We start from the raw sequence: 113,578 nt of genomic DNA, 5'->3' as shown, positions 1-113,578 counted from the left end.
AAGACCTTTCTCTCTGTCTCTCTCACTGTCCACTCTGCATGTCAAAAAAAAATTTTTTTTTAATGAAATAAAAATTGTTTTCCTGGTGTTGGCATTGTGCTGGCAGCCATTGTCTGCAATACTGGCATCTCAGGTAAACACCAGTTCAAGTTCTGGCTGCTCCACTTCTGGTGCAGCTCCCTACTAATGTGGCTGGGAAAATTGCAGAAGATGGCGAAGTGCTTCCAGCCACATGGGAGACCTGGATGGAGTTCAGGGTTCCTGGCTTTGGCCCAGCCCCAACCATGTGGCCATTTAAGGAGTAAGACAGCAGATGGACAATCTCTCACTGTCTGTTCTCTGTAACTCTGCCTTTCAAATGAATAAATAAATCTGTAAAAAATCATTTAACTGCATATGCCAGAGTTATTTCTTGACTGTTTTCTTGGTCTACATGTCTATGTATAAATAATATACATAAATAAATACTCTTAACTCAGTTTTATGTCCTAGGCTAGAGGCAAGTCAGTTCCTTTTTCGGAGCAGCTGATCATGTCCACACTTCCAACCACTTCTGTTATCGTGCTGTCACATTCTGAGCCATATACCAGCTCAAACTATTTACTAATCCATAGCAACCTGGGAAACTTAGATAACCCAGTTGGCTCCCCTTCCATAAGCTGACCCCCATGGGTCAGGTTGCATCAGGCAGTCACAGATTCAACTCCCCATGAGGCCCTGCCCAAGTTCTCTCATTCCTACCTGTAAGTAACAGTTCTGCCTTTGGTGTATCCAAGAAATGGTCTGTTTCTTGTCAGCAAAGGAACTTTTAAATCTTGCAAAACCACTCCACACCCTGGAGAGTACAAGTGCAGTGAATATTGGCGATGTCTAATTGACCTAACCTCCATGAGGACCGGCAGGTTCAGACTGAAGAAACACTTAGGAATGAAGACAATGTGGTAGTCTTCCCTGTTCAACATAATAACAGAAGAAAGCTCTGGAGATTAGCTTTGTAAAGGAGACAGCCAGAAGTTGAATTTATTTTTTTTTTTTTTTTTTTTTTTTTTTTTTTTTTTTTTTTTACAGGCAGAGTAGACAGAGAGAGACAGAGAGAAAGGTCTTCTTTTGCCGTTGGTTCACCCTCCAATGGCCGCCGCGGCCGGCGCACCATGCTGATCTGAGAGCAGGAGCCAGGTGCTTCTCCTGGTCTCCCCTGGGGTGCAGGGCCCAAGGACTTGGGCCATCCTCCACTGCACTCCGGGCCACAGCAGAGAGCTGGCCTGGAAGAGGGGCAACTGGGACAGAATCCGGCACCCGGACCGGGACTAGAACCTGGTGTGCCGGCACCGCTAGGCGGAGGATTAGCCTATTGAGCCGCGGTGCCGGCCCAGGAGTTGAACTTTGTACATGAAAAATTGATATTAGGGCTATTCTCTGCATTGTCAGATACATGACAAATTTTTGTGAATTATGCTGCCCTTTGGAACTTGCCTGGGACCTTTGCCAGAGTTGCATCGTTGCCAGTGCTGTTACAAAAGTCATCTCTCTATCAACTGGCCGAGATCCACAGCGCGTAATACCTTAGTCACTGAAATGCTCAGGCACAGCAGCATGCTGAGTTGTCCTTTTGTCTGCAAGATTTACCAGTCATTTGAACCCTTTGGGGTCGCAGTCCCTCCCTCAAGTTGGTTTGGGTGTGGATATCAGCTTTGGACAGAGGACTTAGGTTGGCTTTGGGTGACAGCTTGAAGAGATTTTCCTCCTCCCGGGGCATTACTGGTTATCCTTTGACTCTTGGGATGAATTTTTCCAACCTGCTAAACTCCCCTGCTGGTTTTTGTAATACTACAGGCCACATTTAAGCTACCTTTAATTTGGGGGTATTTATTCACTATCTGTTGTAGGTTTGGAACAATGTTGGTCTCTGCTAGAATGAAATAATAAGCAGTTTGCATGGGACCTCTATTTTGTTTAATGTTGAGGAAAGAACAGGAAGACAAAGATAACTCACCCGAATTCAGAGCAATTTGCATTACTGCATGAGACCTTCTAGAAAAATCTGAACTTCTACTTCTGTCCTTAATAAAAGATTATTCATATTTTGCAAAATCACTTTGTGAATGGAGCAATTGCCTTAACATCTTGAAGGCATTTGACAGTAACATGAGTTGAGTGTACACAGATTTCTCATATTCCTTGCCTGTTGAGGGATAGGTATCTCTTGAGACCTGCCTAGAAGCTGTGTATCCAGAACTCAAAAGCTGTGTAAGTAGGTGTTCCTGCTGTAGATATTCAGAGTCAGGAAACAATATTCTGTGAAGAAATGGTGGTTGGATTGATAGGAAGTAGAAGAGAGCGCAGTAGAGTATAAGCCCCCTCTGAAAGGGCATCTGCAGATGTCCCTGTAACTGTGACTTTGTGGAATGACGTAGTGTGGAAATTCCACAGTGTACCTCCTGCAGCCAAAGGGACCATCAGACAAGTCATCCAAAAATATTAATGGATTCCTCATAGCCCTCCTGGGCTATCAATTTCATACCATAGTTGCACGAATAGTAACCTCATGACAGAGAAAGAAATGTTACAGTCTAAGAATGGATCTTCTGTGACCTTCTGTAGCCATCGTCTGTCTCAGGTGGATATAAATGGCCTTCATTGCTCCCCAGTTTTTGTTTCCCAAGACATTGGGGACCTACTGAAGATGTGGGGACTGTGTGCATGGGGAGTCAATGCACTTTTTGCCATCTCTTATTTTTCTAGGGGAAGGGGACATCCGCATGTTTTGTGGAATCCTTAACAAATTTATTGAGGGATACTTGACATATATTGAACTACATCCATTAAAAGTGTAATATATGTTTTCATGTATGTATGTCCCATGAGAACTTTCCTAAAACGTCCTAATAATAAACTTAGCTGTTGCTCCAGATAGTTTTATTTGACTATTTTGTATTTTCTGTCTCTCAGCCTTGCTCACTTTCCCAACCTTAGGTAGCCATTGATTAGTAACTCTACAGGTTAGTTCCCATTTTCCAGAATAGAATAAAAGGAACCCTACTGTTATGCTTCTGTGGATTATTTTGTTAAGTATATTTTAAAAAAGATTTGTTTATTTATTCAAAAGAGTTACACAGAGAGAGGAGAGGCAGAGAGAGAGAAAGAGAGGTCTTCCATCTGATGGTTCACTCCCCAATTGGCCACAACAGCCGGAGCTGCGCCGATCCAAAGCCAAGAGCCAGGAGATTCTTCCTGGTCTCTCACCTGTGTGCAGGGGCTCAAGGATTTGGGCCATCTTCCACTATTTCCCTGGCCATAGCAGAGAGCTGGATGGGAAGTGGAGCAGCCAGATCTCGAACCGGCATCCACGTGGGACAGTATCTAGTTTCTTTTTTTTTTTTTTTTAATTGTGGGGAGCAATCCGGACTAGACTAAGTTACTGGAATTAAGACTTATTCTATGCACCTGCTCTCCCACAATATGGCGCTGGGAGAGGAGAAAACAGCTTCTACGCAGCTGCCTCCAGTTCAACCAATAAACTGTAGGACTTGCTCCTGATTGGTGGAGAGCAGCGTACTCGGCGTGTGGGCAGCCGAGTTAGGATTGGCGGAGCAGGACTATAAAGGAGGAGAGAGACGGCATGCACGAGGAACATCTAAGGGGAACACCTGTGCAGCCCCCGAGAAAGCCGGCCGGCGGTGTGCCGCTCCCCTGCGGAAGTGGGGAATGTGGCCAGGGGGAACCGCCCTTCCACGGAGGTGGAAGGGATAGTAGCCAACCCGGGAAGAACCAGCAGCAAACCCGGGGAGGGCTGAGCAGACGAAAGAACAGCGCAGGGTCCTGTGTCGTTCCTCCACGAAGAGGGGGAGCGACATAATGGTGCCGTGACTCGGATAGGAAACCCAGGACGGATAGGAAACCCAGGACGGATAGGAAACTTAGGAGGGAAGAAGTGGAAAATGCCGGAGAGAGAGACTAGCAAACAGCCTAGGGAAAAGCCGGACGAAAAAGGTGCCGGAAGAAGCTATTGAAAGCCTAGGCATAGACTCAGATACGGACTACGGGGGGAAGCTGGGAGAAATCTCTAAGGTCGAAAGCGAAAGTGAAAGCTAGAACAAACAGACTCGGATGCGGACTGTGGGGAGAGGCCAGGAGAAATGAGGGAGGAGTATTGTTGGAAGAAAACTTAGGGAAACATACCGGGTAGAGAAAAATGTTAGGGAAATTGAAGCCGCGGGGGGCAGGCCAAGGCGGAGACGAAAGCCACTTTGGGATTCTCAAGTTAGCCCGGGAATAGGGGGCGAAAAGTTAAAACCAGAAGCGGAAACGTAAGCCTGGTTGGGATCCGTCTGATTAGCCCGGGGAGCAAAGGACGGGAAGCCAAACCGTGGGGCGGAGACGTAAGCTGGGTTGAATTCGCCAGGCTAGCCCGGGGAACTTTGATTGAATGCTAGTGTCGGAGACGCAAGCTACGCTGTGTGACTCGCGGAAGCCGCCGCGTGCAGAGAGAGCATGGGGCGTGAATAGATAGGGAACGCGGGGCTGGCGCGAGGCCGTGGTTCAGACGTGAAAGGGCTAGTGAGAGACCGCGGAGTGTGCGCGCAAAGCCGAGCCGCGCAGAGCCGGGAGCCCGCCGGCGGGGCGAGGCGCCGGGAAGCCGCGCGGAGCCGTGAAGCTGCCACCGGGCGGGCGCCGGGAAGCCGCGGGGATAAGAGAAACAGAAGTTTAGAAGTAAAATGAGAGAAATAGGAATGCTGGAAGATAGAAGTAAAATGGGAGAAATAGGAATGCCCAGAGATAGAGAAATAGAGAAATAGAAAGGCCTCCCCTCAACATGGCAATGAGAAAGCTTGGATTTGGTCTGCCTGATTAGGGAGGCGGTGAGCACCTGCGGGCGGCTAGCAGCTTATGCGCCGCAGGTCACCGAAGACAGGCACGAATTAACATCAATAAGGCCTCCCCACAATACAACAATTAGAAGGCTTGGATTCGGTCTGCCCGATTAGTGAGGCGATGAGCACCTGCGGCGGCTAGCAGCTTATGCGCCGCAGGTCACCGAAGATAGGCACGAACCAACACTAATAAGTCTCCCCCACAATACGGCAATGAGAAGGCTTGGATTCGGTTTGCCTGATTGTTAGGGCTTGTAAGCCCCTGCAGGCAGAGCAGAGCATGCGCTGCGGGGCACCGAACACAGGCACGCATCAGCGCCTAAAAACCTCCTCACAACATGGCGAAGAGAGGACCCGGATTCGGTTTTCCTGATTGATAGGACTTGTAAGAACCTGTGGCAACTCTAGCAAGTAGAGCAGAGTGTGTGCCGCGGGACACCGAAGACAGGCGCATATCAACGCCAAAAAATAAAAAGAAAGGGGGATCTGTGGGGAGCAGCCCGGACTGGACTGAGTTACTGGAATTAAGACTTATTCTGTGCATCTGCTCTCCCACAATATGGCGCTGGGAGAGGAGAAAACAGCTTCTACGCAGCTGCCTCCAGTTCAACCAATAAACTGTAGGACTTGCTCCTGATTGGAGGAGAGCAGCGTACTCGGCGTGTGGGCAGCCGAGTTGGGATTGGCAGAGGAGGACTATAAAGGAGGAGAGAGACGGCATGCACGAGGAACATCTAAGAGGAACATCTAAGGGGAACACCTGTGCAGCCCCCGAGAGAGCCGGCCGGCGGTGTGCCGCTCCCCTGCGGAAGTGGGGAATGTGGCTAGGGGGAACTGCCCTTCCACGGAGGTGGAAGGGACGGTAGCCAACCCGGGAAGAACCAGCAGCAAACCCGGGGAGAGCCGAGCAGACGAAAGAACAGCGCAGGGTCTTGTGTCGTTCCTCCACGAAGAGGGGGAGCGACATAATGGTGCCGTGACTCGGATAGGAAGCCTAGGCAGCGTTCAGTGTTGCTCCTCCACGAAGAGGGGGAACGACATTTAATAAAGATTTATTTTATTTATTTGAAAGAGTTACAGAGAGAGGTAGAGACTGAGAGGTCTTCCATCTGCTGGTTCACTCCCAGATGGCTGCAACGGCTGGAGCTGCGCGGATCTGAAGCCAGGAGCCAGGAGCTTCTTCCAGGTCTCCCACGTGGGTGCAGGGGCCCAAGGACTTGGGGCATCTTCTGCTTTCCCAGGCCATAGCAGAGAGCTGGAGTGGAAGAGGAGCAACCGGGACAGAATCCGGTGCCCCAACTGGGACTAGAACCTGGAGTGCTGGCACCGCAGGTGGAGGATTAGCCTAGTGAGCCACGGCGTCAGCCCCAGCACATAGGTTGTATCTTTTTAAAAATCCATGACAAATATTTCGGATATAAAGTCATATGTTTACAAAAATGTTTTCACCAGGTTGGAGCACAATGACTGATCATTTGCGCAAGAAAAATCACTACCCCTGCCCCCGTAATGCTCTGTGTGGGGTCTTTTTCTTCTTGTCTCTGGTGCGATATACTGAAGCAGTCTCTAAAAGCTTCAATCTAGGCGAACTTGACAAGCAACAGAACAGCTGGCAGCTGGAAGTGAGCGCCCACCTGTCCCTTGGGATGTGTATCACTTGGAGACTTGCAGTAGTTCCCAGGAAGGCTTTCACAGAGTTGTTCTAGACTGCACTCAGGGAAAAACCTGATTATTTTCCTTTTAAGAGCCAGTAAACCCTCTCCCAATCACTGGGATCCCAGAATTCCATTTCCCAAAGCCACTCCCAGGCTTCGGTGCCGTGGGAACCACGCTACCCAGAAGCCTCTGCCGAGGCGAGCGGATTCCCCGAAGGCCTAGCGGGTCTTTACCCACACGTGCCCGCACGGCGCGTGTGGGCGGGACCTCCGGCGACGCCCCCGTGGCGGCGCTCTGATTTTCGGTGCACTGACCGAGGGGTCGCGGAGCGGTAAGGCGGGAGGCCAGGCCTGGACTCCGCTGCGCGGGGACCCGCGTGAGGTTCCGCCGAGCAGGGTTGGGGCCGGTGCCCTCAGCTCTGTCCCGGTCACCCGTCGCCCCCGCACCGCCCTCCCTGGCGCGGTTGGCGGAGGCCGCCCCCATGAAGTCCACTCAGGTGGGTGCTGTGTCCGCGGGCCCTCCGCGTCTCAGCACCAAGCCTGGACGGAGCGGAGCCTGCCGGGTTCGTTGCTGGCCGGGGAGAGCAGCGTCGGGACCTGGGGCGGTCCCCTTCCAGCCTTCGCGACGAGAGGCGGGGGGCTCCCGCCCTGGGCCGGCGGCCTTGGGGAAGCACGGGTGTCCATGCTGCGGGAGGGTGAGGTGGGGTCTGGCCTGGGGCGCTGGGGAGGGAGCTGCTAGCCCGCAGCTGTTGGAAGTGGAGAGGAGCGGCGCGTTAGCTGAAGGCAGGGAGACCCAGAAGGGGCCACTGCAGAGACCCACGGGAACCGAGGACGGCGGAGGCGGAGCGTGGTGATGTGTTGGGTAGATCTGCCGCGAGTGGGCAGGGACGGTCTGGCCTGAAAACCTGGAGGAGTGGGGGTGAGGAGTCCGCGTGGGAGCCCGCTCACGGGAGCTCGTGGGTTGGATTTTCGATGTGGTGGTGAGCATGCCACGAGATGGAGACGTGACGCGTGGTGGATGTGGATTCCAGAGGTCAGGGAAGGTCACTGGTCTGAAGCCCTCAGGATTAGACGCATGGGCTGGGCCGGGCCTGGGCCTGGGCCTGGGCCTGGGCCTGGGCCTGGTGGTCGGGGTGAAGGGGGAGAGCGTGTGGCGGGCTGCTGGTGGGGACCCTTGATGCTCCCTCCTGAAGGGACAGGGGACGAGAGTTCTGGTCTATGTGTCTGCAGAGGGCGTCCGGGCTGCCGGGAGGAGGTGGCCTGGGGTGCAGACAGTTGTGAGGTGGTGCAGGCTCCATCCTGGGTACTCAGCAGACCCCAGGGCCTCTTTCTGAGGGATAAGGGGACGGTCAGCTGGACTGGTGGATGAACCATTCCACACCCAGGCTTTCTGATGTCCTCCCTTCCAGTCATGGGGTCCCAGCAGCCACTCTAAAGACCGTTACCGAGCTGGCAGGCCGTGCTGGAAACCAGTAGCTGCCCTGCCTGCTCGGCACCCCCCCCCCCAACTCATATATAAAACACATCGATTTAAATACGTATTAACTTAAATCTTTCCAAATATGAACATGTAGCTAGGCAGTTGGAAGTGAATGTAATTGGGGCCAGCACTGTGGCATAGTGGATTAAGCCGTGCCTGCAGTGCCGCCATCCCATATGGGCGCTGGTTCGAGTCCCTTGCAGCGAGTGGAAACTGCACAGGGACACGCAGGGCAGGGAGGTCTTTCAAAGTGGAAAAACTCATCACAACTGCAGAGAATGCAGGGAAGAATTTTGCAATCAACATCTGTTTATTGAGCACCAAAAAACCCACGTTGGGGAAAGGTCATATGAGTGCAGTCAGTGTGGGAAATTGTTTAGGTACAACTCCAACCTCATTAAACATCAGCGAAATCATACTGGTCAAAAGCCTTACAAGTGTACCGAGTGTGGGAAAGCCTTCAGCCTCAAATACAGTGTGCTGGAACACCAGAAAATTCACACTGGAGAACGGCCCTACGAGTGCACTGAATGCAGGAAGGTGTTCGTTAGAAAGTCCCACCTGGTTCAGCACCAGAAAATCCACACTGAGGGGTTCTTTGCACAAACGTCTGATGCTGTTGAACACCAACTACTGCACACTAGGCCAAGGCCTTACAGATGCAGCCAGTGTGGGAAGGCTTTCCTTACACAGTCACATCTTGTTGGTCATTGGAAAATCCATACTGGAGAACGGCCGTATGGATGCACTGAGTGTGGGAAGTCCTTTATGTTCTACGCTCATCAGACATCAAAAGGTTCATAATGGCGATAAACCTTATTGTTGCAGTGAATGTGGGAAATTCTTCACAGACAGCTCCGCACTTCTTATTCATCAGAGAGTTCACACTGGAGAAAGACTTTATGAATGCAGTGAGTGTGGGAAATTCTTGAAATACCGCTCCACACTCATTAGGCATCAGAATGTTCACACTGGAGAAAGGCCTTATGAGTGCAGTGAATGTGGGAAATTTTTTATGGACAGCTCTATACTCATTCATCAGAGAGTTCACACTGGAGAAAAGCCTTATGAATGCAGCAAGTGTGGGAAATTCTTCAGGTATTGTTTCACACTGAACAGATATCAGAGGCTTCACTCTGGAGAAAGGCCTTATGAGTGCAGCGAATGTGGGAAACTGTTTATGGACAGCTGTACACTCAGTAGTCATCAGAGAGTTCACACTGGATAAAGGCCTTATGAATGCAGCAAGTGTGCGAAATTCTTCAGGTATCGCTCCACATTTGATACACATCAGAGAGTTCACACTGGAGAAAGGCCTTATGAGTATAGTGAATGTGGAAAATTCTTTAGACACAACTTGAATCAAATTAGGCATCGGAGAAATCACATTGGAGAAAGGCCTTATGAATGCAGCAAGTGTGAGAGAGTTTTTAGCCAAAATTCCCACCTCATTTGACATCAAAAAGTTCACACCAGAGAATGAACTTTTGAGTGCAGGAAATGTGGGAAACTCTTTATGGACAGCTCCATACTCAGTAGTCATTAGAGTTCACACTGGAGAAAAACCTTATGAGTGCCATGAATGTGGAAAAGTACAACTCTAGCCTCATTAAACATTGGAGAATTCACACTGGAGAAAGGCCTTATGAGTGTAGTGGATGTGGGAGAGTTTTTTTTTTTTTTTTTTTTTTTTTTTTACAGGCAGAGTGGACAGTGAGAGAGAGAGACAAAGAGAAAGGTCTTCTTTTGCCGTTGGTTCACCCTCCAATGGCCACTGTGGCCGGCGCACCACGCTGATCCTATGGCAGGAGCCAGGTACTTATCCTGGTCTCCCATGGGGTGCAGGGCCCAAGCACTTGGGCCATCCTCCACTGCACTCCCGGGCCACAGCAGAGAGCTGGCCTGAAAGAGGGGCAACCGGGACAGAATCCAGCACCCTGACTGGGACTAGAACCCAGTGTGCCGGTGCCGCAAGGCGGAGGATTAGCCTAGTGAGCCACAGCGCCAGCCTGTGGGAGAGTTTTTAACCAAAACTCCCACCTTACTCAACACCAAAAAGTTCACACCAGAGAAAGAACTTCTGGGTAAAGTGAATGTAGGAAGACATAGGTAGAAATCTCTGATTTAGCTCTGGTATCTATTTTGAAATTTAATTGTATGATATAGGCGACAAAATCACCATCTTAACCATATTGTACAGTTCAGTAGTGTTGTTGTCATTAATAATGCATAATGAAAATATAGACATCTTCATCCCTGAAAACATTCCTTTTTCCTTACTGCACTGAGCTCCTATCTCCTGTTTGCGTATTTTACTACACCAGGTGCCTTATGTAAGAAAAATTAAGTGTTAGTCTTTTTGTGACTTACTTTGTATCATATTTTCCTTCACATAATGTCTTCAAAGTTCATTTCAGTAGTAGAATGGGTCAGAAGTTCCAGTCCTTTTGAGACTGAGTGGTTCCATTCTACGTATGTACTATTTTTAAGTACCCACTCATCCATCAAAGGGCATTTGGGTTGTTTCCATTTTCTTCCTTTGTAAATAATGCCACTATTAGCACTAATATACAAATATCTCATGGAGACCCTGGTTGAAGTACTTTTAGGTATGTACCCTGAAGTGGAATTGCTACATTATATGTTAATTACATTTTAAATTCTTTGAAGTGCTATTCCCCAAGCAGCTGCACTATTTTACATTTCTACCAACAGTGCAATGGTTCCAACTTTGCATATCATCCTCTTCACCTTTTATTTTCTCATTCTCTTAAGTAAATTATTATGTATGGTAGCTATTTGAATGTGAGGTGTTACCTCATTGTGATTTTGATTTGCTTTTCCCTAACAGTGGTGGTGAACATCTTTTCATCTTTTTTTTTTTTTTTTTGGCTAATTATGTATGTGCTTTGTAGAAAAGTATTTATTTTTAACTGGGTAATTTGTAAAGGATTTTTGTTGTTGAGATGGAGGAGTTCTTTAAGCCTTAAAGACTATGAATCCTTTATTGGATATGTGGTTTTCAGATATTTTCTTTTTTCTGTGATCATTATGCCCTTTTAGGAACAAGATTTTTAAAATGCATACCCCGCATACTTATTTTATGTTTCTTATGTTTTGGATTCATGTCCAAAAAATTACTGGTAAATCCAATGATAAGAAGCCTTTTTCTATTTTCTTCTAAGAGGTTTATTGCTTTAGGTCATATAATTTTATCTAGTTGGGTTCATTTTTTTACATGGTATAAGGTAAGATTCAGCTTCATTCAATATCCAGTTTTTTGAACACCATCTGTTCAAGACACTTTTAGAAAATGAATGGTTTTGCCACTCTTGTCAGCATAAATATGATTCTTTCTGAGCTGTTTTTTCTACTCCATTAATCTGGTTTGGTTGTGGACATCAACCAGATATGGTTAGAAGCTGCAAGCTTACTTTTGCAGGTGGCTTATAGAGACTTTCATTTTTCAAGGGTATTATGGGTTGGTTTTTGATGGTTGCGATGAATTCTTCATTCTCCATGTCACCTAGCCAACCCAGTAACCACCTGTGTTAAGTTTTTGTGATGATAAGGGGCATATTGTTTAAGCTGTATATTTACTCTTGGGAATCCTCAAGATGGTTTTCTGAGTCCCTCACCTATGTGTGATCCAGAGGAAATACCAGGAGGACAAAGAACAGCTCTCAATTCACATTAGGCACAATTTATTGCTTCAGAATTATCCTGTGAAAATGAAGAACTTCTGCCCCAAACTTTTTGCCTTGTATTCTAAGGAGGTTTGTAGTTCCACGTCAGCTTGAGGCTGGGACAGTTTGATGGTCCCAGGCCATATGGCAATAGCATGAGTTGGGTTCTTTGTAAATATGGATGTCCCATATTCTTTGGCATTGCATAGGGATGGCTGTCTCATGATCTGCTAGGCCCTGAAGTGAAAAATCAGGTAGGTGTGTGTCCCTGGCTGCAAGATGTACAGCAGCAGTTTGAGAACCATGTTACATACAGGAACAGTGGTTGGGTTGATGGAACCAGTCCAAACTAGAGTGGAATGAGTAAACACTTTTGTAAAAGGGTATCCAAAAATGTCATCGTACTTAGGGCTGTGTTTTACAAGTGTGTATAGAGGTACTCAAGTCCTCCAGGTCTGTGTGTCTCCTGTGGCCAAGGTTGATACCAGAGCCACTAAAAACTAGGTTTGGTGTATTTTTATATTTTTCAAGGCTGTTGAAACTACTGTGGCACTGGCAGGGACTTCATGACTGAAGGAGGGTCCTATAGGAGTGAGTCTTTTCTGGCCTGTCCATAATTCCTCATGAATCGTGACATGATCATCTTCATCGGCTCCAGTTTTTGTTACTACAGGTTCAGAGCTGACCTAAGACATTGGGAGAGGATGGTCATCTTTTATTTGAGAGGTAGAGTTACACAGAGAGGGAGAGACAGAGAGGTCTTCTTCCATTTGCTAGTTCACTCTCCAAATGGCTGCAATGGCCATTAGGAGGTGGGCAGATAGGAAGCCAGGAGCCAGGAGCTTCTTCTGGATCTCCCACATGGGTGCAGGAGCCCAAGCACTTGGGCCACCTTATACTGCTTTCCCAGGCCATAAGCAGACAGCTGAATCAACCAGGACACAAACTGGCAACCATGTGGGATGCCAGTGCCACAGGAGGAGGCTTAACCTACACACACAGTTTTGTTATATGTCACAATGTAAAAGAATAGGACATCCACATTTTATGCAGAATCTTTTTACCTAATATATCTGATATACAATCAACACTGTACTCATATGAAATACGTATATTTTGATGTTTATATACATGGAAAACATCACCCTGGTTTCAAAATTAAGGCATCAGTTGTGAAAGTTGTGATGATGAGCATATCCACTGTCTCAGTATTTTTCTGTGGCCAGCACTTCACAGCAGGTTTGACTGCTGCTTGTGACACCCGTGTCACATATTGGAGTGCCAGTTGTGTCCCAACTGCTCTGCTTATGATCCAGCTTCCTGCTGATGCACCTGGGAAGGCAAGGAAAGGTGGCCCAAGTTCTTGGTCCTTTGCCACCCATGTGTGATACCAGGATAGAGTTCTGGCTCCTGGCTTCTGCTTGGCCCAGACCTGGCTGTTGGCAGCCATATGGGAAATGAGTCAAAGGATGAAAGATCTCTGTGTCTCTTGTTCTTTACACACACACACACACACACGTAAAGATTTTATTTATTTTTTTGGAAGACAGAGCTACAGACAGAGAAAGGGAAAGACAGGTCTTCCATCTGCTGGTTCACTCCCCAGATGGCTGCAATGGCTGGAGCTGAGCCAATCTGAAGCCACGAACCAGGAGCTTCTTCTGGGTCTCCCAAGTGGGTGCAGGAGCCCAAGCACTTGGACCATCTTCCACTGCCTTCCCAGGCCTTAGCAGAGAGCTGGCTCAGAAGAGGAGCAGCTGGGACTAGAACTGGCACTCATTTGGGATGCTGGTGCTGCAGGCAGATTAACCTACTGTGCAGGGTACTGGCCCTCAAAAATTTTTAAAAGCTACTTTCTCTCCCCCCCCACCCCCGCCTCTCCTTCTCTCTGTGTGTAACTTTGACTTTCAAGTAAAGTGATTCTTTAAAAAAAAAAAAAAAACCTTAAAAAAAAGTTGGAATTTTATGTTTCCCAGGCCACATGTGCAACTGGCGCCCATACGAGATTCCAGCACTGCAGGCAGCGGCTTTACCTGTTGTGCCACAGCACTGGCTCTCCAACTTTTTTTTAATTCCTTAAGGTATCTCTTATTTGATTGTGCCTTTGGGTAGTTTGTATTGACTTAATAGGTACTTCCTGCATAGACACAAGAAGACTGACGAGATCCTCTTTGACTCTCCTGTTAGCCTCCCTTTATTATTTTTTAATTAATTTATTTTAAAATTCAGGATTAGAGGGAGGAGAGTAGGGAGAGAGAAAGATTGAGAGATCCTCCATCTGTTGGTTCACCCCGGAGATGGTTGCAACAGCCAGGGTTAGGACCCTATTGTCCTCACCATGGGGAGATCTTGATTCCACCACTAATTCCAGGAAGAGGGAAGGACCCATTTAGGGTAATCTACAATGCCTGGCCACCAGTTCTTCCAGGTCTCCCACGGGGACGCAGGGCTTGGGCCATCCTCCACTGCTTTCCCCGGGCCACAGCAGAGCGCTGGATCGGAAGTGGAGCAGCCAGGACTTGAACTGGAGCCCAGAAGGGATGTCGGTCCAGCATGCGGCGGCTTTAGCGCCGGCTCCTTCGTTGCCTTTTGTCATCCCTCTGTATCTTCCCTGCCAAGGACCTGTTGGAAACATCTTTGTTGTTCTTGACAAAACACAATGGAGGCCAGAGCTTCAGGCTACGCGCATTCGGAAAGCAGGAAAATCTGACAGCTGAGTGGACGCAGAGTGCCATCACCGTACGGTTTGCTCCTTCGGTTGTGCAGCCCCGGAGGACACGGCCTAAAACCCAGTCTAAAATAAGAGGTCCCTAGCGTGCACTCTGGGAAATCTGGATACGCCTCCTTTAGGACGAGAAGCCACGCCCCCCGCCCCGGGTATTTTGAATTCCATTTCCTGCAACCCTTCGGAGCCCTCATCCAACCAACGATCGCCCAACGCTCTGAGACGGGTCCGGCGGAAACTCGGCGGAAACGATGTTACCCAACATTCTGTGCGGCGTGCAGCGCCCAGGCTTGAGCCAATGAAAGCGTGGGAGGGCTGCTTACGTGCGCGGGCAGCGCGTGGGGGCGGGACTTCCGGCTCTCCCCGTGGTAGAGGTTTTCGGAATTCGGCGGTGTGTTTCATTTTCTCAGGGGATGTGGAACGCTGGTTCTGGACCGAGGTCATGCGCGGAAACGCGCGAGAAGAGGCGTTGTTCCCGCTGCTCAGAGGTGAGCCTGAGGCCTGACTGAGCTGCGCTAGGGTCGGCGCCCTGGTTTCCGTGTTAGGCACCTGCCGCTTCCTGCCGCGCTCTTCCTGGGGCCCCGCGCGTGATCTGGACTCGGGTGGGTGCTGTGAGCCCTGACCCTCGGGTCAGAGCCGTAGCGCGTGGTACCTGCCCGTGCTCTGCATTTCGGACCTCTGCGTCCAGAAGAGAGGGGCGTTCTAATGTGTGTGTGTGAGAGAGGGGTGTCCGTTCCAGTGTGTGTGTGTGTAAGAGGGGTTTCTGTTCCTGTGTGTTTGTGTGTGTGTAAGAGGGGTGTCCGTTCCAGTGTGTGTGTGTGAGACGGGTGTCCGTTCCAGTGTGTGTGTGTGTGTGTGTGTGAGAGGGGTGTCCGTTCCAGTGTGTGTGTGTGTAAGAGGGGTGTCCGTTCCAGTGTGTGTGTGTGTGTATGAGAGGGGTGTCCGTTCCGTGTGTGTGTGTGAGAGGGGTGTCCATTCCAGTGTGAGTGTGAGGGGTGTCTGTTCCAGTGTGTGTGTGTGTGTGTGTGTGTGTATGAGAGGGGTGTCCGTTCAGTGTGTGCGTGTGTGTGTGAGGGGTGTCCGTTCCAATGTGTGTGTGTATTAGAGGGGTGTCCGTTCTGGTGTGTGCATGTATGTGTGAGGGATGTCTGTTCCAGTGTGTGTGAGAGAGGAGTGTCCATTCCAATGTGTGTGTGTGTGTAAGGGGTGTCCGTTCCTGTGTGTGTGTGTGTGTGTGTGTGGTGTCCATTCCAGTCATTGCGGCCAAGTGTGAGGGAGAGTTTCCCTCCTGGACCGGTACGTGCATGCACCTGTAGGCGATGCTGAGTGTGCAGCCTTGGGGACACCTGAGGCAATGGTCAGCCTTGGGTGTCAGAGGGGAGCTGGAACCATTGAAGACAGGTTTCATGGGAGGGGCCTGTCCAAGGTAGAAGTTTAAAGCTGGGAAGAACAGGATGTTGGGATGAGGCAGAAACACCTGTGAGGGGCCACTGCTGTGGACCTTGGTGACTTATGGGGGCGTTTGTGGTGTGGGCCAGGATGCGTCTCGGAGAGAGACTCGAAGTGTGGGGCCTCTTCAGTTTGATGATGATGGTGTTAGGAGGCCAAGAAAGGTAAGGAGGTGGCTGAGGACGGGTTCTCACAGTAGGGCACCGGGGCAGTGGTGGTGGCCGTCGCAAAGACAAACGAAGAAGCAGCGTGTCCATGGGGGTCTGTGCTTGGGGGGGGGGGGGGCTGGCGAAGTGTAAGTGCTTTCAAGAGGAAAGTGGACGTGAGCAGGGTGCCAAGGCGTGGGCACCGCATGGTCAGATGGCAGTGAGCGCGGAGTGGGCTTTCTCCCTCTGCACGCCAGGTTTCCGTGGGCCTGGGCTCTTTGATTTGGGCTGTTAGACTACTTTGAGGGAAAGTAGGAGTATCTAGGAGTTTTGCTAGGCCTCGAATGGTAGTGAGGACATGGAACTGAGTGCAGCTGAACTTTGGATTAGGTTTAGGAGAAGATAGTAGGTTGTGGTTATGGGACATCATGTGCAATACAGAAGGCGGGAGCTTGTCAAGATGTGGAGTTCACTGGAGGTTAGGAAGTTACAGAAACCTGGGACGGGAGAACTCCCTCCATCAAACAGGCACCAGAGACAGTGGAGGATCCAAGCACTTTATTACCACCAGCGGGCTCAGCTGGAATCATCTCCTGAGAACTGAGCAACAATCCTGTGTCTTAACAGTATTTATAGGTTCATTAGCATTAGACCTTAGCTGTTACAGCATTGCTGGGTTTGAACTGCAGCCTACGTGACCTAGGACCACACTCCAATGGCCGGTGGGGCCTGATATGTTTGTAAAAGAGATACCGGGGCAGATTTATTAGGACAGATTTACGACTGGAGTTCACAGAAGCAGAACTTAGGACGTCTTCTTTCCCTAGACAAGATCACAGTGGCAGCTACTTCACTAGTTAATTGCGAGCAACCACTTTTCAAGGTCTGTGTTGGGAGGAGGGGTTGCTCTTCTTTGTCTCTGATTGTGGCCGTATTTCCTCTACGAGGAGAATTGTGAGGTTCCCACATACATTTGGGTGGCCGAGGTTAAAGCAAGAAACAGGGCTGGATAAGGACATCCTCAAAACAGGGCTTTGGGATTCCCCAGACGGTAGCATACTTTGACATCTTGGGAAAGACAGGGACAGATTAGGATTCTGCTTGAATCTGGCATAGACTGCCTGTATTCCTCTTCATAGAGGCATATTGGAGGCCACAAAGAAATGCCTGTGGGGTGGGCTAAGAGAGTGAGTGGAGTTGTGAGCATGAAGGGGTTAGAAGTGTGAAGGGGTTGCCATCAGAGTGGTGTGCAAGCAGGAGGAAGTGTGTGTGAATGACCCCAGGGACTTACGGGAAAAGGATGATCCCAAGTTTATTTGTTTTGGAGACAGTTCTTGTACAGGAGCCCACACACGTGGGTCATCCTCTGCTGCTTTCCCAGGCATGTTAGCAGGGAGCTGGCTCAGAAGCGGAGCAGCCAGGATTGAAGTGGCACTCCAGGATAGGATGCCAGCATTGCAAACAGCGGGTTAACCTGCTGTACCACAGCACCAGCCCTCTCTCCTCTTCCTCTTGATGATTCGTCCTAGTGGCTGCCTGTTCTAATAATTTGGGAGCTCTTCCTGGCTCACATCTTGTGGGACCACTGTAGGTTTTCTACAAGACCTTCACCTGAAGTTCCTTTAATTTTAGGATGTGGGATGGATTTCTCTGGGTACATGCTGTCTGTGCTCTTTCCAGTTGAGAAAGAGAGAGGCTTCTTCCTGGTCTCACACAGTAGCTCACTTTGAGTACTTGTAGGGCCCTGGATTCCTGACATGGTGGACATTTTTCCACAAATGGCAGGAAGAGTTCAGAGGGACATAGCTGTTGTGCCTGGGAGCTAAGAATGGATCTGATTCAGAGCTGGGTTCAAGTCACACTGAGAACCTCTACTGTGCACACCGTTGTTTGATGTAGGGCCAGTGGATCCTCTTCACTTCTTCCTTTCCTATTTTCATCTCTACTGACTTCCATTCCTGGCTCCCTTTTGACCCTAACTGTCTCGCCTTGATCTCTCACATACTCCCTTTCATTTTTACCTTTGTGGGGTCCTTCCCTCATAGAATCTTTACTTGAAATGTTCCAAGATCTACCAGTGTTCCTTAGTAGTCCTTGGATACCATCTGTTCTATCACAATCAGTTATCTCTGGGTGTGGATATAGCCTTCTACATACTCTTCACCAGTCCCCAGCAGCTATGTCCTGAAGCAGTAGAGTGTATTTTAAACCACGACCCACTCCTTGCAGCTTGCCAGGCCAAGCGCTGCCTTAGCAAATCCTCCTCTCACTGACTTAGTCCCCACTGCTTCTCTGACATCCTGTGCACTATGTCCATGTCTGATTTATGCTGGGGCTGCCTCCTCTTAGTAAGTCAACATGCACTTCACGGGCATCTCTGTGCTTATGGACTGTTGGTTTAGAAACAAAGATGAGAAGTATCTTCTGAGCAATGTTTCTCTATGCAAGGATCACAGGTCTCAACTCCAGAGCCATGTGTGATCACCCAGAACACCAAGCCCTCTGAGACATGTGCCTACTCTTTTTTTTTAATTTATTTTTAAAGATTTATTTATTTTTTTGAAAGGCAGACTTACAGAGAGGCAGAGGCAGAGAGACAGAAAGGTCTTCCAACTGCTGGTTCACTCCCCAAGTGGCTGCAACAGCCGGAGCTGTGCTGATCCAAAGCCCGGAGCTTCTTTGGGGTCTCCCACATGGGTGCAAGGGCCCAAGGACTTGGGCCATCCTCTACCGCTTTCCCAAGGCTACAGCAGAGAGCTTGTCAGAAGTGGAGCAGCTAGGACTCGAACTGGTACACATATAGGATGCCGACACTGCAGGTGGTGGCTTTTCCTGCTATGCCACAGTGCTGACCCCATGTGCCTACTCTTGAAAGACATTCTATGCGTAGTCTAGCCCCATGGAACACATTCTGATGAAGAGCTATACATGCATTGGACAAATCTTCACAAGTACCAGAAGTCCCAAAGGAGAGAGACAGTGTCCAGAAGGCAGTCTTTGGTGACAAACCACAGAGTTCACGGGGCTGAGAGGACCTCCAAGTCTGGTAAGATGAGAAGGACTTTAACTTTACTGCCAGCGCAGACCTGCCATCACCATCCCTTCACAGAGGTTGGAGCTGCACAGGGACACCAAGTGTGCAGAGGCCTTTCAAAGTGGGGCACATGATTAAAAGTGCAGTGAAGGTGGGAAAACCTTCAGCATTCGGTACAAACAGATTTGTTGAACACCAGAAAAATCAGCACTCTAGAAAGGTCTTTTATGTGTGCAAAGAATGTGAGAAACTTTGCTGGAAGATCACATCTTGTTCACCGGAAAATCCAAACTGGACAGAAGGATTATGAATGCACAATAAAGTGCAGAATTCTTTACACAGAGAGAGACCTAGCCTTATTGGTCACCTGAGAATTCATACTAGCCCAGGGCATTAGGTAAGCATTGAATATAAGAAGTGCTTTGTTAGAAAGTCCCGTCCAGGGGCAGGTGGGGCAAAGCTCTCGCTTAGGGCACCCACATCCCATACTGAGTCTTGGTTTCTGTTCTGGTCTCTCTGCTTCTGATCACCTCTCTGGTAATGTATCTTGAAAGCAGCAGATGATGGCTTTGAGTATTTGAGTCTCTGTCACCCACATGGGAACCTTGGTGGAATTCCTGGATCCTGTCTTGGCCAGGCTCAGCCCCAGCTGTTGCAGCCGTTTTGGAGAATGGACTAGAGGGTGGAAGATCAATCTCCCTCTCTACATTCCTCCTTCCCTTGTCACTTTACCTTTCAAATAAAATAAGCCTGCCTTCCTTCCTTCCTTCCTTCCTTCCTTTCGTTCTTTCGTTCTTTCGTTCTTAAGTTCTTTCGTTCTTAAAGTTCTGTGTGTTTCAGCACCAGAAAATCCATCTTGGAGACACACCTTATGAGTGCAGTAAATGTAGGGAGTCAGGCACAACACCACATTCATTAAACATCAGCGTTTACATTGGAGAAATACCTTATTATGAGTGTAGTCAATGTGAGAATTTCTCTTTTTTTTTAAAGAAGTTGGTTGTGCATGCATGGGTTCTTTTTTTTTTTTTTTTAAGATTTATTTATTTATTTGAGAGGCAGAGAGAAAGAGAGGTCTTCCATCTGCTGGTTCACTCCCCAAATGGCTGCCGTGGCCAGAGCTGGGCTGATCAGGAGCCAGGAGCTTCTTCCAGGTCTTCAACATGGGTGCAGGTGCCCACGCACTTGGGCCATCCTCCGCTGCTTTCCCAGGCCACTAGCGGGGAGCTGGATTGGAAATGGAGCATCTGGGACCCAAAGCTGCACCCATATGAGATGACAGTGCTGCAGGCAGTGGCTTTACCTACTATGCCACAGTGCCAGCCCCATTTAGAATTTCTAAGACAACTCCACATGCAGGAGTATGTTGTGACTTCAGTCGATGTTTGTAAAGTCTGCATCATTTTTGTAATCTAATTTAGCACTTAAGTTCACACTGGGGAAAGACCTTAGCAGTGCAGGCAATGTGCCCTTTGCTTGTTCAGCATATTAGTCCACAGAAAAAAGCTTTGGAGATGAGCCTTTGTGAGGGAGAGCTTGGCCAGAAATTAATTGAACTTCATACATGCAAAAATTCACATCAGGGAGATTTGTGGTAGGTATGAGGTATATGTGTATTAATTCCATATTTTATAAAAGACCCAATACTTGAAAACTGGCTGCCAAAAGCAGCAGGTGCTTTGAGACAAACAAAAGGGGGGGGTGGGGAGTTGACAAATCCATGATTGCATAGTGTGTAATTTACTGGGGTGGCTTATAGACAGAGGCATTGTCTTGGGTTACATGTATATCTCTACCATGAGGCAAGACAGAAGGGTTGTATACAAAGAAGTGGCTTGTAGCTAATCAAAATACACCTTGAGTTAAAAAAATAATAATAATGTTCGTAAGAGATGTTCCAGAAAGGTGTCAGATAGATATGTTGTTTTAATGACTTTGTTTACCCCAGATGCCTATAAGTTGCATCCAAGATGCAACTAAATGTCCCCATCCCATGTTTTAAAGAATTCACTATCGAAGCTGCCATATTTGGGGTCATGAAACTTTGAGGGACAAACTGTAGTATGTGAGAATCTGTGATGTATGTTGTACTTTTAGACTTGCCTGGAGTTTTTGCCAGTTACGTCATTACTAATGCCCATTGCAGAAGCATCTGTCTCTACCAGCCAGCAAGGTGCCACAGTGTGTATCACTGGATTCAGAGTCCGGAGTGCTCACCGTCATGTAAAGGGACCCATTAGACTGCTTTGTTATTGTTGGGGGGAAGGAAGTCCCCAGCAGTATTTATTCCAAAGTTCTCATCTCTGCATGAGAGAATTTGAAGTGCAAAGATGGGAGCAGGATTTATTTAAGGAGATTAAAGAGAGAGTGCACACTCAGAAGTGACTATGGGCAGCCCCACAGGGAGAGAAATGTGCTGCACCCCAATATAGTTGCCCTCTTTATTGGATAGAGGCTAGGGCCCTAACCGAATATACCCATTGGGTGCACGTGATCCTTAGGAAGGTCTTCCAGCATCTCTGTGTGGAGCTCAGTAAGTGCACATTCGTCATGGTGAGTTCACGGTGTAGGAGTCCTAGATGCCTCATGGGAAAGTGAGGGCGTTGACTGGGCGTGGGAGGCGCTAGAGTTCTCGCACTTCAGGACCAAGGTGCAGAGACTGCTGGAGACCTCCCAGCTCCCTTGTCCCTCAGTGACTCCCTGCCTATGCCGTATCACTTCCACCCTCAGATTTTCCTCCCTTACTCTTTAGAGGAGCTGGAGGGAGGAAGGTCTGTTTTTTATGTCCGCTTGATACTGGAGAAGGCATTGTCCCTGCCTCTCCAGGGAATGAAAATCCCTTGCTGTTCAATCTAGAGACTCTAACAAGCTGAAGGATTGCTATCAGCTGTCAGGTCAAATGTCCCCACAACCCCCTCAATCTGCCTTTTTTTTGTTTGTTTTTTAAATATTGTATTTATTTATTTCAGAGAGTAATGGGCAGACAGAGGGAGAGACAGATAGGTCTTCCATCTGCTAGTTCACTCCTGAAATGGCTACAACAGCCAGAGGTGGGCCAATCTGAAGCCAGGAGCCAAGAGCTTCTGAGTCTCCCACGCAGCTCTCAGCCTCAGATTGACTGGAGGGTCAGCTGCTGTGTTTGGCTGAGGTTCACTTGCTTGGATACAAGAGTATGTCCATAGGTTCAGTTACAGTTTCTTTGCTCATCAAGCTAGGTTACCATTAGCCATGTACATTGGCCGCTATCATTCAATTATGCAGCTGGTTTAGGTCAAATTTATTTTGGTTAAACATGCACAAAATGGAATCTACACAACGATATGAAAAATTGAACTTACTGATATAAGTGACAGCATGAATAGATGGTAAAGGTGTTACACCAAGTGAAAGTCAGACACAGGTGTTTATAAATGGTCTGAGTCAGCATATAGAGACCTAGATGTAGAATGATGGAATGCAGATCAACAGCTGCTAGAGTTGGGGATGAGGGCACAATGGAACAGTATGAAGTGATTGGAATGTTCTGGATCACAGTTGTGGTAGTGGTTACATGACATATACACTTGCCAGTACTCATGGAAAGTACTGTCCTTACAACTCATGGTGAATTTTAAGAGGGTGATTGCCTTTTGCACTCTTATTTATTATTATACTGGAGCTTCTACTTAGTGTCAAAAGGCAAGATATTTCACATAAAAAAAGTATTGCAATTAAGAAATAAAAGTTTCTTTCCACAACTGTTTAATATATTTATTCAAATATGTTCATTGTGACTCCAAACATGGATGTTCAGTTTCCTGACCCAGCCAGTCATGGTCCTTGACTTAATCAGCTGTATTCTACTTGTCTTCTCTATTTACCATAGCAGCTTGTAGTTTATTAGACTACTTAGTAATGTAAATAAATTACTTATTGTTGATTTCAGTCCATTATAGCTGAGCATATGAGGACAGATTAATTTTTATGCTTCATAGACTGATGTATCTATCCCATGTATCTTGCAATGTGCCTGAAATATGTAGGTTATATAAAAACATTTATTGAAATACCTAACAAATATGACAATACAGACTTAAAGTTAATTTACACCATTATAGATACTCTTTCTAACTCTGCTGACTTATTCTCTCTTGTTTCACTACCCTCAATGCTCTCTGGAATAGAAAAGAATCATAATGGGGGGGGGGGGCTGGCGCGGTGGCGCAGCAGATTAACATCCCATATGGTCACCGGTTCAGGACCCGGCTGCTCCACTTCCATCCAGCTCTCTGCTGTGGCCTGGGAAAGCAGTAGAAGATGGCCCAAGTCCTTGGGCCCCTGCACCTACATGGGAGACCCGGAAGAAGCTCCTGGCTTCGGCTCGGTGCAGCTCTGGCCGTTGTGGCCAATTGGGGAGTGAACCAGCTGATGGAGGACCGACCTCCCTCCCCCTCCCCCTCCCCCTCCCCCTCCCCCTCCCCCTCTTCCTCTCCCTCTCTCTCTCTGCCTCTCTTCTCTCTGTGTAACTCTGACTTTCAAATAAACAAATAACATCTTTATAAAAAAAATTGAGAAGAATCATAATTTGGAACAAACTTTTGAATTCACAAAAAAAAAAAAAAACCTTGGCTAGGTAGGTTCTTCAGTTTCCTTCTCCCACATATTAGATCTGTGTCTAGATCTGCTCATCTTCTACTGGGATTCTATTTGTTTGTATCAAAAGTAAGTTTCCCCTGGTGTTTTTCTGCCTTTCCTTTGTATATCTTCATTATTCACTTTTAATAGGTTTTGGGAACTTGCATCATTCACACACTATCTCAGAGTTAATCTCAACTCCCTGTGCACTCATTGTAACTACAATTGCAGGTGAAGTGATAATCACTTTTGAGAAAGCAGATGAGATCATAGAATCCCAAACTTTTATCTCAGGTACAGGGACTCACTCTCCGCACCTGCACAGATTCTGTCCTGGCACCCTCTGTCCACAGACAACTCTACACTTTGTAAGTAGCATATGTTTTTCAGATAACTACAGATTCTTAGAATTTACCTCTGGAAATTCAGGAATATTTTCTTCTTTAAAAAAAAAACAGCCTTCTGAGGCTGGAATTAGAAATCACTTGTAAACAATAATCAGATGGAAAGATGATCACTTTACCCATATGCAGTAAATTTCAAAATAATTGCAGATCATTAAAACTATAGTATTATAATCTTAACCATTGGCTTGACAAAAATATAAAACAGAATTTGACAAAACTGTGTTTGCAATGGAGCAGTAAGCCCTTGATTAATATCAGTAAAAATTTTATCTCAAAAACTAAAAAAGAAAGAAAAAAGAAAGAGGGCTAGGTGGAGGGGGAAATATTCCATTCTTAGAATTTAAAAAAGTACGTGAGAAATGTTTTTAAAAGTCACTAAAAAGCCATTTGTAGATGGTATCTAGCTAATTAACTAGATAGATAATTGTTAGAAGCAAACAGGTCTGGACAAGATGTTTATGGAGGAATCTGTAGCCTTCTCACCACTGTCGTCCAAATGCCACACCACTGCCTGACATCTCCCCTCTCACCTCCAGATCAATTCTTCTCAAACATCTCTTAATTTGTCCCTTACTAAGCACAAAGTCCCAGTAGCATCCATGCTAAAGGCTTTAGGGCATAGGAATGTGGGAGTAGTAAGATAATGAATAAAGTTTCATATCTGTGTGATACTCTCTGGTGTGTGTTTAGTGCATTTTGTTCTATTTTATGCTGGGGCATATGGTAGTAAATGCAGTCCTTAACAGCATGTCTCTAAGTTGTAAACCCAGGTACTCCAGAGCAAGATGCAGGCATCTTAACTGCTGGGCTAAATGCCTGCTTCAGTTTCTTATTTTTAACAAACAAGTTGAGCTTCAAGTCTTTGGAATCACTATTCCTTTGGTAATTAAATTATGTTTCCCCTGAAAATAAGCTGGGGCTTCTGGGGTATCCTTAAAAAGGCTGGAAGTTTGTTGTGGAGTGGGAGTCATAGTTACGGCTCATATGTCATTGTGAAGTGGTGGAAGACGGTGTACATAAAATGAGACAGAGTTGTAACACCACCTGTCAGTGATGTGGGTTCCAAGACACAATGAATTGAGGTCTGTTGTAGAGACCTTGTGGCTGTGTGGGTATTCCTTTAAACTGGTTCCACTGAATGCAGCTTTCTACTCTTTGTTATGAATGATATCCCATATGAGCATACATACACTTTTTCCTTTGTGCTTCTTGTGTTCCCTAATATATCAACCACATTGAAACATTCAACTAGTGTGATTGTGGTATCCTGAGTCGGACGCAGGCATCTGTGTCCCTTACGCTGAGCTGTAGAGAGCTGTAACACCGCTGCACCTGCATTCACTTGGTGGCTTTCCCACAGAGTACTCAAGCTGTTTCCAGTGCAGATCTCCTTGAGTTGTCTTTGCACAGATAAGCACAAAATCTTTTTTTCTAAAGACTGTTTATGTTCTTTTTCTTTTTAAAATTTATTTGGAAGGTAGAGTTACAGAGAGGCAGAGGCAAGAGCCAGAGAGAGAGAGAGAGAGACCTTTCATCCGCTGGTTCACTCCCCAAATGGTCGCAACGAGCTGATCAGAGCTGGGCTGATCAGAAGCCAGGAGCCAGGAGCTTCTTTCAAGTCTCCCATGTGGGTGGAGGGGCCGAGGACTTGGGCCATCTTCCACTGCTTTCCTAGGCCATAGCAGAGACCTGGATTGGAAGTGGAGTAGCCAGGTCTCAATATGGGATGCTGGCGCTTCAGATGGAAGTTTACTCGCTACAGCACCAGCTCTGTAAGTACAAAATTTTAATTCCTGGTTAAAGTGAGAAAATATAATTCAGATAAGAACCAACGCTGAAAACTGTCTCCAGTGATGGAAAGACATTTTTTTCCTTTTATCTCTACTGACTTCTCTGACTGCAATTAAAGTTAGCATCTCCTAGGTTTGGAAGCAATGGCTTCTGGAAAGTTGGAAATAGGGATTGTCTTCTTCATTCAAACTGCAGTTGGGATCCTGGGGAATCTCTTCCTTCTTTGTTTTTATAATTTCACCTTGCTCACTGGTCACAAGTTGAGACCCACAGACCTGATTCTGAACCAGCTGACCTTAGCCAATTCTTTGGTCCTTTTCTCCAAAGGAATACCTCAAACAATGGCAGCTTTTGGATTGAAATATTTCCTGGATGACACTGGATGTAAACTTGTGTTTTATAGTCACAGGCTAGCCACGGGGGTTTCCTTCAGCACTGTCTGCCTCCTCAATGGATTCCAGGCCATTAAGATTGACTCCAGTGTGTGCAAGTGGATGGCATTCAGATTCAGATCCCTGAAGTTCATTGGCTTCTGCTGTTTCCTCTGCTGGATCCCACATCTCCTGCTAAGCACATGTATTCTTGTAATAGTGAATGGCCCACTGGATAGCAAAAGCCGCCGGGGGGGAAATAGCTCTGCATACTGTTCCTGGACAATGCCAGAGAACAGCTCAGTGTACACTGTCATATATTTTTCCCCCGATTTTATGAGTTTGGCCTTCATGCTCTGGGCTAGTGGTACTGTGGTCTTTGTCTTACACAGACACAAGAAGCAGGTCCAGCACATCCATAGCCACAGACGCTCTTCCAGACCCTCCCCCGAGGCCAGGGCCACATGGACCGTCATGATCCTGGTGAGCTCGTTTTTCGCTTTTTACTCAGTCTACACCATCATGACCGTTTGGATGACTTTAGTGGCAAACCCTGGCCAGTGGATGGTGAACAGCTCTGTGCTTGTGTCATCGTGTTTTGTGGCATTCGCTCCTTTCGTGCTCATCATCAGTGACACCCGTGTACATCAGTTTTGCTCTGCCTGCTTGCCGAGGAGAACAAGTTTTCCCAATCCGGTTGCTGTGCCATGAGTCTATTCTCTGGACTTCAGTTACTGATTTCAACAATTGCTAAACTTCAGGGACTCTTAAGTGCTACTGATTTATAATGTCAAAGCAAGCATGGGTAGTACTGTCCCTGTCCACAGGGATCTTACAAACAGGCCTGAAAATCAACACTGTGTGTACTCTGAGGCAGTGAACATGCAATGCAACCATGTTAGTTTCTACACCGATGAATTTCTGGAAATTTCAAAATAGAGTAATGACAGGAAGATTTTTTTGTTGTTGTTTAAAGATTTAAGGGAATTCTTGTATTTTGTACTATGAATAATCACAGATGATCTTAAATATTTGTGAAGCATGGTTTTATTCAGGTGCTCCTTACATTGCACAAGTTGCCTGGAAAGACTTTAAGTTAGAAATATGTGTGCAGCCTCATGGCACAGAGGATAATCCTGAGAGATATGCAGAGATTGCAAGGATGTGAAACTGGAAGGGAACATGATGAGTGCTCTGGTTGAAAGTTCAGGGCTATAAAACCTAAACTTCTTGAGAAAACTTACAAGCAGAGATAAATCAGTGACTAAAAATGTAAATCCTTACAAAAATTATTTTGAAAATGTTTAATTAAATGATGAATGTGTTTTTTAATAGTAATACTGTAAATATTTATTTTTTAAAGATTTGTTTATTTGAGAGGCAGAGTTACAGACAGACATAGGGAGACACACATACACACACAAAGAGAGAGAGGTCTTCTATCTGCTGATTCATTCCTCAGATGGCTGCAACAGTCATGCACTGGGACATTGATCCATTGTTGGCTTGTGCCATTACCTGTTCCTCACAGAGTAATGGGCTGCCCCTTTATCTCCAGATGTGTGGAGATCCAGAGGTTCACACACACCGGGCCATGATCCTGGAGAGGTTGGAGAGCAGTGCAAAAGGCTCTCCTTTTATCCTTGCTGCTCTGAAGGGGGAGTCTCCAGTAGGGGTCCCAGTGTCACCAATCAGTTGTGTTCCTCTTGGAGTTTCCTGGGGTGCCACTCACCTGTTGTTTAGGACCAGGTGTTTCCAGCTCATTCTTGGGGTGCATCCAATCATTGTGCGAGTAGGAAGGGAACTGGAGGTTATCGCCCATAGCTCACACATTATCAGACTGCTGAGGGATGTCTGTTCAGTCTGATGAGGAGCATCCTTGGCAAGCATCAGCATAAATGATGTCATCAGTCTCTGGCTTGACATGAGTGACTCCATTTTTCTTTACTTTCACTTTGCGGATAGTGGTATTTTTTGACTCTAGAATTTTCTGGAGTTTCCACAGTTCACCTCCTTCTGCTGGTCAGGTAAGTGGTGATCTGTGACTCTATTTTTGGGACTCGTGTGGTATTCCCCACACCCTCCCTCCTTCCCCCCTCCCCACTTCTCTCCCTTCAGTTCTCCTTCTTTCTCTGTAGCTCTTTCACATCAATAATCCTTATAAATAAATAATAAAATTAGTTGTCATCATTTATGTTGATTTGGCCCTTGCTATACCTGTAGTATTTTATTGGCATATTGTAGCTGAACATAAAAATAAACTGCAGACATTGAAACTGCATAGTGGCACGGTGTCTCTGAATTCTGTTGGGTGTGGCCCTACCAGCAGTTTGTGTGCTGTGTCGGTTGCCATGCGCACTGCTGTTGTTCAACTCCATGGGTCCTTTGCTGGGCAGAGGAGTCAGGGCACAACCCTGAGGCAGTCAGTGAGTCAGCTGACTCTGTCCTACACTTCGTGCCATTTTAGAGTAAAACTTAAAAGGATATCTTGCTGGACCTGGAAGTCAGCGAAGCAAACTCGAAAATGGTGTTCTATGCTTATGGCTGCTCTGAATGGGCCATGAAAGTTCACTGAGGTTCCCAGCCATAGGCCAACACAGAATGTGGACATGTACCGGTGTTGTGAGGGTGGAATCTGGGTGAATTTATAATGTCTAATCCGAGGTGCAACTGGAGGTTATGTGATTAAACATTCACACATTTTATGCACCTCTTTCACATGTAAATGCAGTGTTTTTGTTCTCCTGTATCTTGAAATTGGAATATCTGTGTTATCTCATCCACAGAAATTAAGTCCATTGAAGAACCCAAGGAAGCCGACTTATATGAGTAAGCCCTGAACTTGAAGAGGGATAGAGCCTTGTGAAGAATTTATTTCTGCCCCTCAGATTAGACTGCTTCTCTACATCCTTGTGTCACCTTGTATCAGATACATATTGCAAGGGCACATATGGCACATGCAGCCCTATACTCTACATTAGGTGGAGAGATATCAGGAGAGTGGAACAGTAAGGAAAAGGAAGACAAAGAAAAAGGAGAAAAAGAAGGATTTAGAGAGGGGAGGAAGAAGGAGGCAGGGTGAACAAATAGGAGGAGGAGCAAAAGAATAGGAAGAGAGGAAAGAGGAAGAAAGGAAGTAAAAGCAGCTGCAGCTAAGGTGTTGTCAGAGCTGGTTAAGCCCTGCCTGCAACACGGCATCCCATATGAGCACTGCCCCCAGTCTTGGCTGCTCCACTTGTGATTCAGCTCCCTGCTAATGGCGCCTGGGAAAGCAGCAAAAGATGGGCCATGTGGTGGGCCCTGCCACCCCTGTCGGAGACCTGGAAGAAGTTCCTGGCTCCTGGCTTTGGCCTGGTCAGCCCTGGCCATTGTAGGCATTTAGGGAGTGAACTATCGGGTAGTGGGTTTCTCTATCTCTTTCTCTGTAACTCTTCATCCCAATCAATGATTAAAAAAAAAAAGAAAGAAATTGCTATCATATTCAAAATGAGTATGAAGTGAAAAATGGGACAAGACTATATTAGAAAGCAGAAAGCTAGAAATGATAAATGTTAGAAATTAGACTGATTGGTTATTGGTTGAGGGGATGGCCCACAACACACTGGTAAGCTGACACTTTGCTTTCCTTGATTTAGGCCTGGTTTCAGAGATGCCTTGACGTAAGGGAAATTCACTGAAATGCACAACTATGATGTATTCATTTTTCTGAATGTCATACATGAAAGTGTTAAGTCATGCTATGTTGATACTAGGGGAAAGCTGTGTATTTGTGGGGAGAGGAATACATGGAACACATCAATAGTTACCCTCAGTTTTGCTGTAGAGCTAAAACTGCTCAAACAATTAAAGCTTTAATTGAAAAATACGTGCCAACAGACTTCCAGTGGACACGCTTATACTCCCATGATTGCTGGCCATTTTCATTCACAAATGAGCCTTTTCTCTTCACAGTTCTCTCCAGTTCATATAAACTCATTTCATATTTTCTTCTGCAAATAGGATATGACAAAATTCCAGTATTTCCTCGGTAACAGGATAAGTGGGGCTGCAAATGTGTCCACCCCATTTTCTTTTCTTTTTTTTTAAATTAAAATATTTATTTATTTATTCGAAAGGCAGAGTTACAGAGGCCGAGGCAGAGAGAGGGAGAGAGAGATAGGTCTTCCATCTGCTGGTTCACTCCCAAGATGGACACAGTGGCCAGAGATGAGCTGATCCAAAGCCAGGATCCAGGAGTCTCTTCAGGGTCTCCCATGTGAGTGCAGGGGCCCAAGGACTTGGGCCATCTTCTACTCCTTTCCCAGGCCATAACAGAGAGCTGTATCGGAAGAGGAGCAGCTGGGACTCAAACCAGCGCCCATATGGGATGCCAGCACTGCAGGTGGTGGCTTTACCCACTACGCCACAGTGCCGGCCCCCACCCCATTTTCCTTCTTCACTCATGTCTGTAGAAGAGCAGCCCTCCTGCACCAAATGGGCTCTACATTCTTTGTCCACTTGAAATCTAAATTTCTTCTGTGTCTTGTTTCCTGGATTAATCCCATGAGCAAGGTAAATATTCTCTCATACCTGCTCTCTTGAAAGAAAAAGTCTCTCTTTTTTGTAAGATTTTATTTATTTATTTTGAGAGGTAGAGTTACAGACAGTGAGAGGGAGAAACAGAAAGAAATGTCTTCCATCCGTTGGTTCACTCCCCAAATGGCCGCAACGGCCGGAGCTGTGCCGATCCCAAGCCAGAACCAGGAATTTCTTCCTGGCCTCCCATGTGGGTGCAGGGGCCCAAGGACTTGAACCATCCTCTACTGCTATCCCAGGCCACAGCAGAGAGCTGGATTGGAAGAGGAGCAGCTAGGACTAGAACCGGTGCCCATATGGGATGCCAGCGCCACAGGTGGAGGATTAACCTATTGTGCCACGGCGCGGGCCCCAGGAAAAATCTCTTCTATCCCTTTTGCCTACCTATGTTCTACTTCGAGATCTTTGTAATTTCACACTTCCACCCCACCCTCACTGCCCTGCTGCCCCCCTCCCCACCGTCTATCCCTTTAAATCTTGTATGCTCAATGCTAAATCTAATGGGCAACTCTGCATCTTTATGTCCTTTAATCCTCCAAGAATTTTTAATAAAATTGGTCAGTATTTCCAAGAATCTTTTCTGAGCTCCAGAATCAAATTTCCAAAATTTCACCTGAAATCCAATTTTGCTTCTCTGATAGATATCTTAATGTACCCAAACAAGGTTAACCCCAAACCTAATCCTACCTTAGTCTTTGATCTCCGTGAAAACACCATAAAGTTTTCAGTTATTTAAAAAAAGATTTAGCCAATATCTATCTTGGAGCCATCCTTTTTCCTATGTTTCAGTCAATGCTGTTAGAGTCCGAAAACGCCCACCACCCGAGGAACGTCTCCAAAAGACATCTCTCATGCAAATTGCAAAATTTTTTTTTTCCAGCATGCTGGGGCTCTCTGATCAGACCAGAACAGAGCAGCCCCGAGGAACTAAAGTATAGGGTTTATAAAGGCAAAAACCGCAAGATCGTGGGGGGGGGGGGGGATACATGGTTGCTATACACGGTTGCTAAGATCAAAAGAGAGTACATAAAATCAAAAGAGAGTACATAGTTACTGGGGTCAGCATAACCTAAGACCTAAGTGAAATAAATATTCATATAATCTTGACAATACCAGTTACAATCATACAATTATCATTTATGATCTTGACATTAATCTAAATTATATGTAAGACATAGACAAGTCACAGTTTTATCATTAACCCAGGTGTAACCTTTCTACTTTTAAGCTTGAGCAATCATGCTAGGGGGTTTTTGTGCTCTGCCAAGGGTGATGTAGTGCACTGCTATTGTCCAACTATTTGAGATCATAGTTTCAGACCAGAGTCTCGTGGGGGGGGTACTTTCCCAGAATGCAGTCTCAAGTGCTCCAAAATGGAGTCGCTACTGTTAAGGTGCTACTTCAACACTATGCAGAAAAGTCAACTCAACATGGGGCATTGTCTTAAATATACAGCCTAAAACCATAAAACACCAACACAGACATACAAAAAAACCCCAGGAGTAAAATATTTGTGACTCTCATTAAGCAAATAACTTGTATTTGTTAGACACAGTACAAGACTGCAGGAGAAAAATGGATAAATTGTTTTTTCTCAAAATTAAGACCTTATGCTTTGCAAAAAAGACTCTGAATGAAAGAATGAAAACAGGGAAAATATTTGCACATTACATATAAGTAAAGACTTGTATTTTTAAAAAAAAAACCTTAAAATTCAAAGCTAAAATCAAATAACTCATTAAAAATGTGTAAGTGAACTGAACAAGTATTGACATTAAGATGCATCCATGGCATAAAGCATATGCAGTATTCCCCAACATTATTAGTCCAGAGGAAAATGCAAATACAAATTAGAACTGCAATGAGATATTACTTCATACCAACTACCCATGGATATGATTTATTTATTAAAAATGTTTAATCAGAGCCAGCGCTGTGGCATAGTAGGCTAAGCCTGTGCCTGCGGCACTGGCATCCCATTTAGGGCCAGTTCATGTCCCAGCTGCTCCTCTTCTGGTCCAGCTCTCTGCTTATGGCCTGGGAAAGCAGTAGAAGATGGCCCAAGTGCTTGGACCCTGCACCCGCATGGGAGCCCCTGAAGAAGCTCCTGGCTCCTGGCTGTGGATCAACTCAGCTCTGGACACTGGTACCATTTTGGGAGTGAACCAGCAGATGGAATACCCCTCTTTCTGTCTCCCTCTCTCTGTAAATCTACCTCTCAAATAAGTAAAATCTTTTTAAAATGTCTATTCATGTATTTGAAAGGCAGAGAGAGATTGAGATCGATACTTTCCATCTTCTGGATCACTCCCCAAATGCCCGCAACAGCTAAGGCTGGGCTAGGCTGATGTCCGGAGCCAGGAAATCCATGTGTTTACCCATGTTGGTGGCAGAGACTCAACTACTTGAGCCATCACCTACCGTCTCCCAGGCACATTAGCAGGGAGCTGGATCAGGGAGCTGCCTCCCAAGAGGAAGCTTAACACACTGTACCACAATACTCACCCCTAATTTAAATGCCTGACCATAAAAATATTGGTCAGGATTGTTGAGATGGAAAAACAGATCAGCTATTGTGGAAAGCAATTTCTTTAACCTTTTTTTTTTTTTTTTTTTTTTACTATTTATTTATCGGAAAGACAGAGTTACAATAAGGCAAAAGAGAGAGATGGAGTCTTTCATCTGCTGGTTAACTCCCTAAATGGCCGCAATGGCCAGAGCTGGGCCTGTCTGAAACCAGGAGCCAGGAACTTTTGGGTCCCCCATGTGGGTGCAGGGGCCCAAGGACTTGGGCCATCTTCTATTGCTTTCCCAGGTGCATTAGCAGAGAGCTGGATCAGAAGTGGAGCAGCCAGGATGCAAACCAACGCCCATATTGGATGTCAGCACTGCAAGCAGCAGCTTTACCTGCTACGCTGCAGTGCCGTCCCCTGGAAAACAATTTGGCAGTGTCTTTTTTTTTTTAAGATTAATTAATTTATTTGAAAGGATGAGTTAAAGAGAGGTAGAGAGAGAGGTCTTCCATCCACTGGTTCACTCCCTAGATGGCCGCAACAGCTGGAGCTGGGCTGATGAGAAGCCAGGAGCCAGGAGCTTCTTCCAGGTTTCCCATGTGGGTACAGGGGCCCAAGGACTTGGACCATCTTCCACTGCTTTCCCAGCCATAGCAGGGAGCTGATCGGAAGTGGAGCATCTGGGACTTGAACCAGTGCCTATATAGGATGCCAGCACTGCAGGCAATGGCTTTACCTGCTACGCCACAGCGCCAGACCCTTGGCAGTGTTTTATCAACATAAACATACACTTAACATATTATCCAGAAACCCAATTCTTTAAGATTTACTTAAATGAAATGAATACACTGATTTCTATAAAACCAGAAGTTGAATGTGTAGTGATATTGTTCATCTATGGTAAAAGTCATGGTGAGGATAACATTTGAAGAAGTATAAGGTAGTAAGGAGAGGCAGGCAAATTTGTTTTGTTCATTTCTAGTAGCTTTAAATTTTCTTGCCTTATTGCAATAGGTAGAAATTTCAGTAGGATACTGAATATGAGCAGAGTAAGAATGTTTTTCCTTTACTTCTAGTCTCAATGGAATATTCTAATAACGGAAAATGGGGCATATTTTTGCTAGATGACTGTTGAGTTTAATTTTCAATTTTTCTAAAGTTTTATTCATGTGATAGGTAGAGTTACAGGGAAAGAGGGACAAAGTGAGAGAGAGAGATTATCTCCCATCCTCCCCAAATGGCCAGAACACCTGAGGCTGGACCAGGAGCATAATCCTGGTCTCCCATGTGGATGCAGGGGCCCAAGCATTTGGGCCCATTTCTGTTGCTTTGCTGGGTGTATTATCAAGGAGCCGAATTGGAAGTCGAGCAGCCAGGACTCGAACCAGTGTCCAAATGGGATGCTGGCATTGCAGGTGGTGGCTTAACCTGCTGTGCTACACCAGCCCCTATTGTCTTTTTAAAGTAGATAACCAAGAGTTTTCTAAATAGAAAACTGTCATCTGAATAATGACCATCTTGGTCTTCCTTTGCAATCTGTACATGATTTCTTTTTTTAAATATCACTTGCATGGACTTTCAGTGTAATGTTATATACAAGCTGTGAGAGTGGACAGCTCTTCCTTCTTCCTGATATTAGTGGAAAGGCATTCAGATTCACTTAGTATAAAGTCAGTATTTCAGGAAATCTTGGTATACAGCAGCGAGCTGCTGATTGTGAAAGATGCAGAAAGACCAATCAAGGAGGCAGACAAATTCAGGATATGCAGAATATGTTTATTTGGAGAAGAGCATGGTCTCAGGCCTTTGTCAGACATGCAGGTCTTCACACAACCACTCCATGGTGACAACTTCATATTTTAAGCTAGACAAAGGTAGCCTGTGGCTAACTTAAGCACACTTGGATTTTTTCAATAAATATTTGTATTCCAGTCATTAGATAAAGGACATCCCAGGGTCTTGCCAGGAGAAACAGTCCTGGCAGGTTATCTTAGTGACTTTATCTCATGAGCCTTGGGATGACCATCAGTTTCCTAAAGGGCAAGATGGTGGTTATGACCAAAATTCAAGCTGAATTCTTACAGTTAGCTTCAATGTTTTTTTTTTTTTAAGATTTATTTATTTATTTGAAAGGTGGTATTATAGAGAGGCAGAGAGAGAAAGAGGTCTTCCATCTGCTGATTGACTCCCCAGTTGGCTGTATCTGCCAGAGCTGTGCTAATCTGAAACCAGGAGCTTCTTCCAGGTCTCCCACTCGGGTGCACGTGCTCAAGGACTTGGGCCATCTTCTACTGCTTTCCCAGACCATAGCAGAGAGCTGGATTGGAAGTGGAACAGGCAGGACTTGAAGCGGCACCCATATGAGATGCTGGTACTGCAGGTGGCAGCTTTACCCACTATGCCACAGTGCCAGCTCCAGCTTCAGGTTTTTTTTTTATTTTTTAAGATTTTATTTACTTGAAAGAGTTACACAGAGAGAGAAGGAGAGGTAGAGAGAGAGAGAGATAGGGGATGAGAGAGAGAGAAGTCTTCCATCTGCTGGTTCACTCCCCAGTTGGCCACAACGGCTGGAACTGTGCCAATCCAAAGCCAGGAGCCAGGAGCTTCTTCCAGGTCTCCCATGCCAGTGCAGTGGCCCAAGGACTTGGTCATCTGCTTTCCCAGATCACAGCAGAGAGCTGGATAGGAAGTAGAGCAGCCAGGACTTGAAACAGCACCCATATGGGATGCCAGCACTCAAGTGGTGGCTTTACCTGCTATGCCACAGCACCGGCCCCAAGCTTCAGGTTTTTAATAGTTGTCCTATATCAGGAGATCTCTTTGAGGTTTGACTCCAAATCTTTGACAGCAACTACCCAGAGTAAGCATCAGTCCCCATGGGTGCTGTGGTTTCAGTACATCCCCAAAGTGTATGTGGTGGAAATGTGGTGCCCAGATTGATAAGTTGATGGTATTTGGAGGTGGGCTCTTTAAGAGTTAAGTAGAGTTAGGTGAGGTCATTAGAGTGGACCCTGATGATGGGTTTCCAGTTTTACAAGAGGGAGAGAAACCTGGGCCATCATGCTCCCATTGCCTGCCCCATGTAATGTCCTCCACCTTGCTATGAGGCAGCTTGAAGATCCTCACCACGTTAGTAGCTTGAGGACTTTCTAGCCTCATAACTGTGAGAAGTTTCCTTTCTTTTTCAGTTATCCAGTCTGGTATTATTATAGAACTCACCAAAATTGCCATCCATACTTATTATTCCAGTTTTACTCCAAAGGATAAAACTTAGGAACAGCAAGGTGGAAAGTATATAGGGCAAGATCTTGGGGAGCATAGTCTGCTCTCCATGGAGTCAGCCCACATCACCCTCCTGGTATATCCATGTGTTCGGCAGCCAGGATGCTCCACCAAGCCTCAATATCCAGAGTTTTGACGAGGACCTTACTTTGTAGCCATGGTTGATTCAAGCGTATCCATATGACAACTCCATCACTAGCCAGTCTCCCCTCAGTGTTTGGTCTGGCTTAAAGGTTGAATCCTCTAATCACATGCTTGTGTCTTTCTGGTTTAGCAGCCCTCATTCTGAAACTTTCTGTGAGTCCACCATGAACTGTCATTTTTTAAAAAAATTTATTTATGTACTTGAAAGTCAAGAGTTACACAGATAAAGAAGGAGAGGGAGAGGAGGAGAGAGGAGAGAGAGGAGAGAGGTCTTCCATCCAGTGGTTCACTCCACACATGGCCACAATGGCCGGAGCTGCGCCCATCCAAAGCCAGGAGCCAGGAGCTTCTTCCAGGTCTCCCACGTGGGTGCAGGGGCCCAAGGACTTGGGCCATTTTCTACTGCTTTCCCAGACCATAGCAGAGAGCAGGATCAGAAGTGAAGCAGCTGGGACTAGAACCAGTGCACATATGGGATACTGGCAGAGCGGCTCTACCCTCTACGCCACAGCACCAACCCCCATGAACTGTCTTATCTAAGACTTCAAGTTTTATCATTGTTTTAGTTTTTTGGCAGAGTTTAATAGAATACTGATTACTTCTTCATTTAATAACTGGTAGGATTCTTTAATGAGGCCATCTTGAAGTTTTTAGTGGAAAGGCTTCTTATATTTATAATCAGATCTGTAGTATTAGTCTAGAAATATGAATTAAATGCCTTTGACAGGATGTTTTCAGATGTTCTGTTTCTTATTGACTGAGCCTGGCCTGTTGGTATCTTTCAATGAATTTTCTTCAAATTTCAATTTATTAAGAATAAGTTTTTAAAGCTGTTTATTTATTTGAAAGGCAGAGTTATGAAGAGGCAAATGCAGAGAGACAGATCTTCCATCCACTGGTTCACTCCTCAGATGGCCACAATGGCCGGAGCTGTGCCAATCTGAAGCCAGGAGTCAGTAGCTTCTTCCAGGTCTCCCACATGGGTGCAGGGCCCAAGGACTTGGGCCATCTTCTACTGCTTTCCCAGGACATAGCAGAGAGCTGGATCAGAAGCGGAGTAGCCAGGACTTGAACCAGCACCAGTATGGGATGCTGGCACTGCAGGTGATGGCTTTACCTGCTATGCCACAGCACCAGCCCCTTTTAAGAATAAATTTTTAAAACAATCAGTCAGCCATTATGTTTTAGTTATCTAGTATTTCATTATCTTTCCTTGCTCATATTTGTAATATGTGATTTCTCTTTTTTTCTGGGATGGCCAGAGGTATATAAGTTCTACTGATTTATTCAAGGTATATATTTTGGAGGTATATTGATCTTCTGTATGGATCCAAAAAAATAAAAAAAAAACTAAAAAGCATATAGAACTGATTTTCAATATGTTGGGCATTAGGTAGAAAGCAATATTTAATAAGAGAGAGCAAACAAATGATGTGAGACACATGCCTGTCTAAGGTGCCTGTGAAAATAAAACTTCCAGGCCCTCATGCAAAAACAGAGAGCCCCAGGTGCAGTATCTGAGTTAGGGAGGCAGAGCTGTGAGTCTGGGTTTGTCAAGGTGGTTAAGTCTATGGAGCAGAGTACAAGAGAGGAACTTTGTCAGCGTGCAGAGGGCTATCCTTGAGGATTTATCTGTGTATTAATCTGTTTATGCTTGGAGGAACCCACCAGGAATTGGGGAGATTACTGGGTACTGATCTGTTTATGCATGGAGGAACCCACCAGGAGATAGGGAGACTACTGTGTACTAATCTGTTTATGCATAGAGGAACTATGGGGAGACTACTGTGTATAAGGATTTGGTGGAATACTTTTCAAAGCTCATACAGAGACAAGAATAGTTCTTGCTAACCAGTTTGAGTGGAAAACTTTCATAATTAATGAAGCATCATGTAGAGAAAACCAAATGGCTGTATCTTGGTTGTGGGTGATGAATTAGCCTCAAATTTAATAGCACATTCTAAAAATGGTTGGGATCAAATCTTCCCAAAAGTTATATTGCTTCCATGAAACAGAAAGAAAATCAAGAGTACCAGTGTCATATTTAGAATCCAGCTCATTAGGAAGACATATTTACCTAATAAAAAAGGCTTCAAAATATACAAAGCAAAACCTGATAGAATTGTACAGAGAAACCAGTAAGTCTACTTTTATATTCAAAGATGTCAATAATCCCTTTCAAATAATGGACAGAGCCAAATCAAAAACAGAATATCAGTAAGGATATGGAAAACTTAGACAATATTATCAACCACCTTGACTAGTTGACACTTGTAGAATACTTCACCAAACAAGAATATAATATTCACTAATTCTGAGTTGACACACAGCACCTAACAAGACAGCCTGTATTCTGGACAATAAAGCAAGTCTCAAGGAATGTAAATAATTCATAAAGTGTTTACTCTAAGTGAAATTAAATTAGAAATTACCAGAAAGATAAGGAAAATTTGCAAATATCTGGAACTAAAATACCCTTCTTAAAAAAGGGCTGTGTATCAAAGGAAAAACTAAAAAGGAGATTAGAAAAGATTTAAACTTAAAATGAAAATACAACCTATCAAATTTTGTGGGTGGCAACTAAAACAGTTCTTAGACGAATTTTAGCATTAAGTATTTGTAAGTGTGCAGAGGGCTATCCTTAGGGGGAAAAAAAAGGTTGTAAGTAAGGAACCTCAGCATCCATATTAAAAAGTAGCAAAAGAAGACAACAAATCCAACAAAAGCTGAATGTAGTCATAAAGGTCAAAATGGGAACAAAACAGACAATAAGACTGACTGCTTTAGGAAGATCCTTATGTTTGGTAAATTTCTAGTCAAACAGAGAAATACCGATGCTGGTGTTGTGCAGTTAAGCCACTGCTTGCAATGCTGGCATCTCATATCTGAGTGTCAGTTCAAGTCCAACCTGCTTGACTTTTAACCCAGCTCCCTGCTAGCGCACCTGGGAAGGCACTGGATGATTACTCAAGTGCATGGGCCTCTGCCACCCATATGGGAGTTAGATGGTGTTCTTGGCTCCTGGCTTTGGTCTGGCCCAGCCCTGGCTGCAGCTGCCATTTGGAAAGTGAATCAGCAGATAGAAGATGTCTGTCTCTCCCTCTCTGTGATTCTGTCTTTCAAATAAATAAATAAACAAACCTTTTTAAAAAGGGGAAATACTGTATAAGTATAAACATTACTGGTATCAGGAACAAGAGGAGTGGTATCACTATAGATTCCACAAGTAGTAAAGTAATAACATGTGAATATTTAGAAAAAAAATTCACTTAAATAAAATATACTCCTTCAAAACACACGAACCATCAAAAGTCACTGTGGAGAAAATATATGCACATGCCATGCATCCCATAATGATGGTGTTACACTCTAAGAAATATACTGTCAGATGATGTCATCAATTTGCAAACATCCCAGAATGTGCTCACACAAACCCAGGTGGTATAGATCAGTCACTTCACGTGGCCCCTTGATACAATAAAGATGCTCTGTAAACATGAGCTGTAGGAGGCTGCTGCCAGCACAACATGGCATCCTGTTTTACATTTAACTTTCTTTATAAGTAGTATACTCTAAAATAATAATAAAAATATGGTATAGCAAGGCTGGCGCCATGGCTCACTAGGCTAATCCTCTGCCTGCGGCGCGGGCACCCCAGGTTCTAGTCCCGGTCAGGGCGCCGGATTCTGTCCCGGTTGCCCCTCTTCCAGTCCAGCTCTCTGCTATGGCCCGGGAGTGCACTGGAGGATGGCCCAAGTGCTTGGGCCCTGCACCCACATGGGAGACCAGCAGGAAGCACCTGGCTCCTGGCTTCGGATCGGCACAGTGTGCCGGCCACAGCGGCCATTTAGGGGGTGAACCAACAGAAGGAAGACCTTTCTCTCTGTCTCTCTCACTGTCCAACTCTGCCTTCCAATATATATATATATATATATATATATATATATATATATATAGTATAGCAAATAAAATAATTAGTAAAATAGTTTTTTTTTAACCAAGTACATGTACTGTACATAATTGTATGTGCTATACTTTTATACAGCACAACAGGTTCATTTATACCAACATGACCACAACACAAGAGTAGCATATTACACTTCAACTTTATACCTTTTACAGTGTCATTAAATGATAGGAAATGTTCAGCTCCATTATAAGCATACAAGACTGCCACCTATATGCAGTCTTATTGAACAGAACAGCATTAATGACATTATGACTATAAATATGACTATACTTAAGTTTTTAAAAATTATTCAAGTTTTAGTCTATCATGGAAATTAAACTTGCAGTTAGAAACTAACACACAGAAAAAAATCCAGGTCCACATAGCTTCATTTGGTAAATTGTACCTAACATTTAATGAAGAAATCATACCAATTTTTCACAAACTCTTCCAGAAAATTAAGGAGTACATCCTAACATTCTGTAAAGGTAGCATTTTGCTGACACCAAAGCTAAACTAGGCATCAAAGAAAATCAGAAACTAGTATCTCTTATGACTATATATACAAACATTTTTAAGAAAAATATTGGGGCTATCGCTTCTTGGCCTTTTGGCTAAGATCAAGTGTGTGTAATATTGGGGCTGGCATAATGGCAAAGCAGGTAAAGCCACTGCTTGTGATGCTAGCATCCTACATGGGCACCCATTTGTGTCCTCGCTGCTCCACTTCTGATCCAGCTCCCTGCTAATGGCCTGGGAAGAGTAGCTGGAAGACAGCTGAAGTCTTTGGGCCCCTGCCTTCCACAAGGGAGACCCATTAGAAGTTCCTGGCTCCTGGCTTCAGCCTGGCTCTGCCCTGGCCATTTCAGCCACTTGGGGAATGAACCAGTGGATGGAGGATCTCTGTCTCTCCCTCTCACTGTAATTCTGATGTTCAAATATATAAATAAATCTTTTTAAAAAAATAAAAAACTCAATAATACAGAAAATGAATACATATATCTTGAATGAGGATTACCCCAGAAATGCAAAGTTGGTTTAATACTTGAAAACTAGTCTATTTAATTTACCATTAAAAGACTGAAAAAAGAAAAATAATCCTGATCACTATAGTCATCAGCATCCAAAAAAGTACTCACAAATCCATACCTCCTTATATTTTCCCACTGCAGAGTTTCCTTCCATCTTTTACTAGGATTAGTCAGTGATGCCTATAGGATGTATCAGAAATGGTGGAATTTTACTTTCAGGTTAAGGTCATAAAAAGATACTGCAGTTGGCTCTTAAGTATGAGTTCTTTCTGGAACATTTGCTTTGGAATTGCATATAGCTCTCTACAGTGGAATACTTTCAGCAAAAGTACAAATGAAAAGAAATGAACTTCTGAAGTAGAACTTGGGTGAATAAAATCAATAGTGTATAATTAAAGAAGCCAGATACATTACACACTGAATTACCATATATTACATATATATGTACATATGTACACATATATAAAACATTCTAGGAAGTGTGGATAAGCTTATAGTGACAGTGATCAATGGTTGCCGGGGCAAAGATGAGGGGGAAATCAGGACTATTTATATTTACTCTAACAATGGCCTTAGCTCTAAGAGACACGTATGGAAGTCTTAAGAATTTCTGCAAACTCTCATAACAAAGCCACAGTGATGGAAACATATGTGGGTGCACTTTTAGGAGGGTCATTTTCCCTGTAGTATGCTGCAGTCCCCTTGTACCACCTATTGTTTCAGGTGACAGCCCATGATAGCTGCCTACCGAACAGACTTAAGGGATCCTGGCAGGTCCCAGTTCTCCTCAAGGAGCTGTATCCTCTGCAGGAGGACCTAAATGTATGCTGCGCCCAGGCACACTAGATTGTCACAACAATTTCAGGGTGACCTTAGCCACACCTGCTATCTTGACAAACAGACGAAACAAATAGGCTCACAAAGAATACCAATATATTCTTTCCTAGGAGAGTTTAAGCAGCAGTGTAACTTAGGCTGTCACTAGAATTGGAACTCTTTGCCATCGTACTATCACCTGTAAGACCAAGGCACAGAGCTCTGGCAAAAGCTTTTCATTGCTTCATGCTGGCAGAGATCAACTCAGTTCTCAATCCAGCCCACAAAGTGAACAGCATCCTCAAGATGTCCAGTCTAAAAATTAAGGCTTTTTTTTTTAAACCAGAATATGAGGCAGGAAATTTCAGGGTAGATGTCCTGAATGATGGAAAAACCCATCACAAGTGCCATATGAAGTCAATAGTGTCCAAAGGCTTCTCTACAAGCAGACCACAGAACAAAGTGTACATCCTCACGGCCTAAACTGCCTCATGGTTAAACCAGTGTGGGGCAGGAAGGGGCGAGAGTCCTCCAGGAGCCCACACCACCAGTTATTTCCTCTAGGAAAGGGAGGAGGACAGAGACCTGCCTCTTTGAGGATGTCGGGATGATGTGTGCACAAAGTGGAACCTGCCGCTATGCAGATAAATGGCTTCAGTCAGAGACACTGGTCAAGTAATTCCAGCGAGGGTCCTGGGCAGCTTCCAAAGAACAAGAAAGCTCCAGAACGCTTCCTATACAAGCGACACTCAAATCTCCCAGGGCGGGCAGTGTTAAGGTGTAAGATTAAACTTGACTGATGGCTAGAAGGCTACACACGAAGGCTACTGTGGGAGCTCCTTTCTGGTACTAGTCATTTTGTCAAACAAGGAGATGGCATATTCCTGGCTATCCTATGACCTTTCTCCAGTGTGAACTTTCCAATGCCGTACAAGGGAAGCCCTTTGCCGGAAGGCCTTCCCACACTCACTGCACTTATATGGTCTTTCTCCAGTGTGAATTCGATGGTGCTGAACAAGAACATGCTTATGACTAAAAGCTTTTCCACATTCGCTGCACACATAAGGCTTTTCACCATTGTGAACCCTTTGGTGTGCAATAAGGTCAGAACTTTGGCTAAAGAATTTCCCACATGCAATGCACTCATAAGGCCTTGCTCCAGTGTGGACACTCCAATGTTTAATGAGTCTGTACTTGTGACCAAAGTATTTCCCACATTCACTGCATTCATAAGGCCTTTCTCCAGTGTGGACACTCTCATGCTGAACGAGAGTGGATTTGTGGCTGTAGGCTTTTCCACATTCATTGCACTTGTAAGGCCTTGCTCCAGTGTGCACTCTCTGATGTACAATAAGGTTAGAGCTGTGATTAAAAACTTTTCCACATATGCCACACTCATAAGGCATTTCTCCAGTGTGGATTCTCTGGTGCTGAGCAAGGATGGGTTTCCGGCTGAAGGTTTTCCCACATTCACCACACTGATAAGGCCTTTCTCCAGTGTGAACTCTCTGGTGCTGGACAAGTGAGTCTTTGCGGCTGAAGGTTTTCCCACATTCACTGCATGTGTAATGTCTTTGTCCACTGGAGAAGCCCTCCTCACATTTGGAGGTACTGCGTGGCTTCCACTCACTGCGGGGGACCTGGTGCTGGAAAATGTTCGAGCTGGTTGGGAAGTCCATACCACCTTCTTGCATAGAGATCACCTGTGATGTTTGGACAAGGCAGCTGTTCTCAAGCAAGGCCTGGCTCTTGTTCCTTCTAAAGGGCGTCTCCCCACGGTGTTGCTGTTGGTGCTGGTGAAGGTTTGCACTAAACCAGAATTGTCTCCCACATGACACACTCATGTATGGTTTCTGCCCATGGTGTGCTTCCTGGCGCTCAGCCAATTGCAAAATGTCTTTCAAGGCCAGGCCACACATCTGATGGTGGGCATTCTGTATCAAAAAACCTCCCTTGCTGGTCCTGATTTGTGACACTCCTTCTCTAGGAACACCATTCTCAAAATGTGTCTCTTTATGTGCTATTCCACATGAACAACCTGAAAGCATAGAAATTCTGATGATGTATAAATTGACACAGTGGGGCCTCATAAGTGTGTCTAATACAATTAAGATGAAGGTCATAGGACTACTTTCAGGACAAGGGTCTGAGCTTAAGTTGAGTAAAGCTCTGCTGAATAGCAGTTGGCATCTTAGGTAATGGACTGGGGGAGGCCTCAGTCAGGAGAAAATATAAACAAGGGACAGAGCACAGGGAGAGGCGGGGTCTCCAGTGATGCCATTCACAGTTGGATTCCCTTGGCTGCTGGAACAGGTGAGAGTTGTGCAGAAGGCTATGTGCATATGCAAGGAAATCAAATCACAGCTGAGCAGATGATATTTAAAGACTACCTGGAGTATGCACATCTCATGACACATAAGTACAGGTCAATGTTGGAGAGCACTGCAGAGACAGTAGAGGGGAATAGGGCAGACATTGAGGTGTAGAACAGCCAGAGGCCACAGGTCAGAGCATGAAAGGCAAGTGTGTAAATGGGAAAGTTGACAGAAATAAGGCATATCGCACAGCCTTGGATAAAAACTCCTGTGGGTTCAGAAAGGTTAAGGAATGGTGTGAACTCAGTCCTAACACCCCATCTTTCCTCAGCTCCCTCACGCAGGGCACACCCACCTACAGTTTCTTTGTCAATGGAATCATGTTTACCCAATCAGGTACCCTGGACTCACTGCCCATCTCCAGTGAGGCAACTACAATGGGATACAGAAGAGACATGTCCTAAGGAAAAGAGAGGGCAGGTGAGTGGCCAGCACTGGTCTGGAGGAGCCACCCCATAGAAAAGAAAGCTAAACAGAAAAATTATCAGGGGCGGTGCTGTGGTGTAGTGAGTAAAGCTGCCATCTGCAGTGCCCGCATCCCATTTAGGTGCTGATTCAAGTCCCAGCTGCTCCATTTCTGATTCAGCTCCCTTCTAATGCACCTGGGAAAGCAGTGGAGGATGGCCCAAGTTCTTGGGCCCCTGCACCCACGTGGTAGACCCGGAGGAAGCTCCTGGCTCCTGGCTTCTGAACAGCCCAGCTCAGGCCATTGTGGTCATTTTTGTAGTGGACCAGCAGATGGAAGATCTCAAGCTGTCTCTCTCCCTCTAACTTTCAATAAATAAATCTTTAAAAAAAAAAAAAACAGAAAAAATTATCTCAGAGTAGGGTTAGTCCAGGTGTCCCCACAAATAGTGACCATACTGGTCCATGTAATTCCTCAGATAGGCAAGCCACAGGAAATGTCAGGAGGGGCAGAATCTGGGCTCAGAGTTGCCAGACATGGATATGGACAGAGGCATTCAATCTGAGAAAGGAAAAGATGGAAAAGAAAGAAAGAAAAGATGGAAATGATCCGCTAAGCTGACTGCAGGATGCTGGCTCCATCCCTATGAGTCTTTCGGACCGCAGGTGTTGGAACTGCTGAGGAGCAGTAGGCAGTACACACACAGCTGAGGCAGTTTCCATAGCACTCCTCCAGGGAACTGAAGAAGGAGGGCTAGGCTGCCCTAGGAAAAGGGGGAAGGGAAACATCTACTCCAGGATCCTGGGGTGGGTGTGACGGCCTTACCCAGTGAGGCCGTAAGTGCAAAGTTCTCCAGCATCACATCGCGGTACAGGAGCCTCTGAGCCTCATCCAGGAGCCCCCATTCCTCTTGGGAGAAGTGCACGAACACGTCCTCAAAGTTCACCTGCCCCTGCCGCAGTGGGGAGAGTCGAGTCCATCAACAGCCTCTCTCCTGAGGACCCCCATCCATTCCCCATGAGCGCACACCTGGGAACTCTCCTACCCAACTCCTCAATTCAGACATACCAGGACCAGATGCCACTGGCATCTGTTCTGTCACTGTGCTCCCAGTGTTCACTCTGTTCACCAAATAGCAACAACAGGGAGGAGGGCAGAAGGTACCATTTAAGCTCTGGGCTGGCATATGGAGCCCAAGTCTACTGCTAGCTAATTCTCCATGAGTCATTAAGATCATCCTTGCCAGACAACCAAAGCTGGGCATACCTTTCTCCTTTAAGACCAGTAACATGGCCCAGGTGCCATCAATCCACAGTCCCAAGCATATAATTCTTTGGGTCACAGCTGTCTCACAACTGGCCGGCTAAGCAATCAGTGACCTTCACCATCACCTTACTGGTTCACTCACTGCACAACCGTTGTGATGTGAAGATTCTCTCCTAAGCCCCAGTCTAAACATCATCTTCTACCTTTTGGATGTATTCATTCTGAAACCCTATAAAGAACTCCAGTCCCCTGTGTCCAGAATCTCACATGACCCCTCTACTCAGTATGCTTGGAATATCTCAGACTCCTCTCATGATCACAAATAAACTTTTCAAATCCACATGGAAAACTACTCTTACCACTGACTTGTCCATCTCAGCTGATAAAGCTTCTACCGTTCTAGTTATTAAGGTTAAAAAACCTTGAGGGTGATTCTTTTTCTTTATAACAGCATAAAATCTAATCATGTCGTGATTCTTCACAGCCTCCCATACGGCCTATCTGTCACCACTTATCTGGAATATTGTAGGAGCCTCCTCTCTGATCTCCTTGTCTCTGCCAGAATTTATCAACTCCCAAAAATATCTAGTCTGTTCTCTGCGTGGCATCTATGGGGAGGATAAGATCTAGGTCAGATCACTTCCCTCCTCTGACCCCATTGCTCACTGTGTTCATCAACAGCAACCAGGAGGTCGGCAGAAAGGCACTAAGCCCGGCCCAGACTTCTGCCAGCTAATTTCCCCGAGGTCTCCGACCTTTAGAACAGAAACCCAACTCCTCAGCCGTCATTTCCAGTCTGACTCCTGCCCCTTGTCCTTGGTTCCTACCAGACTTGGTGGAGACCCGAGGTTCCTTGGAAACTCCCATCAGCCTCACCTCCAAGTATTGCTCATGCTGGTTCCCGCGTCTGAAGCAGCCTCCCAGCTTCAGTCAAGTGGTTTTCAAGAATGGGAGCCCCCATATAACCAAGACCTGAACTCAAGACTCTAGGCTTGGGGTTCCCCAGGGTCCAGCATGGACAGCCTCCCCTCACCTGGACAGGGTCCATAATTACTTCTGAGTTCATGGCAACCTGTGGGAAGAGGGAGCCTGTGAAGGGTTAGCAACCATAAGGCTTAGGCTATCCCTGATTCCTGCTGAGTCCTAAGGTGGCCTGGGGCCAACTGTCAACCCTCAGCTTCAGTCTTTAGGGTAGCCTCCGAGCGACTATATTAAACCATATCTTACTGTGTCCTGTTCTCATCACCCCACAACCAACCCCCAGCCTTTCTCCTCTCAGCAGCCTAGGGAATACTCTTAAACCGTCTCTGATCGTGTCTCTCCTCCGTTGGAAACCTTCCGTTGGCCTCAGAGTGGACGCCAGGCAGCTCAGGATGACCATCCAGGGTGACGACTCCTCATACTCTTAACCCGACAGCTACAGAGGACGCCAGGTTCCGGCGTGCTCTAGCCGTGTGGCACCTCTACGTCTTCGCGCACGTAACGTCCTTCCACAACCCATCGAGCTGCCTGGCGACGGGGTTCTCCGCTGTCCTGGACGCAGGGGCCTGGGCTGCAGTTCCCCCAGGAGCCCTCATCTGAAGCTTGTACGATTCAGAGACGAGGTCGGGGCGAGGACCCGTGCACTCACACCCACCTGCGCCGAGTCCCTCGGCGCTGCCGCCGCCATCGGAGACAGGTGTCAGGAGAGGGGACCCGCGATCCGCCTCCTAGAGGCCAGCTCTCCCTGGCAGCCACTGCGGAGCGCCAGCCCCGCCTCCGCTCGGGGCAGACACCGCCGCCTCTCACGGTCTCCCTTTCTCGTCACCCTCGGCCTGCACTGCCTTCTCACGGACTATGACAGGGAAGTCAACCACACGTCGGCCAGCGGCGGGCACGGGAAGTCCCGCCCCGGGGTCGTCTGCAGGAAGGGACTCGCCCGCTTGCCGGGCCTGCGTTGGTCCCACCGCCGGGTCTCCTGGGTAGTGTAGTTCCCGCGGCCGCGAGCCTAGGGACGCCTGCAAGTGGGACGCGGCCCCAGCGGCCAAGGCGGGGTATCGCTTCTTAAAGGCGTCACATCTGTACTGCTGGTGAGCGTAGTCTGTAACAGCACAGAAATATTTAGAGGTCTATTATGTCAGTCTTCCTTAGGCAGAGAATGCTCATTAAAAAAAAAAAAAAAAAAAGGCAAGTATCACACCATATACTAATGTCACGCAGACTTATATAGCTGGAAACTGATTCGTGTTGTGAGCAGCAGACACCTTAACTGATCACCCAGTTCACATTTGTGTCTTCCCACAATGCCGTGTTTTATTGACCATTCCAATCAATCAGCAATACGGGATGCCGGCGCCGCCGGGGGACGGGTAACGTACCACGCACAGCGTCAGCCCCCCAAGATGATGATATTTTATAATATCAAGGGCGGTTAGTAGACTAAGAAGTCACAGGCAGGGGTGGGTGCTACGGCAAAGTGGGTTAAGCCCGCATCTGGTTTGGAGGGCTGGTTTGAGTCCCGGCTGCTCTGCGTTCTGACCCAGCTTCCTGCTGATGTGCTGGGGATTGCAAGGTGTCCGGCGCATAACAAATCTTCCCAGGCAGACGAATCAATTAATTCACAGGCTTTTATTAGGATTCCGCTCCCGGGCGAGGTTCCTCGGTCCCAACAGAGCAGGGACCAGGGAAGTCGCGCGGCAGAGATTGGGAGAGCTCCTTTTATAGATTCAGGGCATGGGGGTTAAAGGTTGAGGCAGGTCTGAGCCTTACTGGTTGACCTTTAGGCACCCGCGGGGACCTTGACAAGGACTTTTCTTCCCTGGAAGTACAGGTAGGAACTTTCCATTCCTGGAAGTGTAGGCCTTCCCTCCTTGCAGATCCCAAAGCTACTAGGGATGTGCAGCAGCAGGTGATTCCACGTGCGTGAGCCCCCACCACCTGTGTGGGAGACCCAGCTGGAGCTCCTGGCTCCTGGCTTTTGCCTGATTCAGCCCTGCTGGTGTGGCCATTTGGCGAGGGACCAGTCTCTCTGTTTCTCCACTTCTCTCCCCTGCCCCCAGTCATTCTACCTTTCAAATGAATATTTTTTTTAAAAGGAGTCACAGCATATTGAAAGTTAACAAACTAGTTCAAAGGAGTGAGTGAAGAGATAACAGGGTTGGTCCGGCAACCAAGTCTCAAACCACAGGCAAAGGTTTCCTTCAGTGACCACTACTTTTCAGGTTGGGGGTACAGAGATGCTGAGAATCTAGCACTGTTCTTTCCTCTTTTTTTAAGAAAAAATTTATTTTCATTTAGTATGAATGGGAGAAGTAGGAAGAATTGACTAGAAAGTTATATAGCAGAGAGCTGAACACTGAATTCACAGTCATGTCTGGTTCCCAGTGTTACTCTTTTCCCTATCCCCTGGCCCGGCCACTGTGTTCTTCTTCCTATTACTCGAAGTCACCAGATTTTTTTCGTGCCTCATCACTTAGACACTTATTCTACCTTTTTTTATGTGACTATTTGGGACTTGGCTCCTCTATGGTTACCTCCTTCGCATTTTTCTGGTCTGCAGTTATCACCTCCAGAAAATATCAGCCACATGTAACCCATCTGAAGAATTGTCCTCTGACGTTCAGTTTCAACATTTCTTAAGTTAGCAGCCATTTCTTGAACCTTCAAGGGAGGAGATAGTCTCCAGTCCTGAAGGAGATCTGGCTAAAGATAAGGTCTGGGCTTCCAGCTTTGATGTTCTCATTTCTTACAGACATGGGAATAGTCCTAAAAGTTGGAAATACAACTGGATTCCAGAGTTATAAACAACAATTATAGGCCAAAATATGTTGATATTGTTCTTTTAAAGTATCCTCATGGAATTTATTTTATGAATTCAATATTAGTGAATCCTGTTGTAGATAATCATTTCATCTAAACTAAATGATTCAATACTTGGGTTTCCCCTCAGTGGTCAAGTTATTTGAAATTCCACACATAGATGAATCGATTTGTTCTGTTGAGGCACCCATTTTTATTACTGTGACAAAATAAAGCTACTTAGCCTTTTATTTTAAAGTTTTCACATGTTCAGCGGAGTGTTGACAAGAGGTGTACATCTTGCTTTTTAGTTAAAAAACACATCTGTGAGATAACCATTCATGATAAATAGTTTCTTAGGCATTCACTCTCCTTTGTCCCCTCATAATGCCTGGCACACCCCCTGGAGCTAATACCCGAAAATTTTGAGAAGCAATCTGCAAGTGTCTTTATATTTTTAATATCTGTGTAGATTTCTACAATTGATATACTTATTTTTGTCATATTCCGAGTTTTTCATAAGCTGCATTATATTGTATGCACTTTGCTATGACTGTATTCTACAACATGTTTGTTAGATGTGTTCACAAAGGTTCAAGTCATAGTGGTCAGTTTATGATTTATCTATAATCTTATAGGTGAATGATTTAGAATCTACTCTTCTAATAGATGGTTCTGATGCCTACTGTCCTTCTTGAACACTGATTTGAAATGAGCATGGTTTGAAGGAGGAAAGTAAATACTTAAGATTCCCAACTATCTGTATCTACAATTCAGAGCCCTTTCTTTCAGGTTTTTTGTTTTTGTTTTTGTTTTTGTTTGAAAAGCAGAGTTAGAGGGAGAGGGAGGGAGGAAGAAAGTGAGAGTGAGAGAGAGAGAGAGAATGAGATTGAGAGAGAGAATCTTCCATCCACTGGTTCATTCCCCAAATGACCACAAGGGTTGGGGCTGGGACAGCTAAAGCCAGGAGCCCAGAGCTAGACGTGGGTGCAGGGCCCAAGCACTTGGGCCATCTTTCACTGCTCTCCCAGGTGCATTAGCAGGGAGCTGGATCGAAGTGGAGCAGCCAGGTCTCCCAACAGGCGCCCATATGGGATGCCAGCGCTGTAGGCGGCAGCTTTATCCCTTATATCACCGCCGGCCCCAGAACCCTGTATTATTCTCACACTTCAGGTATTGCATCACTGAATTTTCAACTGGACATCCCTTTGCCAAGGAAAATTTGGAAATGTATACGCGGTTCAGCCTAAGGAAGCCAATTACTGTGGCCCTGAAGAACCGCAAGTGCTTGGAGAGAAGGAAAACTCAGCGGAGGGAACCTGAAATCCATGCCAGTCCGCAATAACGCAAGAATCCCACTCTCCGGGTGCACAGCCACGCCCACTAAAGTTTGATGGCGCCAGAACTACACTACCCAGAAGGCATTGCACCCTTCTGCCAATGAAAACTGACGTTCCCGTGCCTGGGCGGGCCTTCCGGCGTCGCCGTGGCGAAATCATTTTCCTTGCTCCAGAGAGGTCATTTTGCGTTGAGGTGAGGAGACCTGGGAGGTGCGAGAAGAAACGGGCTGTGTTCACCACACGGAGTCGAGTGTGAGGCTCCTCGGCAGTGCCCAGAGCGAGCGGGAGCGGCCCTTCCCGCCGCGGCTCCCGGCCACGCTCTGCTCACGGCATCTGATGGCGGCGGCGGCGTTGAGGCGCCCGGCTGAGGTAAGTTCTGCACCCTCCGTGCCCTGAGTGAGGGAGACCTGCTAGCGTCCCTGCAACCCGGCCCCGGGGTTCAGGCGCGTGAGGCGCTCGTGGCCGGTGTGAGGAGAAGGAGTGCGGAACAGAGAGGAGGCAGGATACGAACTTGCAGCCGCAGCGAGTTTATTCAAGAAAAATCAATGCGCAGAGGCGGGGGACCCACTGCCAGCGTGCACACCGATGGAACCAGGCTGGGACTTTTTCTCTCTCTTTGTTGTAAATAATCATTTATTTATTTTGAGAGGCAGAGTCACAGACAGAAGCAGAGACAGAGAGGTCTTCCATCCGCTGGTTCACTCCCCAGATGGCTGCAATGGCCAAGGCTTGGCCAGGCCGGAGCCAGGAGCCAGGAGTCAGGAGCCAGGAGCAGATGGCCCCATAAAACCTAGTTGTGCAGAAACATGGGGTTATCTGAGTGTGCTCTGATGTTTGCATACCGAAACCACCCAGTGGTGCATTCCTTACAGCATTTCCCTGTTGTTAGCAAGGCATGACTGCCGGAGGTGGAGGACGTGGACGGAGGACCAGCTGAGTGGCATAGATTTGCCACTGCGGGCTCAGGAGGCTCTCTTGCCCTTTTGTCCGCTCCTTGTGGAGAAAATGAAAGGCCAGGCAGGCTGATGGAACAGCTGCTTTGATGCCCAAGTTCCCCTGGACTCCAGTGTAGAACAATGGAAAGACCCGTGTCCTAAGAGTTGCCTTCTGACAACTACATAGCAGGCAGCCACGTTGCCAAACTTAGCTGCTCCAATTCCTCCTGAATTGATTTACAAAATAAGTATTGAAGCACTGATTAATCAAGATTCATACCCAGGGACAATTAAAACAACATGAACTCAACAATTAAATGATGCAAACACTTAATAAAGTTGAAAACTTAATAATCTGCATCTGATTAAAATCAGATTCTTAAATATTGTGTTCTTAGCTAAAAGGAATATTAAAAAACATTCACGTGATTAAAACCTGTTATCGTATTTGCACTGAAAATGTTAACAGAAGCAGTAATTACATGTGCATTCAGTAAGAATTGATAATTAGTCACTGACACATAGGAATGGGTTTGATCTAACACTGCTCCTATTGGGTGGGTACCATTATCATCTCCCTGTTACGGATGACAACACCGAGGTACAGAGAAGTCAGGTGCTTGTCCACAGGTACCACTGAGGACGGAGACGCAGATGGTAGATGGGAAGGCACACTGACCCCACCGTCTGTGAGAGGAGCTTGGCCAGTCCTTAGGGACATTGTTGCCTGCTTTTCACAGCTTCGCTTTTGTATAGGAACCTATGGCTGCGTCTCATTTGCAGACCATGCAGAGACAAGTGGAGGATGTCCTTAGTCTTCACCCATCTCAGCTTGCACATGCTGGTCTCCAGGACTGTGGTGTCCTGGGATTCTTGGCTTGCTCTCCTCTATCCTTCTGAGCTCCCTGGACAGTGGTCTCACATAGTCAGAGCCTTGAATATAGACCAAGGATTATATGGATAGAGTCCCATTTTAAGCAGTCAAGGACGTGAGGTTTAGAAGGTTTTATAGCCATAGTGATCAACGATGGAAAATCTGAAGGGGTGTTTAACCTAGCAGTTGAGATAGATGTCCGTGTTCCATGTTAGCATGTCTGGATTTGTTGCCTGACTCTGGCTCCTGTTGGTGTAGACTCTGGAAGACACCGTCTTGATGGCTCAAGTCATTGAGTTCCTCCACCCATGTGGGAAATTTGGGTTAGTTCTGGGCTCCCAGCTTCAGTTTGGCCCACCCTCAGCTGTTGCAAGCATCTGGGCAAGTGAATCAGTAGATGAGATCTCTCTCGCTCTTTTTTTCTCCTCTTCCTCCTCCTCCACCTCTCCACTTCTCCCTCTTTTTCCTCCTCCTCCTCCTTCTCCTCCTCTTCCTCTTCTTCCTTCCTATTTCTTCTTTCTCTTCCTCCTCGTCCCATTTCCCCTCCAAGGAAGGGGCTCAGGAGGGGAATGGTCGTAAGCATGGATGTTTGGGAGGCTGTCCAGAGTCCTGGGGAAGGAATATAAACGCAGCTCTCCCCGCGTGGCAGGGCTTCGTGACCTTTGCCGATGTGGCTGTCTCCTTCTCCTGGGAGGAGTGGAATCTGCTGGATACAGCCCAGAGACACCTCTATCGCAGCGTGATGCTGGAGACCTCGGCCCTTCTGGACTCATTAGGTGAGATTTTTATGCTCTGTCCCAGCTCTGGGCTGGCTCTGCTGTTTCTCATTTTCCTAAAGGCAGGACTATCCTCCTCACCGCTGGGCCACAGACGCCGCTTCCTTCTCCAGTGTCCTGGAGTAGGGATTGTAGGTATAGACCTGGGCTGTGCATACACCGCTTTCTCTCCCTAGCTGCCCCAGAGGCCTGCAGGAAAGGTTTTGGGGGCCAGCAGTCCTGCAGTCAGCCTAATGGATTTCACCGTGTCAGCTTCTCCATGGCCTGGTAATGCAGTACAGGTGCATGAAAGTTTTGTGCCCCTTTCCTTTGACTGACCTACCTTGGGTGTGCCTGTACTGGGATGTGTTCACACTGACAGGATCCCTACTTGACTGGGTAGTTCCTGCAAGATGCTTCTAAGATTCTGTCTGTACTGTGCATTTTTTTCCTGTGGTTTGTCATGGGATAGGTCACTCTGGCCCAGTGCTGGCCACTCACGTGTCCTGCCTTTCTTTCCCTTAGGACTTAAAGCTTCCAAGACCCATGAAATTGTCCAGCTGGAGTTGTGGGGACAGCCCTTTACACCAAGAGGTAATTCAGAGGTGGAGCTGGGGCGGGGGCCAGGATGTGCTCAGAGAGGCTTCAGACCATGCCAGGAGTTTTCCAGGGTGCTCATGTTTTGGTACCATCTTTTCTTACCTAGTTGCCTAGTTACCATTGCTATTTTCATTTTGACCCAGGGCTGTCCCCTACCTGTCTGTCTTCCATGTTTCACATATTCTCCAACAGTGGCTTTGACTGAGTATGCTGTGTGGGGTGTACTTGTCCCTGACTAGTGCTTGAACACTGGCTGTTCAGTAACAGTCAGTTTCTCTGGACCTGGGTGCACCCTTCTCCCCTGTTGTTATGGGTCTCCAGTAGCTGAGGCCCTACATAAAGCCGTCTGCAGAGGCTTCATCTCCCTGTGCCGCACCTGGCCTGTGTCCTTGTTGCTCGTGAGGTCTTCCCACTCTGTGAGCTTGCTGAATTCAGTTCTGCACAGCAGGCACTCCCCCATCCTGACCTCGCTTCCTCATTCTGCCAGCTAAACCAGGGACTCATTACTGAATGTGTCAGACATGCACTTGTTAGGGTGCTGCCCTCCCCCCCCGCCCCCCGCAATGTCATCAGGATTCCTTCATATTCAGGTCGCTGGCCTGGAGGGGACACTGCGGAGGCGCCCTGGGAACAGAGGGTTTCTGTAAACGAAACGCTCCGCACAGACCCTCACCAGCACCAGCAGCTCGACTGTGGACAGAAAACCTTAAACACAGAAGAGGGGCAGGCCTCAGCATGGAAGAACTGCAGAGTACACTTGCCAGAGAAACCCTGGCAAAACGGGGAGGGTAGGAGGGATTCCCTGACCAGCTCAGGTCTCCCCAGGCAGCAGGGGACCCACAGTGGAGGAGAGCCCTATGGGAGCACTGAGAACCAGGAGGCCTTGTGCAGTGGGAAAAGGGGTTACAAATGCAGCGAATGCGGCAGAGCCTTTGGTCAGAAATATTTACTTGTTCAGCACCAGAGACTACATACTGGAGAAAAGCCTTATGAATGTAGTGAATGTGGGAAATTATTTAGCCATAAATCCAACCTTTTTTTACACCAAATAGTTCACACTGGAGAAAGGCCTTATGGCTGTAATGAATGTGGAAAATCCTTTAGCCGAAATGCTGACCTCATTCAACACCAAAGAGTTCACACTGGAGAAAAGCCTTTTACATGCAATGAATGTGGAAAAGCTTTCAGGCACAATTCTACACTCGTTCAGCATCACAGAGTACACACTGGAGCAAGGCCTTACGAGTGCCCGAAGTGTGGGAAGTGCTTCAGCTTCAACTCCAGCCTCATGAAGCATCAGAGAGTTCACACTGGAGAAAAGCCGTATAAGTGCAGTGAGTGTGGGAAGTTTTATAGCCACAAGTCCAGCCTCGTTAAACACTGGAGGGTCCACACTGGAGAAAGGCCTTTTGAGTGCTGTCAATGCGGGAAGTTCTTTAGCCAAAGCTCCAGCCTCATCCAACACCGAAAGGTTCACACTGGAGAAAAGCCTTTTAAGTGCAGTGAATGTGGGAGATTCTTTAGCGAGAACTCCAGCCTTGTTAAACATCAAAGGGTTCACACTGGCGTGAGGCCTTACGAGTGCAGGGAGTGTGGGAAGTTTTATCGCCACAGCTCCAGCCTTGTCAAACACCGAAAAATTCACACTAGAGAAATGTCTTAAGAGTGTGACAATCGTGGGAAATCCTTTCACCAGCGTTTCAGCCGCATCCGACACCAGGAGGTTCGCACTGGAGAGAAGTCTCGAATACAGGACATGGGAGAAAACCTTTGGCTGTCCCTCCAGCCTCATTCAATGCTGCACAGTTCGCAGTGCTGCAAGGCCTTATGAGTGCACTGGATGTGGAGAAAGGCTTAGGTCAAAGGCCAAAGTTCAGAGTGGAGAAAAACATCAGGAATGGAGGGGACTTGAACGTTCTGAGAGTATCCTTTAAGAGGGGTCCAGAAATTGATGACATTTGTATAAATATGCCTTCTGGGTACAGGAAGACAATTACTGATACTCAGCTCATCCCAAGAAGCCTGGAAGCTCCAAGAGGAGGGAGCCCTGTGTTCTTGGCTGCATCAGTCTGGCGTGGAATTTCCTTCTCACTGCGTGTAGAGGGCGCTGGGACCAAAGGCCTTTGTTCACACTGAGAATGTTGCTATTTTTACTGAATGCTAGATTTTTCTGAATACATATTACTTCATTTGCTGTATATTAGAGCCATCTCCAGAGACTGAGAATTGTGTTCTTATAATTTTGTTGGGGAACAGGTTTCCAGAGCTCCTGATGCTGTATGCTGGAGATTGATCCAGGTGTTTAAATTGTAAAGAGTCTGTCAAAGTGTGTTCTGAATGGCTAGGAATTTCACATTTGTTCCTGTAGTATGTTAGATATGCAGTGTCTTCATGTCAGCCTGACACTTTGTATGTAAGTATATGATGAGTCATTCATTTTAGCCATTTTACTTGGTATTAAATTGTGGTTCTTTTCCTTAATTAATCACTGTTGAGTATTTTTTTCATGTGTTTGTCACTCATATCTTTTTAAATGAACAGTCCATATTTTAAAAATTGGTTTCTTGTTGTTTTATAATCTAATATTTCTGGATACAATTGCCAGTATTTTTCCACAATCTGTGGCATTTGTTTTTATTTTTAAAAGTATTTATTTATTTGAAAGGCTGAATAACAGAGGGGAGAAAAGTCTTCCACTCATTCCCCAAATGGCTGCAATGGCTAGGGATGATCTAGGCTGAAGCCAGGAGCCCAGAGCCCCATCCAGGTCTCCCATGTGGGTGGCAGGAGCCCAAGTAATTAGGCAATCCTCTGATGCATTCCCAGAAATACTGGCAGGGAGCTGGATTGGAAGCAGAGCAGCCAGGAATTGAATCAGCACTACAATATGGGTTGCCGGTGATGCAAGCAGCAGCTTAACCCAGTGCACCACAGAGTTGACCCCTGGAAATGTTTTAAGCTTTTAAAAATGGGGACAGCTACCAGATTCCTGTGGTTGGCTTGGATAAACCCCCATCTTTAGAGGTCTCATAACAGACCTGTCCCTTTTGACATTTGGTATAAACCTATTCACTTCTCAGACCCTCAAAGAAAAAAAAAATGAACATAACACCTTGTTTGCATTGTCTGTATTATTTTTAAGGATTCATTTATTTATTTGAAAGGCAGAGTTACAGAGAGAGAGTGGGAGAAACAGAGATCTTTCATCTGATGGTTCATTCCCCAAATGGCTGCAGTGACTTGAGCTGGGCTGGTCTGAAGCCAGGAGCTTCTTCCAGGTCTCCCATGTCGGTGCAGGGGCCCAAGGGCTTGGGCCAAGTGCTGTTTTTCTAGGAGCATTAGCAAGGAGCTGTATCGGAAATGGAGCTCATTCAGTTAGTAGAATGCCTTGCACTTTGTTCTTTCTTAAAATTTATTTTATTTAGGAGGCATCAGTGGGGCTGTCATCCCTAAAATGTCTACAGCAGCTAGGGCTGGGCCAGAGTGGGATCCACCAAGAACAGGGAGTCCAATCCAGGTCTCACATAGGTGGCAGGGACCCAAGTACTCAAGGCATCTGCTGCTGCTTCCAGGGTGTCCATGAGCAGGAAGCTGGCACACAGCACTGTAACATGGGTTGTGGGAAACGCAAGCAGCGCCTTAATCATTAGGCCAAATGCTGATTCCCATTTTATTCTTAATATTCAAAGTAGCTTTGGTATTTGGGGTCTTTTGTGGCTTCATATGAATTAATTTTGTTCTTCATTTTCAACTTTCTTTAATTATAAAGTGGGTTGTTCATATGAGATCTTTTTTCTTTTAATTATAGCCCTTGGTCCGCAAGATATTCTGTTGTTAGTCTTTTTTCCTAAAGTTTTATTTTGTTTTACATTTAAGAACTTGGTATTTGATTTAATTTTTGTTTAAGGTATAAGGTTTGGGTTGATGTTCATTTTTCGCTTGTGAATGTTCAGTTACTTCAGTACCATTTGTTGATGAGACTGTCATTCCTGCTGAATTGCTTTTGCCCCAGATCAGAGACCAGGAAGGCAGGTGTGATGGCTGCCAGACTATCTGAGGTGTAGGCGGCCCCCGCAGGGTTGCTCACACGGTGGTGTCAGGAAGCACCCGTAGTGCAAGCTGCCGGGACCAACAGGGACAAGCCGGATATGGGCTGCTGGGAGGCCTGAGGAAGCAGGAGGTAGAGCTGCGAGGCCTACGCACCTGCCCTGTCTTCAGCAGAGATTACACTCTCCTCTACACAGTGCTGACCATGTCGACTCAAATAGGATTCTCTAGACCTTCACTTGGAGATGGAATCCAGACTGAAAATGAGCTCCCCGTTCACAAAGCCTCAGGAAACTTACCTTCATTGTCAGTTCATTTTTAGCATAGTGAATATAGGTTTTAGAAATTTTTAGCAATGTAAGAATAAAATGTATCTTCTGAAGATTATCATCATGTTGCTAAATCTTGTATTATTGGTTTACCAATTTTTCAGAGGACATCCTAAATCTAAATCATATATCTAAAAAATGTTTATCATGTTATACATGAATGAAGATTAATGACCAGTGAAACAAAACACTGTGTTTTTTTTTTTTGAAGATTTATTTATTTGAAAGAGTTAAATAGAGAAGGAGCGGCAGAGAGAGAGGTGTCTTGCATCCACTGGTTCACTCCCCAATTGGCTGCAATGGCTGGAGCTGCACCTATCCAAAGCTAGGAGCCAGGAGCTTCTTCCAGGTCTCCCATGTGAGTGCAGGGGCCCAGGTGCTTGGACCATCTTCTACTGCTATCCCAGGCCATAACAGAGAGCTGGATCGGAAGTGGAGCAGCCAGGTCTCGAACCAGTGCCCATATGGGATGCCAGCACTGCAGGCAGCAGCTTTACCCGTTACACAACAGCACTGGCCCCAAAGGTATGCTTTTAATTATAATAAAGAGTTTATAACAGTTTGAAACTTTTTAAAAAAGATTTATTTTATTTACTTGAAAGTGTTACACAGAGAGAGGAGAGGCAGAGAGAAGGAGATCTTCCATCTGCTGATTCACTCCCCAGTTGGCCGCAACGGCTGGAGCTGCGCTGATCTGAAGCCAGGAGCCAGGAGATTGCTCTGGGTCTTCCCACATGGGTGCAGGGTCCCAAGGACTTGGGCCATCTTATACTGCTTTCCCAGGCCACAGCAGAGAGCTGTATTGGAAGTGGAGCAGCCAGGTCTTGGAACTGGCGCTCATATGGGATGCCAGCATTGCAGTCGGCAGCTTTACCCACTATGCCACAGCACCGGCCCCCAGTTTGAAAATTAAAATCTATGAGGGGCAAGTGTTCAGCCTAGCAGTGAAACCACTGGTTGGAATGCCCACATCCTATAGTATAGTACCTGGGTTCAAGTCCCAGCTTCATTCCTGATTCCAGCTTCTTGTTAACTGCACACTGCAATTCTTTGAAAAATTATGTAGTATAGATTTTATGCATCTTTGTATGCATGCATGTAGTTGAGACCAGCAGCTGGTATCTACATATTTTTATCTGAATTTCCACTTAATATAAGTCCCAAATTTATATATTTCCTCCTCCCAGTTGTGGACTTTCATATTTTTGAGTATGATATGCATAAAGAAAATAACAAATTTACATGGCCAGTTTACTAGCTATTTCTAAACTTAACATCTGTTTAATTATTGGCCAGGTGAATAAGTAAAATATTCATTGTACTCCGGAAGTCTTATGTGCATTCCTTTTTTTTTTTTTAAGATTATATATTTATTTTCAAGGCAGAGATAGAGAATTGGGGCGGGGGGAGAGAGAGAGAGAGAGAGATCTTCTATCTACTGGTTCACTCCCCAAATGGTTGCAATGCCTGGGGCTGGGCCAGGCTGAAGTCAGGAGCTTTTCCTCGGTCTCTCATATGGGTACAGGGGTCCATGTACTTGGGTCATCCTCCACTGTTTTCCCAGGAGCATTCACAGGGAGCTGGATCAGAAGTAAAGCTACTGGGACTCAAATTGGCACCCAAATTGGATGCTGGCACTGCAAGCAGAGTTTTAACCTGCTGCACACAGGGCCGGCACCATTTTTCTGATAATTTTAACATCCATGTGTGGACACATATATATGTAGTGCTATTTTTTTTTTAAAGATTTAATTTATTTATTTGAAAGGCAGAGTTTCAGAGAAGCAGAGGCAGAGAGAGAGAAAGAGAGAGAGAGAGATGTCTTTCATTTGCTGGTTCACTCTCCAGATGGTGGCAAAGGCCAAAGCTGGGCTGATCTGAAGCCAGGAGCCAGCAGCTTCTGCCAAGTCTCCCAGGTGAGTGCAGGGTCCAAGCACTTGGGCCATCTTCCACTGCTTTCCCAGGCCATAGCAGAGAGCTGGATCCGAGTGGAGCAGCTGGGACTTGAACTTGAGCTCATATGGGATGCCGGCACAGCAGGTGGCGACTTTACCCGGTACACCACAACACCAGCCCCTTTAGTTCTATTTTGCCATTTGTATTAATGGAACCATCTGAGTATAAGAATTATTGTATGACTTATTTCATGTGATCAACATACTTGTTATTTCACTTTCATTTCTGCATATTTATCGTTTCTATTTTCAGCTTTTTATAGTATTCTGTGATATGAATGTATGAATAAAATACATTTTACATTCTCTCTTTGAAGGTTTTTATGTACTTTTCTGAGGTGTTGGAAGTTGAGCGTTGCTACTGTAGAGATACCTTCCACGTTTCCCAGTTCGTGCACACTTGTGTATGTGGAGTATGTATCGATCACGAGAATTTGTTTTGCACACACTTGAACAGGGTTACACTGACTGTGTAACGTGGTAGTTTGCTAGGACCTGCAGAACAGAGTCTCGCAGAGTGGGGCCTTCGCTAACAGAACTTTCTCTTCTCAGGGCTCCGGGGGAAGGATCCTGTGGCCTGCTTCCTCCCTGTGCCCTGCCACGGCCTTTCTTCTGTGTGGCTGCATTCTTGTCAGCTCCTTGTCCTGGGAGAACAGCAGCCCTGTTGCCGTGGGGCTCCCTGGGACCTCACTTAACCTCCTTTCTCTCCTTATAGGCCCACTTAAAATATTGCCACATTGGGAGTTACGGCTTCAGCATAGGCTATCAAGAATGAATTTCTTGATAAATGAATTTTTATTAGCCAATAGTGAAATATAAAATGTATTTTCTTAACTCTTCCATTTTTATTCCTAAATCTTACTGACTTCTGTCTTTGAGAATTGCTTACAAAAGTTTCTTTTATTAAAGCAAACATTATTTTTTTTAAGTTTTTTTTTCTTTGTATTTGAAAAGTGGGAGAGAGATATTGGAAGCACTCCCATTTCCTGGTTCGCTCCCCAGATGCCCCAACAATGAAGCCTGGGCAGGCTGAAGCTGGGCCTGGGATCACAATGAAGGCGTCTTCCCTTCCCTTTTCACGTTTTGGCTGACAAGGGCTGGCCGTGACTAGGGAATAATAATGTCCGTGAGAATCCCAGGAGCCTCCCGAAAGGAGATGACTTGGGAAGGCAGGGCTCGCACCTGGCGGAGAGGGTCTGCAACCCTCCATTGCAAACAGCTGAACCCCATCATCAGGCAGCCTCGCCCAGTGGACCATCAGAAGCAAGTCCGACAGTCTGCCTAACTGGCCGCTGAGTGCGCTTCCCCTGCAGCTACCTCTCCCTTTCAAACACTCTGCGGGCTTGCTGGGAGGAAGGGGCATGTTCTGGATCCAGACAGCACGCTCTTCGCAAAATGGCCGGCTCAGAACAAGCTTTCTCCTCTTCCCTGCTCTGATCTCTGGTGAGGTGGCTGTCCAGGGTTCTGTCCCACAGCCTGGGTGAGCGGGCCAGGACCAGGACTCCTCGAGCAGCCCAAACCTCGCCTATTACCAGGGGAGGCCAGTGGGCGTTTGTGCCCCGTGGCTGCGATTCCAGGGACCCCCGCCGCTGCTGAGAGCCCCCTCTCTCCCCGCGGCAGCACCAGCTATTGGAAACGCTTCGTTTGAAACGGTGCTTCGAGGGAGCCTTCAGGAGCCAAGCCCAGGTAAGCGAACTGGGTGCATACCAGGAACCCTCTGTCCTCACTGCTTGGGCTAAGTCGTTTGTTCCGGAACCGACTGGTGGGAGATAAGATTCTGAGACCACTACCACAGTCCCTCCATGAGGAGGCTTTGGCTTGGGAGAGTGTTGTCTGAGAATTTCTTTCTTTGGTAAAACATGGCAGTTCAAGCCTGTTGGGTCGCATTTTGGTTGATTGGGCAGCCTGTAAGTGTGACTGTATAGCTAAGACATGGCTAATACTGCACGGCCTGTGTGTGTGTGTGTTGGATCTTAAAGGCAGGCAGCATTAGATGGATCCGTGAACTGAATGCTGTCCTGTGGCTATGGAGGCTTTCTCAGAGCTCTGGTGAATGGGGTGAAATCCTTATGTGCAAGTTTTCCTGTTGTGTAAGAAGGTTTTTTTTCTCTTTTTTATAAAGAAGGATCTAGATTGATGGTTCAAATGAAAAAAATTTGTTCCACTTGACAGTAAAACCCAGGAAGAACTACATGATGAGGAAAATAACCTTTTACACACACTTTCAAACAGCTGTGTTTGCAGCCATTGATGCCGAAAGGGATGTGTTAGGTGTCCCTCCTATGTTTTTTTCATTTTAATTTTTAATGAAAGCAAATAAATTTCATGTAATTCATATGCACAGACCTAAGAACATAGCGATACTTGCTCCCTAGCTCCCACTCACCCTCTCACCCTTCCTTCTCCTCCTCTTATTCCCTCTCAATTTTCACAATGATCTACTTTCAGGTAACTTTATACTCATAAGATTAACCCTACACCAAGTAAAGAGTTCAACGAATAGTAAGAAGAAAAAACTTTATCCAGGGGGTGGGGACACAAGGGCTGTAAACAGTCATCAAATCTCAAAGTGTGATTTTCGCTCCTATACGTTTCTGGTTCTGTTACCACAGATCAGGGAAAGCATGGTATGTGTCTCTTTGGGACTGGCTTATTTCGCTGAGTATAATGGTCTCCAGTTGCATCCATTTTGTTGCACAAGAAAGGATCTCATTGTTTTTTGCAGCTGAGTAGTATTCCGTACTACATCTATATAAAATCAGTTTCTTGATCCGGTCATCAGCTGCTGGGTGTCTGGGTTCATTCTCGAGTCCCTCCTGATGTAAAAGTGCCGGAGCTGCAGTTCTGCATCGCCCTAGTGGTAGAGCAGCGCCCAGGTCTCCCCTGCTCTTAAAACCCGGTGTAACTTCCCACAGACGTCCCTGGTGTAATTGACAGTGGGAGACAAGACATCATAATGCAGAGATGATTTAAAGTGACAAATCTGAAATGAAGACTTTCTCATGAGAATTCAGCTCCTTAACCGGAACTAGAGTTATCTTGAAAACTAAATGGTTTCATGATGTTTTTTCTCCTGAAGGTTCCAATGAGAAAAGTCATGGTTAATTCAGGTTAAGAGCAAGAAGTGATTCTAATCACTTGATGGTGATTAAAAGGAGTGAGAAATTTAAAAGAGCTGTTACAGAAACTGCCTTATCTTCTGTCATGTTATATATGTGTTTGTGTATTGTATGTTGTGTCTGTGGTAAAAGATTCCTTAAGAGTTATGTTTTGATTTATAAAGTGCTTACATAAGCCTAAATTGTCAAATTAATGCAAATACCTTTGGGTTCATGTGACAAACTTAGGTTTTAAATTTGTTTAGAAGTAATTGGCTCCTATATTGATGTCATGTGCTATTTTTAATTGGGGCTTTTCTATGTAACTGGCTTAGGTAACAAGGATTTTCTGTGTCTTGGGGGAGGTTCCTTGTGTTTCTGTGGTCTTTGAGGCTTGATTGGGAGAACTGAGTTTTCATCTACCCATTTAAAAATGTTTGATCATCTGAACTTTGATTATATCGGGCCCACAGCTTTGGCTGAGAACTCAAATTCAATATTTTTTTAAAGATTTATTTGTGGCCAGCGCTGTGGCTCACTAGGCTAATCCTCCGCCTGCAGCACCGGCACCCCAGGTAGAACCCGGGGTGGACCATCAGAAGCAAGTCTGACAGTCTGCCTAATTGGCAGCTGAGTGGGCTTCCCCTGCAGCTACTCTCCCTTTCAAAACACTCTAGTCCCGGTTGGGGCGCCGGTTCTGTCCCGATTGCTCCTCTTCCAGTCCAGCTCTCTGCTGTGGCCCGGGAGAGCAGTGGAGGTGGCCCAAGTGTTTGGGCCCTGCACTCACATGGGAGACCAGGAGGAAGCACCTGGTTCCTGGTTTCGGATGGGCGCAGTGCGCTGGCCATAGCAGCCATTTGGGGGGTGAACCAATGGAAGGAAGACCTTTCTCTTTGTCTCTCTCTAACTCTGCCTGTTAAAAAAAATCATTCATTTGAAAAGCAGAGTTACACGGGGGTGGGGGAGCTCCTCCATCTGCTGGTTCACTCACAAGTTGGCTGCAACAGCCAGAGCTGGGTTGATCTGAAGCCAGGAGCTTCTTCTTGGTCTCCCAGATGGGTGCAGGGGCCCAAGGACTTGGGCCATCCTTCACTGCTTTCCCAGACCAGACCATAGAGAGCCGATCAGAGGTGGAGCAACCAGGACTTAAACCGGCATGCATATGGGATGCCAGCACTGCAAGCGGCGGCTTTACCCTCTATGCCACAGCACCGGCCCCAGATTCAATGTATTAAATTATCTTGTTACAGAAACCTGGGATGGGAGAACTCCCTTCCTACAAACAGGCACCAGATTCAGTGGAGGATCAAGCAGTTTACTACACCAGCAGGCTCAGCTGGAATCATCTCCTGAGAACTGAGCAACAATCCCAAGTGTCTTACAGTATTTATAAATTCATCAGCATCACACCTTAGCTGTTACAGCATTGCTGGGTTTAAACTGCAGCCTACGTGACCTAGGACCACACTCCAATGGTCATTGGGGCCAGTATGTTTGTAAAAGAGATACCAGGGGCAGATTTATTAGGACGAATAAGACTGAGTTCACAGAGCAGAACTTAGGACGTCTTCCCTCCCTAGACAAGATCCCAATGGCAGCTGCTCACTAGTTACCTGGGAGCAGCGGCTTTTCCAGGTCTGTGTTGGGAGGAGGGGCCGCTCTTCTTTCTTTGTCTCTGGTTGTGGCCGTATTTCCTCTACAATCTAAGATCTTATTTTTGACCAAAATGGTTTGAACTTCTGAAAATTCTTTTAGATTTAAAATTCTGAACTGAGTCTTTTGGCTTCCAATTGAGGAAATTTCAAAGGATAGGGTTCTTTTTTTTCTTTCTTTTTTTTTTTTTTTAATTTACTCATTTGAGAGGTAGAGCTACACAGAGATGGAGGAAGAGGCAGAGAGAAAGGTCCACTGATTCACTCTCCCAAATGGCTGCAACGGCCATAGCTGGGCCTATCCGAAGCCAGGAGCCTGGAGCTTCTTCTGGGTCTCCCACATGGGTGCAGGGCCCTAGCACTGGAGCCATCTTCCACTGCTTTCTCAGGCCACAGCAGAGAGCTGGACTGCAGAGGCACAGCCAGGACACAAATTGGCACCCGGATGGGATGCTGGTGCCTTGCAGTCAGAGGCTTAGCACACTATGCCACAGTGCCAGCCCCAGGAGAGGATTTTTTCTTTCTTTTAAAATTTATTTTGGCCGGCGCCGCAGCTCACTAGGCTAATCCTCTGCCTTGAGGCACCGGCACACCGGGTTCTAGTCCCGGTTGGGGCACCGGATTCTGTCCCGGTTGCTCCTCTTCCAGGCCAGCTCTCTGCTGTGGCCCAGGGGTGCAGTGGAGGATGGCCCAAGTGCTTGGGCCCTGCACCCCATGGGAGACCAGGATAAGTACCTGGCTCCTGGCTTCGGATTGGCACAGTGCGCCAGCCGTGGTGGCCATTGGAGGGTGAACCAACAGCAAAGGAAGACCTTTCTCTCTGTCTCTCTCTCTCACTGTCCACTCTACCTGTATAAAAAAAAAAAGATTTATTTTATTTGAAAGAGTTAGAGAGAGGGGGAGACAAACAAAGATGTCTTCCATCTGCTGGTTCACTGCCCAAGTGGCAGCAATGGAGCTGAACTGATCCAAAGCCAGGAGCCAGGAGCTTCCTCCAGGTCTCCCACGTGGGTGCAGGGGCCCAGAGAACTGGAGCGGAAGTGGAGCAGCCAGGTTGAACTGGGATGCAGGCACTGCAGGCTGGGGCTTTAACCCACTGCACCACAGCACCGGTCTCCAGGATAGGATTCTTAGCATGGAGAGGAAATAGCTCTTTGAGCTAATTTAGACTGTAAAATAACAAGCTGAGTCTGCCTGGGTTAGGCTTGCTAGCTTTGAGTGTTCTTTAAATCTGAGATTACTATATGATAAACTGACTTTCTGTATTAATGCGAATAATCAAGACCCTACTGCCTGCTACTGGATTGCAAATTTGTTTAAAGGACATTTTCCTCTTTGAGCTTTGTGCTCACTCACTGCCCCTCAGTACAGTTCTTAGTGAGAAATGCTGGCCTGCTGATCTGAGAGGATGGCTCGCGCCTGCAGGAGTGGTTATTCTGACCATGGACTCTAAACATAGCCTCTAAAGATTCTGCTTGGATGTGGCTGAAAGGTTTCTGACACTGACTCCTAGTCCTCCGTCTTTCCCCCACAACATGGGACTAGTAAGACCAACCCACCAGGACCAAGTTCATCCTGGCAACATGGAACCAACAGAGCCTAGTACAGAACCGTTGGTTAATGCTACTTTCAAGAAAAAGATGACAAAGTGGGGGAATATGGGAGTTAAGATGGAGTCACTAGTGTCAACCCTAAATTAAAATTAAGGCTGAGGAGGTGTGCTGTGGTGCAGTGGGTTAAAGCCCTGGCCTGTAGAACCGCCATCCTGTATAGGTGCCGGTTCGAGTTGCAGCTGCTCCACTTCAGATCCAGCTCCCTGCTATGGCCTGGGAAGGCAGCAGCAGATGGCCCGAGTGCTTGGGCCCCTGCACCCATGTGGGAGACCCAGAAGAAGCTCCTGGCTTCAGATTGGCCTAGCTCCACTGAAGGAATGAACTAATGGATGTCTCTACCTCTCTCTGTAATTCTGTATTTCAAGTGAAATCTTTTTTAAAAAACATAAGGCTGAGAGGTTATGAAAAAGTTTTTTGTCTTCAAATAAATCTTTTAAAAAAGAAACAGTTACAGAGAGAGGTCTTTCATCCACTGGTTCACCCCCCCAGAAGGCCGCAAAGGCCAGAGCTTGGCTGATCTGAAGTCAGAAGCCAGGGGCTTCTTCCCCGTCTCCCATGTGGGTGCAGGGGCCCAAGGACTTGGGCCATCTCCTACTGCTTTCCCACTCCATAGCAGAGAGCTGGATCGGAAGAGGAGCAGCTGGGACTAGAACCAATGCTTATATGGGATGCCAGTGCTTCAGGCCAGGGCTTTAACCCATTGCATCACAGTGCTGGCCCCTGAAAGAGTTCTTAGGCATGATTACCCAATGGTAACTATCACAATAGCCTGCAAGAAGTGCAGCCTGTACAGAAAGCCACCTTTTCAGAGCTTTGTTAACACATGATACCTGAAACTGTCATAGTACATGCTAGAATCACATGGCACCCATACTGGACCTGGGATAGCTCTTTGATTTCTGATTACCAAAAAGGTGATTAGGACAGAGTATTAACTCAAAATCTAAAACTAAGTGCAGTTCCCAGTGGCGTACATTTAAAACACCTGGGCATTGTCGCCCACAGCTGGATGTGTCTTAGAGTAACAGTCACGTGATGCCCACCTTGCCATGTTGCCACTTCTGGAACAACAGCGAGGTTCCCAGCTCACTTAGGACTGTTTGGGAAGTAGCTGTATTATCTGATAATGTAAACATTACTGTAAGAATTGTATTGTCTTTAAGTATACCCACCCTGCTTTCAGAGCCTCCTGAGAAACCGATGTATGAATGCATTGGACAGTATATTCCAGCAGGCTGTATCTGATTGATGTCCCTTTAGAAACTCCAGACCTGAAATTATTTACAGACAAGCAGCTGAATGGATTAGAAAAATTAGTCAAATATGCATGAGTGACCTTTAAGAAAACTTCGGAAGCAAAAGCATTGCCCCGAGGTATCTCAACCCAAAGACTAAAACTCGTGCCTCACCCATGCCTTATGCCTTAGAAAAGATAGAGTAAATCTTTATAACGACTTTAAATGCCCTTTTTCTGTCTTATATGCCTATTGGGTTACATAGACAGAAACTTTGCAAATAAATACTTAAGCTAACAATTAAACAAATGTCTTTGACTTGCTCTCCCTGAGAGGGAGAAACCAAGGAAGACATTCTTCCCCATGTCAAAACTTGTCACTCCCCAGGTCCCCTACTCTGCTGTCCATCAGCAGGAAGGGTCAGCCTGGAGTCGATGCCCCTGTTCCGTAGATATGGGATGGAGGACATCAGCAGGTAACTGGCAATCACAGTGAGGCACCTCCCTCCCCTCGTAATTTGGCTGACAAGGACTGGCTGATGTAAACTGCCTGTGACCAGTGAGTAATGCTTGCAGGGGGGTTTCAGGAGCCTGCTGAAAGGAGAGGTCTTGGAAAGGCAGGGCTTGCACCCGGCTGAGGGTGTGCAGACAGCTGAACCCCATTATCAAGAGGCTTCCACCTGGAGGGGCCCCGGACGGAACCGAGTCTGACAGCCTGCCCGATTAACACTCACTGGCCTCATCGCTTTCCCCTGCAGCTACCCTTCCCTGTAAAAACACGTTGCGGGCTTATTGGGAGGGAAAGAGCACATTTTCAGATCCAGAGATCACTCTTTCCTCAGATGGCCAGCTTGAAATAAATTCCTTCCTCTCACAACTCTCGTCTGGTGAGTGGACTGTCCAGGGCAAGCAGCAAGGGCCTGATTATTTTGTCCAGTAAAGAGAACTCCATCCAGGTCTTTCACGTGGGTGGCAGTGACCCAAGGAGTTGAGACATTCACCTGCTGTCTTGCAGGCCATGCATTAGCAGGAACCTGGATCAGAAGCAGAGCTGGGACTTGAACCCAGTGCTCTGATGTGGGATATGGGTGTCAGAAGACACAGCTTGTGTGTATATGTGTGTGTGTGTGTGTGTGTGTGTGTGTGTGTTTGGTTCAAAGATTCATTTATTTGAGCGACAGAGGGAAGATCCCTCTCCCTGCCCTTCCCATCTGTTGGTTCGCTCCCTAAATGGCCACAGTGGCTGGAGCTGGGCCAATGCAAAGCACCATGCTGGTGCAGGGCCATCTTTCACTGCTTTCCCAAGCCATTGCAGAGAGCTGGATCGGGATTGGAGCAGCTGGTGATCATATAGGATGCTGGCACTGCAGGTGGCAGCTTTACCCGCTACAGCCCGCAGAAGAGGCAAACTCCTACCCCCAAGAAATTTCTTTAAATTAAGGATTTTGTCAGCTTTCAACTTTTAAAAATGTGCTGTTTCTAATGTTTTGACTTTATAAAAATAAAACTCATTTTTTAAAAGATGATTGATTTACTTGAAAGACTGAGTTAGAAAGGTGGGGACAGAGCAACGTCTTCATCTGCTTATTCACTCACCAGCTGGCCACAATGGCTGGAGCTGAGCTGATCCGGAGCCAGGAGCATCACCTGGGTCTCCCACGTGGGTGCAGGGGCCCAAGCACTTGTGCCGACTTCTGCTTTCCTAGGAGCTTTAGCAGAGAGCTGCATCAGAAGTGGAGCAGCCCAGACTGCAACGGCGGGGATGCCTGCACTGTGGGCCAGGGCTTTAACCTGCTGCGCCACAGCATGTACCCCTCAAATAGTATTTATGTTTTTAAAGCAGTTTTGTTTTTTTAAGATTTATTTACTTGAAAGTTACAGAGAGGTATAGATAGAGGGTCTTCCATCCGTTGGTTCACTCCCATATTGGCCACAACGCCTGGAGCTGCGCCGATCCAAAGCCAGGAGCCAGGAGCCTCGAGCCTCCTCCGGGTCTCCCACATGGGTGCAGGGGTCCAAGAACTTGGGCCATCTTCTCCTGCTTTCCCAGGCCAGAGCAGAGAGCTGGATGGGAAGAAGAGCAGCCACGACTCGAACCGGCGCCCATATGGGATGCCGGCACTGTAGGCGGCGGTTTTACCCGCTAAGCCACAGCGCCGGCCCCCAAACAGTATTTAAAATTTATGTGACCAGCTTTTACAACTCTAGCTTCAGGTGCTTTGTTCCTCTCCCCCAGACCCTTCCACTGAATTTTGTAGGGTACTGATCTCGCTAGTCGCGCTGGCAGGACAGGAACTACATTACCCAGAATGCCGTGCGCCCAATCTACGAACGTTTTGGCCAATGAAGGCCTAAAAGACACTTCCCGCGAGTGCGCACTGCTTTGGGGCGGGACTTCCGGCGCGCTAGGCTGGGCGATCGGTCTGCTGGTTTCTGATTTGATTACCCCGGCGCTGGTCCCAGCCTGGTGCAGATCCTAGTAGCTGGGGCGCCAAGGGGCTTAGGGCAGGCGTTTCTCCCCGCTGCAGACGGAAGAGACGTGAGGCTCAGTGTGAGCGGCGGCCGAGATTCGCTCCCGGACTCTCCGGCCGTGGCGCTTCCCGAGGTCCCAGTCTGCCCGCAGCCTCTGTGGCAGTGGCCAAGATGGTGAAATCGCCCCGGGTGCGTGCTGCGGGCTCCAGATCCTCACCCAGAGGTGAGGGCCCCAAATGGAGGGCAGCCTAGGCCCCTGCCTGTAGGGCGGCCTCGGGGGTCCCCGTGCCGGCTTCTGGGGGCCTGGGGAGTGTGAGTGGGGTTTACAAGTATCCCTAAGGCTGGGAAGGAGGTGATGAGGGGGACACTTGGGAGACCACTGCGATAGCGTCCAAGGTTACGGTGGACTCTGGACCGGGCTGGAGGTGGGGCGGGACACGACACGAATAGAATCTTGCAATGTCCTAAAGCTGGAGGGGTTTTCTGCTCCCCCCAGTCGCGCCTGAGCCACAGCAGGGCGTGAAGGCCAGGTCCCAGGGTGCTACCTGAACATCTGGGAGAATTAGAGAATCAGGTAGGTAGGAGGTGGATTTTGGACAATATTTATTTACCTGAAAGAGGTAGAGACAGCTCTTCCATTCACTGGTTCACTCCCCAAAAGGCCGCAATGGCCGGAGCCTATCCGATCCGAAGCCAGGGGTCAGATCTTCTGGGTCTCCCACGTGGGTGCACGGGCCATCCCCCACTGGACTGGGACTGGAACCGGTGCCCATATGGGATGCCAGGGCTTTAACCCGCTGCGCCGGCCCCTGGACGTGATTCTAGAATATTGCAGTGTAGTTAACTGGGCACCTGGAAGCAGGAAGCAGGGTGGAGACTGGGCCCGTGCCGTCCACATGTTGACGGGTTGGGGTCTGCAGCTCACATTCAGAGGGAAGTTCTGGGGTGTGCTAGCGGGATTCTAGGTGAAAGGCGAGGGGCAGAGGCCTGTGGTCACAGGGCTTGCTGCAGAGGGCAGCCTGGGATGGATGCGGGCGGAAGGCCATGTGCGGGCGCCACTGTACCATGCGGCCGTTTACTCCTTGTGGAGAGCTTTGCAGACCGCAGAGTTAACATTTATGAAAGCGCTCAGCACTTGGCTGAAATTCTGCTTTCCTAAAGATAGAACTTTTGTCCTGTGTTCCTCGCAAAGACTAAAGCTCTTGGAATCTCCTCAGTGAAGAGTGGCATTTGTTCTCCCTTAGGAAACCTGGGTTTTCAGAGTGGCTTGGAGTGTGGTCCCTGGAAATTCACAGTGGGGCTTGGTCAGCAGAGACAGAGTAACTTTAAGATCTTAGCCTCAGGCCTCCGGGGCGAGGGGTGAAGATCAGGTTATATAAGGTCTTGAACAGAGATTCAGGAAGCCTCTGGGCGGTCTAGCTAAAGGGGGAAGAAAGTACCCTGCCGTGAAGAACTGGTATGGGGGGGGGGGACCTACATATTTTGTTTCAGAATTACAGATGCCTGTAATTATTTGATAAAAGGTAGACTCATCAAAAGCATTTATAGAAATGTTAGTCCTGGGCTTGGTAGTAAGTTTATTTATCATCATTCTATTTGAGAGATAGAGATGGATCTTCCATCTGCTGGTTCATTCCCTGAAGGGCATGCAACAGCCAGGCTTGGGCCAAGCCGAAACCAGTAGCCTAAAATTCAATTTGGGTCACCCACGTGGGTAGCAGGGATCCAAGTACTAGAGCCATCATCTGTCTCCTGGGGTGAACTTTGGCAAAAAGCTGGATCAGAAATGGAAGAGTCGGGACTCAAGCCAGGCATTCCAGTGCAGAATGCTGGGGTCCAAGTGGTGACTTAACTGTCCCACCCAATGCCCACCCTGGGGAGAGCTAAATGTAGTACTGGGCATACACTAGTGATTGTGATGCCTACAGCTGTATTAGAAGGTTGCTCTCATTTGCAGGTTTCCACCCTGCAAATCTCGTTGGCAAGAGTTAGTGGTGAAGACTGAGCCCCTGAGGTTATGAGTCTTCTCCAGTGCCAGGCAGAGAGAACATGGGCTTGGAAAACTACCTGGATCACCTTTGTCTTACAGCCTTCCTCTTCTCACAGCTCCCCATGGCGGCTGAGGGCTTTGTGGAACCGTCACAGGTAAGCAGAAGAACCCTCTCCAGCCCTCATCCCCACACCCATGGTCTTGGCACTGTTACGGCGATGGGGCTGTCCCCCCTCTGTAGCTTCGCTACTCAGTCAGGGCCAAAGCTCTAAGGAACTGTTCCCATTTTGAGCAGGCTGAGATCCTGAAAGGTTTCCTGAGGAAAGGAACAGGCATCTGAATGCCTGGAGACGAGTGTAACACAGGCATGGGCAGGAGTCAGTCCTGGAGTGGCAGGTTCGGGAGCCAAGGCCTCTACTGAGGGTAGTGGGAGTGTGGAGGGAAGTGATGCGACTCGGGTCCTAAATAAGATCCCTGACTGCAGGAGCCCGAGGATGAGCCTCGTGCCTGCTGTGACATTCCCGGTGAGTGCTGACGGAGGCCAGGTCCCAGCCCCCAGCCCTTGTGCTGAAGCTGAGTGGTCTGTTCCTTGATCTGTTACGAATAAGGACAACTTTCTGCTGGACGTGGTGAGACAGAAGTCAGGGGTGACCTCAGGTTTTTGGCTCTAGCAGATCAAACTGTGGAAGTGGCATCGTCTGAGAGGGAAAGGGAATGGGAGGAGTACTTAACAAAAGGAGTGGGGCTTCTCTCACACTTTCATTAAAGGTTATTTTTTAGCATTCATAGAACTGAGTAGAGCTTTCCTGTATCCCTTGCCACCCCCAAACACTATCTGTGTCCCCTGTCAGCGTGGTAGGTCTACTTAGAATTGAACATTTACACAAAGTCTATAGTTAGGATTTTTTTTTTTAAAGAGTTACAGAGAGAGGAGAGAGAGAGGTCTTCCATCCACTGGTTCACTCCCCAGTTGGCCACAACGGCTGGAGCTGTGCCGATCCAAAGCCAGGAGCCAGGAGCTTCTTCCGGGTCCCCTATGTAGGTGCAGGGGCCCAAGGACTTGGGCCATCTTCCACTGCTTTCCCAGGCCACAGCAGAGAGCTGGATCGGAAGAGCAGCTGGGACTAGAACCAATGGCCATATGGGATGCTGGCGCTTCAGGCCAAGGCATTAACCCGCTGTTCTACAGTGCCAGCCCCTATAGTTAGGATTTTTCTTGGTGTTGTGCATTGTATGGATTAGACAGATGTATGCTGGCCTGTATCATCACTATTTCCATTGCCCTGTAAGTCCTCTGTACTCCTATTAATCATCTTTTCTACCCTCTTCACTCTTAGTACCTATAGACATCTGACTTTGTTTCCATAGTTTCTCCCTTCCCAAAATGTCATAGTTGGAATCAAACAATATGCAGCCTTTTCAAACTCTTCACTTAGTAATGTGCATTTAGGGTTTCTCCAAGTGTTTTCATGGCTTGATAGTTCGTTTTTTAAGAAAGATGTAGAACTTTGAGAGAAAGATCTTCCATCAATTGGTTCACTTTCCAGATGGCTGCAAAAGCCAGTGCTGGGCCAGGAGCCTCATCTGGGGGTCTCCCATGAGGGTGGCAGGGGCCCAAAGCTTGGGCTGTCTTCTGCTTTCCCAGGCCATTAGCGAACAGCTGGCTGAGGAGAAGAGCTGGAACCCCTGTGGAATGCTGGCATTGCAGGCAGTAGTTTTACCTGCTATACCTCAATGCCAGCTCCACTCATTTGTTTAAAAAGATATGAGAGGGCCATCCTTTACTGCTATCCCAGGCCACAGCAGAGAGCTGGATCGGAAGAGGGGCAGCTGGGAATAGAACTCGGTGCCCATATGGGACATTGGCACTGCAGGTGGCAGCCTTATCCACTACACCAGAGCACCAGCCCCTGCTTTTTTTTTTAGCACCATGGAATATCTGCTTTTCTGGATGTACCAGTTCCTCTGCTTACCTAGACTGAAAGACCTCTTGGTTGCTTCCAAGTTTCTGCAGTTGCACATGTAGCTGTTATAAATAAGTTTCTCACTCATTTTGGAGTGGCACTGCTGGGTGACATGGAGTATGTTTTGTAACAAACTAGGTTTTCCCGGTTGAGCAGTGCGGGCTCCAGGAGGAGAATGGCATCCGGCAGGGCAGCAGTCATCCTGGACACAGAAGGAGCTGCAGGCCTGAGAGCGGTGCCCAAGTGAGGAAGGAGCTGCAGGTGCACCTGGGGTCCTGTCTAAGCCAGGACGTGGCAGAGTGAGTGTCAGGACCCCGGGAGCCGACTGCAGGCACAGGCCGAGACGCTGTGTGCAGCTGCACAGCTCCGACGGCGCCGCCTCGCGCCACGTGGCGATGCTGGGGATCGAAGTGGATCCTGAACTTACCTTTCCCCGTCATGACAGGGCCAGGTGACCTTTGAGGATGTCGCTGTGCGCTTCTCCCAGGAGGAGAGGGGGCTCCTTGATGAAGCCCAGAGATGCCTGTATCACTGTGTGATGCTGGACAACTTTGCACTTACAGCCTCGCTGGGTAAGGTCCCTCGCCATCACATTGCCGATCTATGCTGAGCTCTACTCGTCCCCTTTCTCCGGGGGTCACCCTGACCTTGCTAGAGCTGGACCACGGCCTGCTTTCCAGACCCTGGGTGCTGGATTTGCCTGGCCTGGGCACTTTATAGCTCTAGCATCTACGGTCCTGAAGTCTGTGAGCTAAGGATCTGAATTTATCGTCTTCAAGCTTGCCCCCCTCATGCCCTGTGGCTTTGCCAGTCCTCACGAAAGTCACCGTTTGGAGCTGTAACAAATGTCGCAGGTTCTCCTCCTGTCTTTAGTCGGCCTGACTCAGCAGTTACGTGGTTACTATTTACAGGAAACCCCAGGTTGTGACAAGACCTCCCCCCAAATTTCTCTCCTGTAGATAAGGGTTGGGTCACTTTAAGCCAGTGTTCAATTTCCTGTTTTCCCAGTAGGATTTCCCACCTCTCAGATCCCAGTTGAATCAGGGGATTGGGGGGTAGCCCTGTGATCCTGGCAAGGTGGAGCACTCTCCAGCTGTAGCAAGAGGAGCAGGGGGAGGGTATGACTTTTCTAGCATATGCCCGGATCGTAGTCAAGTACCCTGTGCCCACCCACCCCAGGCTCATGGCCCTGTCTCATTTGTCTCCTGTCTCTGCTCTGACTTCTCACCCTTGGCTGTGTTTTGTTCCTCCCTCTTCCATGTTCAACATAAGCCTACATTTACTGTGCCATGAGATACACATACAGACTTCAGAATCCTCCAACACAAGCTACACCCCTGTATCTGCATTTTCTTGGGATGGGATAATTCCACACAGTTCTCGCCTGATAAACTCCCGCTACCCACCACTGACGGGAGGGAGCTGCTGCCCTGCCCTTGTTCTCTTGGTGGTGTGGTGGCCTCACCGCCATGGGCAACTTTAGAGGCACAGTACTGCATGGTCTAACCTTATTTTTTGAATGATGTATTTGAAAGGCAGAGTTAGAGGGGGAGAGAGATTGATCTTCCATCTACTGGTTCATTCTCCAAATGGCTGTAACAGCAGGAGCTGAGCCAAGAGTTCTGTCCGAATCTCCCATGTGAGTGGCAGCAGCTCAAGCCATTTTGTACTTTTCCAGGCTCATTAATTGCGGTGGCGGGGGTGGGGGATGGCGGGAGCGCTGTGGCATAGCGGGTAAAACTGCTGTAGTGCCAGCATCCTATGTTTGAGTACTGGCTGCTCCACTTCCTATCCAGCTCTCTGCTATGGCCTGGAAAAGCAGCATACCCATGTGGGAGACCCAGAAGAAGCTCTTGCCTTTGGAACGGCCCAGCTCCAGCTATTGCGACTATTTGGGGAATGAACCAGCAGACCTCTCTCTGCCTCTGTAACTCTGCCTTTCAAGTAAGCAAATTAAAAAAAAGGGGGGGGGGGCGACACCATGGCTCACTAGGTTAATCCTCTGCCTGTGGCACCGGCATCCCATATGGGCGCTGGGTTCTAGGTCCTGGTTGCTCCTCTTCCAGTCCAGCTCTCTGCTGTGGCCTGGAAAGGCAGTGGAGGATGGCCCAAGTGCTTGGGCCCTGCACCTGCGTGGGAGTCCAGAAAGAAGCACCCGGCTCCTGGCTTTGGATCGGCACAGCTCTGGCCGTGGCAGCCATTTGGGGGGTGAACTACCGGAAGGAAGACCTTTCTCTGTCTGTAACTCAGTCAAATTAAAGAAAAAAAAAATAGGGAGCTGGATCAGAAGTGGCACAGCCCATCCATATGGGATGCAGGTGGTGGCTGCCAAGTCTCAGTTACTTTGATGTGACCCAGCAACCCCGTGCCTCTGTTCCACAGGTACTTGTGGCAAGCTGTCCTCACCGAAGTCTTCACACACTTCACCTGCGCTTTCTGTGCTGTCAGGGTGCTGCCATGGAGTAGAGGCTGAAGCAGCCCATCCTCGGCACACTGCTTCCCTAGAAGTAGTGCCCCAGGCCAGGGCTCCAAAGCCTGGTCCAGCCATCCCCAAACCTCATCCCTGTGAGATGTGCATCCTAGTCACGACAGACAGCTTGTTCCTGGCTGCGCACTAGGGAGCACTTCCTGGGCAGAAACCATACACCTGTGTGGCAAACATGATCTTGCCTGTGAGTAACTGCGAAGTCCCTATCTCAGAAAACCCTTTCACATGCAAAGACATTGAGAAGAATTTTCTGGGCAGCGTGGGCCTTCAGCACCCGACTGACCGCAGTAGCGGGTATCCACCTGTAAGCAGGGAGACCTTTCAGAAGGAGCAAAGGCACTGCAAATGGAGCAGCCATGAGAGCGCTCACAGTGCAGAAAGAGCTTAGGAATGCAGTGAATGCGACAAGTCTTTGAACTCCAATGACTCAGAGGTGAGGCACCACAGAACTCACAATGGAGAAAAGCCTTATGTGTGCAGTATATGTGGGAAGTCCTTCCGCCACAAACAAACATTTGTTGGGCATCAGCAGAGAATCGACACTGGAGAAAGGCCTTATGTGTGTGCTGAATGTGGGAAATCTTTTATTCAGTCCTCCGACACCAGAGAACACCGTGGAGAAAGGGCCTATGAGTGCAGTGACTGTGGGAAAGCCTTCATCTACAGTCACTTCTTGACCACCAGCGAATCCATACTGGAGAGCGACCTTGTGAGTGCAAGGAATGCGGGAAAGCCTTTATCCACTAGAAGAGACTCCTGGAGCACCAGCGAATTCACACTGGAGAGGAACCGTACGTGTATCCCAAGTGTGGCAAGGCCTTTATTCACTCATCTGACTATATTCGACACTAGAGGACACACAGTGCAGTGACTGTGGGAAGTGCTTCATCTGCAAACAATCGCTTCTTAAGCACCACAAGACTCACACTAGGGAAAGACCTTACGAGTGCAAGGACTGTAGGAAACGCTTCCATCTTAAGGCTAAACTTCTTCAGCACCAGAGAATCCACGCAAGACGACAAAATTATGAGTGTTATGAATGTGGGAAGGCTTTCAGCCCCCAAAACAAGCTTCTTGAGCACCAGAGAATCCACAGTGGAGAAAAGCCTTGTGAGTGTAGTGAATGTGGGAAGTGCTCAGGCACCACATCGGCCTCATTCAACACCAGAGAGTTCACAGTGGAGAGAGGCCCTACAGATGCACTGCCTGTGGCAAGTCCTTCATCTACAAGAACAAACTGATCGAGCAGCAGAGAATCCACCCTGGAGAAAAGCCCTATGAATGCAGTCAGTGTGGGAAGACCTTCAACAAACGGTATTCCCTTGCCAGGCACCAGAAAATTCATACAAGAGAAAGGCCTCAGTCATTCATGGGAAGCACTGTCACCATGGTCACAACTCAAAGACAGATATTTCAAGGGCTGCAGACAGGAGCTGAACCTTGTATCTCAAAGCCAGAGGCTCACCATGAGAGCTAAGCACTTGAGAAACTTTCTGCAGCTAACTTGCACTCTACAGTCTGCTTAGCATCAAGCACATGCTGCCCTATGTTATATCCCCAATATCCCCAGCCCTTAAGGGAATCCTGAATAATAGGAACCTTTGGGGGTCATCTTCCATCCTGCTGAACTGTTTCAGACAGACAAGAACCTGCACTGGCCAGAAGAACCATCTGAGTTCTGCTGGCTTGGAGGTTTTTGCTGTCTTCATAGATGCCATTTGTGTGATTAATGTTCCCTATTTCAAATCACCTGAGGGAAAACAGTCTGTCTCAGTACGTACTGATAAATACCTGACTGTTCAGGCCATTTTTAGCCTTGGTGGGGGCACATGTACCATGCAGGATCAGTTTGGAACTGAATTGTGCTCTGCCGTTGTGAAGGGGGAACAGCTTTGGTGGGCTAGTCTTCATGTGGCTCAATGGTACCCTATGCATCAGAAAATAATTCTTAGTCTTGTTATAATTCTCCTTGCTCACTTGGGCCTCCTAGGCAAGACTGCAGGGCCGGGTGATCCTGACTGTATGGTGTGGATGACATGTATTTCTAAGGGGCTCTGTGTGAGTTTTGTTCCCAGTGATACTCTATGTATCCTGGCACAGTTCATAGGAAGCTATTTCCCAAGTCCTTTCCAAGTACAGGATTTGGTAGGCAGTTTGTGAGACTGACGGGGGGCCAGGTACAACATGACTTGTTGGCCCAGAAGTCCCTGTAGTAAATGGGGAGTGGAGAAGATTGCAGCTAAGCACATCCAGAAGAGCCATCTTACTCTGGCTTTAACTTTGGAGGTACAGACAGATCTCACCAGGCTTAGATATTTCTTCTGTGGTCAGTTACTGTCAGCATAAACATCTTAGGGACTCAGAACTTTTGCAGACTGTTTTGAGTGCTGCACAGCAGTAAAGCAGTTTGAAGGCAGACAGGTCTATCATCAAAGTATGATGACACTTCAAAAAGTTTACGGAAAATGCATAGTATAAAAACTATGGGTTTCAAAATATTTTTGCTCCAAAATCAACATCTTTTAATTGTATCCATGAACTTCTTGTGAAGTGCCCTTGTGTGTGGTTTTAAGACTAAAATTTCTTAAGTGTCTCAAATGGGGATTATTTTCACTGCTTGCTACTATTGCTGCCATGGGAAAGGCTGTCCCTCATAACTTAAGAATTTTTTTTTTTTCCCACAGTGCACCTGCTCCAACTCTGACAAGTGCATTCTTTTTATTGTAAAAGACAAAGGCAGGGAATGGCGCTGCCAGGGTTGGGGTAGCCAGACGTCCAGAGCCACGACGACACAGTGGCATGCCCGGGGAAGCCAAAGAGGAGCCGAGACCACACCACCTCCCAGGATGCTCAGCGGATTGTGTACTTGTCCCACTTCTTCTCAGGGTCGTAGGGTTCCCAGTGGCTGGTGGGGAAGATATGCTTGTTTTTTTCATACCAGCTCCTCAGCACCACCTTGCCAGCATGGGACTCATCCTTCTCCACGGTGGCGTCACTGAGCAGCCGCACGTCATCATGAAAGTCGAAGTTGAAGAGTGGCCCACTCTTTCCCCGGGCCTTGGTGACGATGAAGTCGTAGAAGCTGTGATGGTGGGGGATGATCAAGTCCTCCTTGATGTACATGAGCTGCTCCACGCCTGCCGACCTGAGCTCACTGAAGTCTTTACGAAGGATCTCGAGCGCCTTCTGTAGGAACTGCTGCATTGTGTTGCCCTTTTTCATCTTGACTGTCCGCTGGTGCCCGGAGCCATCCCAGTAATTGAAGATGATCTCCATCTCCTCGCTTTTGATCTCTTGCTTGGCTTCCCACTCCTGCCGCAACTCCTCCCGAAGCCGGTTCTCTTCCTCCTCATGGTCTCGGTCAGGCAAGAAGTTTGTGTCGACATCTGGATTCTTCCCTAACTTCCTCTTCTTCGTGGTGACCTCTTCCCTTTCCAGCTCCTCCTCGTACATGGCTGCCTCCTCTTCTTCAGGGTGAAAGACAGGCTAGAGATCTTCCGCTTGGCCTCCTTCTTGCGCTCCTTCTCTCACAGTTTCTCCAGCTTCAGCTGAAGCTCCTTTGACTGCTCCTTCTTGGCCAGCTGCTTCTCCCGCTCCTTCACTAGGGCCTCCTGCTTGGCCTTCATGTCATTCAGGGTCACCAGACCCACGGTGCTGGGCTTGAGCTCTGCCTCCACCGCATCGTAGTGAGCAGAGAACTTCTTGTCGATATCGGATTTCATTATGTTCTCTGCAATCCACTGCTTCATCTGCTCCATCTGCTCGCGCTGCTTCTCTCGTTTCTTCATAAGGTGCATGGCGCGGCCCGCCTCGCTTGCGGCGCCCTTGTATTGAGCCATGGCGGCGGCAGCACTGACAGCAGCCTGGCTGGGTGGCGGCGGCGGCCAAGAATTTAATTATAACTAAATCTTGCAACAAAAAAAGGGGTGGGGCATAGATTTAAAAAACTTTTAAAATGGTTCTACACAAAAATATAAAACTTAAGTAATCTTGATAAGTCTTATATTCAAAATGTGTGTATACTTCGTTTGTCTTCATTTGCTACATTTAATGTTTTTCAAAGAATTAATTTGGATGAAGTCTAAGAAGTATATGTCTAATTTAAAGATATTAAGTAGCTCTTAAGGATCTAAGCCCTAAATGCCACATCTAGATTACAGAAAACAAAACTTGTCATAGCATCAAATGTAGTGATACCAGGGTACTTTAAAAAGTCTGCAGAAATTTTGGATGAAAACGTTTTTTTGGTGCAAAAACACTGAAATCAATGCAAGCTGTGTTCAAAATATGCATTTTCCACAAGCTTTTTGAAGACTCCTTAAATATTTTACAAGTATACCAAAACAAACTTAATTCCATTTTCCATGAACTTTTAAAAGTATCCATATGTATAACATACAGAAGATATATTCTCAGAAAACTAAAACATCACTGGCAATAATGTCTAAAGAAGATGGGTTTTAGAGCAATTATGTCCTGTTAAAGGTCTAGGCATCTTAGGACAATCTGCACAGGAGAAACTGAGGAGAAATGTTTTTTGACCTGTACTGGTAGCTTGTGCTTCAAGAAGCAAAAGCGGGTAAGCTACATGGACAGCTAGCACAGCTAAAGCAAAATAGGGAGAAGTCCTCACTGGATATGTACAAGCCATGGTAGGGAACAAAGATGTGAAAAAACATGCATTCTCACACAAGAAGATGTTTTTTGCTTCTCGTGGTAGAAGAGGTAGCTCAAGGACAATAGCCTGGAATCTCGGCAGCTGAACTACATGAAACGAACCTGTGGGAGACCTGGGTCTCCCTAACCTACAGAACTTCATGAATTCAGAATGCAGTTCACATGAGCTGCACTGTCTCATGAATACAGATGTCAATAATACAATTAGGATTGGGCATCGGTTTCACTTCATATTTGCTGAGGAATAAGGGCATTTAACATGCCACAATGTGAACAGGCTATGTTCATATCCACAAGGGACGTGGAATCCACACTTTCCAGGGACTTTAGACCTGCAAGACTTTAAACCCCAGGACTCAGTATATGGTATATGTGCAAGTGCCATAGGAAGACACTATAATTCTGATCTATAATTTTTGTAACAATACACCTATTTGTTGTAATACTTGTGAACTTGGCAAGGACAGTCTGACAAGCCTAACAAAACAGTGTCATTGGCAACACTGAAATATAAAATGCAACAAGTCCTTGACGCAGCAGACAGCCACACAGGCAATGACCACAGCTTTTGCATAAAAGTATACTAAATCGTTTGGCTCATTTAAGATTTTATTTGAAAGGCAGAGTTACAGAGAAGCTGAGGCAGAAAAAGAGGTCTTCCATCGCTGGTTCACTATTCCCCAGATGGCAACCACAGCCGGAGCTGCACTGATCCAAAGCCAGGAGCCAAGAGCTTCCCTGGGGCTCCCACACAGGTGAAGGGGGCCAAGGACTTGGGCCAACTTCCACTGCTTTCCCAGGCCATAGCAGAGAGCTGGTTGAGAAGTGGAGCAGCCAGGACTCAAACCAGTGCCCATACCCGCTATGCCACAGTGCGAGTCCCTAGCCCATTTATTTTTAAAAGCTTATGGAGAAGCCGGTACCTGTGGTGTAAGGGGGTAAAGGTGCAGCCTGCAGTGTCAGGTTCTAGTCCTGGCTGCTCCACTTCTGATCCAGCTCTCTGCTATGGCCTCGGAGAGCAGTGGAAGATGGCCCACATGCTTGGGCCCCTGCAGCCACATGGGAGACCCAGAAGCAGCTCGTGGCTTCAGACTGGCTCAGCTCTAGTTGTTGTGGCCATTTGAGGAGTGAACCAGAAGATGGAAGACCTGTCTTTACCTCTCTTTCAAATAAATCTTAAAGAGATGGCAGAGAATTCCATAACAGTCAGAGGCCTATTTTCCATAGGCCAATTCTTACAGGTGACAGGATTCAGGAACAAGAAAACCAGGACGGATGACCTTCAGGTGTGAGTGGAGCACAACGGAGCTGACAAATGGTGAAGCTGTGACATATCCAGGAACAAGGACCCCACTTCCCTTTCCCACCGCGGCACTAAGCGCAGCCAGATCTGTAAGAAAATACGGTCACAAGAGGCACGCAGCTCAGTCTCTCCTGTCTTCAGCTGTGCACACAGTCCCAAGGCGGCCTGACTGCCAGAGGAAAGTCCAATCTTGATGAACACTTTTCCACTGTGTCATTTTAGGGAGTCCATTTCATTTCTTCCTAAATTTCTGTATCAACACAATAATAGGTCCCCTGTCAACAGGTTAAGAACTAAACACCAGGAGTCTGGCTGTGTTCCTTGTGTTTGTTACTTTTGTTAATTCCCTCGCCACCATGAAATAAACGCTGCCATGCCCTCCACTCCAGGTAGCTATCTGAGGTAGGCAGCTCCACACCACTGCCCAGGGTCCCCAGTCAGACAGCAGCGATGGGGTCTGACTGCGGTTCTCTCAGGTCCGGGGTCTGCGGGAACCACAAGCACCACCACCGCGAATCCACAGCGCTGGGACGTGAGTCACTTCCAGCAACCGCTGCTGTGAAGTCCACCTCGGCCATTCCCGACCTCTGAGCGCTCGGGCAGAGAGGTGGAGCTGTGCTCACCCACCGTGCAGAGAGCATCCCTGGGAGTGCCGCCCACCTGGGGAGTGGAAGGACCCTGACCTCTTCCTCCTGAACCCTGGCCCACAGACTCTAAAGGAGAGTCCAAAATAAACCCCCAGCCTCGCTCCTCTGTGCCCTACAATTCCGTGTTGCTGAGATATGGATCCCTTAGGGACCAGGGAATTCAAGTGGGCGAGGACAGTGGCGAACAGCAAGCACTGCACTATCCGGTCATGTCTGACCTGGATGTGTCATCTGTGGCTGGTGAACATCCAACAGACAACCTAAGTGTTGCTCTCAGCAGGTGAAGACCTTGCCGCCCATGAGGCCTACTCGTGCCTCCTGGAACAAGAAATAATCCTTGCTTCTCCCGCAAGTTTCCCTCCAGCTGGGACACCCCGCCCTCTGCTTCCCTTCTCTCACCTCCTCCCTGAGCTCGCCTGCAGGAAGGAGGCCTGCTCACTGCAGGTGTCACTCACAGGCCGCCTCACACCCCTCTGAGTAGTGAAAAACAGACTCTGGGGTCAGTGTTGTGACCCAGAGGGGTAAGCCACCCCTTGGAATGCCCTTAACCTATGCTGTAGTTCTAAGTTCTGGCTATGCTACTTCCAATCCAGCATCCTCACGCAGTTGGGAAAGCAGCACACAATGCCCAAGCACTTGGCCCATCAGCCATATGAGGGGCCCCGATGGGTTTCCTGGCTCTGGCTTCAGTCTGGCCCAGCCTTGGCCATTGCATCTGGGGAGTGAACAAATGGATGGAAAATCTGTCTCTCCTGCTCTGTTGCTAAGCCTTTTAAATAAATCTGTTTCAACATACTGGGTTTTGACTTTCTGGTTTTTGAGAACCACGTGACCCTGACCAGGTAACTCACTGAGCTTCGAGTTCCTTTTCTGGACAGCAGGATAAAATAACCTATCAGGAGGGAGAGAGGAAATGCAATGCTTCATCGTCTCAAGGGTTCTGCAACAGCCAGCTACTACAGTGGGGTTCTTTTAAAAAAGTTTTACTTATATTTGAATGGCAGAGCAAGAGAGAGACAAAAAGAGAAAGAAAAAGAGGGAAAGTCTCTTCTATCTACTGGTTCACTCCCCAAATGCCCACAACAGCCAATACTGGGCCAGGTCAAAGCCAGGAGCTCCATCTGGGTATCTGATGTGGGTGGCAGGGACCCACATACTTGAGCCATTGCCTGCTCCCTCTCAGGGTGTGCAACAGCAGGAAGCAGAATTGAAAGAATCTGAACCCAGTTCTCCAATATGGTATGAAGGCATCCCAAGTGGCAGCTTAACCATTGCACCAAGCACTCTGCAAAACTCAATGCAGTCCACATGCCAACCACCTCCCTTCAAATAAGTGAACAGGATACCCAATGAATCCAAGAGTTCAAAAACAAGACAGAGTGAGGCTATCAGCGGGTTTGCGTGGGTAGTTCTCCTTAGGATAAGGTGAAACAGCTTCACTGACCAGGGGCACACTAAAGCCCATAATGAAATTGCAGAGAGCCACATACAAGAACTGACCAGGGGTATAATGAGAGTAACAAGGTGAGGTACCAGAGAGAAATCAAGTACCTGCTGTGTGCTTATGTCCAAAGGGGCACCACTTCCAGAACAAGGTCAGGACAAAGACCACGAAAGACAGACCATGACGCCCAAGCATGTAATATCACTGGAGGAAAACATCACTCATGCAGCAAGACTACGAACTGGGGGCTGGTGCTGTGGCACAGTGGGTAAGTTGCCACTTGCAGTGTGCTATGACGTAGTGGGCTAAGCCTCTGCCTGTGGTGCCAGCAGTTGGCTGTGGAAATGACACTGCTGTCTCCGTGGACAGGGCAGGCTCATAGGGCAGAGAGGGGATCCTCTGTACCCTGTGACTGGGAACTCTGTGACTGAACGATAGAGCATGAGGGTCGCTGGGCAATCCCTGTGGTGTCTGAAGCTCAGAGCCCCCTGCCTGCCTGCCTGCCTGCCTGGGGTGGGTCACTGCAGATGATTCCATGCTCACACAAGGACTGCACAGATGTTTTCTGCAGGTAAAGGCTGTACCCACTGTGGCACTGATCATCTTGGACGGGAGGAGGTAAGGATGTGATTATGCTAACAGGCATTATCACACCCTCTCCCCTGCTGACAATAGATACACCATGCCCAACTTGTGTCACCTTAGAGGAGGAGGAGGACACGAAGGAAAAAGAGGAGGAGGAGGAAGAGATGGAGGAAGAAAACACAGAGGAGGAGGAGGAGGAGGAAGAGAAGGAGGAGATGGAGGAGAACATGGAGGAGGAGGAAGGGGAAGATGGAGGAGGAGATGGAGAACATGGAGGAGGAGGAGGGAGAAGATGAAGGAGAAGTAGGGAGAGGAATAGGAGGAGGAGGAAGAGAAGGAAGAGATGGAGGAGAACATGGAGGAGGAGGAGGAGGAAGAGAAGGAGGAGAAGGAAGAGGAGATGGAGGAGAACATGGAGGAGGAGGAAGGGGAAGTGGAGGAGGGAGAAGATGGAGGAGGAGAAGTAGGGAGAGGAATAGGAGGAGGAGGAGGAGGAAGAGAGGGAGGAGATGGAGGAGAACATGGAAGAGGAGGAAGAGAAGGAGGAGGAGGAAGGAGAAGATGGAGATGGAGGAGAAGTAGGGAGAGGAATAGGAGGAGGAGGAAGAGAAGGAGGAGGAGCAAGAGGAGGAAGAGATGGAGGAGCAGGAAGAAGGCAAGGAGGGGGAGTAAGAGGAGGAGCAGCAGATAGAGGCAGAGGAGGAATAGGAGAGGGAGAAGAGCAGGAGGAGGGAGACATGGAGGAGGATCAAGGGAAGGAGGGGAAGGAGGAGGAGGAGATGAAGATGCTGCAGGAGGAGGAGAGGGAGGAGGACGATGAGAAGGAGAAGCAGGAAGAGATGGAGGAAGAAAATATGAAGAAGTAGGAGGAAGAGGAGAAGGAGCAGAAGGTGGACGAGGAGGAGGAGATGGAAGAGAAGGAGGGGTGGAGGAGGAGAAGGGAGGAGGAGGATGAGAAGGAGGAGGAGGAGGAAATGGAAGAGGAGGAGAAAGAGGAGGAGGAGGGGTAGGAGAGGGATGATGAGGAGGAACAGAAAAAGGTGAAGAGGAAGGTAGGAAAAGGAGATGGAGGAGGAGGAGATGCAGGATGAGGAGGAAGAAGAGGGGCAAGAGGAGGAAGAGGAGGCAGAGGAGGAGATGGAGGATGAGGAAATAGATGAGATGGATGAGGAGATGGAGGAGGAGGAATAGTTGGAGATCAAGGTGATGAAGGAGGTAGAGGAGGAAAAGCAGAACAAGAAAGAGAAGGAGAAGGACAAAGAAGAATAGATGGAGGAGCTGGAGGAGGAGTAAGGACGTGTGAAGAGGAGGAAGAGTAAGGAGGTGTGAGAAGGACAAAGAGGAATAGATGGAGGAGCTGGAGGAGGAGGAGGAGGTGTGAGGAGAGGGAGGAGGAAGAGGAGGAGCTGGAGAATAAGTGGGATTTATCCCTGGTATGCAGGGATGGTTCAACATATGAAAACCTGTTAAGTGTGATACATTACATTAACAAATTGAAGAATAAAAACCATGTTATCCCAATAGATGCAGAATGCATCTGATAAAATACAACCCCCTTTCATGATGAGAACTTTAAGAAAATTGGGTATAGAAGGAACATTCCTCAACACAATCAATGCAATATTCGACAAACCCACAGCCAGCATCCTATTGAATGAGTAAATGTTGGAAGCATTTGCAATATTATCCGGAACCAAAGATGCCCATTTTCACTCTATTCAATATAGTCCTGTAAGTTTTATTTAGAGTCATTATACAAAAAAAAAAAAAAAGAAAGAAAATCAAAGGGACACTGAGAGACTACTGAACTATTAGGAGAGTTTGGTTAAATTGCAGGATACTTAATTAACACACAAAAATCAATAGCTTTTGTATATACAGACAATGTCATGGCTGAGAAAGAATTTCTGGGATCAATCCCATTCACAATAGCTACAAAAAAAAATTAAGTACTTTGGAATAAATTTAACTGAGAAAGTATGTATAAGATCTCCATGATGAAAATTACAAAACATTAAAGAATGCAACAGAATAAGACACAAAAAAGGGAAAAACCTCCCATGTTCAGGAATTGGAATAATATAATCAAAATGTCCATACTACCCAAAGCAATTTACAGATTTAATGCAATCCTAATCAAAACAGCAATGACATTCCTCTCAGATCTAGAAAAAAAAGATGCTAAAATTGCTAAAATTCATATGGAAACATAAGAGATGCTGGACAACTAAGGCAATCCTAGAAAACAAAAACATATCTTGAGGCATCAAAACACCAGATTTCAAGATATACTATAATGCAGTTACAATCAAAACAGCCTGGTATTGGCACAGAAATAGGTATGTAGACCAACAGGATCCCCCAAAATGAATCCACACATCTACAACCAACTAATCTTTGACAAAGGAGGTAATATCAATCCCCAGAGCAGAGACAGTCTGTTTAACAAATGATGCTGGTGACATTGGACCTCCACTTGAAGTATGAAACAAGACCTTCACCTTACACAAAAATCCACTCAAAATGGATCAAGGATCTAAATCTATGACCTGAAGATGGTGGAGGAGAACTTTGGGGAGACTCTACAAGATGTTATGTTCTTAGACTTGTATCTACAAATAATTTCAAATCTTAAAAAATTAGTTAAAATAAAAAAAAATTTTAAGTAATAACAAAACCATATAATTATCTCAATAGATTCAGAGAAAGCATTTGATAAAATACAACATCCTTTCATGATAAAAAGCTTAACCAACTGGGTATAGAAGGAAGATACCTCAACACAATCAAGACAACATATGACAAAGCCACTGTCAGCATCATATTGAATGGAAGCATTTCTACTAAGGTCCAGAACCCGACAAGGATACCCACCTTCACCACTGCTATTCAGTATGGTTCTGGAAGTTTTAGCCAGAGCCATTAGGCAAGAAAAAGAAATCAAAGGGGTATAAATTGGAAGGAGGCTATCAAATTACCCATGTTTGCAGATGAAGTGGGGGTGCAGGGACTAAGGACCTGGGCCATCCTCCACTGCCCTTCCGGGCCACAGCAGAGAGCTGGACTGGAAGAGAAGCAACCGGGACTAGAACTGTCGCCCAAATGGGATGTCAGCACCACAGGCAGAGGATTAGCCAAATGAGCCACGCCGCTGGCCAGTAAATACATACTAAATATCATTTTACAATACTTAAGAGAAAATGGAAAGCTGGAAAATTCTAAAAATTGACTAGAACACCATGATTCAGAAACACTCTGTCCATCTCAGGGAGAAAATATTTATATTCTAATTCTAATGATATATTAAAGATCACCACTTGCTCTAGCCATTCAGCTCCTGGACACATCCATCTGAGTTTTAATATAATATTGATGACCTTATTTTTAAAAATGAAAGTTGATGGTAATGTATTTTTAGCAAGAAATTGTAGAAAATATGTGTCCATAATTAGAAGATTTGAATAACCAATGAAAATTCCAGAATAGAAAACATGTGACCAGGGGCTAGCACTGTGGTGTATAAGGTTAAGCCGCCACCTGCAGTGCCAGCATCCTATACGGCCATCAATTCGAGTCCTGGCTGCCCCTCTTCCAGTCCAGCTCTCTGCTATGGCCTGGGAAAGCAGAAGATGGCCCAAGTGCTTGGGCCTCTGCACCTGTGTAGAAGACCTGGAAGAAGCTCCTGGCTCCTGGCTTTGGATCAGCTCAGGTCATTGTAGCCATCTGGGTAGTAAACCAGAGGATGGAACACCTCTCTCTCTGCCTCTACCTTTCTCTGTCTTTAGCTCTACCTCTCAAGTAAATAAAAGATCTTGAAGTTCAAGTGGCAAACAGATGAAGTAACCACTTTAAAAAAAAATTATTTATTTATTTGATAGAATTACACACAAAGAGAAGGAGAGGCAGAGAGAGAGAGAGGGGGGTCTTCCATCTGCTAGTTCACTCCCCAACTGGTGGCAATGGCTTTAGCTGCACTCAAAGCCAGGAGCCAGGGGCTTCCTCCCGGTCTTCCCACGCAGGTGCAGGGGCCCAAAGACTTGGGGCCATTTTCTACTGCTTTCCCAGGCTATAGCAGAGAGCTGGATTGGAAGTGGACCAGTGGGGACTTAAATTGGTGCCCATATGGGATGTTGGCACTGGAGGCCAGGGCGTTAACCCGCGACGCCACAGCACTGGCCCCAAAGTAACCATTTCTAAAGATGGTATTCCATACCCCAAATTCTGTTCCACAGATTAAACACTAACAGTATGGAGCTCTTAATCTCATTTGTTCACTGCAAATAGCATGATTAAAACTGCATTATGAACATGAAAGTGTTTTAGTTAAACCAGATATTGTGGAAAACACACTGAACTAAAATTTAAATAAGATAGAGTAAGTTAAAATTAAAAACTACCCATGCTCTCATGTGTCTTTCATGGACAGTAAGCTCACTCCTGGTCTAGGAAGGCCACATGCCTCAGCCAGCCTGTGTCACACTCCCCACTGTGAGTGGCCATGCAGATGAAGGACAGCGATCTCACAGCACCAAGTTTGTAGATCCTGGCCCTGAAAACTTAAGAAGAGACTGTATACAAATGCCAATGAGAACCTCCTTTCTCCTGTTTTGGACCAACCAGTGCGCGGGTCCTCATCTCTGGAAAGAACGTTTGATGAAAGCCAGGATGTTTATAGTGGGTTTTCTCTAACTCTCCAGCATGTACAGGCTAGGGTACAAGCACAGCAGTAACTACAATAAACACAGCCTTCCAGACCCAGGATGAAGGAAAGTGAGGTCTCCCAAGAGTCAACTCTGTTTTCCAAAGAACAGAAAAGTACGCCACTATCAGGCAAAGACAACAGAGCTCTTAACTCATCAAGAACTGCATTTCAGTAAGTATCAAACTGCCACATAGATGTCACATGCCTACCATGTGACGCACATGAAACCCATCACATGGCCACATGTACATGCAAAGGATGTAAGTGGTCTTTAAAAGGCTGAGGAAAGCTCAAAGTGAGGAAGTAATTTTCTACTTTTCAGTTTTTTAACCTAACAAAGATTACCTCATGCACCTTGAAACTAATTCAAAGATGATTCCATGGGAGGAATTTCAAATTACCACACCCAATGCCAGCACCAAGAGAGTAAGCTCATGTTATTTCTCTCTGAAATCCACAAAAATCTCCATATATACATCCTAACTCATTAAAATGCTGGGTCCTGGGGGCCAGCACTGTGGTGTAGTGGGCTAAGCTTCCGCCTACGACTCTGGCATCCCATATGCGCACCAGTTCAAATCCTGGCTGCTCCTCTTCTGAGCTAGCTCTCTGCTATGGCCTAGGAAGGCAGTGGAAAATGGCCCAAGTGCTCGGGCCCCGGTAACCATGGGGGAAACCCAGAAGAAGCTCCCAGCTTTGGATCAGCTCATCTCTGGCTGTTGCAGCCATGTGGGGAGTGAATTAACAGATGAAAGATCTTGCGCTGTAACTCTGCCTCTCAAATAAAAAAAATCTTTAAAAATAAAATCCTGCATACTTTATTTTGTAGCAAAACTTTACCTAAAAGTACATAATATCAGATGGAATTCCCCTCATCTGTTCTCCTGGATTTATCATGAATTTACTTGAGCTATAATTCTATCCATGCAGAACTGAAGGGGTACTTGGAAATATCTCTACACAGAAAAAATAAACTGAACTCACCTGAGGAGATCACCCAGTACAAGGCAATCACGCTATTAGAGAAAATAAAACAAAGAAGCAGAATGGAATCAGGAAAAAATGCTGCCCATTTAACACCACACAAATAAGGAGTTTGTTTATAAAAACCAAAGCTTTGAACAGGCTTAAGTGCAGTACATTTTTATGTGGCCTTCCATAGAAGTGACAGTTGCAATATCCTAATTTCCTGTATGTTCAATTACCTCATGACACAAGCTTTCATATTTCTCCTGAAGAATTATCCTCAGTAACAATGCTTACGACAAAGAAGCTTTCCAATATACAAGGAGCAGCTGCACTGTGTAATTCCCCTGACACAGGACAGCACAAGCATTTACAAAAAAACAAGCGTCAACCCCTTTCATCCCTCAAACAATCCCCTACCAAAATAGATCAAAAAAAAAAAAAAAAACCCACTATACTAGACTTGGCAAAGAAATATGAAAGAATTTTAAGGACACATTTTTCTTGTATAGCTTGTTTCCACCCTCTTTTCCTTTAAAAAAAAAAAAATAACACTGAGATGGCTAATAGAGCAAATCTCAAAGTGAGTCAACTTCTAGTATGACCTTTTCCACGGTAAGTAACTGATAGCCTACCACAGTTTTCTTAAAGCAATGACAATCACCAAACACTCAGATAGCAACACTTTCCTTTTGACTAACGCCCATCCTTAGTAGTTATGCCCAGGGTCTCTTTCCCCAGCACGATCTCTCTAACGGTGACAGAGGGAGAACCACTGGTGAACCACAAAACACCTTTCCTGACTTCCACAAGTGAGGACCAAGCTGCAGCTGCTGGTTCTATCTCACTGTATCTATCTCGCTTGGAGGATTTCTCTCCAAGGTGACTGCATGGGTGTTTAGCTTAAAAACAAAAACCAAGAAACAAATTTCCCAACACCTTTTGCACTCAATGCATTTTCTCCCACTCTGACAGATGTGGGGCAGTGTGTGAAGGCCTTTCTAGATTCTCTGCACTGCCAGGTTTCTCAGTATGGACCCGCTGGTGCTGCAGGAGGTGGGACCTGCGTTTGAAGGCCTTCCCACACTCGATGCACTTGTACGGCATCTCTCCGGTATGGATGACAGAGTGCTGAATGAGGTATGTGCTTCGGTGAAAGGCTTTCCCACACTGGGTGCATTCATAGGGCTTCTCCCCCGTGTGAATCCGCTGGTGCTGCATGAGTTCTGAGCTGCATCGGAAGGCTTTTCCACATTCCACACAGTCATAGGGCTTCTCTCCAGTGTGGATGATATAGTGCTGAATTAGGTGTGCTCTATTGCTAAACGCTTTCTCACATTCTTGGCACTCAAAGGGTTTTTCTCCAGAGTGGGTCCTATTATGGCGAATAAAAGTCGAGCGGTGCGTGAAGGCCTTTCGACACTGAGTGCACTCATAAGGCTTCTCCCCAGTGTGCACTGGATGGTGCTGTACAAGGTACGACCTGCGTTTGAAGGCCTTCCCACACTCAACACACTTGTACGGTTTCTCTCCTGTGTGAATGAGGTAATGGCGAATGAGGGTTGAGCTCTGGCTAAAGGCTTTCCCACACGCATTGCACTCATAGGGCTTCATCCCAGTGTGAACTCGCTGATGTCGAACAAGATACCACTTCCTGTTAAAACCCTTGCCGCACTGCTTGCATTTGTAGGGGTTCACCTCTGCATGAACCAAGATGTCTCTCCTTGGTTTCCGAGAGTCACGTTCATGGAAAACACCTGGAAAGACTGGCTCCTGTAGTACTCTGGAGTGCAGATTACCAGCTGTCTTCAAAGCACCATCTTCAAGGCTCATTTCCTCAGGACCAGTCTCCTGACTAGAGCCTGTCCCGGGCTTTTTCTGCATTTCCAGAAGCCCTTCCTGATCCCTAGGTTGCCCCAACTTGGAGTCCCTTGAAGATCCCTGAGTCAGGCTTCCCCGGAGCAAGCCTCCCTCAGATGTGACAGACAGAAAAGTGGTTGGCTTTCGGGTCTGATGTTGTGGCTCTCCTGAGGGGAATCCAATAGACAAAGGAGGGACTTTCAATGAGGTAATACAGAAGACAGACAAACACTTCAGCAAGAAAAGTGAGGATGAAAACAGTACCTCTGGTAACTACTGTGATTCTACATGTCTACAACCCTGGTTTGCAATCACTTTATATTCCTCGTCCCCACGCATCATTAAAAGGACAATCTGGAGGTCTGGAGAGACCTTCTCAGTCCAGAATGCGGGATGGATACAATCATAGCACTGTCTAGAAGGCATCTGCTCCAAAAACCGATGCCTTTTGGTGCTACGAGAGTACAGGAAACTGGCCCCTAATGAGACCGGGAAGAAAGAGACCGTGGAGACCTTACTACAGGGAATTGTAGAGGTCACCTCAAGGTCAAAAAGAAAATAAAAGAGAAATTTATCCTGGAATGGAATGTGGTCATTACCTGCTTGTCTATCGGTGTTTCTACTGTAGCTTTTGTATGCTTGCTGACAGAGTGATGATGTTAATCCTTGCCAGACAGTGTACAGCTCAGAATGTGCGTGGTAGATATATTAGGAGTATTAGAAAAAGTAGCAGGCTGGTGCTGTGGCATAGTAGGCTAAGCCTCTGCCTGCAGTGCTGGCATCCCATATGGGCGCCAGTTCGTGTCCTAATTGCTCCTCTAGCGATCTGGCTCTCTGCTTATGGCCTGGGAAAGCAGTGGAAGATGGCCCACGTGCTTGGGCCCCTGCACCCACATGGGAGACCTCAAGAAACTCCTGGCTTTGGATTGACTTAGCTCCAGCCATTGCAGCGATTTGGGGAATGAACCAGCGGACAGAAGACCTTTCTGTCTCTCCTCTATCTGTAACCCTACCTCCCAAATAAATAAAATCTTATTTTTTAGATATATTTATTAGAAATGCAGAGTTACAGAGGCAGAGGCAGAGAGAGAGAGAGGTCTTCTATCCACTGTTTCACTCCCCAGATGGCCTCAACAGCTGAAGCTGGGCTGATCTGAAAGCAGGAGCCTGGAGCTTCTTCCAGGTCTCCCACGTGGGTGCAGGGGCCCAAGGATTTGGGCCATCTTCCACTGCTTTCCCAGGCCATAGCAGAGAGCTGGATCAGAAGTGGAGCAGCTGGGACTTGAACCAGTGCCCACATGGGATGCTGGTGCCACAGGCAGATGCTTAACCTACTATGCCACACCGCTGGTCCCAATAAATGAAGTGTTTACAAAAAAATACTAAACTCCCTGTGCTACCCTCCCCAACGGCTTGTCTCCAAATTTCACCCAGGCCGGTAGTCACCACTACCCTCAGGGACACACGTAACCTACAGGCCTTCATCTATGCATCTGTACATGCACATACATGCGGGCTTCAATACACTAGTAGAAAATGGAATTAAAAGCTAAGACTTAATAAAAGAAAAACTAGTGAACTATTATCAGTAACTATGTAAGCAAGTGCTGGATTGTGTCAATTCCTATAGCCGCCATGTAACATTAGAATAACCAATGAAATCTATGTGTGTAACCATGTGTGGGGGACAAAGAAAGCTACCAAGATACATAAGGAAATGCCCCCGTATTTGGGGCTCAGTCCTTCTGGGTAGGAATCCAGCTGGCTTGATGCTGGCATAATAAAAGACGGCTTCCTGGCCTTGGTATCTCTATCTCGCTACACAATGTCCTATAGTTGGGTCCTAATGGAGAAAACAGTAGTTGCTAGACAAGGGAAATGACTAATGGGATGTAACTGAGGGAGCGAGCCTGGGAAATGCTTACAACTTAAACATTGAGAGGGGCACCAGATGCCTAGTGAATTAAACATGAAGGTGTGACTGAATTTAGAAGAGAATGAAGATAACACCAAAAGGATCAAGGGGTACACAGGAACAAGTAATCCCTAAGATCAAATACGGGAGGATTTCCACGGTTCCCGCAGACGGAAGCACGGAGGTCACAAGTAAGTAATGGCACTAAAGACAGAACGACTGTTACAATCTCACTCCTATCAACTGCGTTTGGGATGATTCCTTTCTAAGTCTCACTGTCCTCCCCTGAGAGACTAGGAGACTCAGTGTCTTGGTCTATGGTGAACGTAAAACGAGGAATGCCTGAAAGTACTGGGCACAGCTCTTGATCCAGTCTAAGTGTCCATTAAACTGTGGGCCATCACTAGTATTCTTGTTGTTCCACCGGGCAGTTAGGCCGACATCAGCTAGACATCAGGGGCAGGGGTCTGGTGCAGTGGTGAAGCTGTCACTTAGGATGCCTGCATCCCATGTCAGAGTGCCTGGCGTCAGTCCTGGCTCTTCCTTCCTGCTAATGCATACCTTAGGAGGCAGATGAAGGCTCAAGTACACGGTCCCTGCCACATACGGGAGACCTGGATGGAGTCCCAGGTTGCCGACTTCAGCATGGCCCAGCACTAGCTGTTGCCGGCATCTGGGGGAGTGATGGAAGATGTCTTTCAGATAAATGAAAGGTCTTCTTTAAGAGGGTTGCTTAGGCCTGGCCAAGAAGCCTGAGGGTCACAGCAGGAAAGAGGCCATGACTCACTGGCAATCTGACTCATCAAGTGAATGGCTCCAGCTACACCCACAGATGTGGCACACACAAGGCCAAAAGCAACCAAGGTGTTTTTCAGAGCAAGAGGGGCAGGACGATGTAGTGCTTCTGAGTGCTGAGAGACAAACAGGAGAACAGGTGGAAAAGAATGAGCTACACAGCACAGTGTGGACAGTAACATCAAGGAAAGGAAAGTCTCTTCTCTGCGTCCACAAGGATGGACAGATTACTACTAGTAACTAGGATTAACACTAGCACATGGAAAATACTAGCAGCCAACTTCTCTCGAGAGCATGGGCCAGGCACTGAACTAAGCAGTGCCAGACATAATCTAGTTACATGCATCAAATCGATGACTCCAAAAGTATTACTCCGATTTGAGTACTCTTCTCCTTTGGCACACAAACGTCCAAGTCCTGAGCACCCAAGGGTGCCCAAAAGCCCAATTCCTGTCAAGAACACGTGAGTGTGAGCATGTGCACACTGCATGTGACCTCTGCCCTTCCTCTCCTGTTCCCCTCCTGCCAGCTGCGTGCACCACAGCAAACTTGAAGGTGCCCATGTCTCTGTATATCTGTGTTGCTCAGAGCTCATCTGCTGACACTGTACTTTCATCCGAGAAAACCACCAGGAGTTCCCCAAAGCAGTTCAGAGGCAGTGGACCCTTCACGGTTTGAAGGCTGCCAGGACTCCACCTAACCAGCTCGTGGCTGCCTACCTGCACAGGTGCTATGTGAAAGGCCTCTCTTCAGGGTCCATGGTTCCTGCCCATGCTCCAACAGATGGACCAATTCTGGTTTGGGAACCCAATGCCCTGTTAATGGTGAAATAGGACAGAGGTGAGAGAAGGAAACCTCCCCAACCAGCCAGGACTTCATGACTGCAAAGAACCAGGAATGAAGTTCCCCCCAAGTAAGCAAAATGTTTATGAACACTTGAAAACCAAGGGCATTGTTATGGATTGAACTGTGACCGCCCCCCCCAAAATTCATGCTGAAGCCCACACCGTCCTTATGATTCTATCTGGGGACAGGCTCTTTAGGAAGTAAGGTTCAGCAAGGCTATAGGGCAGGGCCCTAATAGAAAATGACTACAACCTCCCAAGGTGGTGGTGGTTGTTTGGCACAGGAGTGAAGACACCACTTAGGACGTCTGCACCCCTGTCAAAGGGCCTGTGTTCACAGCTTTCTGCCAATGTGCACCCTGGGAGGCAGCAGGTGAAAGCTCAAGAAGTCGGTTCCCCATCACCCGTGTAAGAGACCTGGATCGGGTTCCTGGCTTCTGACTTCAGAATGGTTACTGTGAGCTTTTGGGAAGTGGAAGGAAGATATGCGTCTAAATCTCTTTGTCTGCCTTTTTTATTTTAAAGAATTATTCATTTGGGCTGGCACCATGGCTCACTTGGTTAATCCTCCACCTGCGTCACCAGCATCCCATATGGGCGCCGGGTTCTAGTCCCAGTTGCTCCTCTTCCAGTCCAGCTCTCTGCTGTGGCCTGGGAGTGCAGTGGAGGATGGCCCAAGTCCTTGGGCCCTGCACCCGCATGGGAGACCAGGAGGAAGCACCCAGCTCCTGGCTTTGGCTCGGTGCAGCGCCGGCCATGGCGGTCATTTGGGGGTGAACCAACGGAAGGAAGACCTTTCTCTCTCTGTATAACTCTGTCAAATAAAAAAGAATTATTCATTTGAAGACAGAGTTACAGAGAGAGGTAGAGCCAGACAAAGAGGTCTTCCATTTTATTGGTTTACTCCCCAAACGACTACAACGGCCAGAGCTGAGCTGATCTGAAGCCAGGAGCTTCTTCCAGGTCTCCCACGCGGGTGCAGGGGCCTAAGGACTTGGGCCATCTTCCACTGCTTTCCCAGGCCATAGCAGAGAGCTGGATAGGAAGAGGAGCAGTCGGGACTCAAACTGATGCCATATGGGATGCCGGTGCTACAGCTCAGGGCGTTAACCCACTGCACCACAGCACCAGCCCCTTGCCTGCTTTAAAAAAAATAATAAAGAAAAATTCAAGAGGCCAGCGCTGTGGTGTAGCGGGTAAAACCACTGCCTGCAGTGCCGACATCCCATATGGTTGCCAGTTCGAGTCCTGGCTGCTCCACTTCTGATCCAGCTCTCTTCTATGGCCTGGGAAAGCAGTAGAAGATGACCCGAGTCCTTGGGCTCCTGCACCTGCATGGGAGATCTGGAGGAGGCTCCTGGCTCCTGGCTTCAGATCAGCGCAGCTCCAACTTTTGCGGCCAATTGGGGAGTGAACTAGCGGGTGGAAGACCTCTCTTCCTCTCTCTGTAACTCTATCGAATAAATAAATCTTAAAAAAAAAAATTCAAAACACTGCACCTTAAAAAAAAGGGTGGGGGGGTGGGGAGGGTAGACCAGCACTATGGCACAGCAGATTAAAGCCCTGGCCTGAAGCGCAGCATCCTATATGGGTGCCAGTTCTAGTCCCAGGTGCTCCTCTTCCGATCCAGCTCTCTGCTATGGCCTGGGAAAGCAAAAGATGGCCCAAATCCTTGGGCCCCTGCACCCGCGTGGGAGACCCGGAAGAAGCTCCTGGCTCTTGGCTTCGGATCGGCACAGCTCCAGCCATTACAGCCATCTAGGGAGTAAACCAGCAGATGGAAGACCTCTCTATCTCTACCTCTCTCTGTAACTCTTTCAAATAAATAAAAATAAAAAATCTTTAACAGTAACAACAAAAGAGACCTCTGTTTCGTCATGATGTGATAGCTCACTCAGAAGGCAGCTGTCTGTACACCAAGAACTGAATGGGCTGGATCTGGACTCCCCCAACTCCTGAACAAGGAGAAAACAGCCTCCTGTTGTTTAAGCCCCCTGCTCTATGCTATTTTGTTACGGTAGCTGAAGAAGTGGATTCCTCTTTGGGTATAACTGCCACCATGGGTATTGCTGTTTGTCTATACAGCACCCATTGCCCTTGGCCTCCACCTATGGAACCAACAGTGTTCAGGAAGATAGTCTTCTCACATTTTCATAAACACCACAGGATACCACAGAGCTAAGACCTTTCCTCTGTCAGGTGTTTTCTTATTAACGTAAGTCACTGATTCTCAAACCACTTGGGAATGGCTGATGTCAACCTCAGACCAATAAAACGAATTTCTTGGGGTGAGGCCTGGGAATCAGTACTTCTGCAATCTCCTCCTAGAAGAAAGGTGACCCTAAGCTGGATCCTCACTGTGAACAGAAGACCTTTATTCCAATGTGCACAGACAGGGTTGAAGAAGGGGCCTACAGTCGACGTGCGGCATTCTGTAAGGTGCTGGCGAGACAAACACCTGGACCAGGCAGTGACCTTGACATCCTGCTGACATCACTGGGCTGTGCCAGGCAGGCTGTGGGGTTTCTCATTGGGTGCGATAATATTCTCCAGGTGAAGCCAGGTTGGCCTAGTCTTCTGCCAAGTGCATTTCACCAGGTGTCAGAGTGAAAAGTGGGAGATTCTGCACAGCAACCCCATGACTGAGGCACAAGGAGCCACGGCCCAGGGTCTATTCAGGCACAGGTCAGTAACGTTCACCACTGTGTCCTACACGCTGGGCTCTGAGCTAAGGGACGAGGCTGTGGAAAAGGGGAGTCAAGCAGTCCTTTAGCTCTGCCAGAAGCTGAGCTCCCTGTCACTTTGGGCGCTCACATGCTGGTTCCTCCACCTGGAACTCCTTCCCCTCCTTCATCAGGCTAACACCTACTCAGCTTAAGTGTCTGCTCTGTCACTTCCTCACGTGCCTTCTGTAAAGTACCTGTGACAGGTTATGTCTCTGGTTATTTATTGCTAAATTCTCATTTCTTTCTACAACCCAACTCAGCTGCCACTGACAAATTGATGTTCATCTTCCCAACCAAACTTATAGTGACAGGTCTGCATAGAGCACACACAATGCACCACCTTAAGTATTTTATTCTAAAACCTTGCTTTGCTGGCTGGAGTTACCCCAGGAAACAAAATGGGTAATTACCTAGTGAGACCAGGAGCTCACACGTCTCCAGCATCACCTCCCGGAACAGGGTCCTCTGGGATGGGTCTAGCTGTCTCCACTCCTCCCGGGTGAAGGTCACAGCCACATCCCTGAAGGTCACCAACACCTGAAGAGTCAAACAGAGTGGTGCTGTTGGATAGGACACAGTCTGTCATTTGGTCACTGGAAATGGGGCAGAGAGTCTGAATTATCAAGTCCCCCTAAAGGCCAAGCTCTGAGCTCAAGGTGGAAGGAGATCTGACCACTGAACCTAACATAACTGTGACTGAGAAAGACCTTCCATGGGAAGCCATGTGACACGGTCGGGACAACAATCCCATGAGACCTGTAGGAAGTAGACAGTAAACGCTCTGAGACATCAGTGAAATGGAGGAAAACAACTCTGATAATGATCCCAATCATAGTAACAGCACCAGCTAAGACTCTGGGACCTCACCGTGCCTGTGCAGGCTGAGGGCGTCACACATGGTAGTAAGGTAAGTAACGGACCCCAGCTCTGCACTTGCCAGCTTTGTGACTGTGATGAGCATATCACTTTATTTTATTATTGTTTCTATTTAAGAAGCACAGAGAGTGAGACAGAGAGCTCTCATCTGCTTCACTTTCCAAATGCCAGCAACAGCTGAGATGCCAGGGCTGGGAGCTGGGAACTCAGCCCAGGTCTCCCACTGGGTGGCAGGAATCCAATGACTTGAGCTATCACCACTACCTTCCCTGGTTTGCATCAATAGGAAGCTGGAATCAGGAGCTGAAGCTGCAGATCAAACCAGGTATTTTCACTAGGGTCAGGGGAGTCCTAGTCAATGATTTAACTTCTAAGCCAAAAGCCTGCCTCAGTCATTTCATTTCTTACAGCCTTGGTTTCCAAGTCAATACATTAATCATTCCCACTTTACCAGGGGTACATTGAGAAAATGTTCACAAGACTCCATTGAAGCACCTAGAATATGTAATACTTGATGTGTTTTTCAACTTTTATCTATTCTCAGCTCCCAAAGATTACCACCTCCACATCATAGCCTTCAGGCAGCCTGGGAAGTTGCCCTGAGTCTCTCATTGAAGATGCAGAAGCAGAATTTTTTTAAGATTTTATTTTATGGATCTGGGACTGTGGCAGAGCAGGTAAAGCCGCTGCCTGCAGTGCCAGCATCAGATATGGGCTCTGGTTCGAGTCCCAGCTGCTCTACTTTCAATCCAGCTCCCTGCTAATGTGCCCAGGAAAGCAGTGGAGGATGGCCCAAGTGCTTGGACCCCTGTACCTGCATAGGAGACCAGGAAGAAACTCCTGGCTGCTGGCTTTAGATCGGCCCAGCTCCAGATGTTGCAGCAATTGGGGAGTGAACCAGCAGATGGAAGACCTCTCTCTCTCTGCCTCTACCTCTCTGTAACTCCGCCTTTCAAATAAATAAGTTTTTTTTTTTTAAGACTTATTTATGGGGCCAGCCCTGTGGCATAGCGAGTGAAGCCACCACCTGCAGTGTTAGCATCCCATATGGGTGCAGGTTCAGTTCCAGCTGCTCCATTTCCAATCCAGCTCTCTGCTATGACCTAGGAAAGCAGTAGAAGATGGCCCAAGTCCTTGGGCCCCTGCACCCATGTGGGCGAGCTGGAAGAAGCTCCAGGCTCCTGGCTTTGGACTGGCGCAGCACCGGCCGTTGTGGTCAGTTGGGGAGTGAACCAGCAAATAGAAGACTTCTTTCTCTCTGCCTCTCCTCTCTCTGTGTAACTCTGACTTTCAAATAAAATAAATAAATCTTTAAAAAAAAAAAAAAGACATTTATTTGAAAGGTGGAGTTGGGGCCAGCACTGTGGCACAACGGGTTAAAGCCCTGGCATCCCATATGGGCGCCGGTTCTAGTCCTGGTTGCTCCTCCTCCAGTCCAGCTCTCTGCTGTGGCCTGGGAAAGCAGTGGAGGATGGCCCAAGTCCTTGGGCCCCTGTACCTGCATTACCTGCATGGGAGACCCAGAAGAAGTTCCTGGCTCCTGGCTTTGGATCAGCACAGCTCCAGCTGTTGTGGCTGGCCATCTGGGGAGTGAACCAGTGGATGGAAGACCTCTCTCTCTCTCTCTGTAACTCTTTCAAATAAATAAAATAAATATTAAAAAAAAAAAAAAAAAGAAAGAGTTACAGGGAGGGAGAGCCAGAGTCAGAGAGAGAGAGAGAAATCTCCATCCGCTGATTCACTTCCCAAATTGCCACAAAGGCTGGGGCTGGGCCAGGCTGAAGCCAGGAACCGCTGCTGCTTTTTTTTTTTTTTAATATTTATTTAATTATTTTAAAGGCAGAATTACAGAGAGGCATAGGCAGAGATGAGAGGTCTTCCATCTGATGGTTCACTCACAAAATGGCCACAATGGCCAGCGCTGCGCCGGACCAAAGCCAGGAGCCAGGAGCTTCTTCCAGGTCTCCCACGTGTGTACAGGGGCCCAAGGACCTAGGCCATCTTCTACTGCTTTCCCAGGCCATAGCAGAGAGCTGGACTGGAAGTGGAGCAGCCAAGTCTCAAACCAGTGCCCATATGGGATGCTGGCGCTGCAGACCAGGGCTTTAACCCACTGTGCCACAGCGGCAGCCCCAATCCTCAGTTTTTAAGGTGAGAAATTAAGAATACTTTGGGGGACAGGCATTAGAATACAGCAGATCTTCTATCCACTGGTTCACTCCCCACGGTCTCCCATATGGATGGCAGGGACAAATATTTGAACCATCATGCACCAAGACCTCCCAGGACATGTATTAGAAGCAAGCTGGATCAGGGCATTAACCCACTGTGCCACAGTGCTGGCCCCTAAGGAGCTTCTTTTTTTAAAGCTCATCCCAAAGGTGACAGTTTTGTCCAGTAGATTAATCAGGCCTTTTTTTTTAAGATTCATTTATTTGAAAGTCAAAGTTGGGGGGAGGGGCAAAAGAGAAAGAGATCTTTCACTGGCTTGCTGGTTCACTCCCCAGATGGCCACAATGGCCAAGGCTGGATTAGGCTTAAGCCAGGAGCCAGGACTTCCGCCATGTCTCCCACGTGGGTGCAGGGGCCCAAACACCTGGGCCATGCTCTGTTCCTTTCCCCAGCACATTAGCAGGGAGCTGGATTGGAAGTGGAGCAGCCAGGACTCAAACCAGTGTCCATATGGGATGCCTTCATTGCAAGTGGCGGCTTAACCCACTATGCCACAGTGCTAACCCAAAATAAATAAATCTTTAAGATAAGAAAGATTTTACTTATTTACTTGAGATGTAGAGATACAGAGAGAGGAAGAGACAAAGAGACAGATGTCTTTCATCTGTTGGTTCACTGTCCAAATGGACTCAACAGCCAGAGCTGGGCTGATTTGAAGCCAGGAGCTTCTTCTGAGTCTCCCGTGCAGGTGCAAGGGCCCAAGTACTTGGGTTGTCTTCCACTGCCTTCCCAGGCCATAGCAGAGAGCTGTATCCGAACAGGAGCAGCTGGGACTCGAACCAGCACCCATATGGGATGCTGGCACCAAAGGCAGATGATAAGCTCACTATACCACAGCACCGGCACCCAAAAGCAGAATTTAAACAATTGGTGAACACCTTACAAAGATGCCAGAGGATGACAGGCGGGGCCAATGGGCACTTTACCTGGCTCTTCTACTTCTAGCTAAAGACTGTTTCCTAAGAGGTGACATTTATGTTCAAGAGGGATACGCAGGGGCAGCCCTGTAGATGCCTGGGTGGCGCCCCAGACCAACGGAAGTGCTAGGGCAAAGGCCACGAAAGCTTGGCAAGTTCAGGACGCCTTGGTTGGATGCAAGTGGAAAACGGAAGAGGCAGAGCAGACGTGGTTGAGGAGCAGGTTAGGTAACGTCTGGTGGGCCAAGGAGAGGAAGGGAACTGGATTCATTCTAACCGCGATGGGACCCCTGGAAGGAGAACTACTTATTCATCAACAGTTTATTTGTTAATGTATTTATTTATGAGAGAGAGAGAGAAACTCCCCACATGTTCCAACAGCCAGGACTGCGCCAGGCCAAAAACAGAAGCCATGAACTTAATCTAGGTCTCCCACGCGGGTGGCGCAAACCCACTCATTGGAGCCATGACCACTGCCTCCCAGGATCTGCATTAGCAGAAAACTGGAGTCAGGAGTCAGACCTGGGAGCTCCAAAACGGGACACAGGCATTTTCATCACCGTCTTAACTGCCGGCTGCATGCCCACCTGGATTAGCCGTTTACTGAGTCTAACAAATGTAATCAAGGCGGGCTGGTGGTACTAGGGCAGAAAAGATAATCCAAACGGGGCGGGGGGGAATCAAGACATTGTCCAGGGACCCAAAGATTCAGAATACAAGAAAACAGAGCAAGGAGACCAGAGAGGTTAAGGTCACCGTTGGATGAGGCAATGGTGGAGCAAGCTTGAAGTAAAGGAGAGAGGGCGCCAAGGGGATATTAATAAATGAGGTGCGTGCAGACGGAGACCACGGCTATGATGAGGGCAACAGGTGGCCGCTCAAGTCACCCAGCGCTTACTTCCCAAGAACTCATCACAATGCTCACTTTCACCTGTTACTGAATGGCCTAAACAGGAACACAGATCCACTCACTCTGAAAAATAAGCCCCTTCGCCTGCCCTGCCACCTGTCCGCCCTATCACAGAAGCATCTCCAGAAACACGAACCTCTGCCTCTCACCCGACCCTCGCTTTGTACAAACCAGAGGCCAGGGAGGCCCAGGGGTGAGCCTTCACGTCCACACGCCCAGGTGCAGCGCCGCGGGTCACGCTGGGCCCCCGCTAAGGAACTGTCCGTGTCCCCACTCTCTGCCAGAGAAAACCGAGTCCGAGGGCAGCAAGGGGACTTGCTCAAGCCCCGAGAAGGCACAGCCAGACCCACTGAATTCCCGGGCTGCGGCTCGCCCCACGCCCGCGTTCACGGAAGCCACGCGTCCCTCTTCCACCCCGCGCCACGCGACCCGCGCCTGCATTCCAGCCCGCGGCCGGGAGCGACGCCGCCCCACGGCTCCGAGCACCAACCGCAGGGAGATGACAGTGAGCAGGGGCAAGGCCGCCGCCACCCGTGACGAGCACGCCAGCGTCCGCGCGGCAAAGTCCACTCACCTGTGCGAGGCTCCTCCGCGCCGCCATCGGGCTCCGTGCAGGACCCTCCCCCACGCCCTACAAAGTCGCGACGTTGGACCCCATCCTCCTTAACGCCCACCCCCCGCCCCGCTCCGCTCTGCAGTTGTGGAAACACTGGCCACCCCACAAACACCCAAACCCACGACACCGGAAGTTATAACCCAGCTGGCGCGCCTCTGGTCACGCCTTTTCCGGTGACGTTTTTGCCCGAAGACGTCTCTGTCCTACTGCCTTCTGGGTAGTGTAGTTTTCCACCTGCATCCGGCTAGGCGCCGGAAGCTCTTCTCATTCTTAGGCTAATGCCTTGTGGTTCCCAGGGGTGCAAAACGAAAGCGAATGGAAAGGCTTTAACCAAGGGGGAGGGGTCTTGGGTCTTCTTTTCTTCTTCCGTTTTTTTCTTGAATAGATCACAACAGAACACGAAAGCTGTGTCTCTTTGGTCGGTCCAAAAACCTGACATAAAACCTTAAATTTAAGAGCTAGTGCATGGCATCAAGTCCCACAGTTTGGAACAGTTTTGAAAGAGGCAGAACTGGGGAAGAGCAAATAGCTTACTGCAGCCGGCTAGAAAACTGACATTGAGTTACCAACTAGACAAAACTATGAAAAGGAGATCCTGCAGGTTTTAAACAGATTTTAAGATGATTTAAAATATTGACTAACATATATGCGTTGCAGAAACCTCATTGCTTTAACAGGATTAGATTCTAGTTCTATGTCAAATAAACTAATAGCTTTTGCTTTCCATCTGCTGATTTCCCTGATTTACATTTTGAAATCATCTTTTAGAAATCTCCAAATTAAGACAATATTTTCTAAATAAGATAATTTTCTAAATAAGGTAATTTTCTAAATAAGATAATTTCAACCTTACTTTCAAGCCATGTTGAACTATTTTCATATGGACAATTTACGAAAACACGTTAGAAGGTGCTAATAGTACCAAGGTGTACATTTAGACACATTTGCCTTTACCCAATTTACATTTTTTAAAAATTTATTTGACAGTATTTGACACTGAGAGAGAGAGACAGAGAGAAAGGTCTTCCTTCCATTGGTTCACTCCCCAAATGGCTGCAGTGGTTGGCACTGCAATGATCCGAAGCCAGAGCCAGGTGCTTCTTCCTGGTCTCCCATGTGGTCTCCAATCGGGCCATTCTCCACTGCCCTCCCAGGCCACAGCAGAGAGCTAAACTGGAAGAGGAGAAGCCAGGACTAGAACCCGGCACCCATATGGGATGCCAGTGCCACAGGTGGAGGATTAACCAAGTGAGCCAAGGTGCCGGCCCCTACCCAATTTACATTTATCAATTACACCTGGATGACTGAGGATGCTGGTATTATATATATTTCTATCTGAATTAAGGTCAAAATTACATTCATATGGAATTCTGCTCCTTTTATAAAACTCCAGCTATAAATCAGTGACATTAAACCAGAGATTGCAAAATCCACCTTAGGGGCTATAAGGAGTACTGATTACCCATTGCTGTTTCATGGAGCACTGATTACACATTGCTATATCATTGGAAGCCTGTTAAAAACAAATTGCAAAATAAGTTTGGCAAGTTAGAAAGCAATATTTTTAAAGGCAGTGAACTTCCTAGAGTCAAAGAGAGAATTTCCTTTAAACTCAATGTCCAGCTGTAATTGAAGCAAATTCTCATGCATGAGATTGTTATTTACCAAGGACATCTTTTTAGATTTTAATTGCATTTGGGTCTAATTTTCCTTTTACCAAAGCACACCTTAGGCCAATGATGCCCTAAGTTCAGGCAGCTGCCAGACAGGTCCAAAAGGTGACTGTGGGCCAGGGGCCGATGTGCCAGAGACAAGAAGTCCACTGGAGATTGCTCACCATTATGTTAGGCATCATGGGGGAAAGCATTCCTATTATTCTGGTGCTTCAACATTCCCACAATCAGGCTGTGGGCACCTACCCATTCAACCAGGTGCTCTGTTGTAACAAGGTAGGACTCTGATACAAGGTCCCCTCCTTGCCCTGTGACCTAGTGACAGTCAAATATATAATAAAATATCTTCACGTTTTTCTTATAGTCTACCCTGACACTCAATAAAGGTACTTTCCATGGGTTCAAAATAATTTATATCTCCACCTGCTTGGTTGAGTCCACTCCCTCCATGCTCCTACTTTTTGGTCTCCTCTGTCTTGTGTCATGCTTACCTCTGCAGTGGCTGACTCTGTGGCATAGCATGTTAGGCCTCCACCTGCAGTACCAGCATCCCATATTGATGCCAGTTCAAGTCCCAGCTGCTCCATTTCTGATCCAGGTCCCTGCTAATATGCCTGGGAAAGCAGTGGAAGATGGCCCAGGTATTTGGACCTCTGTGTCCATGTGGAAGACCTGGAAGAAGCTCCTGGCTTCAGACTGGCCCAGCTCCAGTTATCATGGCCATTTGGGGAGTGAACCAGCAGAAGGAAGATCTCTCTTTCCCCCTCTCTGTCTGTCTCTGCCTCCCCCACTCTTTAATTCAGCCTTTCAACTAAAATAAATCTTTAAAATTAATTAAGTGCAATGTCTTATCAGGGCAGTGTTATGAAAATACCCAGATGTCATGGCTTGAGTAGGACTTGTCTATGCCAAACTCATGTAGGTGTTGACATGGATCTTAATGTTAATGATTAATGGATTAAAGTGGAAACTGGACCTAATTATTGTATCTGAGAAGAGGATCTGGTGTGAGGTCTTTAGGTCACGGGGGGCCAGCTCTCAGGAGGTGGTGTTCGTGAGAGGATTATTTGAGCCCGGGTTCTGCCTAGCTGCATTCTGTACTTCATGGCTCACCATGTGCCTCTGCACCTGCCACGATGAGCATCCACCAGACACAAGACTCTGAGGCCACCTAATCCTGCCAACCCTGAGCTGGAACCTCCAAGCTGCAAGTGGAAAGAAATCTTTCCTTCCCTAAGAAACTCCCCTTAGATATTTTAGTTAAAGTAGCAAAAAGCAGACTAATACATCAACTCATAAGGCATTATTCAAGATTGAGTTTCTTGGAATAAAACAGTTTATGACTGCTGGTTGGAGACAGGGAGGGATGTCATGGTAAAAACCCAAGGAAAGAGTTTGAGGATCTGAGGGACTGTGAGGGCAAAAGCATAAAAACTCTCTCAAGGAATTAGGAGATCAGTGGACTTTAAAATCTGGTTACATGTCATTTGTGATTTGAGTAGCAAAGGCATTGTTCATTCCCACTCAGAACATCTTCAGTGATTAAGCACTTATTCAATCACTGTAGGGATTATAAAGGTTTAAAATTTGCTCCCCATCACAGAAATTTTGGTGACAATGTTTTCACCCATCCATTCAGAAAAGCAGGAACCCATAGAAAATGCAGAAAGTGTACACCACAGTGTCACTCAGACATAAAGTGCATTCTTTCAGTAGACGGAAACAAATGTTACAACTTGATCTTCAAGTATATGTGGAGAAAGGCTTTAGAGTCTGTTTTCTGGAGTTCATTATGTGAAGTCAATGGAAAAGGAAGGAAAGAAGTCAGCCAGTGCCACGCTGGAGAGATGATGTGATATGTCGGGAATGGTTGGATGATGGGATATTCTGCCTCCTTTCCTACACAAAAATCTTCCTTGCATAGATTCATTTCAGTGTTTGTGTACCCAACCCAACAATTCCAATTATTTTTTCCATGTAACATTTTCTGCTTAATTTCTTGCTACAGATGCTATTAATATTTTTAAAGATGTATTTATTTATTTGAAAGACAGAATTACACAGAGAGAAGGAAAGGGAGAGAGAGAGAGAGAGAGAGAGAGAGAGAGGTCTTTTATTTGCTGGTTCATTCCCCAATTGGCCGCAATGGCTGGAGCTGAGCCAATCTGAAGCCAGGAGCCAGGAGCTTCCTCCAGGTCTTCCTGTGTGGGTGCAGGGGCCCAAGGACTTGGGCCATCTTCTACTGCTTTCGCAGGCCATAGCAGAGAGCTGGATTGGAAGTGGAGCAGCCGGGTCTCAAACCGGCACCAATATGGGATGCCAGCACTGCAGGTGGCTGCTTTACCCACTACACCACAGTGCTGGCTCCAGACACTATTAATTTTAAAAGCCTATACTTACCTGAAGACAAGAGCCACTTGCCAAATACCTTTTCCTGCCCTGACAGTGGCTGCCATGATCATGGTTTGAGCACATATGCAAAGGGGAAATCTTTACCATAAAGATAAACATCTGGAATACTGTGAGGTCACCTCCTTACTGGGATTGATTGTTATGTCACCTGTACATGCCGTGGCAGTGTCTACAGGGAGGGCAAATATTTGTGAAAGATCAACATTTCTCTTTAGGTTTTATTTATTTATTTGAGAGAGAGAGTTACAGACAGAGGAAGAGACAAAGAGAGAGGTCTTCCCACTGCTGGTTCACACCCCAAATGGTCACAATGGCTGAAGCCATGCCGATCTGAAGCCAGGAGCCAGGAGCTTCTTCTGGGTCTCCCATGTGGGTGCAGGGGCCCAAGGACTTGGGCATCTTCCACTGCTTTCCCAGGCCACAGCACTGAGCTGGATCAGAAGAGGAGCAGCCAGGACATGAACTGGTGCCCATATGGGATGTCGGCGCTGCAGACAGAGGCTTAGCCAGTCCCAAAAGATCAACATTTCTAGAAAACTAAAAAGTGAGAAAAAGAGGCTGAAACTGAGTGCATATCTAGGCTGTGTTCACTTGAGGATGTGGTACAAAGCCTCTAAGATCATCTGTACCAGCAGAGGAGCCTAGCCCCGGCCTGGGAATTAAGCGCAGACTGTAGACACCTCAGCGGCCTTGTGTTGGAGATTGTTTTGATTAGGAAGATACCCTGAGGCCTACTTGACTCAACCCCTTCTCTAAGATCCTGCCATCCACCACCCTGCTAACTAGGTTGCCAGGACACCTAACCCAGTCAGAATGGGCTGATGGGAGTCTTTGCTGTGGATTCTAAAACAAAGAAGATTGAGGACAGAGTGTGCTGTGCACTGGGTGAGGATTTGTGTTTAGAAGGAATATATTCTTTTCCAAGGATTCTAATAATAGTAACAAGAAGATCCAGCAAAATCATGTGGGACCAGAACAGTGAAAGCAGGGACTGTGGGTAGAAGGAGGCCTTGCCTACCAGCCAGGCATGAGTAATACAGTAGAATTAAGAAGGAAGCCGTAGGTCACCCACATGGGAGACAGTGAAGCCTTACTCAGCAAGACCGGGAGCCCACAGTTCCCTAGCCTCACATCCTAGTACAGGGTCCCTGGGCCAATTCCAGATATCCTCTTTTCTGCCAGGTGAGGGTCATGACCATGACCTTTAAGGTCACCGACAGTGGGAAAGTCATAGGTCAGGGGGCAACATCTGCCTTCAGACATGGATGAGATTATTTTTTAATTGAAAGTCAGAATTACACAGAGAGTGAAGGAGAAGCAGAGAGAGAGAGAGAGAGAGAGAGAGATGTCTTCCACTGGTTTACTCCCCAATTGGCTGAAACAGCTGGAGCTGAGCTGATCTGAAGCCAGGAGCTTCTTCTGAGTCTCCCACATGGGTGCAGGGGCCCAAGGACTTGGGCCATCTTCTACTGCTTTCCCAGGCCATAACAGAGAGCTGGATCGGAACTGGAGCAGCTGGGACTTGAACCGGCACCCATATGGGATGCTGGCACTGCAAGAGGTAGTTTTACCCGTTATGCCACAGTGCCATCCTTATGGATGAGGTTATAATCTATTACTCTGTCACTGGAAAAGGTAGAGACCCAAGTCTGAATTGCTGAAGTCCCCTGGGTCTTGGTACAGGGTTCAGGGAGAGGTGGATGTGGCTTCTGCATGTTAACTGTGATTAACAGAAATAGACTCTCATGGAGGGAGCCATTGCTAAATGCTAGCTTCTGTTCCTGAAGCTCCACCTTCTCACACCCTCTTCCACTCAGTCATCTTACATGAGTCTCAGGTTGTCGAGGGAGCATCAATCTTCCTGTTGTGATTGTCACCAGCACTTTGTCAATCTTCAGGAAGTGGGAGATTGTTCTCTCCTGACCAGGTACATCATTACACTTAGTAGATACAGCCTGCCGTGTGTGTTGTGGAAATAAATGAATATCAACCAAATGAAAACAAGCAAAGGCTAGAGCTTTCTTTCCTTTTTTTTTTTTTTTTTGAAAGGCAGAGTGGACAGAGAGAAAGGTCTTCCTTCCCTTGGTTCACCCCCAAATGGCCGCTGCGGCTGGCACACTGCGCTGATCCGAAGCCAGGAGCCAGGTGCTTCTCCTGGTCTCCCATGCGGGTGCAGGGCCCAAGCACTTGGGCCATCTTCCACTGCCATCCCGGGCCACAGCAGAGAGCTGGACTGGAAGAGGAACGACCTAGACAGAATCCGGCACCCTGACTGGGACGAGAACCCAGTGTGCCAGTGCCACAGGTGGAGGATTAGCCTATTGAGCTGCAGCACCTGCCATAGAGCTTTCTATAGCAATAAAAATAGTGTGTGTGACCCACACATGAGCCTCTGGGATATTCTACCACAGGTATGGCTCACAATCTCTGTGCAGTATTGATATCCGTGTGGCAACAATTCTGTCCTAACACACAGGTCCTTGGTTCTTTGTAAATGTCAGTTGTGTGTCTCATGTACATCACATGTATTTCCTTTTGTGGATGTGGTATAACATGGGTGAGTCCAGGTTGTGTTGATAGGTAAGTTTCACCACACACTGTCACACAACTTTAAGATACTTGTTTTTCACTAAACAGTACTAAAGTGAAACTACCACACACTTCATAACCATTTAGGATACCTGGAACATAAGGTAAAGAAATGTCTTTTGCTTCCAGGCTGGGCTGCAGTGTTCTAGCAAAACACACTGTCACATTGTATAGCTTCCTGCTGTGTCATGGGCCACCTTTTTTTTTTTTTTTTTTTTTTTTTTTTTTTTTTGACAGGCAGAGTGGACAGTGAGAGAGAGAGAAAGGTCTTCCTTTACCATTGGTTCACCCCCCAGTGGCCGCTGCGGCCAGCGCACCATGCTGATTAAAAGCCAGGAGCCAGGTGCTTCTCCGGGTCTCCCATGCAGGTGCAGGGCCCAAGCACTTGGGCCATCCTCCACTGCACTCCCTGGCCACAGCAGAGAGCTGGACTGGAAGAGGAACAACCGAGACAGAATCCGGTGCACCAACAAGGACTAGAACCTGGGGTGCCGGCACTGCAGGCGGAGGATTAGCCAAGTGAGCTGCAGTGCCGGCCCTAAAAAATGTTTTCTAAAAAAATAATTTCCTTACATCTGAAAAAAAAGTCATACAGGTACATTTTGGATTTGAATACTTCAAAGAACATCTTTGAGACAATGGAGAAAACTGAGCACTGACTATATAATTGATGCCGCAAATATTTTAACACATTATTAGGAAATAAGGGTTCTAACATTATGAGATTAGGCATTAAAAATCAAGATGTTGGCAATGTAAGTAAAACAAGCCAATAAGTGCTAGGATGGATAAAACAAGAACAATCACATACGGATGGAACCCTGGGGAATGCTTAATGGAGCAGCATAATGCATTCCTTTGCATTTGTGTTTGTATTTAGAAATACTCATTACAAAGGGTAGAACATGAAACAATTTAATGTTGCCAGACATGTATTAAAAAAGCAGGGGGACATTTTTGGTTTGAAAGGTTTAAGTATTATCAAAAAACAAATTGTATCCATTAAATATACACAATTTGTTGAACTATTTCAAAAGAGCAAACATAATATGCACTGCAAATGTCACTTATTTTTACTGTTTTTATTTTTAGATTTATTTATTTACTCAAAAGTCAGAGTTACACAGCAAGAGAAGGAGAGGCAGAGAGAGAAAGAGAGAGGTCTTCCATCCGCTGGTT

The 113,578-nt window shown here is 47.1% G+C and overlaps 5 protein-coding genes, 1 long non-coding RNA gene and 2 pseudogenes across 22 annotated transcripts; 4 read left to right on the top strand and 4 right to left on the bottom strand.

The window, feature by feature from the left end:
- The first annotated feature begins 7,703 nt into the window (after positions 1 to 7,703).
- LOC149120685 (uncharacterized) lies at positions 7,704 to 9,610 on the top strand (annotated as a pseudogene).
- Positions 9,611 to 14,762: 5,152 nt separating this feature from the next.
- LOC100345379 (uncharacterized) lies at positions 14,763 to 57,348 on the top strand. Of its 4 annotated transcripts, none has more exons than XM_089319985.1 (5): positions 14,763 to 14,905; positions 51,537 to 52,072; positions 54,162 to 54,288; positions 54,793 to 54,861; positions 55,920 to 57,348. In XM_089319985.1, the coding sequence occupies exons 2-5, from the start codon at positions 52,040 to 52,042 to the stop codon at positions 56,528 to 56,530; spliced, it is 840 nt and encodes a 279-aa protein (XP_089176111.1). In that variant the 5' UTR covers positions 14,763 to 14,905; positions 51,537 to 52,039; the 3' UTR covers positions 56,531 to 57,348. The 4 variants fall into 4 exon arrangements, with proteins under 4 accessions (XP_089176111.1, XP_089176110.1, XP_089176109.1 ...); XM_089319984.1 differs by lacking the exon at positions 14,763 to 14,905 and adding an exon at positions 48,818 to 48,934; XM_089319983.1 differs by lacking the exon at positions 14,763 to 14,905 and adding an exon at positions 48,818 to 48,934 and having other exon boundaries at positions 55,458 to 57,348.
- Positions 26,002 to 26,940, top strand: ORYCUNV1R1612 (vomeronasal 1 receptor oryCunV1R1612). The gene has a single exon (NM_001167299.1). It carries the CDS (start codon positions 26,002 to 26,004, stop codon positions 26,938 to 26,940), a length of 939 nt encoding a protein of 312 aa, NP_001160771.1.
- ZNF772 (zinc finger protein 772) lies at positions 40,831 to 48,703 on the bottom strand. Of its 3 annotated transcripts, none has more exons than XM_070063462.2 (4): positions 48,223 to 48,703; positions 47,463 to 47,658; positions 46,146 to 46,272; positions 40,831 to 44,577 (listed from the first exon to the last, which is right to left on the bottom strand). In XM_070063462.2, exons 3-4 carry the CDS (start codon positions 46,177 to 46,179, stop codon positions 43,433 to 43,435), a joined length of 1,179 nt encoding a protein of 392 aa, XP_069919563.1. In that variant the 5' UTR covers positions 46,180 to 46,272; positions 47,463 to 47,658; positions 48,223 to 48,703; the 3' UTR covers positions 40,831 to 43,432. The 3 variants fall into 3 exon arrangements, with proteins under 3 accessions (XP_069919563.1, XP_008247208.1, XP_051691260.1); XM_008248986.5 differs by having other exon boundaries at positions 47,620 to 47,658; XM_051835300.3 differs by lacking the exon at positions 47,463 to 47,658.
- Positions 57,349 to 63,698: 6,350 nt separating the features above from the next.
- Positions 63,699 to 71,231, bottom strand: LOC149120684 (uncharacterized). Its single transcript, XR_016225129.1, has 4 exons — positions 71,100 to 71,231; positions 70,392 to 70,859; positions 68,734 to 68,832; positions 63,699 to 64,119 (listed from the first exon to the last, which is right to left on the bottom strand). It is a non-coding gene; the product is annotated as an uncharacterized LOC149120684 (long non-coding RNA).
- On the top strand, positions 71,173 to 81,721 carry LOC100345635 (zinc finger protein 549). Of its 10 annotated transcripts, none has more exons than XR_016225125.1 (7): positions 71,323 to 71,456; positions 73,374 to 73,412; positions 75,360 to 75,520; positions 75,667 to 75,793; positions 77,018 to 77,165; positions 77,604 to 79,023; positions 80,394 to 81,721. XR_016225125.1 is itself a non-coding variant. In XM_089320008.1 (5 exons), exons 1-4 carry the CDS (start codon positions 71,439 to 71,441, stop codon positions 77,122 to 77,124), a joined length of 291 nt encoding a protein of 96 aa, XP_089176134.1. In that variant the 5' UTR covers positions 71,173 to 71,438; the 3' UTR covers positions 77,125 to 77,165; positions 77,604 to 79,669. The 10 variants fall into 10 exon arrangements, 7 of the variants coding, with proteins under 7 accessions (XP_089176134.1, XP_089176136.1, XP_089176135.1 ...); XR_016225124.1 differs by having other exon boundaries at positions 71,358 to 71,490; positions 73,357 to 73,412; XM_089320008.1 differs by lacking the exons at positions 75,360 to 75,520; positions 80,394 to 81,721 and having other exon boundaries at positions 71,173 to 71,456; positions 77,604 to 79,669.
- Positions 78,265 to 97,418, bottom strand: LOC149120683 (protein FAM50A pseudogene; annotated as a pseudogene). The gene is made up of 2 exons (XR_016225123.1): positions 97,323 to 97,418; positions 78,265 to 81,617 (listed from the first exon to the last, which is right to left on the bottom strand). The product of XR_016225123.1 is annotated as a protein FAM50A pseudogene (transcript).
- ZNF550 (zinc finger protein 550) lies at positions 87,722 to 105,913 on the bottom strand. 2 transcript variants are annotated; one of them, XM_070063463.2, is made up of 4 exons: positions 105,684 to 105,913; positions 100,585 to 100,711; positions 97,323 to 97,418; positions 87,722 to 94,060 (listed from the first exon to the last, which is right to left on the bottom strand). In XM_070063463.2, the coding sequence occupies exons 1-4, from the start codon at positions 105,708 to 105,710 to the stop codon at positions 92,982 to 92,984; spliced, it is 1,329 nt and encodes a 442-aa protein (XP_069919564.1). In that variant the 5' UTR covers positions 105,711 to 105,913; the 3' UTR covers positions 87,722 to 92,981. The 2 variants fall into 2 exon arrangements, with proteins under 2 accessions (XP_069919564.1, XP_089176108.1); XM_089319982.1 differs by lacking the exon at positions 105,684 to 105,913 and adding an exon at positions 96,370 to 96,481 and having other exon boundaries at positions 100,585 to 100,624.
- Positions 105,914 to 113,578: the final 7,665 nt, after the last annotated feature.

The sequence above is a fragment of the Oryctolagus cuniculus genome, chromosome 18 (assembly GCF_051225735.1).
Source record: "Oryctolagus cuniculus isolate XC-2025 breed Fujian yellow rabbit chromosome 18, ASM5122573v1, whole genome shotgun sequence".
NCBI lineage: Eukaryota > Metazoa > Chordata > Mammalia > Lagomorpha > Leporidae > Oryctolagus > Oryctolagus cuniculus.
This window is presented reverse-complemented; position numbering and strand designations above follow the sequence as displayed.

Bases quoted from the DNA above. Each gene is read 5' to 3' on its own strand.
- LOC100345635 (XM_089320004.1), top strand. From the start codon at position 71,439: ATGGTGAAATCGCCCCGGGTGCGTGCTGCGGGCTCCAGATCCTCACCC. The intron at 71,491-73,356 runs GTGAGGGCCCCA...TTTGTCTTACAG, and splicing joins CTCCAGATCCTCACCCAGAG to CCTTCCTCTTCTCACAGCTC. The intron at 73,413-75,666 runs GTAAGCAGAAGA...CCGTCATGACAG, and splicing joins GCTTTGTGGAACCGTCACAG to GGCCAGGTGACCTTTGAGGA.
- ZNF772 (XM_008248986.5), bottom strand. From the start codon at position 48,255: ATGGCGGCGGCAGCGCCGAGGGACTCGGCGCAG. The intron at 47,659-48,222 runs GTGGGTGTGAGT...CTCTTCCCACAG, and splicing joins CGCCGAGGGACTCGGCGCAG to GTTGCCATGAACTCAGAAGT. The intron at 44,578-46,145 runs GTAAGGCCGTCA...CTATGCTTTCAG, and splicing joins TGCACTTACGGCCTCACTGG to GTTGTTCATGTGGAATAGCA.
- ORYCUNV1R1612 (NM_001167299.1), top strand. From the start codon at position 26,002: ATGGCTTCTGGAAAGTTGGAAATAGGGATTGTCTTCTTCATTCAAACT.
- ZNF550 (XM_070063463.2), bottom strand. From the start codon at position 105,710: ATGGCGGCGCGGAGGAGCCTCGCACAG. The intron at 100,712-105,683 runs GTGAGTGGACTT...TTGACTCTTCAG, and splicing joins CGCGGAGGAGCCTCGCACAG to GTGTTGGTGACCTTCAGGGA. The intron at 94,061-97,322 runs GTAGGCAGCCAC...GATTCCCCTCAG, and splicing joins TTCACATAGCACCTGTGCAG to GAGAGCCACAACATCAGACC.
- LOC100345379 (XM_089319983.1), top strand. From the start codon at position 52,040: ATGGCGGCGGCGGCGTTGAGGCGCCCGGCTGAG. The intron at 52,073-54,161 runs GTAAGTTCTGCA...CCCGCGTGGCAG, and splicing joins CGTTGAGGCGCCCGGCTGAG to GGCTTCGTGACCTTTGCCGA. The intron at 54,862-55,457 runs GTAATTCAGAGG...CTTCATATTCAG, and splicing joins ACAGCCCTTTACACCAAGAG to GTCGCTGGCCTGGAGGGGAC.